Source organism: Melospiza georgiana, chromosome 16, assembly GCF_028018845.1.
Source record: "Melospiza georgiana isolate bMelGeo1 chromosome 16, bMelGeo1.pri, whole genome shotgun sequence".
Lineage (NCBI taxonomy): Eukaryota > Metazoa > Chordata > Aves > Passeriformes > Passerellidae > Melospiza > Melospiza georgiana.
In genome coordinates this window covers 10,024,238-10,168,416 of record NC_080445.1, presented here as the reverse complement: position 1 = coordinate 10,168,416, position 144,179 = coordinate 10,024,238, and the positions used below count along the sequence as shown (strand labels likewise).

General features: G+C 41.2%; 4 protein-coding genes across 4 annotated transcripts; 1 reads left to right on the top strand and 3 right to left on the bottom strand.

Annotated features, from left to right (window-relative positions):
- Nucleotides 1-12,686: 12,686 nt before the first annotated feature.
- SOCS1 (suppressor of cytokine signaling 1) lies at nt 12,687-15,555 on the bottom strand. The gene is made up of 2 exons (XM_058035745.1): nt 15,467-15,555; nt 12,687-13,581 (listed from the first exon to the last, which is right to left on the bottom strand). The coding sequence occupies exon 2, from the start codon at nt 13,505-13,507 to the stop codon at nt 12,884-12,886; it is 624 nt and encodes a 207-aa protein (XP_057891728.1). The 5' UTR covers nt 13,508-13,581; nt 15,467-15,555; the 3' UTR covers nt 12,687-12,883.
- A 24,276-nt stretch (nt 15,556-39,831) lies between these two features.
- RMI2 (RecQ mediated genome instability 2) lies at nt 39,832-41,971 on the top strand. Its single transcript, XM_058035829.1, is given in 4 exon segments — nt 39,832-39,838; nt 40,530-40,743; nt 40,745-41,034; nt 41,592-41,971. Coding segments are annotated over 4 exon segments (660 nt in total). The 3' UTR covers nt 41,741-41,971.
- Nucleotides 41,972-48,551: 6,580 nt separating this feature from the next.
- Nucleotides 48,552-120,457, bottom strand: LOC131090453 (uncharacterized). Its single transcript, XM_058035828.1, has 67 exons — nt 120,304-120,457; nt 118,267-118,317; nt 117,481-117,641; nt 116,443-116,513; nt 114,281-114,446; nt 113,581-113,718; nt 112,629-112,818; nt 111,478-111,605; nt 106,357-106,460; nt 104,705-104,870; nt 104,293-104,475; nt 103,439-103,591; nt 102,029-102,173; nt 100,433-100,591; nt 99,572-99,690; nt 98,249-98,530; nt 97,092-97,247; nt 96,464-96,648; nt 95,530-95,712; nt 95,304-95,395; nt 94,954-95,123; nt 94,514-94,673; nt 93,388-93,467; nt 92,663-92,843; nt 91,433-91,588; nt 90,094-90,227; nt 89,826-89,984; nt 89,074-89,254; nt 88,403-88,614; nt 87,687-87,875; nt 86,669-86,739; nt 85,152-85,314; nt 84,954-85,040; nt 83,808-83,927; nt 83,063-83,280; nt 81,214-81,407; nt 79,789-80,091; nt 78,873-79,102; nt 77,706-77,867; nt 76,714-77,064; nt 74,065-74,415; nt 73,459-73,590; nt 72,652-72,801; nt 72,068-72,184; nt 70,340-70,547; nt 69,157-69,323; nt 66,366-66,503; nt 65,545-65,707; nt 64,748-64,797; nt 63,183-63,323; nt 62,614-62,727; nt 62,103-62,231; nt 61,483-61,644; nt 59,705-59,869; nt 58,571-58,795; nt 57,852-57,882; nt 57,127-57,311; nt 56,486-56,578; nt 56,011-56,215; nt 54,991-55,178; nt 54,230-54,327; nt 53,654-53,838; nt 52,396-52,598; nt 51,784-51,973; nt 51,047-51,156; nt 49,092-49,211; nt 48,552-48,719 (listed from the first exon to the last, which is right to left on the bottom strand). The coding sequence occupies exons 1-67, from the start codon at nt 120,455-120,457 to the stop codon at nt 48,576-48,578; spliced, it is 10,671 nt and encodes a 3,556-aa protein (XP_057891811.1). The 3' UTR covers nt 48,552-48,575.
- Nucleotides 120,458-121,543: 1,086 nt separating this feature from the next.
- Nucleotides 121,544-129,230, bottom strand: LITAF (lipopolysaccharide induced TNF factor). Its single transcript, XM_058035565.1, has 4 exons — nt 129,173-129,230; nt 125,026-125,205; nt 124,482-124,638; nt 121,544-124,173 (listed from the first exon to the last, which is right to left on the bottom strand). The coding sequence occupies exons 2-4, from the start codon at nt 125,201-125,203 to the stop codon at nt 124,065-124,067; spliced, it is 444 nt and encodes a 147-aa protein (XP_057891548.1). The 5' UTR covers nt 125,204-125,205; nt 129,173-129,230; the 3' UTR covers nt 121,544-124,064.
- Between the last annotated feature and the right edge of the window lie 14,949 nt (nt 129,231-144,179).

Here is a 144,179-nt window from a genome sequence, read left to right as displayed (position 1 = left end):
TTGAGCAGTTTTCATTTAGAGCAACTGAAAAAAGGTTTTACTGGCTGTTGAGGGTCCCAGCTGCTTGGTCTAAGTCCTTCAGGTTACCTTTAACACTTTTAAACATAAAAGTAAGGTAAAGGGTGGGGACAACATGAACAGTATGGATGAGTCTGGTTTTTCAGAGCTTTTTTCATCTTGGAGGATCAACCACTCAGTTACAGGAACAGACTGAGGGCACTGCAATGTTTATATGGGAAGTGGAAAGAATTATCTGCTACAGCTAGAAAGAGGAGTAGGATCTGCCATGTGTGAATGGTTAAAGGAATTACCATACAGCTCCTTGGATGAAATGAGATCTTTTTTCACTTTCCGTGAGTAAATGCATTTGCCCTACCAAGTAAGGACTTCAAAGTTTAACAAATCACCATTTTAAGGAAAATCATGGAAATTTCACATAGCAACATCATAACGAGTGAACAGGCACCACTTTCCCAATGGTAACTATTTCCATCATTACTTTCAAACAGTCCAGCAGTCTCTGCTTTGGTTCTCACTTACCTGAGTACATTCATTGGCCCAACATGTGTCTTTGTGTGCTCACACCACACCCACCTGCTCTGTTTGGCTTTCCCCCAGCCACTGGCAGTATCTTTCAGCTGACACGGGTGCCTGGCACTCCTTCTATCAGCGTGCGCATGGCAGAGATTCAAGCTTGCCAAGCAGTCACTGGGTGGCTGCATTTAGACCATTATCAAAATGACTAATGCCTGCTGGGAGCCTGAGTAGGTTGGCTCAGAACCAGCTCCTCCTGTACTACAGAAGTCCTTACTCGTGCCAGTAACAACGCAGGGTGATAAAGTCTGCCTGCCTCTGTCCTTTGCTGTCATCCAGCTGCAGCAAGTCTGTGCTTGCCCCTTCCCACTGGAGGGGACAGGGCAGATGCCACAGCTTGTGTAACAGCAATTTGGGGAAATGCCACAATAGTTTCCTTATAGATTTTACCCTGGCAAAAGGAGGGAAATCCTCCATTTTTTCTTACGGGCAAGGGTGTGATCGTCTTGCCCTCCTGCTGTATTTTCCAGCTCTTTGAGGGGGAAGGAGTCAGGACAGCCACACTTGTCACTTTTTCCTATCACTTCCTTGCCTACTTGCAGCCTGGTTGCCATGTTGGAGTTTTACAAGGCTTCTGAAGCCAGCAGAGGTTTTTTTTAAGAGGGCTCTCATCCCCCAGATTGTCTGTGAGTGCAAATACTCCTTAAGTGCCATGGTTTTGAAGAGAAGGCATATGGTGGAGAAGAGAGAATGAGGTTGTGACATGATTTACCTGTGTTGCCTCTACAGAAAGTTCTCTGCAAAGCCCTGTTTGTTCATGTAGGGCAGCTGAGCCCCTTTCCACAAGAATTGTAGCTAGGTATTGATCAAAAATCCAGATATTATACTATATTAATGGAAATTAATGCATTAATTTCTCTCCAATTCCAGACAAATAGTTTTCCCAAGAGATTCAATAATCAGATGTGAAAATCCTGACCCAGATATGACTATGGCTTCTAGCTATGTCCTTTGGGATTGTCAAAATAAAACAAAGAAAACAGCAAAATCCTGAAAAGAAATCTCAGTGTTACTCATATCAAGTGCTAAAAATCAGAACTGAGCCTCTAAGCATTTGAGCAATAGCAAGTTCCTGAAATATAAGAGCCACCACATCCAAGTTTATCATTGGTGAATGATAAATGGAAAATGGAAGACTAATGTTCTGATCTGCAAACTGATTCTCCTGAATTAGGTCATGCACTTTCTATCTGTGCAAGAATTGGCAAAGAAGCACTTCTGACTTTCTTGTACTCCTGAATTTTCTGTCAGTACTGGCACCCTGTTTCTGTTACTGTCAGAGCTACAGAGGCATTTCACAGGTAGAACTGACTGGTGCAGGCCAGGAGATGTTATGTGATGGGCCACACAGTGAGTAAATCTTTGTACTGAAATCAAGACTCTTGCCCAGTTGTAGGAGGGAGAGCACCTGTTGTGTATGTGTGTGACCCAGTTCTGCTTTTGCTGCCTCTGCAATCCATAGCAAAACATCCCCTACTTAAGCAGAGATTTATGGAAGTAGCTAGTTCTTGAGAAGTTCTCCTTTTCATCCTTTTGGTCTTGGGAAATGGTTGTCTTAGGTGTATGGATGAGCTTGCCTTTTACAGCATTTCACAATCCAGCATGACAGTCCTGATGTAGTAGTTGTATTTGCCAAGATTTTCCCTCAGCAGCCAAACGGATCCAGTGCCAGGAGTGGATTTGGTTTCAGTCCTTGTTGCCTCTCTCAGAGGTGAAGGTCCTGCACTCCACTGTGGCAGAGGGGAGCACTGTGGCCTCTGAAGGCTGTGCAACAGGGGAGCATCCCTAGGGCATCTCTGGCTGAGCAGAAGAGAGCAGGGGAGGTCTGCAGGCTGGTGCTTCAGTTGCTCTGTGTGCCTGAGAAATCCTGTGATTTAGTCATTGCTCCAGGAATATTTCTGGATTTTATTTTTTTACTGTTAAATTCTTATTCCATCTCCTAAACACACTCCTAAACAGTTTCCAGATGCTTAATTTATTTTCCTGGACTTACTCCTGGGTTATCAGCTCTGTTTCCTAAAGTGTCTGAGCCAAAGGTCGCAAACTGGAGTATTTCCAAAGCAGGACTAGTGCTTGCTAGTCTGAGCTCCAAGTTGATCATATGAGTATATTAATTTCAGTAAAATTAATAAAACTGAACCAGATTTTGAACATTGACTAGTTCATCCTTCTCAGACCTCTTTGTATTGAACTATATAGAGTAGAAAACGTGAATTGATTCATAAAACAGAAACTGAGTTCAGTGGAAAGATGGACTCCCCCCCAGTCCAATAACATTAGAAAGAATTTTTTGATTATGCTCTTTTCCTCCTCAGCCCTTAATTTCCCAGAGAATCATATCTGACCAGCCAATTTAGATGGCTGTGACTGTGAGATATGTTCTTTAACTGTGGTGGTGCTGATATAGTTGTTTTACAGTAAATGTGTCATTTATTGTACATCCTGCATGGAATAGGGCATGCTACTATTTGTTCTGTTTAGATTTTTAAACATTATATCTGTTTAAAATGATATTAATAGCAAAAAGGATTACCACATGCAATTTAGCTGTTAGTAGTTACCAGGAGGAGATAATATTTATGCCAGTTTTTTCATGGCACGTCAATTATTTTGTTAGCACAGGCAACAGTATATTTGTATTGTGCAAGTCTTCCTAGGAACTGAACTGTGCTGGAGAACAGGAAATCATGGGAAGCCGGATGGACTTGAATTAAAAGGAAAGGATTTGTTTTCCTTGTGTTTGAATACCAGTGCCTGTTGCACTAGTAATTTACTGTACAATCTTTACTTCTCATTATGCAACTTAACTAAAAGAAAAACCTGCAGAAAATTAAAGTGAGTGGCCTGTGCCTACTCTTACATTGAATTTAGTTTCTTTTCTCTTAATTAGTGATGTGGCACCACATGGTCTCCACAGATCAAGGCTCTAGATTCTCAACAAATTTTCAAGGTGCTAATTTGAAGAACTTTCTAAGCTACTTTTGGCCAGAGCCATCCTAGTACAAATGTACAAATGATCACATAACCCAAAAGAACTTGGGTTATGTTTTAGAACTACTGAGACCAAGCTATTTTCATAATCTGCCTGCTACTTAAACACTTTATGACTCAGACTGGAGGAGTTTCATAAATACTTTGCTAATGGTTATTTAAAAAGAAGCTTCCTTATGAAGGTGCTTTAAAGGTGTCTCTTCCTTTTTCCCTCTTCAATCAGCACATTATCTTAATTGTACCCTTAATGTGGATTAAGCTTCAATAAAAGGAACTGCATTCATTTCACCTCTAGCACTAGAGGCTGTTAAAACTGACTTGCAGTCAGTTCAAGTTTTAAAAATTTGGACTAACGGTAGCATAAATTGCATGGAAAATAATTGTCTACTGAATAATAAAAGTCATCAGTAAAGGCTCAGGCTTTCCCTGTTGTCAGTGGAAGCTGAGCAGTTTTGGACTATGCTGGATTACCTAACATGCCTGAATCTTAGAGTTAGAAGCTCTAAATTAGGTGTAGAACTGTTCTGCACCTAGGACTCCATTTTTGTAATGGACATTAGAGCTGGTGAGAGAACTTGTGAGGACCACCTGGATCCCCTTGCAGCTGTTAGTCCCTGTGCAATTCCTTCAAAACCCAGCTCATAGTTTATCTGGCTCTCTCAAACACTCGACATCCTTCCAAAATTTCACAGCCTTCCAGAATACTTTTCTCTGGCATGCTACAGTCTTCCCATATTTCACACAGACTTTTTCTTTAGAAAGAAAAGATTTTCTTTCAAAGTTACTTTTCTGCTCAGTTCTGTTCATTTCACTAGAGATTGAGTTAAGCCCCTTTAATTAGATCCTGAAGTCCACTGGCCCTCAGTTAAACCTGGCACTTACTTCAAGCTGGCCCTGCAGTTATTTTTTTTTTTTTTTTGTTCCACCAATGACCAACACTCAAGCTACAACATTCATGGAATTACACATGCACTCATAAATTCACTCAAAGCCTGTTTATACCAGCGTGGAATGTGTATGTGGGTTGTGTTTAGCCTTTATATACAATTGCCCTTGGGCTTCAGCTGGGCTTATATTCAACATGAACAGATAATAATTGGTGTGCAGCAGTCAGCTCTTCCTCACCATGAATCAGAAGTTAATGTCTGGCAGATAAACTGTAATATTTTAAACTCCAAGGGGTCAGAAAAGATTGTTCTTCCCTGCTAGAAATGTCACTGGCAAAACCTATCTATCTGAGCTTCCAGGCCCAATGTATATTTTGGAATGATGTGAAATGTGCTGCATTTTAAAATCACCCTCTTCTTAAACCTGTATTGAAATTACAGAGGAAATTAAATATGTAGGAGAGCAAGAGGAAAATAAGATGGCTGAGAGAGGCAGCCCTGGACCGTGTAGTCCTCCCTTGATACTCAGTGTACAGAAATAGCTTTACCTGTACTCTTCACTTGTGTCTTTTAATGCATATTTGTAAGGAAGTTAGTTCAGGATCAGTGATTGAAATCATCACTGTGTTTACCTTGGCAGTAGGGTTGAGTATGGTCTTGCACACAGTGCATAAATTACACTTATTGGGAAGAAAGATTACCTAGGCTTAGGTAATTAGTTCCAAAGCATAATAAAAAGATACACAGTGCAGTTCACAAGGATAATGTCTTCCTCGTTAGACACATTTGCTTTAAAGGCAAGTATAAAATAATACTTGGATAGATGAGAGAATAATCAGCAAGTATTTCTTGATACCCAGCTTGGCCTTTGTACTTCTTTTTACTTCTAGTTCCTAGAGATAAAGGCTTTTCCTAAATTCATTTGTGTATTACAGTAAGACTTCCCGGACTAGAGCATGCACTGATAAGGAAGTGAATGCATGGGGAGGTTTGTATCAAGCGACTTTTATTCTACTGCCAAAAAGATGTGAAGTTTGCTGTTGTTTCAGCAGGGCAGCTGTAAAAGGACTAGAAAGAGAATAGGCCTTACTGAACTGAAAAAAAAAGTCAAACCTCTCTTTACAGAGTACGCTATTACTGAGGCACTTGTAGTGCTGTCTAAGGGTCCAAAAAAAAAGATAAAAAGGTAGTACACATTCTGTTTTGTGCTGTGAAAATCAGACTAAATTATCCCTTTAAAAGCTGGTGCAAGTAAAGCGGTATCATGTATAGAATAATATGCTGACAGAGTTGAAAACGAAACTCAAACTATATAATGCAAGATTCCAAAATCACAGGGCAAGAGAAAATTTCCTTGTTTGGAGTTCAGAGTCCTAAGCCTCATTTCAGTATCACTTCAGCCAAGGGCTGGATTTTTCCTATTTTCTTTTCCTGTCCCAAGTACCTGTGTGCCTAACTGGATCATCCTTTGTGCTTTACAGCTTCAGTAGGCCCTGCTGATTCACATTCTTTCTTACTGCTCCTAAAAGAAAAGCTGACCTTTATTTGCATTTAGATTCCACACATAATCCCTCTGACCAGTATGCACATGGCTTCCATTCCTAACATTCAAAGCCAGAGTGGGCTACTCTTTCAATTTTGCATTTTAGAACTTACCATGTGTTCTGTATTAAGCTGGAGTACTCAGAACTGTGTTGTCCCTGGCACAAAGTTGAAGACATTTAGTCTCACCAGTGCTTGAGACCTTTACAACTGCAACACACAAATTAGGTGAGATGTTCTTATTTAACTCCCAAGGACAAATGACACTGCAGGCTATTGAGAAATCCCTTAACAACATCCCTAAATGGCAATGTGACCTGGACCATGATAGCCATGGCCCTAAAGACAAACAAGGTAGCTGAGGTCACCCACACCACCCTGTGAGGCGCTTACTGTGTCTGACTTCTCAGGCTTTAGAGGAAGATGGAGGAATCACTGTCCCTGTGTGCAAACCCTCACCTCTGAGCATCCTTCTGTACTCTTGTTGCCTCGGTTATCCACTCCAGAAAGGAGTGAAGTGTTCAGTGAGGTGAGGAGTTACAGCAGCACATGCACATCCCAGCTGTTGGGAGTGCACCAGAGCAGTGAGTGCTCCAACACTCTGCATGAGTTTTGGGGTGCTTTAGATAGCTCTGCCCCCTGGGCCAGCAGTGATTTCCCTGCCAGGTCAAACATTTCTCTCAGTGCAGCCTTTTCTCCTTTTCTTTACAGACCAGAAACTCAGAGGAATCACTGTCAGCACAGCTGACAAATCAGAACAATATTGATTGTAAATGCCATTGTACACCTAAACCTTTGTAATCAGCTCTTTAGAGAGGAAAACTAGCAAACTCAGGTTGAGCAGCAGGTTGATGGTGTGGTTATCACAGCTCAGCCTGACACAGCCTCAGCTTATTCTGTGCAGCAACAGTATTGAGAAAATTTACAGTAGCCAGAAACCTGTATGAAAATCAAAATTACATTGTCAAATGTACTGGCCTGAGAATACTGGAACTGAAATATTTTTTAAGAAAGGCACCATCTACTTTGCATGTAATTACACAAATATGGTTCATGCTGAACACATACAAGAGATAACAGGTACGTGATACATTGCAGAGCTTGGGCTACAGGAGTGTACTTGTGCTCAGGACTACTATGCTGTTGTGATGTGAAAAAACTTCTGTTGACTGCCAGTTTTACAGACATGGACAAGAATTTTCTCCTTTTCCTACAAAACCATAGTATTTTCTGCTTCTTCAAAACCAAAAGACCTGTATTTGCATAAGAGAGTGAATTATACATAACACATTTAGTCTTAGGCCAGGGTGGATTTACCGTTAATCACATCATTGTTGACTGACTGTGAGAGATGAGATAAAGAATATTCTGTGCTTGTAAAGGAAAGATCCTATCTCAACCTGAAAAAGGCTCGAGGTTCTGAAAGGTAGTTTCAGTTTATTTTAAACAGAAAGCAGTTGTATATAACACTTGTAAAGCTTTCATGGCTCACTTCATTTTATTTTGTATAGCTGGCCTTGCTGAGAACTAGAGAGAAATGTGAGGAAGGGTTCACAGTGTCCTTTAGGCACCTAGTTGGCAGGTCCTGGCAGTTATGTAACTTTCTGAAAGCTTCTGATTTTAATCTAATTCAGCTGTTTAAATTAGCTGGTGTGAACAACTGAGCTGGTGAGAGCAAATGAGAATGTGTGACAGAAAACAAAATAACTTCTGAAACATTTGTCAAAGCTATTTCTGAGCAGATTGTGTATGTAGAATAGATGCTGGAAGTCTAGCAAAAAGGTTTGTTGTTTTTTATCTGGGCAGAGCTAAGAAAATAGCTACTAACCTTACTTGTTGGGTAGCAGATTTATCTCCCAAATTCATCCTAATGATAATGTTAGAAATAATACCAATCCTACTTCTGTTTCATGAGTCTAGGATATACCAGCTCCACTTCCAGATCTGTCTAGACAGTCTGAACAGTGATGGTACACAGGCAGGTCAAGAAATAGCCAAATGAGACTGTTACATTGAGAATTACAAAATCTGTAAGCCTCAGTCAAGTCTATGTTGCAACATTTTGGGGACAATATTTTATCTTCTGTTTTCAGTGCTCAGACTGGGAACCAGAAGTTGTTCGAATCCCTGAGAGGAGACCTAAAATCTCAGCCTGAAAGTTCAATCTGACTCAAATTCCAGTAATAACTAGTTTCTGCTGTAGGGAAGTTGATTTGGGGAAAGTTTGATTTGAAGGGCAGTTTCAGTTTGAAGGGAACAGGGTTGCAAATACTCTGCAGAGCTGCAAGGAACAGAGGTAGGAAATTGCACACAACCTTATGTACACACAGCATCAAAACAGACCATTCTCAGCCTCTGAATTTGTTGAAGGTCTATCAAGTAAGAAATCTTTGTGATGCAATCATAGCTCTTGCATTTAATTTTAAAAAGATACTTACTGTTATTTAATAAAACTATCTGCGGAGAAGTCGGTTATTCCTTGGTAATTGATTTTGGTGGACCTAAAATTTTGCTACAGATGTTTGGATGGTATCCTCTGTATCCCTTTAGGACTGATGACCAGATTTACCATTCTTTTACTTGGCTGGGAGCTACAAAGAATAACTGAAATTAAGACTAACTGAGATTAAAATGACAACAGGAAGGTGATCCTACTTTGCCTTGCTAAAAAGAGCAGAATGAAAGAAACTGGGCAAATGGGGCTTATGGTGCAGCTAGTTATTTGTTTTATTCTGTTTGGCTGATATTCCATCTTCACAGTGTATCTGTACTCCTCTCATAGCTGAAGAATATAGAGAAATTGTTTTGCTATGTACAATCATCTATCATTCTTGCCTTCAATAGCTAAATCCAAAGCATGTCACTGAGCTGCAGACAGAGGGGAAATACTTCTGGCATGTGGGTAACTGAGCTGTCTGTCAGTCAGAAGTTTATATTCTGACTCTGGCTTTTGCAGGTTTGCCCTACTTGAGCAGTGGTTTGTGTGGGAGAAGTTGGGCTTCTCTTTACACTTCCTGCTAGCCCATGTTTCTGTTATTCCATGGTGACACAAGGAGCAAATTAGACTAAGGTGTTGCAAATTTGGCTGCTGTACTGGGAAACAGCTGTGGATGAAAACTACAGAAACAGTGACAGGGTCTGAGTTATGCAGAAGTACGACAAGTCAGAGGCAATGAAAATGGCACTTTGTGGCAATTGGGAGAAACTTCCTGGAAACTTAGGGCACAGGCAGTTGTTACACTTGGCACAGAAAGCCATGGAGAGTCCTAAATAACTCCCTGTTACAATGCCTTTGTCTCAAATGAGTGGAATCAATGAATGAATGCATTGCTCACAGCTGTTGGCACTGTGAATGGAGGGTGGCAGGAGAGGCAGGGCCTGAATGCCAGCCCAGCACAACCCCTGGATGTGAGGAGAAGGCTCAGGAGGGGGATGTGCTGTTCCACAGAGGGTTCAGTACCAGCAGGGTGAAGAGTTGATGGTTAGATATGGGCAGAGTGTTGCCCTAGGGGACACTTTTTTTCTTGTCTGTTGAAAATAGCATCAGTGCTGACTGCAGCTGAACCTCATTTCTTGTAAATGACTTCAATCATAACAGAATTAGTGTGACCACACGGGCCCTGCTTGGCGTTCAAGCTCCTCCTCCTCAGCACTCAGTAACTCTCCACGGCTTAAATAAAACAGCTTTGTGAGTTTCTACAAGTCTATTAATTTGCTCGTTAGTGTTTTACAGCTGTTGCATTGTATGTAATTGAACTACTTAGAAAGTAAAACGTGTTTCGGCCTAAAGGGTGAGGAGGCCTCAGTCCTGCAGCCTGTGCAGTCCCAGGAGCAGGGCCCTGCTCAGAGCCCACCCTGCTGCTCTGGGCACACGGCCACGCTGCAAATGGCATTATCTTAAAGCTGTCCTTCCCCACTAACTGTGAATATTGCAGCCTCTTCCAAAGCATGGCTTTGCTGGGCTCCTGAGCATGGCTCGAATTCTCCCATAGTCCTTTAACAGATTGACTGTTTACTTTTCAGCCACAGTCAGAAGGTCAGAGGAAAGAACTGGGTGAGGGGAAGGGAGTGGAATCACCACTCTTCATGTGCTATTTAGCAGGAGGGAGTAAAATCTGTTGCATGTTTCTATTACTTCAGGTGCAGAGTACTGCAAATTCCCTATTTGACCTTGCTACTACTTTATTAAAACTGAGGATGAGAGATCTGACAGCTGAAATTACTACAGAAATCTTCAGGACATTCCTGCTGTCCTCCTTAGATGTGACACCACCCTTAAATCAGTGTACACAGGTAAGCAGACATTTTAGAGAGCCCTCCACCTGCTCTTATAGAAGGAAAGTCACAGTGATATTGTGAACACACATCCTGTGATTAAGATTTCCTTACTGCATTGGAGCAACCCATATATACCTATTAGAAGGAGGATCTGCCTGGCCACTGTATTGCATGCTGGGGAGAAAGAGAGAAGGAAAGGAAGGGAAAGAAAAATAAGGCAGGTAAAGATAATGTAATTTAAAAATACAAGTCAGCTTTGTCTCCTCTTAAGAAACATTTTATACAACTCTGACCTTCTTGTCCTTATTTAGTTTTGGTTATATATTTTTTTATCCTGAGTTATCCTATATTTGCATTTCATACTAAAGACAAAATGAAGATATTTAGGCACCTCATGTGGGAAGATATGGCTTATTTCTGCTAAACTTACTCAAAAGCAATAGAAGAGAGAAAGAAAACAGTTTGTTTCTGCCAGGAAGAAAATGAAATTGACTCAATTCTTACGCTTTTCATTCCACACCTCTCAGGGGGAAGCCCCTTGTTCTATATCTAGGTCTAGTTTTTCTTGGTTTTCTCAGAGGTAGCAGAGAACCTTCTAAGTTACTTGGTGCTTGTTCTACCAGTAATGCTGTCATGTGGGCACTCTTCTGTATAGCAGGGCAAGAGGCATTAGTTCAGAGCCTGAAGGGTTAAAAGATTGTAGTGTGGATCTGGGAAAGAGTATGGGGAAGGGCTAACAATCCCTGCTGACAGCAAACCAGTCTGGCAGCCTTCACCCTACAAAGACTTTTTTTCCAATTTAACAATGCTATTCACATGTAGGCAGAAACTTTGCTCCAGTCTCCTATCTGCTGCACAGCACAGCATTCACTACTTCCCAAATTTATATCCTTGCAGCTGCTGTGGGAAAATGCATCATTTGACAACTAATTCCAGCTTTAGAATTAAGCAGAAATGCTTTCTGCTGTTTTAGGACTGATCCAAAGAACATTTTTAGGGAAGCAACACATCAGAAACTCACGTGATACTGCCTGTGTGTTTTTTCCCTTTTTTCATGTCCAGTCCTGACTGAGTGATCCTTAGTCATGTTTGAGGAGGAAACCTATTTATTCCAAAGAAATGTCAATGAAGTAAGAGCTGATTTGGTAAATATTAAACAAATGATTCAGTAAGGATCACTATAGAACATACACTCAGTGTCTCCTAAAAGTGGCTTTATCTTTAAAAGGAATGTGAATTACAGTAGGGGGAGTGACCTTTTATCTCCCAAACTCCGAAGAAGATTACTTCATTTACTGCTTGCAGTTCCTGTAAGCCCTGTAGATCTAGGCTGATAGAGTACATTTCTGTGAAAGACTCTGTGCCTTCTTTGAAGTGATTTGGTTCAGCTGTTTTTCTAAGTCAGCTTTTCATGGATTTCAGGAAATGCTTGGGGGAGAGGAGAATCACTTTCTCATAATGCAGGTGACACTTTGCCAAATCAGACATTTCAAGTCATTCACAGCTGCAGTTTCTGGGGGCACTGTTTTTGTGTTTCATAAGCAGATGGAAACAGAACAGTTAATGTAGTTTAACTTTCTCTGAATGCAGTTTAGCCACTAGAAATTACAGCTGCAAATGTAGAGGCTTATGTTCTCTGGATTCTGTCATGGAGCAAAGTCATAGATTCTTTTAACATGTCAAAACTCTGCTCTTAAATCAGGAGGAATTTAAGATGAGAAACATCTTTTTTATGTGTAAGGATTCCTGCACCTTTGCCATTTGTGTATGCAAATTTTCAAAGGGAACTAAGCTATCCTTTCCCCAGTGCACCACAATGATACAGCATTCACAGACTTTTAGTGTGTGAACAGCATTTCTGGACAGTTTTATTTTTCCCCACCGAGGTTCATGGGGTTTGGTTATGTCAGACAGCAACGTCTTTTGGTCAGGGTTTTGCACCTTTCCACAGAAATAAGGCAAACCAGTGTTGGTGCAGCTTGGTCAGCCAAGGGTTTGATTTACTCTGTCAAAAACTATGCACCACTGCAGTCTTAAGACATTGTCTCTGCTCTCATGGGTTTAGGAGAGAGGTGGATTCCTGGCCAGATTTACCCTGAGTATATTTTCTACTTGCTTGCCCTTTTTTGTTGTAGGCTTTTGCAGGCAGGAATCCTCTGCCTGCTGGACCAGCACTAAGACTAATTTGTTAGGGCAAAGAAGCAGCACCATGTGGAGACCTGTCTGCACTTACACACTCAGTTAAGCAGTTAATCCGCCAGCAGGATAGCTGTCAGAGCCTTTAAAACTAAAACCAGAGATGCTATTTTTTTAAAAACTGTGATAATAAAGTTTATTATGTTAATATCATTAAAAATATTATAAAATAGTAAAATATTCTGCTTGGCAGAAAAATTATGCCAGGGTTTTAAAACCCTAGGTTTGTGCAAACAGTTTTTGTAAACATAAGAAGTCAAGTGTTCAGGTTCCATCACAAAATACAGTAAACTGCTACAAAAATAAGTTTGCTCACTGTCAAACATAATTAAAAACCCAGGAGGATGGATTTTGTTACACATGTCTAATGTGTCCCTATACAGTTAATGCTGCACTTATATCTGAAATGGGAAGGATTTCAGGTAGTCCTTTAAAACAGGATTGAGTGGGATCTGATTTAAGTTCTCTCTTCCAAAAGTCTTCACGATGCTTTTCCGGCAGAGCTCCTGCAGCGGCTGCACCCGGACCTTGCGAAGGGGGGTAACCAGTACCTTCCTCGGGGAGCTTAGGTAATGTTCCAGCAGCTTAAAAAGACAGTCAAAAGTCTCTTTGCTGCCATCCAGGCTGAAACGCCCAGTCTGAAAATTAATCCGGATACTGGTGGGCCCAGTTGCAGTCTTAACACTGATGGCAAAGAAGCAATTCTTTTGTGTGCTGTCCCTGATGAGGAATGTGCCCTCGGGCTCAGACTTCAGCTTCTCGTGGGCAGCACTGACACTCAGAGGCCCCCAGTAGAAGCCACAGGCATCCAGCAGGCTGCTGGCTCGAGTGATGCTGCTGAAATCCGCCTGCGAGCGAAAGGTTCGGAAGTGCGTGTTGCCCTGTGCCTGCACAGCGCCGGGCCGGCCGGGGCCCGGGAAGCCTCGTGCCTGGGAGGGATCCCGTGCCGGAGGGTCAAGAAGCCGTCTTGGGTCTGCTCCAAGTGCATTATCTGCTGACACCTTGCTGTGCGCTACCATCCTACAGCCGAGAGCAGCGGATGCGGTCTTCCATAGCGTCACGGCTACGGCGGGGCGGCCTTCCAGCAGCTACTCTGCAATGCCAAGGAGAGACACCATGTGAGATCCATCCCCAGGGACAGGCGGCCGCAATCGCTGAACGACCGCCTCTTCCACTGACACACCTCCCACCCATTATAAAATAATTAAATATGCATTTTCCAGTCTACACCAGGCAAGCAACTGCTCTCCGTTGGACAAGATTAGCAGCCTATCACTACGGCAAACTCCAGAGCTCCAAAAATATTTAGCAAGGATCAGTAACAGCTACAGAAGATAATAAGTTTCCCTGCTATGAGCCCTTTCAGGGCCTAGCAACTCAAAAGACTTCTCAATGAGAAGTCATCTCATGGACACCCTCTCCCATTCTCAAGTTTTTAAAGAAGAAATCAACAAGGTTTACAACTGAATTACCATTTTTTCTGCCTTCCCAACTACAATGTCAGAACTCAGCACACAGTGTTATTTGGTGCATGCACTGTGTGAAAAAGTGAAAGTGGATGAAGGCTGTGTTCCCAGATAACTGGGGAAGAGAGTGAGGTGAGGTTCCATAGTATGACTGAAGTGTAACTTGGAGGGGCAGCCTGTAACACGGTCAATTTACACAGTAATCCTAAAACTTCTTTCCTCTGTCCTGTTAACCTGAGGCTCAGCCATAAAAGGCCATTTCTATTCTCCCAAGTTTCCCTTGGGACAGCAGTGCTACAACCTACTAGCTTATACAAATCAACCTCTGTGAACCCTTAAAGCATTACTCTGCAGTCTCTCTCTCTTTTTTGTATCACATGCACTTTAAGTGGCCCAATCTAAATTGCTTCCTATTGATATATCTTTCAACATGAGGGACTAAATTCATCCCTCGTGTTACTTCAAAGGAATTAGCAGTGCTGCACCAGGAATGAGTTTGGCCTGAAATGTCTGCCTCTGACAGTGTGGTTCAATACATCTCCGCTGGCTTCCTTGACCTTACTGGCAAGCATAGATTTCAGGATTTATCCCTATAGTCAGATATAGATCTGCAGCAGCAGCTTGTTGAGAAACCTTGAAGGATTCTCAGAAATGAATCCCTCAGCCGTCTAACAGTTCAGGGTAACATGCTAATGAGAATTTCTAAGAAAGTATGCCGCTGGATTCCTGTCTGCGCTAATTTAACAACTTGATGTTTATTTTCATTTAAGTCACATTACTTCCTCAAGCACCTACGAGGGTTATAAAATCCTTAAGCTGGTAAGTAACAGGCTGAAAGTATCATTCGGCTTGCTTTGCACAGCAGACGGAAACCGATGCCAGTTTTTTCCAATTACTGAGCCAGGATTATCGCTCAGTATTTTAAGTTAAAAATTCAGTTTTAGGACACCCTGGGGAGACATAAGCACTAAGCCCGCGATCTAAAAATCAAAGGGCTCCCTAGCAGAAGCCGTAGGGAGCCAAGGGAGAGTGTCTTTCCAAAGCGCACAGACAAATAGGGGACACGCCAGTCTTCGGAGCCCGAAAGCCAGGGCAGGGATCTGGGACAAGGGTGCCACGACTGCGGCGGAGCGGAGACTTCCGCGGGCTCCGGTCCCGGCCCTGCCCGGCGAGTCCCGGCGGCGGCGCGGCCGAGCGGGCACCGCGGGCCCGGGGCTGCCCCGGCTCCCCCCGCCGGCGCGGGGCCCTGCAACCCCCCTGCGTGCTCCCTTTAGTGCTTGTCCCGCTGTTTTACACTAGGCACAACAGGTCTGTGCGAGCACGAGCACTGAGCCAAAAAGGGAGGGGAAAAATGTATTTAAAAAAAAAAAATAAAGGGCCAAGACTCCCGGGGCCACCGCGCTCTTGGAACATCTGGCAGAACTCCTCCGATAATCTGAGCTGCGGCGCCCGAGCCCTCTCGGCGCACGTCGCTGTTGGCGCGGCCCCCCCGGGGCAGACCCCCTCCCTTACCTCGGGGTGCCGCGGGTGGGGGCCGTCCCCGGAGCGCAGCACTCGCTGCCAGTCCCCGTCCCGCTGCTAGTCCTGGTCCTGGCCCCGGGGGCCGGCCGAGCATCCTCCGGCGGGGGCCCTGCCTGGCGCCGCGGCGAGCCGGGGCTGCCGCGGGGCGGGCGGGCGAGCGGCACCTCCAGCGCTCTGTGGCGGCGCATCGGGCCCGGCTTTGTATTTAACGCGGAGCTCCCCTCGGCTCCTCCCCTCCTTCTCGGAAAACACATTGGCCTTCACTTTCGCTTTGCCGGAGCGCCGCCGCCGAGGAACGCCCCGCGGGCTCCCTGCCCCGCCGCTGGGGATGCTCTTCAACCTGTCTTTTTCTATCCGACCACGTCTGAGTTTACTTTTTTTTTCCTTTTTTTGCTTTTTTTTTCGGACAGCCCCGTTGGAGCAAGCGGTGGCCGCGGGCAGGGTCGAGAGGTGCTGCGGGGGAAATCCGAGCACGGAAGCGCTCTGAGGGCCCAGGGAGGTCGGGGGACATTCGAGGTAGGTGATGGATGAGGCTCTGATGGCAGCTGCCTCAAAACGTGGGGGGAAACGGGAGGAAAAGCAAGCAAGCAACCACTGCGGGGAGGTGTGACGTGAAAATAGCTGCTCTCCTTTGAGCTAACAGGTCAGCATGGACAGAAGAGGTAAGAAGACCTAATGTATAACTTAAATGTTAAAGAAAGGACAAAGTATTAGACCAATAATCTCAAAGTGCAAAAAGCATTAAGAAAAGCTTATGATCCTTACACTGAGAAGACTGTAAAGATGCTACACTGGGATTTTGACTCCTTAAAGCAGAATTTCCCTGGGGTTTTCTCCAGAGTAATCAGAATTAAAAGTAGCTTTTCAAATTCCAGCTGTATTTATAACCTTGCCAGCAGCCAGTGCAGGAGACTTGGAATGCTCTCCTGCTCACCCAGGAGATTTGAAACCTCAAATACCACACCAGTGTCTTATGTGCTCCCTTCAGCAGGCTCAGTAAAGTGTGCTTTCTTCTAAAGAGGATGTTTCTTAAATAACCAAATCTGAAAGGCCAAGAAGTTTCCCTGTAGTTAGCATGTTTTGTGACAATGCAAAGGAATTGTCTTTGTCAAGTGATTAAGGGGAGAGGGCCTGGCAATGCCTTGTGAGTTGGGATGAAGTTGAGGGAATGTATTTCTTGCTTTGAGACTAAATATTCTTTTCAAAATCCAGTGTGATCACAGACTGACTTAACCTGATGGCAATACAGCACCTTACAGTGATGTGCAGCCAGTGTACAATGGGTGAATCTTGATATTCATGATGTTTTAGCCACCAAAGTTTACTGCTTATGATCAGCAATGCAGGAGAATGGTTGTCATGAATTCGGAGAAGCAGTATGCCATTAATTTGAAGACCTTGCACAGAGACTCACTTTATGCTCAGACTCCTCTCTCAAGTTTTGAGCAACAGAGCTTTAGTCAAGGTTTGGCATAAGCTGCTGGGGCAAGCTCATAGCAAAAGCATGAAGGACTGGTGGAACTGAAACTTCCCCTAGAATTTGAATATGCAGTATTGCCACTCTTTGGCACAGCGTGCTCCATGCAGGAGTAGATTCCATGGCTGGTTTGGATATGGCACTGTTGGTGTTCACAGAGGTAGCACAGCCAGGCCTTGCCCTTAACAGCTTAAAGTCTACTTAGGCAAGACAAAGTCCCCTTCCTCCCCCCAGCACTTCAAAGAAAAGGGTTCTGAAGTGATTAACGCTGTCAAGATAAGGTGAATCAGAACCAAAAGTACAGCTCAGAGCCTCTTAACTCCTCCCCCAGCCCCCGGGGCGCCCAGCGAGCTCCCTCCTGCTGCTGCAGCCTTGTCCTGCCGCCTGTGGCTTTTGGGGCAGAGCCCTTCACAGCTGTAATGCAGCACAGCGGGGAGCGTGTTTCTCACATGAGGCAGAGCTGGCTGAAGGTTGCTGTAGATGTGCCAGGAAAGCTGTTTCACTCTCATGTAATTTTTAATTTTGCAAGATCACATGGAAAAGAAAGATCCTGCAGGTGTACATGCAGTCTGTCTGCCATGGACTGAGTAGTGCAGCTGACAAAGTGTCAGTCCAATAAGTCGTGTTCATTGAGCAGGAATGTGGTAATAATTGTTGCAAAGCTTCAGAGCTTGGCAAGGCTCGAATGGGTAGGTGAACTCCCAGTCACAGAGGAGAGTGATGGAGTGAACCTGCCAGCTTGGACAGCAAGAGTGTCAGGCTGCTGCTTATGGAGTTTGACACCATCCCACAGTGAGAGTGGTCCGGGGTGCTCCATGAAGTGCCTTAGAAAGGCTTGCCCAGGAGAAATGGGCGTCAGCTGTAGTGTGTGAGGGAGATTTGCACAGTGAGTGAAGTTTCTGTGATAGGAGTTGAGGGTTTAGATGTGAGGGTCCCACAAGTTGAGCTTTCTTGGGAAATCTTCAGTTTTACCCACTCATGCTTTGGTTTTGCGGCTCTCCGTTCCCATCGTTCCGTTTCCTTTCCTGCATCCTCTCCCTGGCCTCAGCAGTTGTGCCCCGGGAGCAGCTCCTGGCAGCAGGATCCCGCAGGTCACTGTACCCAGCAGAGGGCACTGCGGAAAGGGGAACGGGCACAGCCGCTGGACAGAGCACTCAGGGAAACAGCTCCAGATAAAGGACTGAAGGTGAAAACCCTGCCACTAGTCCAGGTGATTCTGACCCGTGCTCTGGCAGCTTAAGGAGCACTTGCTGCTTTTTGCAAGGTGAATTAGACTTAGGGTCTATTTGGTAAGTGAAGCCTTCCATGTGAAATGCCTGTGAAACAAATTGTGTTTCTTTCCCTGCTGATGATCTCAGGAAAGAAAAGCAAAATCTGGAGAGAAAATTATTGGGAGACAGCACCCCATCTTCCTTTCTCCCTTGTTTCTAGAGAAGGAAAGTAAATGCTTTGGCTCTGAAGGTTCGTATCAGTAAACCTCCAAAAGTTAGGACAAGGAACAAACTCAGCTTTAGTTAAAATTGAAAGTCCTTAGCCCTATTTTGTAAACATTGTTTTGAAAAATGACAGAAAATTCACAGGAATTGCTGGGCACTTGTGCAGCAGGAGCATGGCTTCTTACTGGCTACAAACAAGACAAAGGTGACAGGGAATATCCTTAGAAAGCACTGGGAATAGAGATGCCAGGTAAGGTCTACCAGGAGGCAGTAAGAGAAAAAACGTTTTTCTGAAGATGGTTTTGAAGGTGGGAGAGTACTGTTTCTGTTTGGGATATGTGAGATATTTGCCTATTGGTTAGTTTTCCAAAGCCCACACGCTTAGCCAGCTAACAGCAGAATAATGCAGGCAGAGCTTCCTCTATTTGTGCTCCAAGCCTTTGCTCACCCTCTGAAACCAGCAGGAGGGATGAGGTTGTGATACCATGTGGGATATTCCCCAGTACAAATTCCATTATGGGGCATTCCACACCCTGCTGAATTCATCCCCACTGCAGGGACAGTCCTCCAGGAAAAAAAAAAAAATAAAAAAAAATCAGAAAACCTGAAAGGCTTAGGAAACCAGCAGGCACTCCCTATTTTAGCTTTTTCCTAGCTTTTGAGAATAGAAGCAGACACTGATTCTGTTATGAATCTGGATTACTGGACAGGCCAATGTGTCTGTAGGACAGCATGTTGTTTAGAGTTTGGTACAGTAAGTGGGTGATCAGTGTGGGAATTAATACAGAATTGCTATTTTCTTGCAGAAATGGTTCAGTAAATAGAGTCATATTTGACTATTTGTCTTTTGAGGTTAGAGCCTCTCTTGTGCTGATACTGTACATGATAGCTCTTACATGAATGTGCTCAGTATCTAAACTGATCAAATCACCATCATCTTTAGAAAAGGGGAATTGAAGCACCAAGAGATTCAGTGATTTGCTTGAAGTCAGAGAGTGAGATAATCTGCAGAAGGGCTAGGAATGGAACATAATTCAGGTCTTCACAGCCCTATACTAGAAACTTAACCACAATACCATCCTTCCTGTTTTAGTGGGTTTTGTTTTCTTCTCCAGAATCTGAATTTTCATTTAAACGAAACCCTTGAAATCGGAATTCTTTGATTTTGCAAGTAAATTAGACACCACACTGTCTGTGAGTCTGCTTTCAAATGCAGTGAAACCAGCAGCACTGAGCCAGGTGTGAACCTGTCACCCACTTGGATGAAGTGTTTGGGTTAGAGTTTGATGCATTTAAACAGGACATGTCCAAGAGATAACAGCCACTGTGGCATTGCCTCACACATTTCCATTCCCATACCGTTCAATCAATCATTTTCTAAGTTAAGAGGTAATAAAATGGGCCTGATGAATTCAGCTCATCTTCTTATCCTTTTAGTCAACCCTTCCAGGTAAAACAGCTACAGATGTGACTCACTTTACACTGGTATTAGTTATCATGCTAGGTATCACTGAAGAACAATGTGTGTCTGGCCAGGCTGCCAGTCACAGCAAATTCATCATTTTACCAAGAATAAAATACATTTTGAGGATATCACCAATTTGTTATCAAGTCTTGATAAGCATCTATCTAGACAAGGGCAAGCCAGTTGGTACAGCAATAATTAATTCTGTCTGAACTGGAATTTGTGCTGTTCTGCAGAGAATGTCCAAGTCAGATCCCATCCAGATGGGATGGATGAGAGCAATTAGTGGTTTTGCTTTCTAAAAAGGATGTGCACATGTGTGCTGGCTAGAATGGAGAAGTGTGAGGTTTGGAAGTTAAACAAATTAAGCTTAATTGTGGACTAAGGCTGAGTAACAGCTGAGCCTCTCTGTCCCTTAAGTTCCTTTGAATAATCCATGTTGTCTGAAATACTTCACTGTAAGAGATATAAACTGCTATTTTTCAAATAACCAATAAATTACTGTCTGAGGCTATGAGAAAGGTTTCTTTCTCAGCTGACTATTCTGGAATTGTTTATTTTGAATTGTGTTAATTACTTCTTCAGGTTTCCTTGAGCCCAGACTAAATGGATCCTGTCTGATGTTCAGTGGAAGTTCCTTGTTGATATTAACTAAGTCAAATCAAGATTCACATTAGTCTCATGAATTCAAATGCTGAGCACTTAACCACATGAAAATGTGGTTTGGGCTTTCTGCATTTCAGTAGTTTAGACATCCTTCTTTGTAATTAGTTGAGTGGGGGGAAAAAAAGGGAAAGTCTCAAATTGCTGGTAAAATATTGTGAAAGGGCAGCCTGCTTTGTTATGGTTTTTTTCATCCAAATGACAAATTTGTCTTGCTGGATTGTGTGTGAGTGTGTTTGTATGTACACACTCCACAACTGATGCAGGAACTTTGGATCCCTAAAAATAATGTAGGTGCTAATTGAAGAGATAGCAGGGTGCTGTTCAGGGGAACTGGAGCAATAAATACTGGTCTGAAGATGTTAAAGCAGAAGAATATTAAGCTAGTTTAGCTTTCAGATACATGTGCTGGACCACAGAGCTTTCAGTGCTGGCTAAAGGAACACATTTTACTCTTGGGCATAATCAACACATGGAGAGATTTTTATGGTTGGGGTGAGGTAAAGGAAATGATTCAAGTGTTCCCTCATCTTTGGTTCTTAGTCCACAGAAACTGAATAAAATTCATTCTTAATATAGTCAAATGGATCCAAATCTCAGTTCCATTTCTTTGAATGTACAGAGATTCTACAGTCCAAATTAAAAGGAAAAAAGTGGTCTTGTTCTTAAAGAGAATAAAGACTCGTGGTGCTGTTACAGGAGGCAGAATTAGCACACTGGAAACTGAGAAATGAGAAGCTGATGGCAAAGCAGTGTTTTGCAGCATCTCAGCCAGATCCAGGTGGGCAACTCACTGAGGCACTTTCAGATTATTTGGTTGGATTTTTAAAACTTGAATCCATCAAGCCTGGATGACTAAATCTGAATAAATCACTGTTAATACTCATGAGAGGAGATCTTCCATGGGCAGTATATGCTGGCCTCTGTATTCCTGCTGTGTTTGTAATCTACATTCATTGACAGATATTTTTTATGGTTGCAGTGAAATCCCAGATCATAAACCACCAAACTCTTCTGATGATGGAATACATTTGGTTCTTCAGTATCTAATAACTCCTATACCCAACAAACAGAAACTACTGAATATGCACCTTTTATTCTACTGTACAGATTGGTCCAATATAGATTTTATTATTGGCTTCTGCTCTTCAAAGTATTGAGGAATTATCCAGATTTCTGTTCCTCCTCTGTCCCTGGAGAAAGGATAAGTCCTGATAGGTGGATCAATAATTTTCTTCAGAGTACAAATATTAATTCCTCATTTGCCAAGAAAAGAAAAAGAAAAAACCCCACCATAATTGCTCTTGTGGAAAAAGAATTGGATTTTCTTCTTCAGACATTTTCCCTCTCCAGATTTATTGCAAACCTCAGCCAATTTTATATGTGAACTCAACAAGCTGAGTGCAAAATGGATTAGTTTCACCATGTTCCAGCTCCAGGAAAATTTCTAGGAATCAGGAGAATAAGCTGACAGTTTCTGATGAAAGATAGAAAAAGTCCTTTAAATGTAGAATTTTTGGCATCTGATGTTAAAGAAACATCATCCAACGATATTAATGAAACATTTTCTAATTTTAGAAATATCTTTATAAGTTATATACAGACCTCACCACACATACTTTTGGATTAATGAAGAAGAAATATTATGTTATGTAAAATAAGTGTAGCTTAGCATGCAGGCCTTGATGTCCTCTATCAGTAAATTAGATAATTAAGAATATGAAAATGGGAAGAGTGCCCAGCCTGGAGGATTTCCTACAGGAGTTCTGGAGAGACCTTACTGGAGAGGGTTGCTCTTGTAGGGAGGGTTTCTGTCTGTGGTGACTCACTTTTCCAGGGCCACTTTGTCCTCTGAGAGTGCAAGAAGTCCTATTGTCACTTGTGTTAAACTGGAAATGAGTGCTGTGCTGTATTTCAATTGCAGATCTATTTCAGGTCACAATAACGTCACAAGAAAATACTGGCAAAATTTCTGATAATGAGTGTGGAGGAAGCCTTATCCTTAATTACATTAATTGAATTGAGCTTGCCAAGATTACCTTCTAAAACTTACTGGACATGTGGGTTGTGACCTGTGCTGCCTGAAACCCCCTGGGATTCTAATACAGCTTTACTGACAGAAAAGCCTTTTGGAAAGGTAACTGGAGCTATTCTTATAGAAGAACAGTGTAAATTGGTATTTCTCCTTAGTTCTTTGCTCCAGCTGCCCTGTGCTGCCTCTGTGTTATACCACTGGAGTATGGACTGAGTTACCTCTCAGTTTTTGCAGCAGTACCAACACTGTGTCCGTGACCTTCAGGATTTACTTCTAAACAAAATGTTCTGTATATTGCTGACACTGCAGCCTCATCCAACATAAATTCATACAGCCCTCAGGTAGTTGCTGATTTAGTCCATATCTAAGCTGAAGTTCCATAATTAGATTTCTCTAATTATCAATTTAAAAATTCAGATAAGCTGTGTGATAAGTTGAAAAGAAAAAGCAGATATAATTCTTCTTATGCCAAGTGTTGGGGCCCTTTCCCTCAAGAGCTTTTATAGGCAAATGGATACAATTAAGCACCTACTACAGTACCAGCAAGAAATACCAATAAATATATGAATGTAAATTTAATGTAAATTTAAATACTGTGCTTTCTCTCATGACTTCCCACATAAACAGGTTTATTATACTCTCTTCCTGAGTCTGTAAGAAAGGTTAAATTACTAACAGGTTAAATTACTACTTTTTGCAGTTAGACCCTTTGTAATGCTCATACAGTGCAGTTCTTACCTTTGGCAAAGGTGGAGCAGCTACAGACCAGGTCCTGCATATCCTGAGAGGTTTGCTGAGCTTCAGAGGCCAGCCAGACACCCAGAATTTCTGGCTACATTAAAAACGCCCCAGTATCTTCCCAAGTCCATGCTCAGAGTCTGTGCTCTGGTCAGGAGGAAATTTCCTCGAGTTTAGGTTTTTTTGCTGAAGACATGGCAGGAGTTTCATTAGAGCCCTTCAGAAGATTTCCTGTTCAGTGGTGAATAAACACAGCAACAATAGGACAGTGGCTGTGTTCTTAGGAAGTGTCTCAGAAATACTTTTCTTTGTTGTTCAAGGTGAACATTTTGTTCTGTATTTGGTGCTGTTGTGTTTTTAGGAATGTGATGGATGTGCTGTGGCTATAGGAGAATGCAAATGTGACTTCACGTGCAGACTTGACTTCTGCATCCAAAACGCTGCCAGTGGCAGTTGGGCAGAGATCTCCAAGGAGATGTTTTTAGCAACATGGAAAAGCAGGATTGCACAACAGAGCAGTCCTGGCCTTAGATCTACTGCTAAAAATAGCTTATTTTTGAAAAGATTAAGGACAAAGACATTCAAAGCTCTCTTCTAGATACACTTGGATTACAAATTTTGAGTTAACTTAAAGGACACTGCCTAACTCCTCCAGTTTAATTCTGGCTTTTTATTCCTTGCATATTTTATCCTTCCTTTCTTAGTGTCCCATTTTGCCCAGGGTAGTCATTGATTGACCATTGGGCCAGAGACCTGGGCAGCCCCAGGCAGGGCTGCCAAGAGATCCCTGCACTGGAGGGTTCCAGGTGTCAGGGTTGGAAAAAACAGCTTGCCTGGATCCAAAAAGCCCTCACTTGTTGCCTGCTCATGGGCCATACTAAAAATAGCTCACCACTGATAATGGTGCATTGTCTTATTCCAGCAGTAAGTCATAGCATTCCACACTTTTACTTCTCTGTTTCTAGGAAATTCAATAAAAAACTTGGTCCAATACACACACACACACACATACACATACACAGGAATGCATTTACTCTCAGTGGCTGCATTTACCATCAAACTTGGTAATGTTTCCTGAAATTGGTTTCTGATCCCCCAAAGGGCTGTGGGTTTTTCTTCTTCTTTTTTTTTTTTTTTTTCTTTCTGTATTCTTTTTTCTTTTTTTCAAAGGTTAATGTCAGGGAAACTGAATGACATACATGAAACTCTAAAATATCAACTGTGTAGATAAATTGTGGCATCAGGGGCATAATGTGCGTGTGACCTACCTCCAGTTCCATGAATTCCAGTGAATTCCCAGTTTCCCCTAGCGGGTGGCAGGAAGATCTGAGTGTGGCTATTTCCTGTTCATTTTGAACCCTCCATGGTTGTGATGGTGGGTGAAGAGTAGGAGGGCTGTGATCTGGGGGAGAGGGAAACCCTGGACTGGAGCCTGGGGAGGTAAAACCCATTGGCTGTTAGGGAGTTGCACTCGTTGAGTTGTTTCAGGGCATGTGTGAATCCTCTTCATGTGACAGGCCAGCTGCACAAAACGCCAAGAGTGGTACAGCCTGCAGGTTTTGGCAAACAGATCATCTCTCATGATTCATGCAGCATCCTTCCTCTGCTGTGATGATCTCTCCTCTGCCTATGATGATCTCTCAAATGTGACCTTCAAAGGCAGGGCTAAAGCTGAATCTGGCTTCAAAAAGTGACCCACAAGCAGAGTTTTGTGCAGCATAAAAAAGAGAAAGTGATCCTGAGTGTCTGAACCTGCCAATGTAGGTTGCCAAAGCAATTCTTGCTGAATGAACTGCATGTTTGTACTGGTTATTTAGAAACAGCTTTAAGAGACTTTCCTCTCTTAATTTCACTCATACATTAACTTTGAGACACTGACAGTGTCACTGCCAACTTCCCAGAAGTCCTGTGGCTGATTCTAATTTACATAAACTATTCTGCATACTGCCAAATGCAGACAGAAATGGGTAACATCTTGGGTTTTGTTTCTTCCCTTATCTCCTCCCAGCCCCCTTCTCAGGGCTGGGGAAATATGACAGATGCCTGTGCAGGCAGAAGCAGACCTGGGAGGATCTGTGCATTTTTCTACTCTGGGTTTACCACACTGAGGAGCACTCCATGACTGGAGACAATTCCTCATCACTGGGGATTTAGTAACCATTCCCCTCTGAAAATGGGATTTCAGTGCAGTCATGAGGCTGTGCAGAGAGCCCATCACTCTTCCAGAGAATCGTTACCCCATTTCCTCTTCTGTTCTCCTAATTAGGAGTCTGCACTTCAGTAGAGCACATACCACAGCCTTCCTGCCATCCTGTACCCTGGTACACACCATGGTTACATAGCCAAGATCTGAAAAACTGGGCAATATCAGATTTATATTTGCATATGCAACCTGAAATCTGCCCACTCACACATGTGTGCACTGACTGACACAGGGGTGCTGGGGAAATGTGTGATCTCAACTTTCACAAAACTAGGACAGAATTGGCAGGAAACACAAGGAAGGCCCTGTCTCAATTTTAAGGTCTGGAGTTTGCAATTAGATTTTTTTGATATGGTTTCCTATAGATAAGTCTGTGTTCTACAAAGAAGAAACTTTGCTAGCATTCCAGAACAGGTTTTTTTAATACAAACTTACTGTTGTTTTAATTATGTTAATAGCCAAAAAGATAATGTGCTGCACGTGGGAGTGCAGGACTCTCCCAGGTGCTGAACGTGGAAATCACTGAGTCAAGGCAGGATAGGCTGGCAGAACTGAGGGTACCCCTGCTTTTCTGGATCTTGGAACTCCTGCTTTACTTAAAATTAATCACAAGACACCAGGAGTGTTCAAATGTTGAAGAAAAGTGCCTTTGTGCTATTGTATCTGCCTATGCTCACAAGGCACACACTGCCAGCATGCTGGTTTCTAAACAGAGCTGAGCAATGCAAAGCATCTGTGCAGGTCAGGGATGACTCAAACAAATCTGAGTCAATGGAGAGGAGGCAGAAGGGGCAGTATTTCTTCCATCTGAAGTGAATGTATTGAAACCTCATGAAAAACCAACGCTAAACATAGGAGGCCTTTTGGAAAGTGTCTGTGTGCAACTGCATCCACAACATGCAGAGTGATAAAATCATCTCCTGAGCTGAGTGGAATGGCAGAGCTGAAGGAGGGCTGTAAATAAAGGGTAGGCGGTTTCCTGCTAAAACTCCCCTGCATGTCCAAGAACCCACTGTGACTCAGCCCTTGCAGTCACTGGGAACTCAGCACAGACACCCTTTCTGGTTGGGTGGTTTTACTTCTCTTTTTGCACCATACCAAGAGGGGCTCCATTCATCCCTGGAGGGATCGAATTGACAAATATGACCCATTACTTTTTATTGTCTCAAGGTAATGATCTCACAGTAGACCCAACAGGACTGTTCAGACTTCTTGGTTAGCAGTGACCCCACCCACACCTGCAAAATGATGTGTCTGCTTGGATCTTTCACGTGAAAGTTCTTAGGACTTGTATTCACATACTTTTACTGGGCTCTTACATGCATCTCTTGATGGCCTAAAAATCAAATTTTTCTTGCTTTCATTTCATGTGCAAGAATATTCAGAAATTACTTTTCTTCTTTTTTTTTAAGAGTATGTGTGTAAATATGCTAAATAGGAGACTGTTGACAATTATACATTTGTTTATAATACATTTTCTAATGTACCTACTGTTCCTTCAAAGAATTAACACCTATGGAAAGATGAACTGAGATGGAAGAATCCCATATTAAGGTAACAGCAGTAGCAACGTCTAGTAGCTTTTAGATCAGCAGCATCAATTCTCACTTGCACTAGAATATTTTATGTCTGAAGCAGTCACATATCATTTTATTCTATTGGGCTCATGGTTTTGGAACATCCTTTGCCATTGAGACAATGCTTTCCGTGATCAATTTGGAATTTGTAGAGACAGTTGCCTTTTCAAAGTTCTGTACACACACAGCTTTAAACTTGGCATTGGGAATTAATAAAACAGGTTTGGGAGATCTGCAGGTTTCCATGAACTGACCTAGAACAAACTATTCTTTTTCCCTGTTTATCCATACAACATTTATTATGCTGCTTCTTTCTTTACACTTGTTTCTACTTTCTTTCTTTACTTTCTGTTTCTCTTCTCCTCCACAGTCCTTTATTTTATTTATTGTATTCCCTCTGTGCTAGTTCCAGCTACTCCTTATTGGTTTCCTCCATAATAGTGCTGGAACATTGTCCCATCTAACCTTGCTCTGTGTGAACAAAAACCTGTGGCTCAGGTTTAAAATTTACTCTGCTCCATTTTTTCTGCTTTCCAGCCCAATGTTATCTAAGTGACCCTTTAATTTCTGTTAAATACCTCTTTTAGTTTCAAGATCCAGTCTGCTGGACTTTTGCTTTCTCTCTCTCTGTTATATTAAGTATAGTTTGTACAGGGCTTTATCTTTTATCCTTCTGAGAATTGTCTACTTTCTCCAGAGTTTTCAGTTTGGCATCTGAAGGTTGTCTGTGGTTCCTTGTTAGTGAACTTCCTTTCTGGGAAGTTCAACCTCCTTATATTCTGACTCAAGTCATTAGCATCAAAGTACATTCTTCTTTTTCTTTCAAATTCCTATAACTGCCCACTTTTCTTCTCTTTTCTCTTCCCCAGTTCCCTCCAGTGCCCCCCACAGCAGTGCTCTGCAGGGCATGGCCTTACCAAAGCTGGCTCTCAGTTGCTTTCCCTCAGCCAAGTGAATGATGGAGGTCTTGGTGTGCTTTGCAACCCTCCCCTCTGAAAAGCAGGAGTCAGGGTTTGCCCAAGTACACCTGAGGAGCTGGGGAAGGAACTCAGGTTATTGCAGAGGCCAGAGGGAGCTGAGGGGCAGCTGGCACTGGGGACCTGCCAATGGAGAAGTGGAGTGAGGGACACAAAGATCAGGGGGAGCTGACAGCAGTGGGTGAAGTGCTGGAGATGTGGCATGGATGAGGGACTCAAAGGCAGGAGAGGCTGGGGCTCACCATCTTTCAGAGCTGGTGCCATCAGCTGGGATTCTGGCTTGGGGACCTAGGACACAGTGACCTGCCCCATCCCCCTTCCTCCCCATGGACTGCCCTAACCCCTTCTTCTTCTACCAGAAATAGTGTCAGTACATCCTACATCCACTTCCAAATAGGAGGGTTAATAGACAACCTGACCACTCTGATATCCACACTAAATGATAATTTTATTTCACCAGGTGACCAGAACTCTCCTCCTCCTCTTCCTCCCCCACATACTCTCATTTTAAGTATAGTACTTAGGGAAGATTGTGGGGTTACGTGGGTGGCACCCCACAAGCAGAGTGGGTGCTGAGATCCTGCCTTCTGAGAAGAGCTCACCAGAATGACCAGGGAGGGCAGTGAGTGGGCAGAGCCCAGTCTGGGAGTGCTGCACCTCCCAGCATCCTGCAAGGTGACTGCTGCCTGTGCCTGTGACAGGACAGCCTGTGCCCACATCAGGGGGGAAAGTGCTGCACCTTACTGGTCATGGTGACTCATTTGCACCTTTTGCTACATATGGCACGAATTTCATTTTGAGTTACTCCTGTGCATCATTATTTTCAATATTTCCTTCAACAGAAGCTGGAGCCACAGAGGTGAAATTACATTTACCAGAATCTATCATTAAAACTGACAGCTGGTTCTCATTAGAAGTAAAAGAATCAGGTTTTGAACAGCTCTAAACAGTGCCATTTTCAAGTAGTTGCATGTGGAGTAAGACTGTCCCCCATCAGAAATAATAAAGAGAATATAATCCCAGGTATTCAAATGCACCTGCCTGTACTGTTCCCCTATTAGAGTTGAAATCAAGCAAGGAAACAGTACTTGAGGGACAAGTCCAATTAATCATGAAAAAGAGGAATTTACCAGATGACTAGCAAGCCTGTTTTAATTTAAAGGGAAATTTGTGTCACTGTTTTGTCTTTTCATAACAGTGTGTGTAACTTAACACTAAGCATTAGCTTCAGATGGGCTTTTGTACAGCCTTGGATTACATCCACAGCTTTGGTCTCATCCATATTGTGAGGCTGCCAATGTCTCTTTGGCCATCCAGATTTATGTCAATTGTTTATGGCCTCAAATAACTGTACTGCAAACTCCTGGACTATTCAGAAGACATGCTCTGCCTTCAAATACACACCTTTGTTGTGGCTTGGAAAATTTTCCACCAGGACTTTACCTTAGTGCCTTCTCTGGTTTTTTCTTGTGCATGTATTGAAGTATTTTACGGGACAGATTTAACAGGAACTTTTACACTGCCAGTCAGGTGTAACTGCAAGGGTTTTCTGCTGAAATAGAAAAGCCACACTGAGAAATAAGGCAAACCAAGATAGCGAGAAAAACACTCACTGGAATTGTGTCTGTTTATATTTAAATCTCTCGTTTGGAGGAAGTTCTGTTTTTACCTATAATATTACACATGTTCCTACAAAAGTCAGTTCAATGTTAGTATTACTCAATTTCTGAAGAAATCATTTGGTTTTGTGTTTAGAAAACTTACTGCCAAGCCCCCTCTGCTGGAGGGAAAAACTGTTTTCATCCCTGCATGCTGAAGACATCTAAAAGCATTCCAGCTTATTACTGTGCAAGTAATTACAGGCTTAGAGTTCACAAGATCTTTACCACCTTTCTATTATTATCTATCATTATCTGTCATAAGTTATGCTTTAGAGAAGAGCTTGGATGATCACTGCAAATTTCAAATTATTCTATCTGAATGAGTCAGTGTGTTGAAAATTCATCTTCTCAATTGATTCTTTTATCATCCAAGTTATTTTCAGCAGTGTCCACCCTCTTCATCCCCTGCTATATCTCTTATGTATTATTTACATCCTTTGTCAGCAATCATTACACTCTGTTATGGTGAACTCACAACAGCAAACAGGAAAGGTTTGACTGCAAGAAGCCCACGTGGCTTTTCCAAGGCAATTCAAACTGCAGAGATGTGCTTTGTCTTTCTGACTGCTCTGCTCCTCTCACAGGTGTGACAAGAGCAGATCACTGTGTGAAAGACAAGGTGATGTGCTGGTTAAACCACACTTGTCATTTGTGTGTGACAAACCCTTTTACAAGGACCAGCTTTACACTTACAGATCAGGAAACAGGCACAGCAAGGAAAGACAAGCCAATAGCTGCAGCATTGAGTGAGGACATGAATTTCAGCCCTGCTCTGAAACACACTGCCTGGTGAATTTGTTCTAGTTAATTAGGCTAAAAGCCAGAAAAGAAGTGTGTCACAACACTGAGCATTGCCCAAGAAAAGTTGGAAGTTTCTGAGAGAAAGTGCTGGACCTGTTTACGGTCCTCTGTGGTGCACATTGACAGTGCTGAGTTTCTTTGAAAGGAGATCCAAAGCAGCCAGTGTGCCATGCATGCAGCCCCCAGTGAGGAACTATTGCCTACAGAGCTGAAGCTTTTCCTCCCTTGAGACTGTTGAAAAATGGGTCTCTGAAGAAAGGCAGTCTTTTAAAAATGGAGCAAGCCAAGAGAATATTGCTGGGGCAGCTGATTTGTACTTAGACCTCCTCAGAATGTGGAGAAGTGAGACTTGTGCCCCTGCTTGGCAGAGAGCAGTCAAACTTCAGTTTCTCCCTTTTCTTGCAGTTGTCCTAACAAGTGAGTAGCAGTCTCCTCTCAGGGAGAGGGAATGAGGAGTATTTGTTAAGTATTTAAGAATTTAACATCTAGAGCAGTCACTTGTGGCTGGGAAACACTGGATTCTGGTGACCCCTCTGAGAGCTGTTAACTCACTGCACATTAATCAGTTCTTAGACAAGCTACTGAAGTGGTATTTGAAGCTGAGACAGAAGTCAGTGGCTCACCTCTGTTAAATCAAAGCCCCAGCCTGCAGGCCTAAAGGCAAGGCCCATTCTTTCTGTAGGTCAATGGCTCTTGAAAGCCTTTCTGTGAACTAAAGCAAGTTCACAGGAAGACCAGAGAATGTTTCCTTCTATGGGTTTGTGGTGTGAGGTATTTCAATTTAATTTCAAAATTAGACATGAGAAGCATGTCCTTGAGTCCATGCCAGGGAGGGGTTTGAGCCTGAGTCCCCAAACTGAAGCACCCACATTCCCACAAAAGATCTCACTAGTAAACTGCTGGATAAAATGGAGGAGCTTGAAAAAATTATACCCCTTTAAGAAAATGTCTCTATTGAATGAAGAAGTCTCTGAAGGGATAAGTAATACTTCAAGCCTCTCCTGTTAGATTCTGATGGAAAAAATAGTGACAATTGTTCCATAAACATCAAACTAGCAACACTGAGGGAAGGAAAACTATACTGAATTGGTGTTCTATGTTAAAAAATATTATGTTAAAAATGTAATTGTATTTCAGATGAAAACATGAACTAATTAAAGTTTCCTAGAATATATTCTAAGTACAAGATATGAGGTTAAATGACTATTCAGCCTTAGCTGCAGTAGCCAAATAAATGTGAGAATTAACAACAGGTTTGGACCAGAAAGAAGTAGCCCTGAGTTCTAGGGAAGTTAGAAAACCCAGCCTGTCTTTGGAAACTCATGCCCAACAAGGCAGAGAGTTAAAAACAAGTAGTCTCAGTTCTCCTGTATGCAACATTTTGTGACTGTGCAACATTTCCTGGCTGATGAAATGCAGCTGCAGTACCTCCCAGGTGCAAGTCATCTGTTGCTTTATAATTTCAATGCAATAGTTCCCTTTCCTTCTGAATAAGAAGGTTTTATTGCAGGGTCTGTGTACACTAAAGGAAGAAGGGAGGAAGGGAGGTGGGAAAAGGTATCAGGAAGTGCTTCTGTCCCAGGCAGTAGGTGACCAGGGTCAGCTCTGCAACAGAGGGAGCACCATCCTGCTGAGGCATGGACATGCTGAGGTACACTGCAGAGCTTCTGGGTCTGCAGTCTAGGGGTCTCACCCCACCTTCCCAGGACTCTTGTACTTGTATGATCAGAGCTAACCTGCTTCCAGAGGCCAAACTGTGCCCAGCCAAGCTGTAGCACTTAGAACAAGTGCTGGAAAAACAAGCAGAAGTTCCCTCCTGCCACTCAGTGGGATGTAGGACAGGGATTGACCCAGGAGATAATTTCTTTCCTTACAGAGGTCTTTTCATGCAAAGCCTGTTCATTTCTTACCATCTGAAATGCACAGTCTGCCCATTTAGGCAGAGCTGCAACATGAAGATAAAACTTGAGAGCTATTGAGCTGAGGCATTACAAATCCAGACATTTATAGGCAATATAAATATGTGAATGAAAAGCAGCAAATGAAAACCATGATGGAAATTTGTTCTTCAGCATGAGCTTGCAAGAGACAGGTACCAGGAAAGATGAAAGCATTGCTCCTGAGGCATATATCTGCAACTTTACTGATGAAATCATAAACAAATACGCTCTTTCCTACTCATCTACCAGGAATTTAACCAAACTTCGTGTAAGATTACAGACCATAAACTATAATTTGAGGACATTGCAAAACATGAAAAATGCTTGGAATTCAAGGACAGAAACTTTTACCACAGTTCATGGCACTCACTCAAGCTCCTTTTATGACTTTACAATTACTCTTTACAAATGTTATCAGTTCACAACAGTCCACAGCTGTGTGACGGAAATTGCAGAAGTACTGGTCAAGCTTCATTGCTTTACATCTGGGAAATGCAGCCTTTAGAAGGAAATGCAGCCTTTGGAAGGAAATGCATCTATCTATTGTACAGATCAAAAGATAAATGAGAAAGATTCTCCAGTTACTTTCAGTTCTGTTTTCTTTGGCTGGAGTTTTTGGTTTCCCTAGACATCATGTGTCCAGCCAGAACCCAGGCTAGTAGAATGACATTTCTAAGAAACAGAAGGGAAAGTTGCCACAAGCAAAAGGGACCTTCACCAAACACTGCCAGTTTTGAGTAAAATGTGGCACTATTTAAATGAACATTCCTGTGATTGTAAACTTCAGAGATTTTCTTTATAAGAACTGTTCCTCTCAGCCTTGATTTTGGAAGTTGCTAGTGATCATTACTCGGGCTGATACCACAGGAGGCCTGAAGTGTGGAGCATTTTTCAGAAGGCACTGTATACCCATCAAAACAGGGAATACACCCCTCAGTCAGAAGAATCAGTGATTGCTACTGAGCAGCACTGGTTTTATGAGCAGTATCCACTGTTATTTAACTGGGCCAGCCAAAGTGTGAACTATCCACATTATATATTCTGAATCTAACCTACATACATGAATGCCTAATTTTTCCAGGCAGGGAAGAGCAGTGGAACTGGAGAGTAATTGGAGCCAGCCCAGTTGCATTTGCAGAATGTCTGCCCAAAGGTATTAATTCCTTCATCAATATGCTTAACTGCTGTTCACAGATCTGGATGGACTTAAAAAAGGGGCCTGGAGACTATTTTTGCTATCCCCAGACACTCAAGTATTTCATTTGCCAGAAATGAATGTAAAACTGATTCCATTAAATGGCAGCATGAAAGCAGTAGTGAGCGTGCTTCAGCCTCCTTAGCTCCACTGGTGGGTGCTGGGAGCTCTTGTGGTCTGCAGTGGACTGAAACACCACTGAATTCTCAGCAAAGGAAGACCCAGAGGTACCAGAATGCAAATAAACCAATGGTCTGTGTCAAACAGTAGGGTCAGCTGTTCAAGTCTCCCTCTGCCTTAAAAATCTATGAAAACAACAAAAATGAAAATACCTAACACACATCTTGTGGTTATTAGTAATCACAGTATTATTTTGTAGTAGTCTAGATAGATAATGTATTGGCAAATCAGAGATCTGTAGATAAGAACAAAAACCACGTGCCTTTCACTTTCGCCAATATGATTTCTCATAAATGAGGCTGTAACCGGCAGTGGAGGCCAAGATCTGCCAAGCTTTGCCTTGCAAATCCAAGGTCACGTGTTGCTTTTTTCCGTTCTCAAGTGTCTATTGTCTGAGCTCATCTATTGTCTGTTGTGGTTGTTCAAATTGCAGCAGAGCTTCAGCTCTTCAAATGCTCCTGTGTAATATTTGAAATTTCTTGAATATAAATGCTTGATGTTTGAAACATCAAAACTCCAAAGGTGCAACCAAAATGTGCACATGGTGTCCTGCCAGCTCTGCACAGACACTCTGTGACATTTGCATGAGTCTGAGGCATCATCTGCACTGAACTGATGTCTCCTGGTTGGCTCTTACAGTATTGACAGTTTCTATTTTGAACAAACAAGCACTGATGGCTTTTGCAGTAGAGTGCACTACTGCAAATCTGGTTTTGTGGGCTTGTCAGGTTTTGAAAATAAGTTGTACTGGGTCTGCATTTATCATTTACTGCTGCTTTTCATGACAAGCTGAAAGCTTGCTAAGTTTTTGGCTTCAATATACTTGGATCCCTGATGAGTCATTTTTTTTGGTTGCATTTGAATTTCAAGTCCAAGTTTTGTTGTTTAGTTTGGAAGGCTGCCCTATATAGACCTACATTCAGATACAACCATTGTGTTGCACACTATATGCCATCTTCTAGCCTTCTATAAAAATCAAATATTTTCATATGACTAATCAGTAAATATTTAAATATATCCAGGTAGATATACAGTTGCCTCACTGCAGACTTCACACAGCCATTAGTTTAGCAGAAAGGTCAGCTTACCTGTATATAAAAAGTTATTTTAATATTTCTCCTTGAAGTAGGTCCTTTTCACAGTTTCTTTCTATGTTCCTCTGGTTTGTTTGTTTCCCTGTTTGGTTCATACCGTGAGGTTCTAAAGTCTCACTGGAGGAGCTGATTAAAATCTTGGAGCACCAGTAGGTGTATTTGCCTTCACAAAAGCTGAGAACTGAGATGCTCATGGAGCAGATGCAAGTGATGGCTGTTCATTAACAGCAAATGCCAGCAATAAAACTGTGACCTTCATTTCATTAAATTCATATTTGACCTTGCATATTCTGGGCTTAGGGGAAAAGAGATGGGTCTAAATTAGAGAGTTTCAGCATAGTGCTTAACATAAGGTGCTGTACAAACTGCAAACTAAAACCTGTGATCAAAATTACTTAAATCAAGAGGTGGAGGCAGTTTGTGACATTTTAATGTCAAATTGTATTTTAAAACATGACATTTCCATATGGCTTATAGAGGTCTTTCTAAAATGAAATGATGAGATGTCTTCCTATTGGTTCATGCAGTCTTGTGTCTTTTGACTTTTTTAATAAATTAAAGAACCCTAAGAATGTGAAAACATACTTCATCAATTATACACTAAGTGTTGTGATTTAGGAAGAACTCTGTGATTTAACATGACGTTTTATATCTTCTTCTAGACCTATTAAGAGATAAGTAGGCCTCGTATATTCATATATAAATGTGACTTCCATCTAAAATTACTGCTATTAACATGCCAACATTTTTTCATTCATTCATTCACTCCTGCCAGTAGTTGGGGAGCAGGCTGCTATTTGTGGAGGCTATGGCAGTAAATGTATTCTACATCCAGGCTTGTAAGCACTTCTGGGTTTGAATCTTGCTTTACAGAATACACATCATATAAGAAACTGGAAACTCAAGCTGCTTTAGGTCCCAGTCCACCTATGTACACAAAACCATGTAAGTGCTATTGTTGAGCAGCTTCAAAGTTTCACTGCTGTTGATTTCCTCTTTATATTTTTGCTTTTTCAGTCATTCACTTGTTTGTTGTGAATCCAGTGTGGTGCTGTAGCTGTGATGTTTTTAGTATAAACAAGATAAAGTTCATAGGGAGAGACAGTATTTTTGACTGGACCTGAGAAAGATCCTGCCTGTATGAAGATTTGACTGTTAGTTAAAAGCGTCTCCCTAGTAAGCACCAGAAATTCATTTCATGGATTTTTGAATATTGCCTTGATTATTACAGAATCCTGCCAATGGAATGGCTGTAACTTCTCAGCCTTACTGGCTTCTATGTAGATTTCTATTTGACAACTCAGGCTTTAAGTTTCTGGAAGTAAAATGTCACTCTGCTGCTTGCTGTTCTTTAGAAAAATTATTCTTCTGTCACATTGCTGAATGAACTGGATGCTGACCATGCTAATCAGAGTGTATTTGTGCAAGAGCAGCAGCAGCTGTGATCCGTGTTCCCCGTACACTGGTTATAGGGACTCTCCAGTCTTATTAAACTTTTGCTAAATATCCAATTCTTTTAAAAAGTGAAATTCAGTCAAAAAGGTGAGTGACTGAAGTCTCCTAGCTACTGGCCCAGCTTTGGTCAGGATGAAGACCTAATGCTTTGTATACCATCCATGTTTCCTGTTTAAAGAGTTCTTTTTCTTGTGCAGGAGTTTAAACAAGCCCATCTGCAAGCCAGCTCTGCAGACCATTTCCAGAGCAGCAAACAATACTGGTAAAGTAAAGACTGATTCATTAATTTTTTTCTTTAATCGTGTTATATTACTATTCCATAGAACACTGATATATTTAATTTACATGCCAGCATTTATATACCATGGAAAGAAACCAACAGGTGACACCCACTTCTGCAGAACACAACTGCAGTTCTCTAATTATTTCCTCTAAGTATTCTCTGTAAATGAAATGAGTCAGCTAAGCAGGACAGCATTGCCCTTTTTACAGCCTGCAGGCCCCATGGCAGGGATGTGTGGTGAGTGACAGGAATTGGTTAAGTCTGCATGCCAGTGGGAGCAGTGAAATAATTTCTCATGCTGAGGCTGCCTGTACAAGCTGAGGTTTCCCCCCCACTCTCTGAGGAGATGCTGGTTTTCCTCTCCACGCACTGGGTGCAGCTGGCAGCTCCTGGCAGCTACAGGAAGTCTCTTGCCATAATCCACCAGAGATTCCACTGAGCATAAGATCACATGTGATGCAGAGCATCTATATTAGGTTCTCAAAGAAAAAGAGCACTGGGGATGCCTTGCTAATGCTTTGGTTGATGGTATTTGCCACAAAATTCGGTCACCATATCTTAGAGTGATTCCTCTGTCACTCTAAGTGCAGGTTTTGGCTTGATGAGACCATGGGAGAGGCCAGACTCTTCTTGTTGTTGTAAATAGTAGGGTTCTGATGTCTGTTGCTCACATTTACCTGCCCTGTCCAAGTCACATCTAAAATACCACTTATTCAGAGCCACCTCCTAATTAAAACCTTGGCAGGTTGCACCTAGAGTTCTCCTGTTTCAGCATATGCCTTTGCTGGCTTCAGGTCTTTTGAAATTCCTGGTCAAACACAATTTAGTATCCATCTGTCAGACTGCTCTGCCCCAAAGCACAAATTACAAGCAGCTGATGCTCATGTTAGGAATGTAAATACAACTGACTTCCAACCCACTAATCCATTAATTTCAACTCATTGATCCATTAATTTCAAATCATTAATTAAATTCAGTGATGATGAGATAGTCTAAAAACAAAAAAAAACCCTTGAAGGATGTTTTTCCAGACTTAGTCAATATGTCCACACTGTATCTTTTATGCAATACAAAACAAACACCAGAACAGTGGAATTTTATATTCTTGTGTTTGTGTTGTATTGTTCTGTGTGCAATGTAAGAAAATAAGTCCAAATTAGGACAGATCTCTTAAAGGTCAAATATGAATACCAGGGAAAGGAAGACAGTCTCAGAGCCCTCACTTGCAGAGTAATTATTGCAAAGATTGTTTTCACATCTTCCTTCAGTGATGCTGAGCTCCCATGTCCTGCTTCCTTTTTCTGCATGAGGATATGAAAGGCTCAATCATATCATTTGCAGTTTACTCTCTGACTGTGGGCAGGCATTGTTGCTGGAGATGCCACAATAGAGAAGGTGTTGGCCTGCTCCAATCACATCCTCTGAGTTGTGAATCCTCTGAGTTTCTGGGCTGACCAGAGACAAGGGTTTTTTTACACATCTGTTTTATGGACATTTGTGGGCCATTCAGACATAACCATTATGATCTATGTATTTTTCAGCTCCACACTTTGTGACTTCTCTTGCAGTCAGCTGTGGAGCTCCCAGCTAGATCTATTTCTAAAGCAAGTGCATACAAAATACTAAAAATAAAATTAAAAAAGAAAAACAACTTTATAATTACTTGGATTCCAAATCCTAGAAAAAAAATTAAAAATTGTAAAAATTGTTTGAAATCCATTTCGTAACTTCTCAGTACTAGGAAAGAGAAATAAAATTGAAGAACCTGTTCTGTACACATTGGCCAATGGACTGGAAAGAAGGATTTTTTAAAACTCTTTCAGGTAGAATGAAAGGCTGTAAAAGATCAGACTTCCTGGCCAAGGGAAAGAAGTATTTTTCTGCTTCTGTAATATCAGCCTTTTACCAAAATTAGGGAGAGAAGCAGGGAATTGCTTCCATTTCAAGTAGTACTGTCAGTGGCAGCACAAAAAAGTCTGAGCTCAACAGAAAATTTCAAGTTGCTGCTTCTTTGGAAATCTCTTTTCACAGAGATCTGGGGTCAAATTCTTTTCTAAGCTCTCTTGGCACCATACCAACAAAACCCTGCCAGTGTAATTGAGGGAGCCCTGACTCCTGCTCTCATCTGGACTGTGCTGTCTAGGTGTAGTCTGACCTTTCTTCACCCACACTGTGACCATCTCATGAGGAATAATGAGGAATAATGTCCTTGAGGATTGCTTTGAAGTGAGGTGCATATTGTAGTAGTAGACAGGAAATTGATTCCTTCTCTTTTAATCCATACAAACCAAAACTCTTCATTCCGTGCTCTCAAAAATCTGCTCATGTTTAATCCAGTGTAAATTAGAGCCTGCCCACCACCAACTCTGTGCCTTTTCCAACTGTGTGCTGAGCTTCCTCTGCTACCCTTAAATCAGAGAATGACACTGTGGGGTCACCTCCAGACCAGTCTGTTGAGGCCTCAGACCTTTTCCCTGCAGCTGCAGAATGTGTCTGTGCTGAGCTGCACCAGGTCTTGGGGAAGAGCTTTGCAGATAATTCAGCATAACTGTGCATTTCACTGAAAGATAAGGATTTTTTGGTTTAGGAAAACAAATCCATTTCTTGATGCAGGTTGCCAGTGCTTTTGCCCTTCTCATAACACCGTTTCTTGAAGGCAAATCTTTTAAAAGGGACCTTTTAGTCTCTCCTGAAGATTACACTCTTGTAGGGGTCTTGCCTTGATCTGTAGATTTAATGGCTTAATAAGCATTAGACACTCCTATTATGCAGTAACAAATAGGAATACAATACTTTTATCAATATTTGGCACAATTAATTTTTTTTATGTGAAACTAAATATTGATGCTGTCAAGTGACTGCAGCTTAAGGGCATAAATTACAAATATTCTCCTGTGAGCCTTGCTCAAATCGTGCATTCATATACAGTAACCATCTAATGTCTTTCTATTCCTGTAAGCTATATGATTTGATTGCCAGATTACATGGTTCTGTATTGTGCTTAGATGTCAGTGTTTTTATTGTTATTACCAATATTATGTTTTATTCTTACTGTAAGTGGTAACAAAAAATTAACTGCTTCCTTACACTATAAAAAGAATACGGTCCCATTTACAGAATGTCTCCAAACAGAAAATATATTTGGAAAGGAAAAAGCTGAATAAATAATTCACAACATGATGGGTGAGTAGGTAAAAAGGTCTTTTGATGTATTTTGCTACTCAGGAAAAAACAGATTTTTAAAATAAAGTAACTGCCTATTTTAATGGAAAACAAAAGTTCTTCTAAAGAAGAATGATTGCAATCAGTGTATTTTTACCCATTCTGCACTTTTGTAGGTCATAGGACTTGTGAAAGTAATGAACCCATCCCTTTGGTTTTCCTGATTCTTGTCTTTGTTCCATCCTCCTATTTCTTCATTAGCTTATTTCTTGGCTTATTTTCTAAATGAAATGTCAACCCACCCGCCCAAAAGAAACCATAACATTTCAAGAATACCAGACTACAGCAAAGTGAACTAGCCTGTCGGTAATATAAACAGACAGTAAATAAATTGGAATTCAAGTCTCCCATAATAAAACTGCCCATGGTTTCAGTGCATTATGCTCCGGATTTCCCCAGAAGAGCATCCCTGGGAAAATCAGCAAGTGCATTTTTCTGTTTTCTCACGAAACCGGAGCTCCCTCAACTCCCACGTGAACACCGCGGCCCGGTGCCGCTAAGCAGGGGGGGAGCCGGGCTGGTTCCGGCAGGGGCCGGGGGCGGCGCTCACCGGCACCCTCGGCTCGAACCAGCACCGAGCCCAGCTCACACTGCCTTCTGCACGAAGGGGGCCGCTCCTGAACTGGAACCAGGCAAAATGACGGCCACTCAGGCTCTGGGCTGATCCAGGTGAGGGGCGCTGGCTCGGGGGGCTGGCACACGGTGCAGCCGAGGGCGACGGGGCGGGTGAACCGGCGGGGGCACCCCCTGCGCTCCGCACCCTCACAGCCCCGCGCGGCAGCTACCGTTCCGGGCAGGCCCAGCGCTGCCGCCGCTCAGGGGCGGGGCCGCCCTTGTGCTTCCCGCCCTCAGCGGCTGCGCGCCCTCAGGCGCCCTCAGCATGGCCGGGGCGGCGCTGGGCCCGCCGGGCCCGCCGGTGAAGGTGCTGGCGGCGCAGCTGCGGCGGGCGGAGCGCGGCGCGGGCGGCACCTGGGAGCTGCAGCGGGCGGCGGCGGGCCGGGCTCCGCTGGCCCTGCGGGCCGTGTGGATGCAGGGCACCGTGCTCGAGGTGCGGCGCGGCGCCGAAGGCGGCACGGCCCGGCTGCAGGACGGCAGCGGCGCCTTCACCGTGCTGGGCGTGGAGCAGGTGCCGCAGGGCCGGCCGTGCCTCAGCGCAGGTACCGCGGGCCGGGGTCCCCCGCGGGCAGCGGGCACTGTCCCTGTCCGTGTCCGCTCTAACGCGGTTCGGCTCATCCAGGCCCGGCCGCCGTGCCTGGCCCCCTGCAGGAGGCCCTGAACAAGGAGAGAGATTCTTCTCCTATTTTTCTTTTCGCTATCTTGCTTTCTTTTCCTTCTTTTCCCTTCACCAGAACTGCCAGTTCAAATGGAGAAGTGTTGGTCTGCAGTATTGCAGAAACTGTGGTACAAAATAGGCCCGTTGCTTAAAACTTCAGTCCTCTGACCTATCCTCAGTCCACTCACACAGCAGGATAAATTTGTGGTTTTTTGGCTCTTAACTCTATGTGGAAATGTAGTTGAATGTGCCGTAGAAGTGATTGTACAGATAACAAAGCCTTTTCTGAAATTTAGTTCTAAGCAATCTTCATTTCTTGAGTTTACTTACAAGTATTAGCATCTTCAATTTGCACTGTTTACTTGGCTTTAAGTAATTTGGCTTATGAATTTAAATGGTAATACAAAGGTTAATGAAATGTAATGCTTACTTGTTTTTTAGGGAAGTATGTAATGGTGATGGGTGTGGTGAGGTCCTGCAGTCCGGAGCCCATTCTTCGAGCAATAAAGATGACAGATCTCTCTGAAAACCCCATTCATAAGAATATGTGGAACCTTGAAGTGGAGGATTTGCACAGAGTCATCCCCTAATGGAAATTTGTTTTCTTTTGCTTTTTGGTGCAGAACATTGGACTATTCTGTGTAACCACTCCTGGAGTAAACCAGTGAGAAGCTGGGCTCAGTGAAACATAGGGACCAGTGCTTATCTGATAATAATCACAGTTCATGTCTCCCAGTGTTTTTATACCAACATGTTTGAGCAGTGCCTATTTGATGTTTTGATGAAGATGTCCATGCCATTAAAAAGGCTGTATGTTTGTTTCTGTGTGTTAGCAGCTGTGTGGGGGGGCTCGTGTTGGGGCAGGTGTTTTACAGCAGGGTGTTCAGCAAGGGCTGCACAGCACTCGTGCTACCAGGGTGAACTCAGTACCTGGCATCAAGGCAAAATGTGTTTCAATCCGTTTAGGCTGTGCTTGGAAAGAATTGTTTTCACCTGTGTTTTCTATTTCAGTAGTCACCATGTTTTTAACTGCTTGTAAGACAGGTGTCTCTTGGTAACAATTAGCAGTGTCTTGTACTTAAAATACCTCTCTAGTTTCTGAAATGCTGAAAGTGGTAATGACCCCTCTGTTTTAGTGAAGTGAAGTTAATGAAAAGATGTGATGCTGGCTTCCTTGGAATAGATTCTCCAGGTGCAAGATGTAAATACTTTTTACCTCCAGAAACAAGTGTTCTATCCCTAAGTGCATTTTTCTTTTTGAAGGGTTTTTTTTTCCTTCCAGTGTATGCTATTTTTAACTGTTATTTCTAGCATTCTAAGTTGTATTCTATTTTTATAATTCCTTTTCTGAAAAAAATCAAACTATGAAATCATATCCAGAAACTTAAAAAGTAGAAATGTTACTACTCTTTATTTTCCATCTTGTCTAAAGAGAATTTGGGTCCTGACAAATGCATTGGAGTATCTGTGTGGAATGGCTTTGTGATTGGGGACTGTACTGTGCAGCAATAGAGTTATGTTAATGAGGAATGCGTGTTGGAAGAGAAGAGACTGATTGAATGCTTTGCAATTTAAGATGAAAATCAAATTGTAGTAATTATTTTTTTTTTAATTGGACCAGGTTTTCAAAGCATGTGGAAACTAACTAGCACCCTTTAAAGATTTGAGTTCTTTGCAGGCTAAGGGCTGGATTTCAGAGTGCAATTCCAGTCCTGAGTTTGGTGTTTCAAACCAGATCACATCACAGGCAGTTGGGTAGTGGAAGTCCTGTGCTCTTGAGATCCTGCTGATGAAGTGCCAAGACGTACAAAGATAAAGACTTTTGGCAGTCTGGGTTTATTCATTGTTTGTAATTCTGGAAAAAATCTGCTTGTGGAGTGCTGTAGCCTTCAGAAATAATTAATGTGACTGCCATATTGGCTGGTGACTAGTTCATATTAAAAATTATTTTCCTAGGAGTTCAAAGCAAAAGACACTTGTAGCCAGGGTGAATGTTGTATTTCTAAACAAAAGGCTGCTGGAGATTGCTTTGACTCCCAGCTCTGTGGTACTTCACCTAGTGAGAGGCTGATGGTGGCTGTTTAAGGCTGGGCTGAAGGGCCTTATTTCTGGGTACTGGGAATTCTCCCTTTTCCTCACCTTGTGTCTCAAATTCTGCAGTTAGAACATGAGTTTGTGATTTTTGTTGCTGTTGCACAGCAGAATATGTAACTGAGGAGTTGCAGGATAAGGGGCTTCTGTAGCCCTGTGTTGAGGAGGAGGTCACAGCTGAGCTCTTGTTACATCTGTTTTGGGGTTGGTGTAATATGTTGAAATTCTGTGAACTTTATAGATCGTGGAGTTCTCTATAAAGGACATGTTGGAGGTGAGTTGTAAGCACTAAAGCTGCACTGGGAAGCACCACTGGAGCTGTGTGCTCTGCAGGGACAGCTGCTGTGGGCAGGTGTGCTCAGAGTGCTCTCACAGCAGCAGTCAGGGCAGGAATTCCTGGGTGTGCTGTGGTGGGGACACCCATGAGATAGGCAGTGCATGGTATGTGTTTGCCATATAACAGTTTATATACTGCATGGTGCACCTGAGGCATAAACAGTTGCATTACTTCAGTCAAGGTGTTCAATAATGTGCAGTGTTGCCAGTAGTTATCTACTAAAAGTTTAGTCCTGGTAAAGCCAGGGCTAGTGCAGAGATAAAAGCCAGTTTTGAAGTACTGAAGCTGCTGGATTGATCTGATAAATGCTTCAGTCAGACCTTTCCAAGGTGATTCTTCTCCAGAGGTTCACATCCATGAGAAATCACAAAGATCTCTCAGTTGGCCCCAGGGCTGTTTGGTGGCAGGTGGCAACTGCCCTGCAGGGACACTGCTGTCCCTCCCTCCAGGGACACCTGGAATGGGCTTCCCCACATCCCCCTGTCTCTCTGCTGTTGTGTTTGCTGATAGGAGCTGCCATCTCTCTCTCTCCTCTGTTAGGCAGGAGGGTGATATGTGGGCTCCATTTTTTAATTCCCCAAGTGTGACATTACCATGCAGTAAATAAGGCATAGTTAAAAAGTCTGGCTGGATGGTTTTAGTGGTTCATTAAAAGGTTTACACAGTTCAGTCAAAGAACCCTGTGACACTGCTGTGTTTGTGGCAGGTATTTGGTGAACAGAGCATTTGCCTTTGCATTAACAGCAGAGTCAGGGAGGAAAGGCACAGCTCCCAGTGCAGAAACATGGATATAATGCTTTATTTATGGCAGCTGTGATTCAGTGCTAATCTCCAATTACCAACATGACCTGGAACATTTCATTTAAGTGTGGGGTCTTTTGGAGGTTTTTTTCTTTTTTTTCCCTCACCCCTGATGGTGGCTCTGTTAGCCCTGCTCAGTTCAGGTGGTGTCTCATACATGCCCTGTGTGCAGGCAGGTGCCCTGGGTCAGTGGGGTGCCCAGCCCAGCCCATGGGGTCAGCAGGGTTTCCACCTGGCCTGTTGCTCTAGGGTTGGACTGGGGCTGGGTCTGGCTCCTGCTGAGCTTCAGGGCTTGAGGTGTGTCCAGGGCCTGTACAAGTTCCTGACTCTTTGAAGGGTATCTAGACAGGAACTGTGCATGTGGAGAACCTAGGTACAGCTCAGAGATACCAAACACTGGACTGAGTGACATGGCTGCAGTTAAAAATGTTTATTGGTGGTTAAATGGCTTCTTTATTATGAGTGATAAGTTATCTGCAGCTTTTAGAGGAGACCTGGTGTCTGCAGCCAGGTCAATGTTGTTGTCTGCAGTTAGGATTTAGTTAAATTCCTGTATTTCTGTATTGCTGACTGAGCTCTTCTCAGTCTTTTCCTCTACTGGCTGATATTTTTCTTTGTTTCTGAAACTGTCACCACAAAACATTTTTCAGAGATGCTTGGTGTGCTTAGCTGGGGGGTGACGAGACATTCAGTGACTGGGGAGAAAATCATGTGTTTTTTAAAATCAGTAACTGGTATAAATATTCTGTAGCTTCCAGAAATACTTACTACTATTTTGGCTTTTTACAAGGGTGTAGGTATAAAATTATTACAGAGGAATATTTGATTTCTAGCATCTGATGTGTGTGGGAATGCTAAAAATTGCAGGACTTTTTCCTGACTAGTGTAGGAATCATGTTTTCATTTGTATCAAGCTAGAGAGTAAATGTTCAGAAAGCAAGTGCAGCTGCAAGCAGCACACACGAGATAAGAGGCAGCTGCTTGCTTTTTCTGTGAGCCAAACCCAGCCAGTGCTAACTCTCTACAGAGGTCAGTGCAACTTTGTTGTTACAAATAATCAATAAAAATGTACTCCAGTGTAAAACTAAGGCAGTCAGGTGTTTATTAGCATGATGTCAGAGTACCAAACACCATTATTTCAGTGTTTGCATATTACGCAAACATTGCATTTGCAGCGTTACCTTTCACCAAGGAATAGCTGCATTCCAGGCACTGTGGAGAAAGGTGATGCAATTTTTAAATCAAGTGACCTACAACACAAAAAGGGATTCATCATGTGTGAGACACACAAGAGCAGCAATAATGCCCTAAGGTTACTTCATGGGTAGGGTAGATATTGGTCACCTTTTCCCAACACATCAACTGACAAAGGGTAAATGTGAAACTGGTGCACAGAAACCAAGAAGGCTGTTTCTCATTTAACAGTGTGTATATTAATAAGGAAAAAATCAACCAGCATAAAAATAAGAAAATTGTTAACTGCTTTCCATTATTTACCCATCTTATTTCTATCTTAGCCTTCTTGCGTGTTGGAGCACTTCCCTGGAAAAGACAGATAACTTTCTCCAGAACTGCTGAACGGTGGAGTTTCATTTCTGGAGAAAAAGAAGTAGGCAATCTCTGCTGACTCTAGGCTGTTGATGCTGCTTTTACAAAGTAGTCCACTTGTACTAATCTGAGCTGGAAGAGAGCTTTTCTCAGCTTTTCAATGTATTTGTGCTATGGTTCAAGGCTTGTGGAGAGGCAATTTTGCCACCGAATGGGAGAATGTTTTTTAGAGTAACTGATACTTTCTTGTCAGATTTCTTCTGGTTGATTATAGTTTCTTGTCAATATACTGAAATAATTTCTCTTGCCCTCAGGGGTTCTGGGTGTAAATCTTTCCTTTTATACCTTATATACTTCACTATAGTCACAGTTAACACTAATGCATTCACACTTCTATTGTTCTCTCCCTGTTCTTGCCTCTAGCTTGTCTGCCTAAAATAACTGTTCTGGTTTGGGTGGTGAAAGGGTTCTTCCATCTTCAGGGCTGCTATCTGCCATTCAGAACTGGCTCGAGCTGAAATGAAGAGATGAACTCCAGGTGAGTGATAAGTACAATCACATGTAATGCAAGTTCTCATTACAGTGAAATACAAAAAAACATCTCGGAAGGGAAAATAGCATCAGATATATTTATGACATTAAAACACTGTGGGGAAAGTACTCCAGCATTTTAGATGCGGTTTAATCTTAGATCGCTAAACCGAAATAAAGATGTAAGGTTCTCTCATGTTTGATAAATTCACATTTAGGAGAAAAAGGGCAGCATTATTTCTAAAGTTTATGAGGTCTGAGTAGTTCAGTTATTTCAGTGGAAGATCCTTGACAAGCATGAATTTCTAGGAAATAGTGCAGAGGTTGTTTCTGCTGACAGCCACTTTCTGTTTTGCTGTCATGACTGTTGCTGGTTATCAGTTACTGTGTGTGAGTAACCCAACCATTACAGACTCTTTCATGTGTCAAACCTAATTCTCCCTTAGTTTGGTCTGTTCAGCTTCCTTCTTTTTAGAGTGTTTACATGTTTGGAGACTTAACTCATGTCTTTCCTCAACCCTTCCATTTTTTCCCCAGGACTGTTCTCAACTGGTTCACAATTTAAGTAAAACAGGGTGTCCAAAAGTGGATATATGAAATAAGCTAAATAGATAAAAAGTATTTCTTGTCTTCAATGTGTTGATTCATGTGTACATCCCCAATGTATTTTGCTTCTTTTAGCATGTTCTCGTTAACTGAGCTTGTGGTCCACCTTCATTCCAATCCTTTTCCTCAGAAATGGGATAATGCAAACTAGCAGCACTAGCTGACTGCAATCATTCAGCTACCAAGCTATTCTAAAACTTTATTTTCAACTGAATATTCTCTCAACTCAGATTTAACAAAATTTGTCTCAGTATTTCATATTTATATGTTGAAGAGTTTTTGTAACTGCTGGAGCTAAAACCACTTGCTGCCTACAAGCTGCTGCCCAGAAATGCCCTGATCATCCACTGCTTAGGAGCTGAGTGACCTGAACAGCTCAGGCAGATACTGACAGGCAGTGTTGTTTCAGTGTGTGGGAGTGTGATGTGATGCTCTTACAGACACAGTGAGTGTTCTTATTCTAGGTTTTTATTTTATGGCACACAAACCCACCTGCAAATACTACTCCCTTCCTTAATGGGTAAGAAATCAAGTAATAATTGTAAATTTTTCAAGGCGTACTACAAATGGGTTTATAGTCACCAAATCAGTCCTTTGAGATAGTAGTGAGTTTACAAATGCAAATAAATAATGCTTCAATACATATATTAATAAACTCCACCCTCTTCTCATTACTAAGCCTTAGCAAAGCATGGAGCATAAAATGAGTAAACCCAAGTGCTTCATTTCAAGCAAAAGCATAATTAGCTCTTCTGCATGATTCTGCCATTTATTTGGTGTAAATGTTTCCATTGCAGTCTTGTAAAAATTCAGTGAGTTACTACTTGGGCAAGAGTATCAATAATGGAACTCCAGTTACCAACACACATGGCTCCAGTCACTTTTGGAATACACAAATTGGCACTATAACTACAGGAGTGGGGAAGGATTGTAATTATAAAAATTTCAAGCAAGTGCTACTGCTCTATTCAGGCTTTTCATCTTCTTTGGCTATATTCCAGGAATCCACTTAACAATGCAGTCTGGATGACAGCTGCATTAAAACACAAGTATTGATAATCTGGATATTCTAGGTTGAAAAGATATATAAATTTCATTATTAGATACTGAAAAGTACAAAAATAAGTCCCTGAGTATTTTGTATTGTTGTTAAAATGAATCCAAATGCATTACTGAGACCAGAAAAAGATGGAAGCAGAAACAGTATCCAAGAGGAGGAGCTCCTGGGGACATCACACAGTATTCTGCAGGTACTTCTGCCTCTGTCACACAGCACATGAGGACAGCTTTAGAAAGGCAGTAGAGAGTGTGCAGTGGATGGGCTCTGGTGTGCTCGTGAGCGAGCAGCAGGAAGGGGAGGTAGCCAAGAGGCAAGAAGAGCATTTCTGGGAATAGGATCAGTTTTGCTCATGGCCACAGTCAGGTTCATTAGTTTTATTTTCTCGTGTGTTCTTGCATCAGAGACTGGAGCAATGCAGTCAGAATATTCAGGGTGGTAAAAGAAATGAAACTTACCACTGTGGAGGGATTTCCACAGGGACAAAATTCCTGTTGCACAAATGAACAAAAGCTGCTGCCAAGCTGCAGGCAGCCCCCAGGGCCGGGGAGTCACAGGTGTCCTGTGTGCACATGGTGTAGAATGGCTCGGGCTCCACCTGGCCACAAAGGGAGGGGTTAGGGGGGACCTGCAGGAACACCCAGAGGTTTGGCTTGTGTCCCCTCCCCCCTGCCTGGTTAGGACCATTCATAAACCTTTATTTCCTTCCTAATGGTGAGGAGGTTATTTCTGTTTCCAAATTCTAGATCTGTATCCTAAAGAGCAATGCAGTCACACAACTACTCTGTGGATGTCAAAGAACTCCATTTATATTTATAATGATAAAAACACCTTTTCCATCTGGATTGCTGTTTTGATTACTTCTAAAGTTCTCTGCAACTAAACTTCTACATCCTTGCAATGGTTATGTGACCTCCTTGGAAGTATGACACATAATTGAGACATTGCTTCTGGCTGAAGTTCTACTTACAACTTTGAAGCAGTTCCTAAGAAGTGAATGTGGTTCTTCAAAGAACACTTTGCAGATGTTTTGCTTAGCTGTAATTGGGCATGGCTTCTCTTTCTTCTGTACAAGACTGCACTTATTTACCTGGGAAAACAGAATTACTGAAGTTGGTGTATTTAGGGGTTTTTTTGCACATCAGGGTAGGATGAGTTCTCCAGATTTCCAGTGTGAGCTGGTTTGAAGGGCAATATGGGCAGTTCAGTACCCTGCTCTAATGTTGATTGTTCATTAATATTGAGAGGCACCTCACAGATTAGATCTTGTTTCCTTTTGCTATTGATTCTGTTATTCACTGAAGGATTTTGGTGTGTAGTTGCTGACACAGCAGGTAGTTGGCTAGTTCTCTTTTGTATAGGTCTGACAGGTCAAAGTTGTGCTTTCACTACATCTTTCTCATGGAGAAAAGAAAAGCTTCATACCCTTGCTGGATTACTCATAGGTAAAAGTGGCTTTAAAAAAAAGAACAATGAAACCACACCACCAAGAAGTTCTTTAAGCAAGTGTAAACTGTAGTTACTTTACTTCCTAAGGAAAATGAACTGGCAGTTTACTCTGTGCCAACCTCATCCTGCAGGAGTCACTCAGTCACTTCCTGTTGTGCAGCCTTGGCCCTGTGTTGGTGGAGCTCTGCTGACGTCCTTTGCAGGGTCAGTGCACGACAGAAGCTGTGATAAAGCTCCTGGGAACGAGCTGCAGTCAGAGTTCACAGTGCAGTGTGAGCCCTTCCAATCAATAGTGCAAGTGCAGCCAATCTGCCCTGCTTCTGTGTGACCCTAAGTTTGTTATTTATTGCTTTTAATTGATTCTTTTGTTCAATGTCTCTGGGGAGTTTTGTATTTTTATGAGTATATTAGAAGTTAATATTTATAGCAATAAAAAAAATTGTGCCTATGGTCAGTCAAGTCACATTGGGATCCTGCCCCATTATCATAAACATAGGCTGCAAGCTCATTAACTTTATCTCTGCCACAGCAAGATACTTGAAGCAATTATCTCTTTTACAGTAAAGTACTGACTGAAAATGAGATTTCTGCTCCCAGAACTGAGACATCTGTGAGACAGGTTAAATGGAAGAGTCACAAAATCTTTGTGGTAGTAAGATGCTGGTTCCTTTTCCTTTTGGTAATAGATTCTTAAAATTAGATTTGGAAGGGATTTAGAGCATCCTGTCAACATGACTTGAGAGCACGTTAAGGCTACTTTACTTGGTAGGTTGCACTCACAAATGGTTCTGTACAACTGCACATTTGTGTATTTAGATGATTTGCAGCTGATGACAGAATACTTGAACTAAGCAGAGCTACAATGGTACTGGTATAAAATTGTTACAACATTTATTTATGGTAGTTATAGGAGTCTTTTTATGCAAGTCAGTAACTGACAGCAGCAGCTAACCTTCCAAAAAGGTCTGAATACTTAGTGATGTGGGGATGGAGAACAAATTTGCTTTCAAATACTTACAGATTTGTTTCTAAAGTTTTGTTTATTGATGAGATGTAAAGCATGAGAACAAAGAAAAGTAAGAGGCTCAATATACCCAGCTAGAACTAACAGCTCTAAAGAAAACTTCAGTGATGAATGTACAGATTTAGCCCAGACCTAGTAGCCCCTGTCCTTGCATTCCAGGAGAAGGTGCTCTAAGGAGGAAAACATCAAAGATACTTAGCTCCAATATCAGTTTCTTCTAAAATCAGCAACAACCACTTCTATGTTTTACCTTACTACCTAGGCCAAAAATATTCAGTGCCTATTTATAGGGATTTCTTGAACAGTTTTTAGCAAATATGTGCAACCTTTTCCCTGGCTAGACACAGCAAAACAATGCAGTGTGCTGCTGTTTTCACTATTGAGGCAGCCCAGCGTGTCAGACAGTGCCCTCTGGCAGCAGCCCTGCTTGCAGGAGCCCCTCAGCTCCTTACCTGCCAGCTCTGGGTGAACTCTTTCACGTTGTCAGTGAAGGAACCATTAGGCACCATCCATTCATTTCCAGCTTCATTGTCATTGGTACCAAAAAGCCCAGCTGAAACACCTGGGAGAAAATTGAAATGGAGTAAAATAGGAATTGTCAGGAGTAGGTGCAGGACTATTACAGCAGCTGTCTCTGGGCTCTGATTATTCTGCCAGCAGGTTCAGCTCTATTGTGGAGGAGCTGCCCAGCCTGCATTGCCATCTTGTGTCTCAGCTGCTCATGGGCTCCTGAGCACATCACAGCATCACATCCATTCTCTGCTAATCTTTGGAGGGTGACCTTTACAATAATGTAGGGTACATGGATGCTACAGGAATGCATTCCAAGTATACAAAAAACTCTGTGAGGTTTTGGGCCTCCCTCTGTAGTTGTGTTGCAGGTCTAGAGCTGCTCTAGAGCAGATTTCAGCCAGGTTTTGGGGCTGGGCTGACTGCAGTGCCTCTGATTTCTGTCTGCTTTATAGCATTGAATCAGCAGTAATCCAGAAGATTACTCTTCTCCCTGGAATGGTGCATTCCATGCTCTATTTGGCAATTACTGGGAATGCCTAGGGCCATTTCCAGGGTGTAAGTGAAGAGGGGGAAAAAAAAGTGAAAGCACAGATGCAGGTACTACCAGTAATACAGATAATTCAGAGAGATAGCAAAATGACTAACAGCTGACAACAGCTGCATGATTGATGCTCACCATGGTGCCACCCAGCCAGAGTGACAGTACAGAGATCATACTGAAAGTCACAAGAGACAGAAACTCCTTTCTGATCAGATACTTCTATTTTGTTGATTCCTTGCCTTGAATTCATGGTACTGTTTTCAGGGGATTGATCCAGGACTTGGCAGTTCTCTTCCATAAGGGAGAAGTTATACATCTTGGATATCTGTTTTAAATGAAAATGAAGTTTCACACCTGTCATAGGGAAAGTTCAGTCATAGGCAAGCACAGTGAATTTACAGGTGCAATGAGACAACTTAGCCCAGAATTAAGGGAATAAGAACAGGGCTGTGTTAAACTTCTGAAAGAGCAAAAAGCACACAGTCTCCCTCTCAGTGCCATTCTCTTAGACCATGTCAGAGGGAAGTTGAAAAGTTTCTGTCATATACAGAGAGCAAAGAGGCAGCCCTTGAGGTAAACTGGTTTTGTTTTGGAGAGGTGTTTTCTTTTTAAGAAGCTGTTACTTTAAAGCCATTGGCTGAGAGTGCTTCTGATCTATATTTTGAGCATTAATATTTTAAAAACTTTTTTTGTCAGCTGAAGAAAATTTTTGCCGAAAATAAAAAATGTTTGACTTGATCTTCCTACCTTTAGTCGTGGGTAGATGGTGATCACAGTCTGATTCATCTCCACATACAGTGATCTGGAGTTCCTAGTTTCCTCATTTAGTATTATAGTGAAAGCACTGTGAACAAAATCCTTGGCAAGAAGAACACTGCACTTTGATGCCAAATCATACATTTTTCCATCAAAAGTCACAAGATGCTTGCTCCCAACTATCATAGCATGATCTGGAGAATGGTATTTCAGAAGAAACATCAGTGAGTTTTCCACAGAGCAGTAAATGCTGCACATAATGCAACACACAGCTTCTTGCTGTCATACTCTTAAAATAATTTCCCAACTTATTATTACAGTGACATTACTACACTTAAATTTTAATTAGTTACAATGTAGTTGCTCTGCAAAAAAAACTTTTCTCAGAAACAAAACAATGTAATGATTAATTTTTTGTTGTAGATTTACCTGAGTACCATAAAACTCTGATAAACTTGAACTGGGATTCAGAGCTTACCTTGATTTGTCATTGTAGTACTTGACAGTCATATTTATAAACACACACACAATTATACATTCTTATGCAGAAAACACAAGAATATTAATTCTCAAAAATTGTCTCTAAAAATGACCCTTCTAAATCAGAGCATCAAACAGCTGCAATCCAGGAAACCCTGCTGATAGATGACTCAGATTATTGGGTCACTAGGAGCTGCTTTCACAGCCCTTTGTTGGGTCTCCCTGTACTGGGAGGAAACCATTAAAAAGGGATTTCTGGAAAAGCCATTCTCTCTGAGGGACAGTTGGGATTGTTAGTGCATTCCTTTAGCATGTAGCAATACTTTTACAGGCAATACTGTGGATGAAGCTTTGGTAGGGCTGAGCTTGCTCATCCTAGAGGCAGCAGAGCTGAACTTTCCAAGCCTTTGTGCCAAGGACACAGAGCCAGCAGGTGAGAGTGGCAGTGAACCATAGCATCAGCTCACAAGAGCATATGGATAAGGCAGATAAATACCACCTGCTGTTTCTAGTCTCCAGAGTAGGAGGTGTAGAGTTACAAAATTTGCATGAATATTAAGTAGAACAGTGTTACTGCCTGCCAGCTTTGCCCAGTGTGTTGATCTTCTACATATCATCTTACAAGAGTATATGTAAGGTGATAAGAAAATTATTAATTAGTGACCATCTCTATGTAAACTCCTATCCCAGATACAATTTTTAGAATACAGTACTACACAGTGGAAATAGACCCAGGTACAAAACAAAGCAGCACTTTGAAAGGGCTTACATTCAAAGGGGCTCTCCATCATCCTTCTTTTGATTCTGTAGTACTCTGCAAGGATGTTGAGATTGTAGAGGTCTTGCAGAGGCCTCATTAGTTTTTCTCCAATGAGGTAAGTGGTAATGTTTGCCAGCTGCAGGGACAGGTCTGCTTTAGGTAGTACTGGCAGCTTTCCTGCCACTGAACAGTTCCTGTAGAATACAAAGGGAACACCCCTTATCTGCTGAACTGATGAAATGCTCTTGTTTTATTATTAGAAATGTTGAAGTGAAATATTCATAAGAACTGTAGTCTGGTTTGAACAACAAAAACAACCCTCCCCTGGCCAGGAGCTGCACTTCCCCTGGTCACCTCAGGCCAGTTATCAGTTACTGATACCCTGCTTGCTGCCCAGTAGCTCCTTTCAAACACAGTGGGTCTGGCAGCCCACAGCAATAAACACTAGGATGTGATGTGACCAAAGCAGAGAGTGGATGGGTGACTGTCCAGAGCCCTCAGCTGCACACTGACCTGAAGAGTAACTATGCACACATCCTTTTAGAGCACTGCCCAGAGCAGGGATCCTGCAAAGCCACCAGTTACCTGGGTGAAAAACTGTACAGGTGCAGCAAGGGCTTCCGGATCTTGCTCACAGCTCTGGAAAACGTGGCCTCTGCCCACCTGAGCACCTGCTGGGTAGCCTGTTGGAGTCACAGATTATAAAAGCAATTTCAGGGCAGAGTCAGTACTTGCAAATGAGTTTTAAATCAAGAAATGCAAAATACTACTTCAGTGTCTCTTGCATTTGCCTCCTGTCTGACAGCATCTTGTCATGTAGAGGTTAATAATATCCAGAGGACAGACTCTAGTCACAGCACCAATGGACAGAAATATATTCCTCCTAAATAACATGACAAGTGTAGCAATGGTTCACTAAGTTAATGTGCTTCAGTAGTTTAGAAAGGACTGGTATCTTTAATAATATAAATTAGCCTCATGATGTCTCTTGTATGCTTTTCATTTCAACTAGAAGAGCCTACATATATTTGTACACTTGTTTATTAGAATCACAATTTCTCCTCTCTATGCAAGAAAAGTAAAAGCTACATGAATGACAGAATACTGCTGCTGTGATTTCAACCAGACTGAGTTGAAGACTTTTCCATCTCCTTTAGCTGGAAAAATACTCTTTCAAAGCAGGACAAATACTGCAAGAACAGTAAATCAGCTGTGCACAAGCTATTATGTGGAAAGACAACTGCACTATTTCCATCAACAAAAATGTGTATGTGCATCCATAGTTCAAAGCTGAGACTTAAATTTGTAGGCCTTGAACTGCAAATGGAGAACAGAGTTATACTAACCATATCCAAGCCTGCTTTCACAACCTTTAATGCCATCTGAATTGGTTTCATTAGCCACACATCTTTTACAATCTTGGGTAAGAAAGCCAGGATTTTCTTCATGTGCTCTTCTGTCTTCTCTTTCCAGACTTCATCCAGTGGCTTCAAGGTTACATCGTAGTAGGCATCTTTCAAAGTTGCTAATGGCTCTGAAGCAAGCACATTAATGAGACAACCTTAGCTGGTTTGGCACAAATGGCTGTTTGCTTGTTTGTTCCCACCCAGCTTGCAGCAGAAGGGAAGGGGGAGCACAGAAAAGTACAAGAGGCAGCTGTGTCTCCATGGCAGTCAGGCACATTGATTGCACTGCTGTGAACTGAAAGAGCCATTTTGCTCTGACCCTGACCCCTTATAAATACACTGCTGCTCAGCAACAGGACAGTTTGGTCACAACTGATTTCAGTTATGGTATATCAACCAAATTTAACTTTTGAGAGGGAATAGTCTAGAGCTAAGTGAGGTTTTACCCTTGTGAGAACTGAAGGTTCTCACAGCTAATTCCAGCTGACCACATTTCTCAAAGGTTTCAGTATGGGCCACAGTCCAGCTGAACAGTGAATTAGTGGCTACTGGATAGGCTTGGAAAAAAACAGATCAAGTGAAATCCAATTAGCACAAGCATTAAAAACTCAAGGAGGGATATGAACAGCCCTTTGGGAGGAAAGGCTTGCCAGGGAACTGTTAGCAGAAATACTTCAGCTTAGGAATTAAGGACTCTCTTCTCATCCAATTGAACCCAGCCTCCTGTGACCAAGAAAGAGCCTCACCACTGATTTCATTAGAAAGGTGCTCACAGAGAGCTTTCTTAGAGCTTATTGCATCAAGGCTCCCACTCTGTACACTAAGAGCCAAGCTCAGCACTTCTTCCTAGATCAAAATAGAAACCTTTGTGTTATTCAGTGTGTTTTGTAGTTTACACTGAAGTTTGGTTTGACCTGCACTGACATTGTCCCTCTTCTTGTTTTGCACTTTTTTGCTTACTTTGTAATTCGTTCTGCATTTGCTGGACAACATCTTGAATTTTCTCCAGGTAAAGTGGGATCCTGCTTCTCAGAACGTGCCCAATTCCACTTTGCTTCCACACCTGGGTGACAGCCGTGGCCCCGCTGTGCAGGAATCCTGCTGCCCTTTGCAAGGCCATTGAAGGCCAGCCAGCTGCTTCAGACAGGAAACCAACATGCTGCACCTACAGTGGTTCCAAAAAAGAAGCGATTTAAAAACACACAGTGATCTCAAGCAAAGCTTTGACATCACTGCGAGGCTGTTCTGACTCTGCAGGGTTGGTGCAGAGATACACGACACATTAAATGCTTTTTGTCTCTGTGTACAGGTCAGCACAGGAGTAATCACCGAAATGTTTGAGCAAAACAAAACAGCTGCAGGCATTATAATGATGTTTAACTAACACTGCATGAACACTTCATGGTGTTTTCACAGATCATGTACAGACACTTACTGATCTCCTGAATCTCCACAGGTATCCATCAAACTTCTTTATCTTCTCAGTCAGTGAGGCTTTCAAAAGGCTCCCAATTTCATTAAGCTTGTTCTGTGAGAAGATTGTTAAAACCTTGAATTCCTTACTTAAAATTGCTTGTGCTGGATCCAAATCATTCAAAGTTTGTACTAGTTTAAGGGCCGGCAAACACCCACAGTGGCCTCACATTTCTTAGGGGAAACTACTTCTGCATTATTCAATGCAGACAAGGGAACAGAAAAGAAAAACGGTAGAAAGCAAAAAGCCTTCCCCAAGTAGAGAGTATGTGAAACCCTACCCTAATAAAAGTGAAAGTACGTTCAGGATTTTGATCATCAGTTTTGTAGCCATCAGGCTGAGCAGTTACTGCTGCTCTCACTTTATTTACTCACCCTCCTCAGAGGATCCACCCGTTCGAAGAGGGTCCTGTATTTTCTATCTCTAGGCATGGCTGAATTTCTTCGTTCTCACCGTGGTAACTTCTCACATCAACGTGAAAATAATTAAAACATTGCATCATTTTGCCTGGTTACTCACCAACTCGCCTGCATGGAAGGTGCTCCATCAAAATAAAAAAATAAAATTCTGGGAAAATCACGCTGCAGTTAACAGCCACTCACCTCAGCCTTAAGAACTGGATCCCCACATCCATGGGCCAGAAAACTCAAGCTTCCATTAGCAGCTGCTAGAGTTACTTGTCCCACGTTTTCCTGCCTTTTACCATTGATGCTGAGATAGGTGTTAATGGCAGCCATGTGTTTCCCATCGGAACAAGCACTGACTTCCACTCCTTCTTCCAAATCCCCTTAAGGAATGAAAAAAGAGCCTTCATTTATAGGAACAACATTGACAGACATTGTTTCAAGCCAGCTTTTAATTACTTAGGTGATCAATCAGAGCTTGAGTGTGTTAGGTGTGGAGGAAAAAACAAAACAGAAGAGGTAAACATGAGACAATTAGATCTCTGTCAGGATTTAATCTCTTCTGTGTGGCTTGTTAATGAATTACACAGACAGATTTGCTACTGCAAAGGAAGCACTGGATTAATGTAAATCTAAATCTCTCGGTCATACTGATTTACAAGGCCTTTTTTTCTACTTTAGTCCTCACTTTAATGTCCTTTGTTGCAGATGTTTCAAAACTGCTCAGCCCTTAAATGAAAGCCTGTCAGTTCCACCCACCACACACACACGTCTTTTCTACAGAAGCACTGATGAGCATAAACAAGTGGTTGGCAGGGTACACGTAGAATCTGGGTTGAGAGAGCTGAGTCATTTCTACTAACTTCTGACTTCAGTGATTCACAAACTAATGGTCCTAATCTCAAAAACATCATAGCACTTACAGGTGAGGACATGAACCTGAGAGAAACTTCCCTGCAGAAGGGTAGAATAGCAAATCCATAAGTGAAACAAGGGCTGGGATTGTCAGCAACATGAGTTTGAGACAACTGGGATACCACAAAATCTATTTGGTTTGCACCCAATTCTAACTGCAGCTGAAATGTGGATGAGCCTCACCTCTTGCAGCTCATTTCACCTCACTTTACTCATCTAGAATTCAGACATAACTTCAAACAAAGGCCTTTTTTTCTTCTCTGTTGTCTGTCAGAGCTGACTGCTGTGAGACAGTCCCCTGCAGGCAGTGATTGCACACATCCCAACTCACACATCCCAGCTCACACAGCTGTTCCAGCATGTGGTGCAGTCTCTGGAGGTGCCCCTCTCATTTCCTTTATTGAATTTGGAATGCAACGATTAGCTTAACGCACAAAACTTTGGATTATTAAATCAAGAGGAAATTAATCCTATCTTTTGTTACCATATGGTGTAATAATAAATGTGCCCCAAACTGAACTTTGTAACAAATTTCAAACTTCAGCTCTTCTTTATCTGAAAGACCATAGCTTGAATGAAATTAGTAGCTCAGTGCTAGAGACACAACTTTGTTCCTGTCTCTTCAGAGCAATGCACTGGGAGTTGCAGAATAGCTCCAGATGGAAAGGCCCCAGCAGGATCATCAAGTCCAGCTCCATGGTGTTTTTATTTGCAGGATGACCTAAACCAAAGCCCTGTGGCTGAGAGCATGGTCAGTGAGATACATACCTTGTAGATACCCCATGTAGTACTGAAAACACTCCTTTCCTTTTGAAGCAGCTACTTTTACTTTCTCTTTCTGATCAATAATCCCCTCCACCAGGATTTGGCTCTGGACAGATGAGGAAGCAGCAGTTCCTGTCAGGCCTAGCCAAATATCTTCAAAGGCTCTTAACTGCAGCAGTAAAGGAAAAACATTTATTCAAAGCCACCACACAGAATTAATGATCATTTAGAGATGGTGCTCAAATATCAGTGCTTCCCACAAAAGGATAAGTGGTAAGGGAAATGTTTCCCAATGCTTGTGCACTGTGCAGGAGTTTCACTGAGAGAGGCACAAGCATCAGAGTGATTGGCCCAGGAGCTGAATGATTGGATAGCACAAGACTTGTGGACAAAATTTTAATGGAAGCAATGAAAGAAACATAATGTCCCAGTCAGTTCTCTGTGAAGCTGCTGATTTGTGCCATTTATTCCAAAACACAGAACGAAGCAAGCTCATGCAGAGCAGCTGATACTCATTTAATCTCTCTCCTCTCTAAAGAGAGAGGAATGGAAAAATAATTTAGTATTTGTTACTGATGATTAAATCATCATCATTATTTTGTTAAGGGATGATCTATTGTCTCAGTTAGTCCCTGACTACCTACATTCCTGCTAATGAAGAGTTTGGATGGTGCCAACCCCGTTAGTTTTTTGCCTCGCTCTGTTGTCTCCATCGGTGTCTCCACCATTTTAATTTCACAGGAAATTAAAAGCAAATGTAAAATGGGGGAGGGGAGAGAAAAACGAAGAGATTTGTCTCAGAACGAGCATCATATGAGCTGTTTTGTGCCTCTTAAAATTGTGCCTCCACCAAAAATACACTTGCTATATTTGTGACAGCTCTACAGAGAACTCATATTGGTGCCTTCCTTTGTCTGTCGGTCACACCGCATGGACGCTGCCTGACTGCTCCTTTAGAGAGCACTACAGAAACCAGGAGTGTTTTGTTGCTTGCTGTTTTACAGTCACTGCCTGCACCTGCTCTCTTTGGGAAATAGATGACAGCAGGGCTTTGAAAACCAAACCCCAGTGGCAGTAAAATAAAATAGAAACTCACTTCAATTTCCAGAGAATAGTTCTTCACATCAGCAGTGCTCTGATTCTTTATGGATATTCCAATCAGCCCCTCATCTCTCCCATGATCAGCAAGGTGGAATCTGCCCTCTGAGTGCAAAATGATGTCATCTTTGTTGAGCTGGTGCTTTCCAGATAAAACAATTACCTATGTATGCACAAAAAAAGGTGCTAAAGGTTCCAAATTCTTCCAAACAAATGGACTCTGCTTTAAGTAGTTAGAAGTTGTACAGTGGCAACATTCTCATTAAATTACACCACAAACAGAACTTGTAGTTTCAAAAATCAGCACATCTCCCTGCTCCTCACAGCACTGTCATTACATCTTCAGTTTCTGTGCTCTAACAAAGCATTTCAGTGACTGCACCCTAAGACCAGAGGAACAGCTGCAGAGAACTGTATTTTGTTAAAATGTCCAATGTTTTTTGCTCCTACTCAACTACTCTAGCCAGACATTTTGATAAAGCTGGGGATACATGGGAAGTAAGGTGAATACTGTCCTGTTTCTACTGGGATAGAGTTAATTTCTTCTCAACAGCTGGTACAGTTTGGGATTTGGAATGGGAATGGGGTTGGTTACACATTGATGTTTTGGTTTTGCTCAGTTGTTTATCCTTAGTCAAGGAATTTTTTGTGTGTGTCCCTCCTGCTGGGCCTGTGAGGAGATGCACAAAAGCCCACCTGGGACAGATGCCCCAACATGGCCAAAGGGATTTTCCACCCCACAGAACATCATGTCCAGTACATAAACTGGGGGAGTTACCTGGAATGGGCAAACCTGGGTTTGGCAAGGGGGGTCTGACATTGGGCAGAGGGTGATGAGCAATTGTTTTGTGCATCACTTCATTTAGTTTTTTTCCTTTTCACTACTAGTAGTAACTATTATTATTTTACTTTGTTTTCAATTATTAAACTGTTCTTATCTCAAGATACAAGTTTTACTTTTGATTGTCCTCCCCATTCCACAGGGAGAGGATAGGGATAGAGGGGATTGAATGAGTGGCTGTGGTGCTTAATTTCCAGCTAGGCCTAAACCATGATACCTTTGAAGAGAATGATCCAAAAGTACAGAGGTACCTGCTTTTGGAGTGCCAGGCACATACACCTTTGCATTGTAAACAAGTTCTATCACACCTTGATAAGTTTTCCTGTTGCCAACAGAGCATGAGCTGCTCTGACACTAAATAAGGAAGGCAAGATGTGTTTCAGCCACTGGGAACTGGAGAGAGATATTTATTGCAGGTTCCAAGTTCTGTGTGAGTGTCTACAAGCAACTCTGAGGACCAGCATGCACCTAAGGAAGATCATGGGTGGCCTTCAGTTTTTGTGTGTAATAAAAAAATAAGGTTACATTATGGTGCAAAAATCCATCACTACCAGCAGAGCAATCATAAAAACCAGCAGACGTTTACCCACAGGGGAAGGAAAGCACTTTTACTCCTCTCTAGTCTCCTTTTTGATCACTTATGAGCCTGTTTTGGTATTCTCCAGAAACATAAAATTAAGATACCTCTGAAAGAGGAACAAGAAAGAAAGAACATGGAGGAAGTGAGAGTTTACAACCATAAAAGAACCTATAGAATACACTGTAGTAGCAAACAGAACCTTTCTGCCTCAGTCCATCAAATGACCCTGTTTATTTATTTAAGCTACAGAAGTATGGTAAGTCTTCTGAAGAGTTGCAGCTGAGGAAAACTAAGTCTCCAAATGAGTAATAACACTTAAACTGAAATAGGTTCAGTGTGTTTAAGTGAGACTTACATTTGGAAGGTCACAGAACTCAAAGCTTGAATAGTAATCCAGGCAAGAGGTGTAGTTTGTTTCTATTTTACCTAGAATCTTCTGTTTGGCACACGGAGTCAGGAAAATATTTTCCAGAACAGCTTCTAACTGAAACGTATCAGGATACAAGAGTTGATTTCTCTGCAATGAAAGATGACAGCATGGTCTTAGACAGTCCTTGGAGCCCACTCATCCCATCCCTGGGCTGGCTTTTGTTATTAAAATTTTGTTATTTGGCTTTTTTTTTTTTGTTTTTCAGGATTTTAATGTAACATTTTCAGAACATAAGATTTCCATTTGACAAAGTTTTAGTTTATCAGCCTTGTTACCAATCCCCATCCTACAAGCTTTGCAAATTTAGGGCACAGGTGAAGCCTCTAGTTTGGAAGAACCCTTTCTTTCTTAACTATGCTCCATTTAGCTTTCTTCCTGTGTAGAGAAAAATGTGAGAGGTAAAGTGAAATAATATTTCACAAAAAACGGTGCTCTATAGAAGTTTTCTTAAAATCCACTCAACATTACATCTAAAACCAAAATAATTCACTGAGAACAGCTTCCATAAAAATGGTGAGTCAACAGATACAACTGCCTTCTCTTACCTCATATGTGAAGTTGTGTTTGAATTTTTTGTCATCCCAGTTCAGATCTAGGTATTCACTAAACAATGTTGGTCTTTGCTCTAGAAACCCACATGCACGCAGGTGTTCCATGCTTAATATTCTTTGAAGCTGGAAAAGTGGAAAAAATTAACACATATAAGTCATTATTTTAAAAGTGTTCAGTATATCCTTGTAGTAGGTTTCCTGGACAAAAACAAACCCTGTGAGAATCCTGGATGGTCTGTACCCATGAAATCCTGCTTCAGGCTCTGCCAGCAAACCTAAGGGGCTGACAGCTCTGTCCTGGGGGAAAGCTGCAGCCCAAGTACAACCATGTCTGGCATCATGAAACAGAATTTTTCACAGCATTTATTTTTCTTCCTCTGAGACACAAAAAGTTGACTTCAAGGCTTTCATATGGTAACAAGTACAGAAAAAAAAATCATTCTGTGAGGATCAAACACAGAAATTCAGCTACACTCATCCCTTCCAAGGCATGTAAGACTCATACCTGGCCTGCAGAGAGTGTCACACAGCCACCCCAGGCAGTGATGTCCATCTTGGATTTATCCTCCAGCCCCAGCTGGAGGTGAGCAGGCTGCCCAGCATTCCCTGAGACCTGCAGCTGAAAGCAGAGAAGGATTTGTCCAGCAGCAAGACCAGAACCAGCAGAATGATCCCCATACACTGGAGGCAAACATTTCTTTTTCACAGGGATATCAAAGGGCTTCTGGTTTGGTTTTATTGTAAGGTTGTGGGGGTTTTTGTTTTGTTTTTCTTGTACGTGCAGACTAGAAGTTTATTCATTGCTTTATGGACAAAAAGTCTCATTTTCATTGCTTGGCAGGTTCCTGGGCACTTCTGGGTTCCTCCCATCCAAAATGAGTCAATACTAAAAGTGCAAGACTGTTGGCTAGGAAACAATGCTGCTGCTTTGGACACAAGGAGATAACAGAACTCAGTGCTCTCTGCATTTTTCAGGATGATTCATGGTTCTGCAGTTCTCAGGGATGAAAGGCACACTCACAGTCAATGCAGTATCACAGCTGTGTGTTTTGCAGCCCAGCCTCATGATCTCACCTGCTGGTTGTACTTTCTGCCCCTTCTTTCTGACAGGGAATGCACCTCCAGTTCCTTCAGAGTGTAATTAAATGGGTGGGCAGCAGTGGCTCTGTAGCTTGTCCGGTGCCTTCCAATCTTCAGAGAAGAGGACACTGATATCTGAGCACATCAACAGAGGGAAAGGAACTTGTGAAATAAAACATCTCTCACATACTGACCTCAAACATGCACCCAGTTAAGATTTCCCTCTACCTTGTCCTCAGATGAATTACAAGCACAGTAAAGTCCTTTCTGAAGAAGTGAGGTAAATTAATGGTAAAATTAGAACAATTTTTGCTGCTTGAATTCAAAGCAGAACTACTCTCTGTATTTTAATAAAGTAATGAACAATGCTTAAGTTTGTTGAAGCTTAATTTTGATCTCATCTTTAGGCACTGCAGGCTGCACTGCCACAGAATCATTGGACATAACTTGCAAACGTAAAGCACAAGAAAAAGCATTTGCTTCATCAGGAACTAAATTCTGCTAAGTTATTGAGACAAAAATATTGTGGTGGGATTTTAATAATTGTGGTAATTTAAGAAGTAGTAAAAAAATACATTCTGTACAACAGCTAAAGTAAATTTTGGAATTTTAACACTTATTAAAGAAAAAAAAAATTCTGTGCTCTTTGCAGGCACATTTATGTTTATGTGTGGTAGCATACTTTATACATTGTCTTCTGTCTTTCCATTATTCAGAAAATAACGTAATACTCAGCCAAAGTGCTGCATTTCAGATGTACATATAAAGATAGCACAGTTAGCAGCAAGTAAGGAAAGTATCCCACATTAACATCTGGAAGTCAACCTACCCTCTGTTCTCCAAGTTTTTTTTCACTTATTATATTTTTAAACAATAGTGATGACTTACTTTATGAAAACAGAGACTGGTTTCAACTGTTCCATATTTGTAAGTCTTGCTAATAAGGAGGAGAGTGAAAGAATGAAATACAAAAGAGCTTTGACTGAATCAATAAAGCTGAAAATGCTAAGCAAGGTGTGTCTCCTCTTCTGTGTGGGTAAACCCACTATTATACCCATGCAATGAGTTCTTCATCCTTCTCAATCTCAACTAATGCTCACACTTGCTCACTTGTCTTAGATTTTATTTCTTTGTCCATAAGCTCCTTTAAGCATGACATTTGTGCTATTCTTCCCACTTACCCTCAGAGGCCTTTACCCAGTGCTTTGAAACTGATGCATTTCATTACCTTTGGTTAAGCAGCAAGGTGTGGGGTTACTGCAAACAAAAAAATCCTATGGCCTGAAAATACTTCCTACAAGAATATCAGCTACTCAGCTTTCACAGTCAGAACTTTTTATAGATCCAAGAAGGGGGACAGTTTGCCTTATAGTCAAGTTCCCTTGTGCCTTAGTGCCTTTTTTAATTAAAAAAAAAAAAAAACAAAAAAAACAAAAAAAAAACCAAAAAACCAAAAAAACCCACAAAAAACAACAACAACAAAAAACCCAAAAAACAACCAAAACCCAAGAAACCCTCTTGATACCCTCCTGACATTTATTTGCTCTGGGCCACTGTACCTTGTCCTTTTCATTCCAAATGACAGTAAGGACATCCTGGTGAGTGCGTGCTGAATGTTTCACATATAAGTTGGCCCAGACATGCCGTGGAAAAGGGATGGAGAGGGGATGGAGAAGTTCCACTGCAAGGAAAACAAACAAGTAACATTTCCCACCAGGAATCATGACCCTTCCCAGGACATTTTCCCACAGCAGCAGGACATCCCTTGGCTCCCAGGGAAACGTGGTCTCTGCTCACACACACACCCCTACCCAGCAGCCACAAGGAGCTCAGTGTGCTGATGTCTGCTCAACATGAGATGTGAGAACAGAACCCTCTCTCTATTTACCAGCAGAACAGGGGTTACCTGCAATGACCAAAAGACTGACAGCTACACCCAGAGCAACTTCAGCAACAACAACCAGGGAAATAATCTGTGTGAAACAGAGATGGCCTTACACTGGAAGAGGAACAGCTCACAACACTCAAACAGGTAAGTGCAGTTATCTTCTCTATTTTCAGATCATAAAGTCTCAACATAAGGGTTTAACACCTCAAGGTAGCAGCCACTGTGACCAGTGCTCCCTTCAGCACTCAGCACTCAAGTTTTATGTTCCATATTCACAAAGCAGAAAGAGAATTCTGAAGTGGATGTTTCTAACAGCCAGACCCTATAATGAATTTAAAGCAAATCAGACCTTAGAAGCCCTTAACTGAAACCAGGATTGAAACCCTTTGGACATGCATTTTGAAATCAGATTTATGGAGTTTATTTATAGTCTGCTTTGAACACTTGTAAAAGACTTGAGAAACCTACCCTGAATGCCATGGCCTCCAGGCAGCTTTGGGAAGAGTCCAGTGTAAGTGCCTGTTAGCTTTATCTCTTTGCCATCCCACAGGGCAATGTGCCTCAGCAGATGAGTTCTGTTGCCTTTTTGGTAAATTGTCATAAACATAAGTTGCCTTGGAAGAATTTTTAACTAAAAATAAAAGAGGGCAAACATTAAACCCCAAGTTCTCTGAGAAGGTAAAACCTGAGTGTAATTTTGGTACCCCAAAGTCCTGTGGGGTCTGTAGGAATGTGTTTTTAAAGGTCTAGTACAATGATACTCTAAGCCCACTGCTCTCATACAAGCAACTATTCATTTCTACTTGTCTTCATTTCTACAAAAGTTGTCTTTGCATATAATGGAACATACATAAACAATTGAGTATTCCCTTTACAACAGTCTTTGATTATTATTAAGTTTGATTTTCTTTTATCTCACAGAATAAACCATCAAGAGTCCTGCTATTACAAAATAAATCCAGCAGACAGCACAAACAACAATAGGTACTTGTGATGTCTTTTCTTATTTAGAGAAAGAGATGTGCGTCCCTGCATTACAAAAACTGGTTCAGTTTGTAGCATATTATTTTTCTTATTTCCTATAAATCCTATATGAGTGCTCCACCTATAGGAGCAAACAAATATAAACTCAAACTAATCCACAATCAAATGTTTGCTCATGCTACTGGAGAAATCAAGGGCAGAACACCTCACACAGCAGGAGCTGCATTTGTCCTTCCCTGCTTGGCAGCCCCCCCTGAGTGCCCTCCTGTCACAGCCTGCCTTTGCTAGCAGTGGGTGGTACCAACCTGGGCCATGGTCTGTGCCACCTCAATGGCATTGGTGTAGCTGCTTCCAGTCAAAGTTAGCTTTGCTGAAACGTTGAAATCCCTTTTTTCCATCCTGAGGTAGAGTTTGCCTTTTGCTTCACTCATATCATAATTTACCTTTTCAAGTTCCCATTAAATTAAAAAAAAAAAATAAAAATACTGGAATTGTTAACATCTTTAAAAACAGGAACATCCTCAATAATAAAAAAATGTTAGAGATACTAGGTACTAGAAATGAAGCAGCTTGACTCCTAACACATTAGACAAGTCTACTTTACAATGATGTATGCAATGGATCACTTGCAGATAGTTACCTTAGAAGACAGTTGTGCTGCACAGGGGAAGTACTGTAGAAAGAAGGGATGAGTCTGGAGTGCTTTTATATTCAACTCTTCACTAAAGGGAAGAAATGTTCTCTTGTTCAACAATATTTTACAAAGTCCACTCTTGCCGGCAGCACAAGTTCATCTGAGCTAGCTCCAAGTCTGCCACAGCTTTTAGAGTTAAAATGGCAGCACCTGCCACTGAGCACTTACCCAGCTCCCAGTTTTTGATACAGTCACACAAAATGAGCTCAATAAAAAAATCTGTGTATGCATCCCAGGGACAGAACGTAGCCCACTGGACCAGAAAACATTTTGCCATACCAAATGCATCAGCTTTTTAAAATTGAGAAAGGTATTTTGGAATCTGACTTAGCAAGCACTGTCATGGTTTATAGACTTAGAATTTACAATGATTAGAGATTCTAACAGAACTTACAAGACTTTTCAGTGCAAAGGTCTTGCACTAGAAACTTAAGAAATATCTGAAATACCCCAAGGCTAAAAATATCACACCTGTAAACACCCTTAAAAGCCTAGAGTTTTGTGCAGATACAGCCATATTGACATCAACTTAGAAAATCAAGTCACCATAATTTTACAAGTTTTAACTGTGCCAAAACAATTTAATAAGCTTAATTTAATAAGATTTAAATATTTATGTCAAGTTAAGTTATATTTTTAAGTACTTGTCTGGTCCAGGCCTAGAGTTTTATGACTTTTTCACTGTCTGCTACTTGGATTCTGTGTGGGCAGGCAGAGACAGGTCCCAAGCTGTGAGGGGAAGAACCTGTCTGCAGCCCTTCAGAAACTCCCTGAGGTTTACAGAGTGTGTGGTGTGACTACTCACTTTACCCAAGTTTTGTTATCCATTTCACCAGTGATTTGGTGATGAATACAGTAACTGTATTCCATGGAAATCAGTGGCCTAATGACATTTTTTATAGTGCTCAGAATGACCCTTTTACCCTTGGTGGTCTTTTTTTCTACTGATGGAAAAGGAGAAATTTTTGTTTTGTTCATAGGTCAGCCTCAGAGCACCTTCAGTTTCATTTTCAGTCATGACTTCTTGAACTGTCATCTGTGGAGGGGGAAAATAAAAAAATCACATGCCATAACTTCTACCAATTTCACCTCAACTGAGCACAATCTTTGACTCAAAACCATCATCCTGACTGAAGTTTATCTCCCAGAAGGCCTTCTGGATGCTTGCTAGATGTAAACTAAGAGCCTCATGAGAGGTTTTCCTTTTTCTTGTGTGTGTTTCCATAGCTACCCATTTGCATTATTGACAAATATTAGTGTTACTTTCCATGTACCCTTATCTGGTTTAAGTCTAAAGCTACTGGTTCTTGTTTATGTCTCCCACAATCTCATGTTTCATCTACCAGAAAGAAATTGTGCCTTTTTTTTTTTTTTTTAAATAAACGAATCAGGCTCCACCAATGTTTTGCTCCAGGGCATTCCTCCCACAACTGCTGCATCATCTACAGCCTCATCCTGAAAATGCAAAAGAACTTCTTTGGGAGAGATGAGGGCCATTTCCCACATTGCAATAGCAACTCTGGTATTTGCCAAAGTCTGTGGGAACAGTAATTTCTGAAGTCCCCTGGTTATACTCATACCTTATACATGAATAAGGCACCTCAAGAATTACCACCTCAGCTTTTCTTTTTTTTCATTCAAACATTTAGAGGATAAAAGACATTTCACTAAATATTAATGGGGAAGAAGCAGGGAAAATACCTTATACCTTGCAATAAAAGGTTGGCAGTAAATATTCCCTTGAAACACTGATACTTAATGTGCAGGTTTTACATTGATCTAATGCTTATGTTCAGGAAAGTTGACTTTTACTCTTGCATCCTAGCTACATGTCCTGTTTGTTGAAGAGAAGGTGGTGGATCACTTGGAATTGTTTTTCTGTGTACTACCCTTCACAAGGGAAGGGGACATTTCAAGTAATGCTTCTTTCTCCCAAGGGATAAACAGATACAGCCTTTGTTGATCCTATCAAGTAGTTTGGAATATAAATCTACTTCTGTTTATTCAACACTGAAGCATTTTAGGTATTTGTGCTACAAGTGGTTTAACCAAGGCAAGGAGTTCTCTAGGTATGAAGGACAGCTGTTTTCTACCAAAAGTTCTTTCTACTTTTGTGAGCCCTATCAGCTGCAAAGTGACAGTAAATATATGTCTTCCTGAAATGATTAACCCTGGAAATGGGGATTTCAGGTACCTGACCAGGCTCCTTAGAAACAGACCACTAGCTTTGTACTTAAGTTAAATGAGGATTCAGATAAACTGGGCCAAGTCAACTCTCAGCTGCACTTGTATATAAACCTGGAGTAGTTTCACTGAGGCCACTGGAAATGCTCTGGATTAATGGAAATGTAACTCAAGTGACAGCTTTCATCAAAGCACAGCAAAGTTTTGAGGTGCATTACCTTAAAAGAGAAGGGAAGTCCCAGGTGATGGAGAAGTGATATTGAATGCTTCACCTCTGCCATGAACACAAATATACCAGAGAGTTCAAAGTCTGTGTCAACATCCACAGTCACAGTTATATCTTTCTCATCATACTGGATTTCACAGACAGTCTTGGCTTTGTTTTCTATATGAAGGGACAAAACAGTTCCAATTTGAGCAGCTGATTTTTGAGAAATTTCAGTACTGCCTGCATAAAATCAACCCAGACAGCTTTTAGCTTAATACATTCATCAAGACAAAGTCATCATTCAGGATTACAAGAACTTCAGCCTGTGGTTGGAGGAGGGCAGAATTTTTCTGGATGTCCTTGAACTTTGTCCTTACAAAGTCTTGTAGTAATAACAGAGCTTGTGTACCCACATGCAGTGTTAAGTGGCAAGTTAGTTCCTGTCAGGAATGTGTTTGTGCAGCTAGAGCTGACTAATCCATGCAGCCAACTGCATCCCTGGCCTGCAGCAGCCTCTCCCAGGGAAGAGCTCTGAGCTGTTCTGACCTCCAGGGACTCCTCTGCATCCAGCTACAGCAGCTCAACAATGCCCAAAGTGCATGACCTGAAGACCTTTCCCCACTGTCCTACAACTTCTCATTTTTGAAAAGGAAAATACAAGACTGCTAAAATATCAAAGTGAGATAAGAGATGTGAAACCCTGCAAATTCTTTAAGGTAAGACAAAACCCACAGAAATGGTGGGTTTGTGGTGGAAATCACATGGTGACTGTGGCTGTCCTGAGAACAACCTCTCCCTCCTCTCCTGTTGCTTTTTCTGAATGGGCCACTCACACCAGTATTGATTCAGTGCCTGCCAACCTCAGTAATTCCTGCCCTTTGGTGCTCTCACAGTTGTCAGTTTTCTTTAACATGAATAAATTCCCCTGGGGGCACTTAAGGTACCTGATCACAGTGTAAGAGAGATATGCAGATAGGATTTATGCCAGGGCAAGCTCTGAGGGTAGACTGGCTTCATTAACTAATCACAGATGCAGTTTCAGGATGACAAGTTCACTTACAAACAAGATAAAGCCTCTTTTTAGGTACTACCAGCAAATCTTACTCAGTCTGTAGCCTGTTGAAGGACCAGCTGAAACATCCTCATAGAGCTATTGTAGAATAAAAACCCAGTCAGGAATGGCAGGTACCCACCTGATTTCTGTACACTGAAAATCAAGTTGATTGCCTTAGGGTAGCCAGAAGCCTGGAGAACCTCACTGCTGTGCACACTCTGGCAGAACAGATCCACTTGGTGGCCAACATAATGAGAGTTTATTATGTATGTGATTGATGTTTCTCCAGCTGCAATGTGCACATATCTCTCTTGAGTTGTGTTTCTCCCTTGAAAAACCACATCTATCTAAAAATGACATGCAAATATAAGTTCTCAAAACAATATTTATATAGTATTTAGTTTTAAGACAGGAGAAAATGGAAGTGAAAGAAAGTTCTGTCCAGTTTACACTTATGTCAAAATCTATCCATTAATAAAATGTCTCTTGGCCTTTCATTAATCATCTTTGACTTTCAAGTATGAAGCTCATTCAACTGAATGAATGTCAAGCCATGCCAGCCTCACTGATCTATGGCAAATTTTCATTAGGTTCTTTGTTATCCCACAAACACAACTTCCTTCTTGTAAAGGATACTTAATATACACCTAGTGACAATATTTACCAGATAGTAGCTACTCCAATACTTCTCTGAAAATAGTACCCAAAGAAACACTTCTTTCAGTATAAAATTCCCATTAAAGAGCACAGGAGCAATACTCCAGTCCCTGGTGCAATGTGCTCAAGCTGTCCTGTAGAGTTACAACATCAACAGTACCCACTCTACTACCACTGACCAGAATGGAAGAATCTCAGTCAAGGAGAAACTTTCAGTAATTCAGGTTTTAGGCATCCACAATTTTTAAATACCAGAAAATCTCAGCTTCCATCCTGTGCCTTACAAAATGGTAGTTTTCATTCAAGCCGTGAGCTTGAATTACATCCTTATGCAGGACAATAATTATAATTAAAAACAAACAAAACAACCAAACCCCAAAATCACCTGCAAAGACGATGGGACTCTGGCTTGTAGCAGCCATGGCAAAGAGTGATGGAAATTCCCTGTTATGTTGGTACTTGTTTCCAACTCCTGAATTTGTCCTTCAAGAACTGTTAGGTGAGCACCATAAAGCACTTTCAAACTAAAGCTCCTGGTGACTTTGAGGTTCAAGATAGCCTGTGTGCAACAAAAGTAAATTGTGAAAAGACAGAATTGTAAAAGTTAAAGCTCCTGCTGGTCAGGGTTCTTTCTTTGATTAAGTATAATCTTAAAGATATGTCAAAGATGCATCTTGTATCATTTTATAACACAACACAACATAGTTATAAATGTCCCTTTTATTTTAGAATTCAACCATTTAACATGTATTCTCAAGTATGGCCATGCTTTAATGCTATTCAGTTACATGGTTAATAATTCTTGTGTTTATCAGATTAAAAAATATGTCAGGTAATGGCTATGGTAATAGTAATTTCAGAAGGAAAATACCAATTGGAAAGGACCCAGTGAAATCTCAGCAGTGCTCCCCTCTGCCCTGTGTGTGCAGGGAACACTGCAGCTCTGTCAGACCCACAAATGCAGTGCCCTCCTCTCACCCCACACTGGAGCAACCTCCAGCCCCAGGCCTGTGGAAAGTCCTGGTCCAAACTCTTCTCCCATGAGAACAAACTGAGCTTCAGGACTCCCCTCAAGAACAAAGGGAGCACCTGGACTCCCCTTCACCAAAACAGCAAACGTGTAAAGTCCCATCTACACCCACTGCCCTTTGCCATCTCACTTCCCCAGCTGCTGCCCCCCTCGTGCCATGGCTCCAGGTTCATAACATACCTGCAACTCAATCCTGTCTTTTATTTGCAAAGTCTTCAATGTGTCTATGTTATGAGTAAGTTTGTAGTTAAGAGACACAACATCCAACTTCTGGACAAAGTTCAGTTCTTCTGTAATCTGCTCAGTTCAAGTAAATATGACAAAAGTTAACTGTGGCACATCTCTGACATGGAGACTTCTCTGAATAACCATAATCATTGGACTAATTACACATTAGAATAAAATTATGAAAACTATGAAAATTTTACGTTGAAGAACTGTCTAATTTTTTTAGAAGTCACAGCTTTGTACTTTAAAAGGGAATATGCTGCACCAAGTGAGATTCTTGATAAGGAAGGTTTGAGATCATTTACAAATGAGAGTCAAGGATCATTGATGATGTCAAATTTGTTGCAAGGAGCAATTGCACAGAAGGACAAAAGGACTGGCTGAAGATACTGCCTTCATTTAATGAAGGCCTTTAGAACTAACCCAGGCCCAGCTAAGTATTGCATTTGGATTGTCTGCAGAAACAGTATTTACCAAATCAATTAACTCACTTCAACTTCTATTTCACATAATACTGATATGGAGAAGACACTTACTTGCTTGTTGTTCACACAGAAATTGATAAATCCTTTATAGAAGTCATTGTATTTTTCTGATATCACATCAAGTAACATCTTCATGGGAATGCCAATGTCAGCAGCTCCTTGGATGTTATGGGTTAGCACTGCATCCAGCTCTTGTCTTTCCTGTTAACATTTCACAGCACAGAGCAAAGCACATGTAGAACCCAAAGATCACTGCAGTACAGAGCTCAAACCAGAAATCTGTCCTACATTTAAGAGGAATTAAACTCCCACTAGCTATGCTGTTTCTCTATGGCACAGAAACATGCAAAATTACCAGTTATGGCAGGAAAGTGAAGCACCTGAGGAAACAGGTACTTGTGTTGTTCTCTGCTCTCTTGCTCTGATGACAAGAGAATCCAAACTTGTAATTGTCAACAGAACAGCAAGAGATTCACAGCCTTCCCTGTGTTGCTGTCTAACTGAATAAACAAACAGCAGTGTCTCCATTAATCACTGCCTATTATTTTGCAGGGTAAATCACAGTGATGTAAAGAACAGTAGAATACAAACAACAAAAAGTAAGAACATCCAACAGTAGAATACAAACAACATAAAGAGCATAACAAGGAAATTATTCAGGAAGTGCCAGAGCCTATATCCTATTATCCTATGCATCAGTTACTGCACATTGAAGGTGCCAGATTTTCAAAGATTTATTATTTCAATTTTATTCTGGCATTTATTACTTTAGCTTGACTATTTGTTCCAAATAACATAGGTTAGAGTGCATTACTGAGTACTTTGTTCACACTCTCCAACAGCCTGCAGGGTACTCACATCAGTGACTTTTAGTATCAAGAGTCCTCGGAATTTACTTTCATCAACAGTGATCAGTGTCTGTGAGTCTAGGTTCATTTCATCCATCAAAAGATAGCCTGAGCCATCAATTTTCATTGGTGCTCCAAGATCCTGTAAAGGAAAGAACAAACTTTTAAAAATCACCACTTTAGCACTTAACCGCAAATACATTATAGCTCTGAAACTTAATTCATAATAGTAACTTTAATCACCTAGCTGTAAATCAAGTATATCAGGCAGCACAGGATATTTCAGAAATCTTGAGAGACAACTTTGAATAATCATAATTTCTGAACAGAAAAATCCTTCAGAGTTCTCAATCATCTTTTAGAAAACATATCAGAGCTAGTACAAGGAAGTCCATTATCTGCAGGTACTGATTAACAGAAAATTTGGTGTATGCCATATGAAAATACAGTAAATGACTGGCTCCAGAAGTAAGACGCAACATTTAAAGAGAATGTTTTTATTATTTCTCTGCTACCTCTTTGAAGTACCTAGATTGTTGTCTTTTGACTTTAGCATAGCATTATACTAGCTTAGATGTATAAATTCAACATTAAAGGAGCAAATTCTTTTCCATACCTGAATTGTTTGGCATTTGTTTTCTATAAGCATTTTCCACTGCAGGTTCTTTTCAGGGTCAAAGTCCCCATTCATTTGAAGCTCACAGGCCCCCAGTTTTATTCCAACCCCAATGAGATATTTGAAGTGTTTCCGTGCAGTGATGGACAGCTCATTTTCCCTTGGGATTTCCCTCAGCTGGGGGAGGTCATGCCTGAAATGAATTTCCAGAGCCAGCTTTGGCTTGCACTCTGCTCTCACTTCAAGATGGGCAGTTTTGCCTCCTGTTTCCAGGACAGAGAGCAGCTCTGCCTGGCACTTGTCCTTCTGAATGGATCCTGTGAGCCGGGACTGAGTTGGGAAATGGAGATCCTATCAAGATTTAAACAAAAAATCCTTTGGAATATACAAATACTTTAAGACAAGTGTATATTATATGATACACTACCAGAGACAAAACCTACAATCTCCAAGCTGCCTATTTTCTCCCCCTCAACAAGAAAGATGGTGATTTTTCCTGAATAAGACCTGATGATTTAAGGACTGTCCTGCAGAATTCACAACTTCTCCATCTTTACGAAGTTTTACATTTACAAAAACCATAAGATACATATTTCTTCAGATTGGCAAAGTTTACTAAACATTCTATGTTTCATCCAGACCACACCAATCTCAGTTTTCAAACAAATTAATGTACAAAAAATCATAGGCCTAACAGACATTCTTGCACCTGGTTGTAGGTTTGTTTTTTATAATAATTAAACTTCCAGCTTGTCTTGTGCAACATCCCAAATGAAAGGTTTCTTCCCATTCTGTCAAAGGATTTCTACAAACACTGAAAATTCTACTATTTTTAATACTTTAAGGGGTGCTCATTCCCTTCTCACTACAACTTTGCTGTCATTTTTATGTTGCCACTTTGTAGTTGAGGAAGTTATTCAGTTTGAGGATTTGAAAGCAAAATATAAATGCTTATGAACATCTAGGAAAAACCCCTGATTTTGCAACAGTCATTCTTTCCAACGTAGTCAGTGAGGCTAATTGGAAAAACCAAGAAAGTTCTCTTTTGATAGAAGGCTCACAGACCAGGGAATGTATTTCTGGTAGAGTTCAGGCTGATCTTGCTGTTCAGCCTTAGAGGGCAGTGTCGGCCTGCAAAGGCAACACTCAGCAAAGGCTGAACTGATCTCAGTCCCAGAGAGCACCTGGAGCAGGATGTGTGACACTGCCTTTGCCTAATGCTGGGACAGGGGTGCCTTTAGAGTGCCTTCCCAGCACACCAGCAGTGCCATGCTAGCTAAAACCCACAGCGCCTTCATTTGATCCCCAAACTCCCTTTAAAACTTCCCAGAGCTACCTGCAGAAGTTGGCATTCTGTTTCTGTTTCCAGTGTCCAGTCAGCTTTATTCTGAATACAGAGGTCCCCTCTAGCCCTCAGTCTGCATCTGCCAGCCTGCAGCAGGAAAATGCCCTCTGTGGTGGAGTCTGTGGCTGCAGAGAACAGGACTGAGTTTTCAAAAGGCAGCCCAAGCTGGCTGAGCCAGGGAAATGAATGCCTGAGCATCCCTTGGAGGGTGTATTCCTGCTGGCAGGAGGTGTCTATCTGCACATCCACTGCTCTGCCATCACACTGCAGCTTCATTAACAAGCCCATGTTGCAGATGTTGTGTTGAAATGAGCCCCCCAAGACTGCAGCACGAGGCAATCCCATCCTCTGCAACAGAAAAGATTACACAATTTAAAACACACAAAGCAAAGTGTTGCAGACATTTCTCCACAGAAATCCTTTTTTTTGGATTTCTGCGTCTTCGGGAGGCCAGAGGCCCCTGAAGAGAAGGTAAACAATTATTATCAGCTGCTGGGGAATGCAACAGGGACACCTTGATTGGTTCATTTCCTATGTTTATAATTAAGGGCCAATCACCAGTGCAAGCCAGGGGACTGAGTCCCTGGACACAACTTTGTTTGGGATTCTTTTCTATCTATTCTTAGCTTAGCTAGCAGCTCTGCAAACCTCTCTGTATATTCTATTTAGTATAGTCATAATGTATTATATATCATATCTTAATAAATCAAGCCTTCTGATCAAGAAACAAGATTCACTGTCTCTCTCTCACCAGCAGCGCCCACACAGGTCGCTGTAATAGCAAAGCAACTGTCTTCTCATTTGTTCCTAATTCATGAGAAAGCATTTCTTCTTTCTGAAACAATCTGTGTTTGGAAAGGACCATACAAGACAGCTTGATTCAGAGAGAAATCAGAAATTTCTCTGTGAAAAACCTGAAAAAAATCTACATGGGTGGAGGGGGGGGGGGAGAGGGGAAAGAAGAATAAATACTCAAATAATCTTTTCATAATTAATGCAGAAGGAAAAAAATCTTAACCTCCACAATTCCACACTGAAAGGACATGCTTTTCACTAGATTTTAGGACAAAAGTTTATTTTAATTAATAAACTATTATTAAGCAACATTTTTATGGCAACACCTACCATTGTATTATTCCAAATTACCACTTCCCCCTGCAAATGCTCTGACTCATTGCTCTGTAAGAACTTTAATGACCAAATTTGGCCTATCCATAAATGTATCAGGAGACAGTTTTCTGTGAGTCAGTGATCTGAAATACACAGAGTGGAAGGGCATGCAGAAAACAACAATCTGGGCTTACCTCTAGACTGACGCACTTGTTTCTGAAAGCAAGTACCCATCCTGTCTCATTGCCTGCCAGGCTCACTTCCCCATCAGCTTCCAAAGTGCAAGGCCCAAGGACAATACCAAGGATGCCCTTGTACTTGTCACTTCTCATGGCTGACACCTTCAGTTGGTTCTCTCTGGCAATTCCCAGAGAATGAAGTGAAGGCAAAGAATGCTGGAAGTCGATTTCTAAATGAGGATGGGTGTTACTGGTGGCATAGAGTTGTAGGCAGGCAAATATGTCATGAAAAGAAACGTGTCCAAAGAGGATGACAGTAAAGTTGCTGGTAAATATTGACCCATTCAGTGAAACTCTTGCTGGAGTCTGAAAAATTACAGAAAACTGTGGTCAAGTTTGCTTTCCTGTCAGGTCACATACTGTTTTTAAAAGCTCATAATACTAGAGAGAACTGTTCCCTACACCACTTTGTATTCATCCTACATAATTATAAATGCTGAAACAAACAGAGAGATGGACTCAAATCTTTATTTTGGAGTTCCATAATAGAAACAACAGGAAGAAAACCCAAACCAATTATTAATGAAAATATTTGAAAGTGCACACAAAACTTCCAGGAAGCTCAAATCCATTTCTAAGTGTCTGATACTTTCAGTACTTATTCCCTCCACAGTAGATAAGACACTGTGCTGTTGAGAGCAAAGTTTATAAATGAAGCAAGTACCTCAAAATGATGGAATGCAATTGCACCATTGCAAAGGCCAGAAAGTTGTTTGTTAGCAGATTCTCCACTGCAAGCAACCTGTTGATGTTGTCAACAAAGCACATTCAGAAAATTAAGAAAAGCAGGTAGAACTAAAATTCAAAGGAGCAAGTTACAAAGCTGCTTTAAGGATCAAATGGATGAAGGCACCAAAACATAGATTAAAAGTTAGAGTTCTGTTTCAAAAAGATAAATAGTTTAGTGCACTAAATACATTAAAATAAATGGCAGGATTTCTGCAAACCTCTAGTACATGTGGAACAATGTCCATCAGTCCTCCCACATCATGGTGAAGTGAAAGAGAAATTTCTATAGCAGTGTCAGTGATTTTCTTCTCTATTTCAATCTTGAGCTGCTCTGTCTCCACTGTGGTTGTTATCCCTGCAGCAATCTTTCTGGAGAAATTCTATGCACAGAAGAAAGCAAATCATGGAAAAAAACAACAACTGGGAAAGGCAGAGTGTGTTGCACTGTGCTTAAACATCACAGCCTGTGTCAGGGAGGCAGCACTGGTAAAATAAAAGTGCAAATTCATCAAGGCAGCCTCATTTCAAATAGAGACTGTAGTGTTATGCCAGACCTTCTAAATGCAGTGTATCAATAATTCCTTCTGGCTCCAAAACATACTGAGAGCATTCAGTACCCTGAAGGATTTCAGCCCTCAGGCACAAACAATTAAAGCACTGGAACTATTAAAAAGCAAGGCAAAGGAACTGTTTAGAATTCTTTGCACACCTCTGTGTCTCACCCTACCACAGTGGTTGAAGCCACTCAAATATAAGCATGTGAGTGACTTGAGCTTTGCAGTGGATGTTTGAGATAGTATTTGCAAAGTATTTGAACTCTTCTTTTATGAAAAGATAATTTGGAATACAATAGAGCTGTAACATTCACAGATCTATAGCAGAAATGCAGATACAGAGAAGAGTGGCCAAGCAACACCATACCAGGAACCATGGTCCATAATGCTTCTGGGAGTAGGAATTTCCAAAGGGAAAGCCATGCTAAACACTGTTCTGATCTTTAGCAACCATCCAAAGGATGACACCAGGACCAGTTAAATTCAGTACCAGAGGCAAGATTTAGGCCTGGTGGTCCCCTTCCCATTTATAGGGGAAAGATAAAATTGGACAAGACATATGTTCATATGCAGCAAAGCATTTCACTTAAATGAGAACTGAATGGAGCATCTCATTTAGTCTAGGTTCAGCTCCAAGAGCTCAGATGACAGGTTCACAGTATGACAAGAAGCCAGACAACACCTTTCTTTCACTCAGTAATTTAGTACATCTCAAAAACAGAGCAGCTTCTAAAATAAAAATATAGATTGCATAGGAAAAGCCTAGAGTTATTATATATACACAAATGGTCCTGCCAGAAATTAAACTTTCACAGGCAGAACTCTTCTTACCTCATAATAGCCAGCAGCTTCTAAAACAAAAGGGATCCCATGTTCCTTGATCTTTGAGATGTTGTGCTTTAAGCTCACAGACAGGTGGGATGTTGGAGGCTCTGTGGCCACTTTGTGCCCCTCAAACACAGCAACCATCCTTCCACTGCCACTCTGCAGGGCTATGGCAATGGTGTGATTTCCTGTGCCATGCTCACATGTGGCAGTAAGAATGCCATCCAAAGGCAACCCTATTGACAGGGAAGGAAGTAAAATCAACACAGCACTTCTGGGTTGTCATTACAGACTACAAAGATGTATTACAGATGAAAAGAAGCCTTCTGTAATTTTTCATAAGAAAACACACACCTTTATATAAAGTGTGATCACTTTACTGATGTTTATAGAAGGACATTACCTACCAGGTGAAAATCATATTAAAAAGGGACTGCTAAATTAAAATGTGGCAGGTACTTTGGAAATCAAGAACTTTCCTTCTTTTGATAAAGGATATTTACCAATTGGTATTGTGTCCAACTCCAGTAGTCAGCTGTCAGAAAAATTCAGAAAATATTTATTCTGTCCAAAGGAACCCATGAAAATTACTGATAACTCCAGTTCATGAAAATCCACAGCTTTGCTTAGGAAACCACACTTGGCATAGAACTACACTTGGAGGAACTGGTTAGCTTAGATGCTGTGCAAGAACACAGATGTACAAGAAGGACATAATTTACTCTGAAATATTTCAAAACTCTTTGAACTATTTCTGTGTCAATTTAATTTTCTCAACAATATTCAAAAGAATGCTGCTAAGTCTAGAACACATTTTGTTCTGGTGGTGAACAAACACAACTCATCTGTTTCCACTGGTCAGAAGTCATTTAGATAAATTCACCTTATTAGAACACGCCATCAAGTCAGATTTTGTTCCTACCTGCATCTTTTAAAAAGTCAACATTATGTGTGAAAGTCCCACTGACTCTGCTGTGCCCATGATCCATGATATTGAAAAAATCTACAGAAAGAGCCTTCTCATCCACCTGGAAGCTAGCTAGCCCCCTTTTCTTCTCTTTACTCAGTTCCAGGTGTCCTTTCAGTCTTGCCTCCCCTGGGATTGCCTGACTGCCATTCTGAACCATGGCAACAGTGAGATTGTGCACAGTGGTATTCCCAAACACATTCCTGTTCCTGATTTGCAGTCCATACAGTCTTTGGTTGACCATCACATTGATGTTACCTGTAACAGGCAGAAATTATTACTGTGGAGAGAGATTCTTGGGACAGAAATAGTCACAGTTTTAGAAATAATGTATAAATTAACCATTACTTTAATACCAGGAGGAAGTAGGAAAATTTCCATTTATTACATTAGATAAGTTTGCCTAATCTAGAGAGCAAAGCAGTTCAGTATTGAGGGTTTTTCTACTAGTGAGTGTCTGTGTTTAAAATAAATTACATTATAGTATTTCTGGCAGCTGTTTCTTTTTATTCACCAAGCTTCTTGTGCCCTTAGGCCCTGTACTATACTGCACTCCCTCTGAAGGAAAATTTACAGATGGATTGTGACCTAGTACTTGTGTAATTGCAGGCTAATCAATCCCTCCAGAGCTCTGCAGTGACCTACTCCACCCATGGAGCCATTCAAAGGAGTGGGACTCTCAAGTCAGCCCCCACATTTCAGAAGAGGAAAGAGGCCACCCACTATTTCCTTTAATCCATGAAAACATGAAAAATCCAAACTATGTTAGTTCACTGAAAAATAGTCTCAACCCAATGACCCAGGGTTGATTTTGCATGCTAAGTACTCTGCTCTGCATTATACAGAATCACAGAATGGTTCAGGATAGAGAGACCTTAAAGTCCATCTTGTTCCAACCCCTCTGCCATGGGCAGGGACACCTTCCACTGCCCCAGGTTGTTCAAAGCCCTGTCCAGCCTGGCCTTGAACACTTCCAGGGATGAGGCATCCACAGCTTCTCGGGGCCACTTGTTCCATTGTCTGATCACCCACACAAGAATTTCTTCCTAATATCCAATCTAAACCTGCCTTCTGTGAGTCTGAAGACTTGTCCAAAGTGCTTCTCCAGCTCTCTTGGAGCCCCTTTAGGTACTGGAGGGGCTCTAAGGTCTCCCTGGAGCCTTTTCTTCTCCAGGCTGACAATCCCAGCTCTCCCAGCCTGGCTGCAGAGCAGAGGGGCTCCAGCCCTCTGATCATCTCTGTGGTACACAGGTACACATTGCTCTTCTGTTGGGGGCCCCAGAGCTGAATACATTGTGCAGCCCAGGAAGGATTCCATTAAAATTAAGCAGTGTCCTTAGATAGCTGCAGGTTAGGACAAAACACAAAGGAACACAGTACCATCATGAATGTTGTTTTTGCACTTGAGTAATCCATCCAGAGAAAGGAGATGAGGTATGGCCTTTAATCCAGTAAAAGTGTGTTGGACTCTTCCATTCAGGGACAAAACAAAACCAACTTTCTGCTCCCTGGCTCCCATGAAATCCACATGAAGCCTATTTTCATTAAGCTTCAAGTCAGAAGACAACAGAAGTCTAAAAAGACAGACATAAAATTGCTAGTAAGATACTTTTATGGTTGATTCAGGATTGTTAAGACATCTCTCCTCACTCAAAGCAGGATCAATGAGAGCAGGGTGCTCAGGAGTGTGTGTGGTCAGGTTTGGAGTATCTCCAAGGATGGAGACTCCACAGACTCTCTGGACACTCGTTCCAGTGCTGTGAATCAGGCCATCAGATGCCTTTCAGTCAGTACACATGATTCACCACATGTTTATAAATCCCTCAGTAAAGCTTCACAGATTGGCAGACTAATTTTTCTTTAAATTTCTTGAAAGCTTTTGTTATGGTTCCTAATAAAAGAAAGAGCTGAAGAGACTCTGAGTTGGTAATGAAGCTTCTCTGTCACAATATGAAATATCTCTTTGGTGCTGATTTAAAAGCAGCATTTGAGAACCCAGTTTAAAAAATAATTTTAAGTGTCACCAGCATTTGAGTTTGGTAAATGAACCAACAATATTTCTTTGTATCTTGACCCTGAATTGAATGGTGTTGGAGAAACATGGCACAGCTTTTTAGGGAAACCTGCTGGAGCAACAAAAAGTTCCATTTTCAATGTTTTAAGTATAAGATTGAGACACAATTTTCACATGGCCTTCAACAAAATACCCACTAAACTGTCTGACTTTCTAGACTCAAGTATACTACACAAAATACCTAAAAGTGAGGCAATCACTCCAGTTTTCATAGTGTTAGACATCCCTCCTAGAAATTGGAACCCTGTTGAAAGACCCATGACAAGTAAAAACTCAGTGAAAATCCACTCCATGGGAAGAACAAAAACTACACTGTTCAGGGAAGTAAGATTCATTCCATCAGTCAGTAACTGAAGTCTGTACAGATTGCATCCTTTTAGCTGTTCTCCAGAAACATTTAACAGTTTATTTTTGTTTGTATTCTCCCTGTAAAACAAACCCTAAACAAACTGTCATTCCAAAAATTTTAAGTGCTCTGTTTTCTTTCCTGTGAACTGCAATAAATTGCTCTCTTATGGCTTACCCTGGTATTTAAACAAATTAATGCCCTTTTGGAAACCCAGAACTGCAAGCATACTACAGAATCACATGAAATACCCTTCTTGGAATATTTTATCTATTTTTACTATTACTAGTAAATCTAATGTGCTTCATCTAAATTGTAGTAACTTCTGATTTCTTTAACTCTTATTTTCTCATTCTCCTTATCCCATCCAATTAGTAAACACTGGGACCTCAGCAGAAGTTCTAAAATTCTTCATTGCATACTTTTGTATTTGTGAAATTTGAAAAATCAGCTGAAACTTGGAGAGTCAAATTGCTATTTCCCATCTCTGCCACCTCAGAGCTTTCTCCAATACTTTAAAAACCTTACAATAAACACTGGGAAGTGCCCTTTTCCACTGGCATAACTTGTACTATCTGTTCACTCAAAGTTCTCTATACAAAGTCCTTCAAAAGCATCTAGAACACATTAACACAAATTATACCAACTTATGCAACACAAGGAGCAAAAGTATTTCAATAATAGGGATAACACATGAACTGGCATTTACTCAGTGGCCTTGCTGCAGCCATAGGAAAGTAATTACATTTAAATTTGTATCCCAGAACACTCCTCAGTTCCTCAATTAACCAACATTCTGATTTCTCTACCTTGATGGAAATATTTTGCTCATGAGCTGGAACTGTACTGATTCTGGATTTGTCAGGACTGTTTGATGGAGAAAAGCCCTCAGTTCAACAATTCTGGCATTCCTCCTCTTTTCATTGTTCATATTAACCTCCAGCATCAGCATTTCCCTTCCATTGGAATGAAGGTGCAGGGAGCCATTGACATTGTTCTCACCATAACTCTTCAGGGCTGCCTGGGCCTGCACACAGAGAAAAAGGAGAGCAGGACATTAAGGATCTCAGATTATCATTCACAATACTGAAATACCAGTCTGAGCAATGAGACTGCAGACAAGTTGGGAGTGGACAAAAGCAGAGAGGGGAGCAAAGGGGAAAGGAGCTTTTAGTTCTCATCTTTGTTTCTCATAATCTAACTAATTTTATTTGGCAATTAATTAAATTAATAATGTCCAAGTTGAGCCTGTTTTGTCTGTGAAGGTAATGGGTAAGTGATCTCCCTTTCTTTATCCCAACCCTGTCACAACAAAATATGAACTACATTGAATTTTAAGTACAATTTAATTAGACATTAAGAGTTTTCTGAATTTCAGCCAAAATACAAGCCAACTATTCCAACCCCATGTAGCTATCTAGCCAGAACAAAATCTAACAATCAAAAGTTAACTGTTTCCCTAACAATTTACACCTCTTCACTATAGTCATTGAGTGTACAAACTGCAAAAGCTTCAAGTTGAAGCAACAAGACTGTAATGATCAGGGGACTGACCTGTGAAGACATGTTCTTGTTGATGATGACTTTTACACTCACACCACAGTCCAAGTGTTCCAGTTTAGTCTGCCTGGAGAACAGCTCCCCACTTAGGGCCATTGCTTGTGGAAACTCAAGCTATTTGATAAGGTAAAGTATCAGAACAGAACATTGCATTCCCCCCAATTGCCTTATGAGATTTAATGTCTCAACTTCTAGCACAAAGTGGGTGATGCATATAAGCAAATGTGCATATCAAATTTTACCAGTTATATCCCAAGATACTGAAAAATATATTGAAAGCAGTAAAAAAAGCGTGAAAAAAAAGGTCAATGTGTGCCTTACAAAGTATTATTGACAGAAACAATTTATACATAAGTGAACCTGCTGAGATACGTACAGTTATTTGTCAGGGCCAGGACTTGATTGGATTAGGACATTTACCAGCAACAAACAATTATAATTCTAAAGACAACACAGTAAAACAGTCAACAAGACATAAAAAATACCAAAAATTAAACCCACCCAGTACCTGGAATGAGTGTGTCACATCCATGTGTAAAAGATATCTAAAATCTGCCTCACTGGATTTGTCCTGATACCTCCCTAGAAAACTGAGAACATCTTCCTTATTCACCTTTAAGACAGTCTCAAGCTCATGCTTCGCCTGTGTGTTAAGAATGGGAGTAAGCAAAGTGCACTGAGTATTAACCCTGTGTATAATGAAAGATCAGAGAAGTCATCCCTACACATCATGAAAAATGAAGCTTTCAAGCTATTACGTTTTGGCTCAGAATGAAAAACAAGAGAATAAGGAAAAATAGCTTAAAAAATACGTTTGGTAAGAAAGTTGAATAGACACAGCTAGATCAGGGTGAGAACCCTGAATCCATCCTATCCCAGTACTTGTTTTATTAATAACATTCATGCATAATAACATTCTAAAAGTAATATTTGAAGTATTCTTATCATGGATTACTACACAACATATTATTATACAAAATTAAGGAGGTACCAAGCACATAATCACCCTCTGAACATTTTGGTTGCAGCAACTCTGTGGCGAGAAACTAAAGACCTATAGCAAGTGAGGTCTGAAAAGACAACGTGTAAATAAACAGGTAATTAATGTCTCCTAACTAATCTAATGGGAAATTTACTCACATTTTGATGACTTAGAGTTAAAATGCACATTTCAACATCTTTGGGAAACATGCTGTAGTTATAAGGATGTGTTAAGCCAGCACAAATCTAAAAAGAAGTTTGAGAGAAAATGCAAGGAACATAAGTAATATGCAGTAAACCACTCATTTACAAGTTGTTTTGGTTTATCAGACTAAAGGAAGTTTTTGGATAACTCACATAGGGGTTTTCAGGTTGGTAACCAAGTATGAGAGTCTGAACTGTTTCCTCCACTCCATTTATCAAAACTTTTGTTTCCATGAAATAGTGCTTTTGCTTTTTGTCAACAGTAAATGTCTCCTGCAGAAAGAAGCTCTGCAGAAAAGGCACTTTAAAAGGATGCCTGGAAAAAACCCAAGAAATAAACATAGTGTAAAAGATCTTAATAGACAACTACAAAAAAAAATTATGCAGAGTTCAACTTGAACTCCAAAGTTATCTGTTACCACCAGGGTGTCAGGTACAGAAGCAAAACACATGGGACTGGACATTTAGGAAACTACAGAGCATAATGACAACTTTATACAAACTCCACACACTAGCCTGAATTTTTGATAGAGTTTCCATCCTGGATTTGGTAAATGCACGGGAGAAGGTTCTGCTCTAAAGTTCTGACACGCACAACCAGCACATACACCTTCTACACCTGCACGGCCGAGACTTCAAATAGGGAGTGTCCAAAAGCTCCTGGCAGGTTTGAAAATTTCACCTATCCACATTTTATGCTTTATGTAGAAGCAGTACCTACATGTCAAGAATCCTGTGCAACAGATGTTCAGCACTACACAGCTCTAGGAGTAATTTACTTCAGTGTAATGGTTTATGGACTTTATTAAATATTTCTGCACATTTACTTAGTCAGACCTCTTGGAAGCATGTACAAACCCTTATAAGCAGACACTGGACTGCCTTTACACATGTTAGAATACCTGGTACAGGTCTTCATTTACATATTTTTCTAATGAAAAGACACCTCCCAGTGTTTTAGTTATCTCTAAGCTGCACAGCACTCCTGCGCACTCCTGCTGATGCTGCTGTGCCTTAAGAAAGCTGAGATGTCCCCAGAAGTGATCCAGATGTCTCTAATCTGAGCACACATTTTTATTAAAACCCTCAGGCTGGGCTTTAGTAATGGATAATGAAGAGAGAAATTTCAGGGACAGCCAACATGTAGGAGAAGTGTACTCATTCTCATCAGAAAATGGAAATATATTCCAAAATCTAAATAAGACCATTTGTTACATATTCTAAGAGGATACCTCTGGCTTTAGAATGACTATATAATGCCTAAGGACTAGGAAAAAGGCACATGGATGGCAAAGAGAATCAGATCTGGATTTTGGAACTTCTCACCACATACAAGTTTGGACACACCATAAATCCTGCTGTTTTCAGGAAAGGAGGCTATCTGCCTGGCTGAGCTGCCAGCAAACATGTCACAGCACACATGGTCTGTTGCCTGTGACAGATTTGTTCATTGTCATTTCAACAAAGAGGCCAAAACCTAATGGATGCTAAAAATCAACCATGAAGCTGCTGTACTTGAGCAAGTTCAGAGAACCAGATGGGACAAAGAACAGACTCTGTGCATGTGCCACTCTCACTTTGTAAAGCCTAGAATATTTCCTAAGAGCATCAAGATGCACATTAAATTTAGGCCAAAACATTCTTAAAAGACAGAGATAAGAATACTAAACCTGAAATGAAGGGTTGCACGTTTTTGATAGAGCATCTTCTCCTTCCTCAGCTCCTTTATCTGACCTTCACACTGCAGTATAACAGGCTGACTTTTATAATCTCTCCATACAATCTTCACAGAAAAGTTTGTCTTCTTAGGCTGCACTCAGATCATGAGACCAGAACAGGAAAGGACAATTGCATCAGATTTACTGCATTCATATTCAAGAACCTCAATATGGAAACCATGTTGTTCAACAGGATGCAGCAAGGCTGTCACTTCACAGACAAACCATTTCTGCTGCAGTTAAGTCCAGATCTCCATTAATCTCTCAGAGGATTAAAAGTGCCATCAGTAGAAAACTGACTCCAGCAGAAGACAAATGCCCATTAATGTGTCACTTGAGTGGCACCTACTTGCAACATAGGCAAGCTCTGGTACATAAAAATCCAAACTGGATTTTCAAAGCATGGAAAAAGCATTTTCAAAGCTATGTTTAGAAAAACACTTTTTAAGACTTCCTGCAAGGTGTGAGTGGACCAAAGTAACTGATCAAAGAACCTATTTTGAGGAGAAACTGCTGATTATCCTTCCTGTGCCACAGACATCAAGCAAAGCAAAAATTATTTTAAGACTAGAAGGGATGTAGAGATTAAAATAGCCTATAAACCTGGGTTGTTACCATGCTCACTAGCAGACAAGAGATTCTGATTCTCCAGGACAGCAGAATCTTCTACACCTCTCATACATCTTCCTCAAGTTGAGAGTAACCACATCTCCAGCTCTCTTTCTAGTCACGCTGTCTCTCTTCACCCCCTCCTCCCTGACTGACTGGGCTCTCTAATAGGTGAGAAGTACCCCAGACTATGCCACACAAGTTTTTGTTTTCTTTTTGAACCTAGATTTACACTGCAACCTGTCAAAACAGACAGAAATAAATGCATTACTGGAAGGGTTTAAGTTTCAATACCAGCAATAACATCTTTCAGGAAGAGAGTGCTGAGTCAAAAAAAATTGCTTTTGTTTCTCTTTCTCACCGTTGGCAGATTCTGATAGCTGGCTGTGAAGTTAAATTCCTGTTTTGTACTCTTTATCTTAAAGCAGAGAAGTTTGGCTCGTTCATTATTCTCCAAATGAATCTCATTCTTTACAAGCTGATTCCACAGAGAGACCATTTCACTATAGCTATGCAGAACATTCCTCCCAAGATGATTAACTGTGGATGCCTGAAAAACAAAGACATTAGTCTGGCTGAGCCAGGACAGACAGCATTCCATTGTGCAGCAGCACAGCACAGAGGTGACAGAATGATCACTTACAAGAACTATTAGAAATGTGTGCCATCTTTTCCATTATCAAAATACCCCAAATTACCATACAGAGTTCAAAGTTTATTTTATCTCCTCCAAACAAGAGAGAGACAAAAAGCTAAATAGTTGATGAACACTTTTTTCTCATTCAAGAATGTTTCTCACATTTCTCCATGACTGTGCCTGAGGCAGTAGTGACCTAAGGAGGAAAAGCTGATAAAGGAACATCCTAATCATAAACATAAGTTAAATTGCATAGTGACAGAAGTCTACCACATTGCCTAATGAACAGCAACTATGATTAAATTAGTTTTAAACCTCTATGCATATCACAGTCTAAAATAAATGAGGAGGAAGCTTAGAAACCACAGAGTCAGGGCACAGTGATAGCACAGAGCCCTGTCCCCAAAGCCATACACCCTGCAAATCACCATGTCACCCACCTGCAGGTATGTGGTAGCTGGTGTGTAAATGTGAACTTTTCCTTCCTTCTCATTGCCTTGATCTTTATAGAATAGTTCCAGTATAAGGTCTTTAATGGAGAGAGCTCTTGCAGCTGTCAGCTGGGATGTCAGTAAATAAGCAGAATGCTGAGGCTGGTGCAGTTTGTGAGCTGTGTACAGGTAGAGCCATGGGGTGTCTATACTGAACCCACCTGCAAGGGACATACATTAAAGCTAACACAAATATGAGATTTGAGGTTACCTGGATTCTAACTCCACTTCAAGGCTGATAAGATCCAGGGGTTCCAGAATGAAGCTAATGATACTATCAACCTTTTCTCTTGGAATTGCTAAAATCTCTGGGTTGGATATAATGAAATTAATGTCCTTCACTTGTGTAAATGGAACTGCTGGAAGAGGCCAGCCAGGCTGTGGTAGGTTGGAGATTTTGAAAACTCAGCTGGACAAAGCCACAACAGATGTGATCTACTACTAGAAACAGCCCTGACTGGAGCAGGAAGCTGGGCTGGACAATCTCCAGAGTCTCTCTCTTCCAACAAACATCTTTATCATTCTGTTGCACTCACGCAAAACTGCTCAGAAAAACCTGGCAGCAGCTTCCAATGCCTGCTTTTCTAATCACAGACTGGAAATGGTTTGTGGTACTTCACCTTCCCACTTCTTCAGGCCATTTCTGGACGCATCCTTCCACTGCAGCCCAGCCACAAATGGCACATGGTCATTATACTGCACCTCAAAGTTGGTGCTGCTCTGCAAATACACCTGAGAGGTGTGCAAGTGCTGCAGCTGGATTCTATAATTCATCTGTTTTTCCAGGACTTGCATGGTAAACTGGAAAAGAAGTGAAGCAACTTTAAACAAAAACAAGATCCCATTCTCAGGGCTGTGTAAATTACACACACAGAAGCAGGAAGGTCACAGCTTCTGCCTTTGCACATTTGCCATTCACTCTATAGATTTTCATGCATGCTCACCAATAATAGACTGAAGTTTCTTTAATATGCATTCGTTACAACTACAGGAGAGTCAAAAAGAAAAATGCTGTAATATTCTGAGTTGTTATAACCTGTGCCCTCCTTCCACATTGTGTCACCAAAGCAGCTTTCATAAATCTCTACAATAATTTTATATGAGTTAATAATGCAAAAACCTCAGAGCAAATTACACTCCAACTTTTCCAGTATTTGCAAAATTTATCTTCTAGCAAATGTCAGAGATTCAGTGTCTCTGAGCTAAGACCTCACCAAGCTCAAAATTATTAGGTCTGGGTACTTGCCTTATATTATTAGTACACATCATACTTTAAAAAAAAAGGTTGTAATAAAAAAAATACAAAATCTATTATTAGTCTGTCTGTTAAATATTTGAAGTGAAGGTCTTACTTTTCAACCATCACTATTACCTCCATGAAATAGCTGACTACAGATGAACTGGAACTGTTCTTAAAGGCTTGGCTGATCAGCACTTTCTTCTTGTTGTTTACTTCATCCCAATGTTTCCCATAGTTCACTTCCATCTGGGAGGAAATCCAAGATGCAGTCACTTCATGTTTCAGGTGAACCTAAAGAAGAGGGCATTGCCTTTTTGCTGTGATCTCTTGCTCATGTTGAGAGCCCTGAGTACAGGTGCCACAGGGGTGCCCAGCACAGAGTGCCTGGCTCAGCACCCACCTGGTGGCTGTAGGAGGGAGCCTGCACACAGTGAAACTCATGGGCCAGCTCCAGGCTGTAGAAGCCCCGTGCACCCGTCTCCACTTGAACTTTCTGCTGCGTGCTGCACTCGTGGCAAGGGGTTTTTGCCTCTCCTGCTCAAGTTAAAGCACAAAGTTACTTATTCAAGTAAATCAGAATTAATCTTTCAAAATGTTTATAGTAAAAATCTGGCACTGGCTTCAAGAGTTCTACTTTTCAGAACATCAAAGTGAGATTTGTTTATTTTTACAATTATATCCTTGTTGATTTATCTTATAAATGCACAAACTTCATTACTTAAACAGAATTTTACCTGGTTGAAGTAAAAGAAATACAAACTAATCACAATCAAACTTTGCAGCTTTCTTGGTATCACACAATATCTGATGATTTTCTGTTACCACCTAGCTCCCAACACCATGACATTACATGACATTTCATCTTCAAAAAAAAAACCAAAAAACTTTCAGCCTTTCTGGACACTGAGAAGAAAATTACAATACTGAATTTGAAGCTCCAACTAATAACTAGGAATACTTTTTAAAATGAAAAATCCAGTACTTCTGCAAGGAAGTATTTGCTGAATACTTCAGGTGGAATAGCTGTCAAACTAGGTTTAAACTGAAGTGTAACTATGCTCCAAGTATCTAACTACACAATTACATAGCTACAGCCAGGCATCTTAAGGTAGTGTTTAAGTGTCCAGGTATGTTTTCTTTGCTGTTTATAAAATGCTGTGATCAGCATGCCATTTTTTAGCAAAATTATGGGGCCATGTCTGTGTAGGTTTAAGAAAACTTTATTACTCATATTGCTACGTACTCTCTGAAGGTGCAACAGAGTTAGCATAAACAATCCCCCTGTAACATTTAGCATGATTAGCTACTACAAGCATTCAATACTTTGATATAACTGCACTGATGTTCACCTGCTTTGTCCCACAAAATTAACACAATTCCTATATTGCAACCAGGGGAGCAAAGCCAGCTGCTTCCTAGAAACCACCCCTCATATTATTGAGTGCATGCATGCAATCATCTGAAAACACAAATTAATTAGGAGCAATTCTCATTGAAAAAGTGATTTTTAATCTAATGATGGATAATGCTTGTGAAAAGCCCATTTTAAAAAAATTGGTTTTATATGCAGACTCAAAGAGTAAAGTATATCCAACTGAAACAGAAACTCATCCCCAAGTTTCAGTTCACAGTTTAAAAATTAACTGAAATCTTTCTACTGTGCTCTAACCACAGAGGCAAATCTTGTAGGAAAAATGAGTAATACAGAATACTTTTACTTTCCCTGTTTTTCAGTGTACCTAGGAGTCCATATTTAATCTGCAGACCATGAGACCACAATCCCTCACGCTGCTGGAGAAGAGCAATGGCGTGAACTCCAAGAACACCTGGCAGGTGAGTCTCCCCTTCCAACGAGTATTGTCTCTGCTTATCATCAACCTTTTTCTCCAGAAGTCCTATAGAAAGAAGAGAAATGATTATGCAGTGATAGAACTTGAAGTTACTTCAGCTAGTTAAAGGAATACTACAGTGGGGAAACCAAAAGGGCATTCAGTCTCTCCACCATTATGAACTCCCTGTGTAGTGAAGAGATAAAAAGACAGAGCTGGATGTTCAGAAAGTGTCTTTCTCCATCTCCACAGACAGCCTGCAGACCACGCTTCTCACAACCTGCTTCAAGCTTATTGAAATGCATGCAGCCAAAGCTGCTTCCCAAAGGAAATAAATTCAGATAGACAGATCTTTTAATTAACTAAGCCCTAACGTGTGAACATGTGGATGTTCACCTCCAATAAAGTCAGAGCAAGCCTGTGGCTTTGCAGCAGCACAGCTGGTGCAGCCAAGTTTTCAGGTGCTGGGAGTTTGAAATCAGACCAGAACTGGCTTGGATACAGTCACTGGCAATCTATGTGAAAGCTAAGGATGAAAACTTCACCAAAAGGTCATCCACCAAAAAACAATCTGCCTTCTGCATTTCTTAGTTCTGTTTGAAAGTACTACATAACCCTATGACATTTCAGTCAAAAATGAGAGCTTTAGACATAAATTACTGGTTTATTTCACTGTATTATTTTAATTTTAATGTATTGATGTTATACAAATATTAAGGCTCTCTTTCTGATACTTTCTCTTGTATTTTCCTCTTAGCTTATTTATGAGAAGAAAAGTCTTCAAGATTTTTAGAACAGCAGGTCTTAAGAGACATCCAGCTACAAATATGTGTCTCTGCACTGTTTTGTACTAACAAAAGTGAAAAACAGCTGTTATTTTTTGGCATGTTTTTATCAAGTAATTCCTTTCATCTTATTTCCTCTACCCTTTCCAACAGTAATTCAAAACAGACTTATTTTAAAATTTCTTTTATTCTGAAATATATATATTTGTATTAATTTATGCAGGATAGTAATTTTAAAAAGGAGTCCTTATGGACTTGAAAGAAATTTAAGGATTAATGTCCAAAACCATGCAAGTCTAACAAATAACAGCTGCAGAACTTGCATTTATATGGCAAATACTTAATGTCCTCTAACCTGAAAGAAAGGCAGCATCCTTCAACAAATTATTCAGAGATACTGAAAAAGCTATCTTCTTGCCAAGCTGTTTAGTGATGTTTCCTGACAAAATGATAGGACTGCTTTGCTTTATCAGCTTTACCTCCAGCTGGGTCATGTATCTCTGCTCTCCACTCAGCATCTGCAAATCTGCCATTCCCTAGAACAAACAAACAAATCAAAAAGCAAACCCCAAGCTGCTCAGCAACATAAGTGAAGTTTTAAGAAAGCAATAGTATAGACTTGTGTGTTTCGGAAATGAGATGAGAGGAAGAAGAAAATACATGTTTTTCTATATATATAACAATAAACCTTCCACATCCCACAAAGCCTAAAACTTGCCATTGATAAATAATGGGGAGGAAGGATGGATTTGTTTTTCCAGTTACACAGAGGTCACAGTGGTGCAAGATGCTACTTCCTTCAGCTTCTGCTGATTTTAGGACTGAAATCACTACAAATGTTACAATATCAGGCCAGAAGTTAATAGGGTGTTACTGAAAATATTGGCAGTCTCACAGAGTTTTAGGTTGAAATTTAGCACTGAGGCTATCTCAAAAATATGTAATAAGGAGAACTGGTAATTTCTCTGATGGATTGCTCACAAAACTGTTTTTCAATATGTGTATTTTCCCTGCCTTTCTTTTCTGTGCTTTTATGTAAGTATTCATGCTAGAAGGAGACCTCATGAAATGCAAACATACCTTAATGTAATACACATCTCGGTCATCCACTATCAGCTCCAGGTGTCCAACTCGGGAACTTTTAGAGAACTCAATCCTCCCTTGGAGAAAAAGAAAACTCTTTACATTTTCTTTACTGTTCAGTGATGCTTCTTAAGACTGAACTTGAAATGATAGCTGTTCTTTTTATAAGCAATAGATACAGAGAGATTAAAAACATAAATATCAGCTCAAAGAAAAAAAAGATAGGATCAGAATTTGCAAAGGCATTTTGCAAAGTGTCTTCAGAATAAACCAGTAATTTTGAAAATATATTCTGAGGAGAATAATTGAGAAGAGGTAAAGAAGCTGTCTCCAACAAAACCAGTTTAGTTCTGGAATTGATTTATGCACTTTAGGTCTGTGCTAAAACTTGTAAGTTGTTTTGTGCTGTGGAGACATTTCAGGAGCTCAGAACACTGTGCACACAAAGCTTTGCACAGTGTTGGTAAAGTGTCCTTGCAATCCATCTGGAAATAACCAGGATCAAAAAAAAAAAAAAAATCGGAGTGGAAAATTTTAAATACATGATATGGTAGAATAAATCAACACAAAACATCACTTGACCAGCACACCAAAGAAGCTGCAATATGTTGTCTATATTATTACCATTTATTGATCAGTTTATATTTCCTCAATGGGTTTTGTAGATTCTGAATTCTATAGTACACGGTGATTAAAATGTTATTTTTTATTATAATGGATGACAATATCATAGTCAGTACTACAGTGATTTAGCAACAACTAAGTTCATCTCCCAACTAACAGAACACAGCAAATTGAAACAGTAAGGCAAGATCAGCATACGTAAAAGATGTTAGAACAATGCACCATATTCTTTAGCCTTCAATTCATCAATCCTGGTAACAGCTTTCTTCTCTAACATGACTTTATGAACCAGGTACTGAACCTCTGTCTGTGCAAAATATAGTCTTAACCAAGATGCAAACCCCATTGGGAATGGCTGCTACCTAAAGCAGTAAGCTGACAGTTATCATAATAATGCAGTTCCAGCATTGTGAAATACGCTGATATTTCTCAGTTAATTGTAATGCAGTTTTCCTAACTGATATTAGCTGATGATCAGGCTCTTAGTTGAAAAACCTACCATCAATCTCAATTTTTTTCTTAGGTTGTATAAACTGGATTCTGAATTTCTTCTGTGGGACACTAAAACTTAGGTCAACACCAATATCTCTTTTCAAGTCTGACTTTGGAGTCCCAAGGAAGAAGTGAAAGACAGCTTCACTAGGGATCCATGAATTCTCCTGAAAGAAAAAAAGGATAATCACATTATTCATTTGGCACACCATTTACAAAACAATCTCTCACACTGAGACAACAGATTGTGTGTGCTGTTCAGTAGATAAAAAGAGTATACACCTCCTATCAGCATCAGCAATTTGTGTCCAACATATCTTCCCATATATTGGGAATGGAATGAATAATAACACAGAGTTTGGAATGCAGAGGGTTGGATGTGCAGTACTGAGATCCACCAGAACAGCAAACTGCAGCTAAAGGCAGAGCCCAGCGTGCCAGTGGTACCTGAGCTGTGTGGTCATAGGCAGCTTCCACCACGTACTGCTGCAGGCCTCTGTCTTGCTTAGTTAATGTCACAGCCACTCTCAAAGGTCCACTGAGGGGGAAAACCAAACCACTGGCTGGGCCAGGATAGGACAATGCAGAACACAGCTGCCAGCCAATAATCTCAGATACTAGTGGAAGACAACAGTTGAACATTCAATTAGAATAGCAAACAAAGAAAACACAAAAATTAACATTGCACTGTAGAACTTTAGAAATAATATGTGAAAAAAGAAACTCTAGTGAATAAAACAATCTGTTATAGATATTTCAGAATGCCTTTCTCAGACAAACATAATAGCTGGACTCACCTTCCTCCCTAGTGCAAGACCTGGTGTCTGTGTGGTCTTGGAAGACATCTATATCCTCTGTCTCATCCACCATTCTGTAGTAGACTTTAGAGCTACAACCAAGAATTTTGAACAATAACTTAAAATCAATTATGCTGAAGTTACAGCAATATTTAAACAAAATTGTCAGTTATAATCAAGAAAGTTAATATTTACTGTTTTTGAAGATGTCTGTGCTTAATCTTACCTGAAATCAATTATCTCCATGGATTCTTCTGGAGTGTTCAAGAAAACTTTGAGCTCTTTCCCTTTCTTCACCTGGATCCCCCCATCAAGACTAGTAGATGTCCTAATTCCTGTTAACCACTTTAGGCCAGCTTGTCCCAGAGTCCCCACAATTCCCATTTGGACAGAAAGCTGAACAAATGCACTGTTGAAAGATTCATGTACATGAAATGCAGTTTCTTTTTAAAGCACTTAATTTAAACCTCTTCAATAAATACACAGCATTTAATGCTGTAACACAGTATATTCTGTGATTAAAATCATGAACTAATTTTGTTTCAGGAAATAACTGAAAAGATTGCATGTACACCAACACACAGTTTCTAACATGAATTATAGTTTTACTCTGTCTCATAAGGAGGAGATTTGGATGCAGCTTTCAGCAAGAAATATTAAGATAGGGAAAAAAATTAGAATTGAGTATCACAGGGCAAGTTTCTCTCTGTACAGCACTTAGAAAAGTTTAGTAACCTATTCAGTAAGTACAAAAGATAAAATAGCCAGGTAAGGAAACACAGGGTTGAATCCTCCACTGGTTTGTGCATCCATAACCTGTAAGAGCATTATTTGATCCCAATAAAAATCCCCTTGTCACATGTAAACATTGCAAAAAATCATCAGCATGCAACAATTCAGGAGTCTGATCTAGAGACAGAGAGGAATAGTCAGCTTAGACCAGTACTGGAATAACACAGTGAGAGTTCAAAATCAGACAGGCAGGACAGGAAAGCACTGCTGCCCTTACACCATGGCAACCATTCAGCAACAGAAAGATGATGACTGCTTTTGTTCTTCAGGAATCTCCTAATTAATTAATAGGCACAAAACTTTCACAGCAGGAATTGCTACTTTACATCAGGGACATGTGAAAGGGACACATTTGCAGCATTTAATACCTTGGCTTGATATATCCATTTAGAAAGAAATTGGACTGTTGTTTGAAATCAGCATTCCCTTTGATTTTTATGTTAATTGCTGCTGAGGCATTGACTGCCAGCTGAACAGGAAAGCCTGAAATTGCTGGAAACTGCAGCTCTTCAGTGGCCAAGCTCATCCTTTTATTAAACTGGACCTCCTGCCCCTGTGGTGAACAAAACCCAAACAAAACCCAGAATATTATTTTGCATAATAGAGTTAGCATTCAATAAATTTGTCAGATATAACTTTTGACTGCATCTGTCTATTGTAAAAGTGTTTTTACCTGAGCTGATCTGGGACACAAAGAAGAAAGCAGCCCAAAGCCTGCCTATGGCCATGGCATGAGTCAGACACCAGTCCTACTCTAGTTAAAAAAAGAATTTGCATTTAAGCATGGATGGATTTGAATGAGAGAAGTAAGAACCATTAAACAGCAGAACAAATCTTGGCCTAATGTACTGAATGCTGTTTAAACCAACTATACACTGGTGTCTTTTAGAGTTCAATTTAGAGAAATAACAAGCAATATTTTGTATCTTTAACATATCTGTCAGAAGGCAGTTTCTCAAGATATTTACTCTGAAATAGAAAAAAGGTTCCTTTTACCTTCAGAAGTTTGACAGCCAGCTCAGCCAGATTTAAGGAATAATGTTTCATTTGTTTTCTTAAATCTTCACAATTTAAGAAGCTAAGTTCATTTCCAAAGATTTTCATGCTTAGCTCACATTTCAACGCCTCCTTTCTTACTGTCCTCTCAGTGAACTGACATGGTAAAAAAAAGGAAATGAAAAGGAAGTGTTTTATAATTTCCTTTCAAACTCACAATAAACAATTCCTCAATGCAGGCTATGCTATTAGTAAAGAAACATTATGCTCCCTTTTACAACTACTTTGGAGGCCACTTCAGACCCTGGATTAGCAGCTGTTCTTTGCAGCAACACTTCAGCTCCACAGCACACAAGCTGGCTGTCACTATGGACACTGGTCATAATAGGACAGCCAAAGGAGAAGTGTTACAATACATACCCATAAATAGATGAAGCTGTGAAAAATACAATCTCAAAACAACATTAGGGATGCCTTGATTGCTAAATCAACTGCTAGAAAGTCAAAATTTTACATTTTCTGTCCTTACAATTCTACCATACCATAGCAACACAATATCATGAGCTTACTCTCTAAGAAGAAACCCTAAGAAGATGAGTCCAAGAAGAGAGATCATCTAAGACAAACTAAATGAATCACAGTTCTTGATTTTTCCAGCTAATACATCAACAACTGAAGTCAATTCTCAGAGCTTCCCTGTTGTGTACATAAAACATAGCTCTCTCCAAAAATGAGAAAATTGACAAAGCGTCAATGTAACATCTGACATCAAACTGGGAAGTCAGGTTGCAAACAACAGGACTCAGGAACTCAACATCAAGCAGCTGTTTACAGTGCCACAGCAGTCAATCAACAAAAGGACATCAGCATAAAGGGACCAGAGCTCAAAATAATGAGAGGAAGCCCAAAACACAGGCAACATAATCCCATGGCTGAGTGTCATTGTTTTGAGACAATAAAACAATCTGAAAAAAACCCTAAAGATCTGTCTCTTTGCTGCTCCATATTTTCTGCAGCTGTTAAGTTCTCTGCAAGTGAGCAGAACAAGTTACATGTGCTTTATGCAAAGGAGTCACAGTAATCCAATGTGAGATGGGGCCCTGTGTTTGACTGGAAAATGTCATTAATTTTTCCAATTTTTCTACAGATTCAGTTACCTTTTTGACTAATTCATTCATCTTACTGTATTTTCTACCAAGACAGTTTTGGTTTGTTTTTCTCAGCTTTGGCTTGCCAGACTTGCTCACAAGATGATCAGTGGGGCTGTATCGCTTCAAAGTTGGGTTCCTCTGCTTGACCTCTTCTGCTGTCTCCACTGGAGTTCCTGATTTGTGGTTTCCTTCTTTGGTGTTTCCAAAAAAATAGTCACTGAAAGTAGAAGATTTTGGCCCAAACCCCTTCTCTAGGAGAGTTTCAGCATTCTCCAATCGTACACCAACCTAGTGAAAAGCATGCAGCAGTGAAAAGCCTAACAGTGACATGTATAGGCCACAGTGAGTTTTAAAGCAGAAAAATCAGATATACAACCAGATGTAACCAACACAAAAGATTTGCAAGGCAAGATCACAGTCTGCAAAGTTTAGCATTCTACCTCCTTCAGCATTCAATACTGGATATTCCAGTATTAAATCTTCCCCAAAAAATTAGATATGTAAAGCTCAGTCCAAAATAAAAATACTTTTTCCTTCAGGTATTAAGATCCATTTACACCATAATGGGCCAAAAGGGGATACTGCTATTTTGGCATGTTATAAAAACTGTAAAACATGTTTGGCATGTTAAAAACTGTATTTTGGCTGGAAAACAATAACACATCCTTTTCATGCTCTGAAATAAGATTCTGTTTGGAAGTTTGCTTAAAACAGAATTACTAACATAGATAAATCCAGGATATGTAGCACTGAAAAAAAAGTTTTGTTCTCTTGCAAGCTTAAACTTGAGATCTGAAGGCTACATTAAATACTTTCTTTTTTTCATGTGCACATTGGTACCTGGCACAGCAGGTAAAGATGATGAGGTTACAGGCAGGTCATTGAAATGTGCCAAGCACTGGAAGGTCAATGGCACTGGAACAGTGACTTCAGCTAAGTACAAATGAATCTACCTCTGACTTAAAGCAATGGTGTACCCAAGGCAATCCATTTCCCACTGTACATCAAGAAAAGGAATCTTACCATCCTAAACAGGAGCAGTGTCTCAGGAAGCGCTGACTTTAATGTTTCATTTGAATCAACAAGAGCTGAGTGTAAGTCATTTTCCTAGTGCCTGGCACTAGCAGAGTAATAGTGCTTTTATTTTGACTAAGCCCATTACACAAAGGGCTCACCAGTCTGAGACAACTGTGCTACAGCAGTGAAAAGCACATTTTGCTAAAGGAACTGCAATAGGAAAGCAGAAAATGCTTTGTACTTCAATATTCCAAGTGTCACTTGAGAAGGGGGATAAAAAACTCCCACAATTAAAAAAATCCATAAACTTGCCTCCAGGAGATTTATAGCCTGTCCCATGAAGTGAACAGTCAAATTTGTCATGACTGATCGTGGTAGAAAAGATGTAGGAGAAAAGACCACTGATGCTTCCATATTTGCACCTGCACCAGCTGCAATAGAAAATAGATGTCTGTTGGCTGTTCTCATATGTTTTGCAAAATTCATAATTTTTTGGAAACTGTTACTCCACTCAATAAGAAGATGGTGAATGAAACGTTGTCAACAGGTGAAAATATTTAACTTTTTAATACAGCAAAGGCATTACTGTAAGTAACTTCCAGTTACTGGAATTCCATATTTACTGGATATTACTGGGTATTATCTCACTAACATCAAAAGGAAAGTATTTATAATGCATAAGATACAGAAATGCACTGGAGGAAATGGACAGAAAATCAAAATGTAACTCTGATAAACAACATCTAGCATTTTCACTGAAAACAAATGAACAAATAGTAAAACAGAAAGGAACTAGTTTGACTCTTTTCTTATACCAAGGACAGTACAAGGATTAGGTGAAGAAAAAACATCCCCATCCCCTGTGGCTGCAAAGGAATTTAACTAAGGAAGGAATTAAAAGTTGATGTTCACAAAAGTAATCTTAAGTGTTCATTGGTTCTTAGTCTCCTCTCTCACAAGAGGTAAAGTTGTATGGTATCTGGTTTGCTGGAAATACATTTCATATGCTCCAGTTAAGGTCAGAGCAGAATCAAGCTTGCATTTGCATATTTGGATAATATTAAATCATAAAAATCAAAGTTCTCTGGAACAATATGTAAAGGGTCAGAAAAGCCACGTGGGATGTTAATAATCCATATGCTACAAAGTATTAAGTTCTAAAACTGCACATACCTGAGTGAAACGTGACATCAGAGTATGAGGAATATTTCCACATCTCCCAGTCAAAATCTTTGCTAAGGATTTCATCAGGAATAGAATCTCGAAGGTGCTCCTTCAATGGGTCATCTGTCTCCAGGAGCTGAGTGAGATGACTCCAAACAAAGGAGCCCACTAAAATTCAACAAAGAAAAGCATGTGGAAATCAGAGAAAAATCACAGAAGTCTTAAAAACAGATACAGCAATTTTTTTAATATACCTCCATTAATTCTATTTTTATATACCACCATTAATTCACCATTCCCCTAACCACAACAGAATCCATTCATTTTCAGCATGATTAGAATCAGTCTGATGCACCTACTGCAACAGCACCTTAAATAAAGAAATGCACATTCAATTAAACAATTGTGATTAAGAATTAGTATTTCTGCATGACACTGTGGAGTCCCAGCTTGGCCATGTATGTGATGTGTGATGGGGGGCAAATATTTCAAATGTTCTGGAGTGTAGTTCCTAAATAGAGGCTTTTTTGCCTCCTGAAGATAAAAGATATTAGGCTCCAGTGCTAGTTCAATGCACAGACACTGAATACTGATGTAACTGCATTTTTCACAACACAACTTCTTTTCAAATTTTGTTTTCTGATTGTGGAACTAAAAGCTAGCATGTGCCCCATGCCTTCAAAAGCGCTCGTTATTCAAAAGTTTATTATATAAATTATTTAGCTGTCACATCAACAAATGACAAAGAAAATAAATTAAGAATATTCATGAGTACTGCATTAAATTGTTTATTACACACAACATTTTGAATGGACTTGTAGAGCTCCTTCATAAATCAGACAAATTAAATTTTCTACATGGAGTCCCCAGGAGGAGTCACTGAGGGCACACCTTGACAGGCTTTTGGAGGTGGATGCAATTTCTCTCCATCTGAACTCTGAACAGAGGGGAATGAGTGCCCTCCAAACCACAAGCCACATCAGCAGATGAACACAATGCTGAGCCTGAACTCACAATGACTGCAGGAGACACTGGTCCGGACACAACATCCTGGGAAATGGATCCCAGCTCCAAGGCAGAGCTGGCCAGGATCCAGACACTGTGCCGACAGAGCCTGCTTTCATCTGCCTGCAAACAATCTTACAGAGACCCTTCTCATGTTTGCTTCTTCTTGACAGATGGAAATGTAAGGGATTAGTCTAGAGGTACCCTTCACTGAATGTGGTGAAACCATTTTAGAAAATCGCAACATTTTTTTCTGCCACTTGATTCTTTCTCAACTTAACAAAATACGATTTGCAGTCATGAATTTGTATTTCTAATGCACTGAGCATCTATACATCCTTCTCAGGAGCCTTCAGTGAATGAAATGTTGCCAGTAGAAGGAACTAATTCTATGAAAAGTCAGTCCTTACTATTGCTAAATTAACACTATCACAATTTGAATATAAAATGTTAGAATCATACAAACAATTATTTAGAAACAATCTACAAAGCATTGAGATTAAATAAAAATTGACATAGATTGGTACCATTACACCTGCAAAGTAAATGTCACATTGAAGGATAAATTAGCAACATGTAAGACTTCAAGGCTTGGCTGACCTTGGCTGGATGTTTCTTTCAGCAAAGTCTTTTGTACTTGTTTAAATAACTCTTCATGTGGACATTTCATTGCTATATAATAAGCAGCAATTCTTATTTCCACATCCTCGCTGGTTGCTTGATACAGCTGAACTAATATAGCATTCTAAGAGAAAAGCACAAAAAGATAAGGACAATTATGATTCCCTCCCCTGGAACACCTTTTCCCACTGAAACCCACTTTCAGGTCTTGGTGGGTTTTTTGTTCTCAAAGAGCTATTGCTACGTTTATACCTTAAATAGCCTTATACCCAACAAAGCCACTTCATGTAACATGCATACAAATGTATGTACATATTGTCTATACTACCCTATCCACTAATTTCCTGAACAAATTGTCATTATGACCTTGAATCCTACACAGACAAATCTATACAGGACTCTGCAACACAGAGTGTCCCCTGCCAGCACAACTGTTAAGGATGGTTTTATCCCACCACATGGGAGATGTGTCTGTTGTACCTCTCACATGCTGCAGCCAATACACAGACAACAATGGCCATGGCATTGTTCACAGGCTATTAAGATCATTACTTTTGGTCTCAATCAAAGAGCAGGCCAGCAACAAATTCATTCTGTTCAATATTTCCCCAGTAGCAACCAAGACAATTCCTGGTAGTTCACAAAAAAAAGTTAAGAAACCAGTGACTGATACTACTAACATTTTTATTAGCATTTAACAGCCCCAGTCCACTCAGTTCATTTGCCAGACAATGATGGGGTACACAACAACATACAGACTTGATACTTAGAAATGTCTAATGAGCAACACCAAGCTTCATAACTGCAGAACAAGTGAATCACACCAATCCAAGCTGAAATTAAATTTTAAAAAGCCATAGAAAGGTGTTTCTCCAAATGCAAGTCCATGTGGAGCTTGTTGTTCATCTGCTGAAGCAGGACAGCCCACTTTGCCCAGGCCAGCACTCCTAGCTTTGCCATTCTTCTAAGTAGCAAGGTATTAAAGATAAACAAGTCTTGAACTTTCTTCCATTAAACCACTTAACAAAACGTTCTAACTGTGCCAGTGTATTGCAAATCACAACAAGTTTCTCACATTAATACTTTATGTTTCAGAGATTAAAACAGTGAAACAGACTATGGGAAAAATCAAATCCTATGGGTTCTCAGCCATAATCCTTGCAGACAGAAGGCACCCAACTGCAGTGCCTAATTAAGAAGTCCCAAACACTGGATATCTTACCTCAACTGTAGCAAACTTCATTATAGGTTTGTTCATCTGGGTGGTTCTACCCTCTCCTCCAACAGCAGAGGGGCTCTGCTGGAACACATCTACACTTGTTCCTTATCCATTTGTGTGTTCTGTAACTATTCCAACAAGTCCCAAACGTGTGGCAGTAAATCACTCACCCTGAGGGAGCAGGGAATGCGCCGGAAGGCCTGGACGGCGGCGAGGCGGATTTCCATGGGATGGCTCCTGAGGGCCGCGCACGAGCTCAGAGCAGGAGCCAGCGCAGCCGCTGCCAGCCCCGCGTTCCCGATCGCTTTCAGCACCAGCTGCAGCTGGAAATGCAGAGCAAGGTAGGACAGAAAGCTCTCCAAATGCTGGCAGCTGTACATTGAATTTCATGGCACTAGCATTTTCTGTGCAAAAATCTGTTTAAAATGATTACTGGTGATTTGGGGAGTTTACTGCAAGCCCTATTGTACTGCCAATATCCTGGTTTTACAGGAAGGACAAGACAAATATGCACCATGTGGCACTTGTAAGTAGAACCTGCCTTAGACCTGGGGGAATACAAAAATATTTTTTAAAAGACTATATTGCAATAGAAAAGCAAAAGTCACAAATTTTACGTACTGGAAAGGTTTTTCGAGTACTTCGATATTTTGTCCCTTTTGATCACAGATATTTTGACATTTTAGTGATTCAACATAGATTTCTGGACACAACTGCTAAATTAAAATATTAATTTGTCAACAGATATGTGTTCTTCATATTGCTCAATGATATGAAGTTTTCTTCATCAGGAAAGCCAAGGCTTTTCTTTATTTCCACACACAAGAATACCCATACTGATAGGTTCTACTTGTCAGATTACAAAATTTTATCAGCTCATTCTAGCAAGAAATATTCATTTACTAAGCTTGTATTCATGGCTGTCTGGAAATCCAATGAATGCCATTTTCATCAAACAAGTTCTAGATCGTCAAGGGAACAGAAAAGTAAAGCCCTATATCATGTGCCTCTGTACAACCAATACCTTGCTGAGATGTTCTGGATTTTGCACGGTGCAGTTTCCTCCCAAAAATTTCCCAAGAGTCCTCATCACACTCTGCACAGCAGGTACAACACCACAGGAGCTGTGAGCTGAACAAAACCTATGTACAAGAGCAGTTACTCCCAAGAAGCAGCTCTGGCCTGCTCTAGGTGACTTCAGCAAAGGCTGTAAACAACCATAAAAAGAATGAGATGTTTCAGAAAAGTAATGAGAATTGTGACATACCACAGATTATAAATGTATCAAAATATTTACAAACTCAAATTCAGCCTCAACAAAATTACCTGGACAGGTTTTGTATAAATCTATGAAAAAGACTGTTACTGTAAAACACAAAACTTTGAGCCACCTAGATTAATTACAAATTAAAAAAGAAAAAACAGCATCCACTCACAGCAAGAGATTCAATCATGCCCGAAGTGGGATTAGGAATGAATGCAAATGACCAGAAGAAATGTTCTACTTTGTCTTCCTCAACTTCTCCAGAAGCTATGAGGTCTTTCATTAGGACAACACATGCCTCTGTGGCACAAGATGGGAGAGCATCTATCAATGGTTGCCTGTAACACAAGAAAAAAGTACAAAAAAACCCCTAAAATGACCAAAATACTTAAGAATCACATAACAAGTACATTGAGACTGGGCTTCTTTCAAAGTAAATAAATGTCCAGTGGCTTAGTAAATTCTAGATTCCACAGAAATCAATATTACCTTCTGGTATAGTGGCCTTACAGAAATATGTTTCAGACAGGATGTGATGGAAGTGCATTGGTGTACCTAAGCAGATTTTCAAGAAAATATTCAGTTGCTTTCTCTGAGAATTAAGCCACATCTTATCCTAGGTTTGATTTCTAAAGACTGAGGTACCTTAAAGCACTGACTATTTATTAAGGTGGTTTTTACCTTTCATTTCATCTGTAACCTGAGTAACAAATTAAAACATTAAAACTGAATTGACCAGCTTTTACTTCCTGAGCTTTTTCAGACCTTATCTAAGGGGAAAGCTTACACCAGCATGACAGACAATACATATTTCAGGTCTTAAGAGTAAATATTCTGTAATGCAAATATTCTGTACCTGCCTCTTATACTGATGCAAGGACACTTTTGCATTAACTAGAAAGCAGTTAAACTAGATAGGGTAAAAGCATCCGAGTAGGATCTGCATGGGATTTTCTTTCACTCCTAAATTTAATGACCATGTCCTGAGTAAAATGATTCTTTTTAAAGGTAATATAAAAGAGGCAGAGTAGTTTAATTACTATCTAATACTGAAGAATATTAGCTTGACTATTTATCAAAGGATGAGAATAAATCTAACCCAAAATAAAATTTGCCCATTGTGCATCAAGTAAAGATATTGTTGTAAACACAAACCTTGGCATTAGATTAATTTCAAACAGGCTCATGACATTTTGTACTGAAACCAAGTGAAAGAATTGTTTCATTATTTTCAATTTTATGAAGGGAGAAAAATGTACTGATTTTAATAATACTGAATTAGTATTCCTGATAATCTCAGACCATTGGATCAGAACTATTCCTGACTGCAGAGGAGTAGGGTCTTGATCTTCAAAGCCACAGTTCTACAACTGACATAAAACTTCCTGAGATTGAGCTGCTACTGAAAGATGGAGCTCCACCACGTCCATACTTCCAGCCTAACATCTGTCTCCTCTGCCCCAAGACTACTAAGGCCATTGAAGGTACAGATCCAGGTAAGCTTTTTTATAACAAATGGCCACATAAGCTTAAAAGCAGCAGAACTGATTTCCATCCAAGCCATGAGTCAGATTTCCCATTCACATTGCTTCAGAAACAGGAAATCTGGCTGTGGGAATAGGTAAGTCTATTTTGTACACAGCATTCATTCAGTGAGAAGAAACTGTCATCCCATTACAGAAAAAAGGTCTGCAATACAAATTATTCCTTTAAAATGCTCCAAATTTAAATCCAACACTTGGCACAGATTGAAAATAAATATTAAATATTTGCAAAATATTTTTTCCTGTATATTTTTGAATGCAATTACTAAAGAAGACTTACCAATTGTCTCTGCACTTGAATGATGATCTTTGCCATAGTGCCCTTAAGGCCTCAAGGGAAAGGTGTCGAAGCTCAAACACGAGAGTCATGAAAAGGTCTGCAGTCTGTAAGTGCACAACCACAAGTGTAATATTCCTGCTGTGCAGAAACCAGCTTCAGAGAACAGAGCACAAGAGGTTATGCTGGCATTGCCACTGATTTACAATGTAACCTGAGACTGAACCCCCTTTCTTCCCTGTGTCCTTACATTCCTTCCTCATTTGCTTTTCTCTCCAGACTGCAAACGTATATGGAGAAGGGCTTTTGCCTTGGGTGTCAGTCAGTCCCTAAGACAACAGTTCTCAGTGACCACCACACATACCACTGGCATACAAATGAATAATAAACCAAAAGGCAACAGGGTGGTTACAATCCAGAAGAGAAAGTCAATCTTCTCTGAGTTTGTATGGCAAGATCCTGATTTATGACCAGAACTGCTGACAGCTTTGACACAAATGAAAAAATTGTCAAGCTAACTGTATATGAATCTTAGGTTTATGTGAAAGATCATTTAACAGAGATTTGGGCAACACTTAGAAGTTTCACTTAAGAACCCTTGGGCTGTGAGAAATTATTCCATCTTACTGGGGAAAAGCCCAGGCAGAACTGCCCTTACCTCTGCAGGCAGCACAGGACTAGCTGGAAACAGAGGCAGAAGAGCTGTTCTCTCTCACTGAGAGGAATTGCTACATCATACAGCAGCTATTTTACCTGGCATTTTCAATGCTAAATAGCATGTGGATATATTCCTCTGAGACCTGATCCAAAGTTCAAGAAAGAAGATAGGTCTCATTGCTTGAAAAATTAGCAGAATGTTCAATACAAGATCCTGCATGTTCAAGTTAACTGAACTTTATAATGTGGAAGCTTTAAACACGATCCATGTCAGCTTCACTTCAATGCTTTATTCACCTCAGATGTGAAAGGCTTAGACATAGGACTAAATTTATGGTTCCAAAGAAAACATTTTTCTTTACATAAAAATTATACAAACAAAGTCTAATTTCACAAAGTCACATTTCCAAACGTTTGGGGACAGACCTACTTTGACTTTCTGACCTTCCTTCCAGGAGCCACTCCCAAAAACAATGAAAACATGGAATAACCCAGTGCCAGCATTCAATTTTAATTTAAGACTGCCAAGCCCTTTTCAGTAACAAGAAGCTGTCTTTCAGTAAGAAGCCTGAGTAACTTCTTACTATTTTGTTTGAGGGACCAATTTGTCAGATCCAATATAGCTATAGTTTATGTTTTTATTCTTTTGGGATTTATATTATTCTTAGAAATAATATATAATTTAATCAAATTAAAACCTGTTCTTGTATGTGAAGCCCCACCTATGTATTAATTCTGTTAACATTTATAATTCCATACCTAGAATTCAGATAGATCCACATGCATTCCATTCCATTCCATTCCATTCCATTCCATTCCATTCCATTCCATTCCATTCCCTCATTACCACTGAGATCTATTTTAAAAAGAGATTCCAAGCCTGGACACTATGGAGCTAGTGAATAATAATAATAATTTTTTAAAAGCATTTCTAAAGCCTGGGCCCTATGTGCATTTCTCCACAGGCAAATTGACTGGGGGGCAGGGGATCCTCACAGATCTCATCACAAGGAGCTGTGTGTGCAGCTGCTGCCCAGGTGTCCCATCAGCTGGAGCTGCAGCACAGGTCAAGATAAAACTGCCAGACTGATTTACTTTCAGGTGATACAATTTTAGACTGTAAACTGACTTCATTCTGCTTCACACCTCTGACTAGACAAGCTCTCCTCTAATAACTCCATGCAAAATTTTGCAGACAAGCAGCTATTTTTACTCTCTAATAATAAATCTTTAGAATGAGCTGTCTGACCAGGTGGGCTGTTGTCATTTTTTAAGGTTGGTTGCACTGAAATTGAGCTGTCATTGTAAATTCCTCCCTTTGTAGTATCATAATAACAAACCACATTCAAATCTCACTCCCATTCCCACCTCTGATAGAAGCACAAGAAAGCCTGGCTTTTATTCTACATAGAAGCTAGATTATCCTTCTAACTGCAGACCTGTCATACTTTAAAATTTTAAATTATTTAAAATTATTTAAATTTAAATTATTTATTTTAAAATAATAAACTAGGTAAAAGAAAGCAATTAGAATGCCCTACAGGGGAAAAAACCTAAAAACCAAAACCAAACAAAAATGAAAGATCATGCCCTGAGAACAAACTTTTTTGGGTCAGACTGGGGTCCAGGAGCAAGGCAAAGCAAATCTGACTACTCTTGCATACACAGCCACATTGACCAGAGCTACTGCCCAAGCACCAAATCCCAGCCAGTCACTGGAAATGCAGCCCCAGCAGAAGTGGTGTGACAGGCTTCTCTCCAGCCTCTCTCAAGAGAGGGTCCCTTCTCCCCCTCTCTTTTTCCATTCTTTGTCAGCAGGCAGCTTGTTCACTTAATGGTCCATTAGCTAATCTACATCCACATTGAAATTCAATCTTGTCTCATAATAGCATTAAAAAATTAAACAACAACTTCGCTTCCTTGGAACTGACACCATCTCCACCTCCATTTTCTCATCCCTTCACTGTTTTCCCCAGAGTTGGAGATTTTCCCTTCCATTTATTCTTGGTTTTGTGTCCTGAAAGAAATGCATAATCTCACTTCATTCAGAGCCAAACAATAAAGGGACAAACAAGCTCTACATGCATAACAGTGAAGCTGTCTCCCAAGCAACACTGTGGGCATTCCCATAACTTCTTTCTTGGCCCAAAGGACATTTCATTGGTTGAAATGAGGGATGATAAAGATTCTCTTTGAAATGTCTGGTCACACAGAAAGAACACCCTGAAACAGTGAAAATGGTTGACAACCAATCAAACCCTGTGCTGGGACAGGCACATGATGAATAATTCACTTCTCTTTTAGGCAGTGGCACAGACAGCAGCCACTTGTGCTAATCTTAGTGATTGAAAAAAAACCCCAAAATTTCCCACACATGAAGCCAGTCAGCCTTTCTGGAGGCAGAAGTGACATCCCATTGTTACTGGGAAAAATCATCTCCCATTCTTTCAAAGACATTGAATTAGGAGTGTTCCACAGAAGATAGGATTTACAGTTTCTCAGGTCTCCTGGAGTAATTTCTTTCTTCAATATTTTCCAGGCAGTATATGACCCTCTAGTCTGTGCCTAAATGCCATTTCATACTGCTGCACAGTGACAATCCCATGGAATTAAGCATCATCCCTCCCCAAGAGGAAGGTCTGCTCTTATTCTGTATTAGCACCAACCACTATTGTATGGCTCTCTTGGCCCTCCACAGCCCCAGTCTCCACAGCATGCAGCTAAAAGAGATGGCAGACCTGCTTATAACTCAGAGAAAAAAGCTTATCCCTAATATTGCAACATCCAGAAAGGCCACCTGCTGCTTTCTGCTCAGCCCCGTGTCCAGGCTTTAGCCAGGCTGTGATACCAGGTCAGCTATGATCACCATTTAACAGGTTGGGAGTAAGGTCTGGGGCTGGAATTTATCACAGCTGATTGCAGGTGATGGCTTCAGCAGCTGTGACTTACCCTGCTCCACCCTGTGCCTTGCCCTGAAGTCTCACACACAAAACATGAACACCTACCTGTGCTCATGAATCACAGGGGACACTAAGAGAAGGATGAACACACCCAGGACATCACTGCAGAGCTGCAATCCAGCACTGCACTTGTCTCCAGTCCTCATAAAGCCTCTCCTCCATCCTTCAGTATCTGTGTCCAGCCCAGGGGAGTGACAGGGAGAGCTTCTGTTCTTTGACATGGGACTTCATCTAAACAAGGAAGGTGAGTGCCTTCCATGCTGGGTATGAAGCCTTCTCTTAACATCACTGCGACCTATGTGCATTCACAGGGGAGATCTGAGCCTCTCTGCACAGGAAATAACCTTGCTCCAAAGTAAAACAATCTGACCAGAACCTCAGAGGACAGGGAATATATCAGCAATGAAATGACTAAACTCATCAGTGGCAAATTCATGGAGGCACCAATGCCCTGTTTAGTGCCTTTCCTATTAGACCATACTTGTTTTCTAATAATATCCAAACCAAAAATTACTTAAAGAGTGTTCTCTTCTGTTTTCACATTTACATTTTTTCCCTTATTTTTCTCTTTAGGAGCTTTACTACTAACAAGAACCACTCTATTTGAAGGATATGAAGTATGAAATGTCCTCTGTTTGCCCTCAGCTGATCTCAGGTGAACAGTGATTAAGCACCATCATCTGTTGATCCTTCTGTATTGTACACAACAGGTGTTCTTTATAACCTAACAGGTGTTCTTGAAAACCTCTGAATTTCAGAGACAGGGATCTTAATTTCAAACACAGAGACAATTATTGACTGATTCAGCTGCTGCCAGCATCAATATCTAGAATGACTGTCATCATAAAAAAATATTTAAGCCACTGCCTGTTCCACATGACCAGAAGATTCCACCCTGTCTTAGCAGCATTCACCAACGAAAATGGTTCAGGGGGCAGAGATTCCCTCTGGACCCAAGCAGCAGCCCCAGAAAACACCATGGTTGTTAGAGCTCCTCAGAAGCACAAGGAACCTGCCAGCCAAGACCAAGAGGCAAGGGCTTCATGTGCCAACTGTTTTGAGGGCATGAGGCAATATAAGGATGGCAGAACTCCAATAAACATGGAGACAACAGCACTGCCAGGGGTAGTATTACACACCAAAGCTGTAAAAGACGTCAAGTATCAAAACTGCCAGTGACAACCCAATACGATTTTGTTTTTTCACGGCAAAACAAAAATTTGGGACATTTTCTTTCAGATTAATTTACAATACAGTTCAAAATTATTTTTGCCTAATATTCAGGGGGCTACAGTATGTTTTAACTCCTCAGTGTGATTTACTGCTTATATAAGAAAATGACATTTCAAAGCATTTTCTCTTTTCTAATTCCACATTTAAAAATGTCCAAAACAATGGAAGGCTTCAGTATTTCCAAATTGCTGCTCTCCAGGTCACCTCTTATCTGTGCAGGAGAATTCTCAGCCCACAAAGAGCCTCCCAAGGAAGCAGAGGCTGTACAGCTCACCTCATAACTTGCACTGTGTGCTAAGCAAAGCTTCCACACCAGTTCAGTCACTTCTGCTCCAGTGACCTCCCTCTTAGTTACCTCCCTTTCATAGAGAATGTCAGTCACATACAGATCCTCAGAGCCCCCTGGAATAAGGAACATAAAGGAAAAATCACATCTCTGGTGATTGCTGGCCATTTGCTATCATTAACCCCATATGCAAGGGGAAACCTCCTTTCTGAGCCTTTATTTCTCCCTGTATGAATATTACCAGGAGTGCAGTCAGCTTGAATTTAAGAACACAACAGAACAAAAACAAGTGTAACCCAAAGAAAGAGTGAGAGAAACAAGACAAAGATACACATGAAAAAGCCCTATTTTTCACCCATCCATCTCTTATTATGGCCCTGCTACTTTACATTTGTCATCTTTTCCAATGTCATCAAATCACTAGTCCCACACTTCAACCACCCAAAAGGTGAACAGGAGCTCTAGGTGCAAAGAAAAAGAAATGGCTTGGCTCTGAACCTCTTCCTGAGGAAAAATTCTATCATCTTATATTTGTATAATTACAAACAAAATGTTCTGGAAATTTGGGGGTTCCTTTAAAAAAAGAACCAAACGATTATTTAGAAACAGACAAAAAATATGTTCCTCAGCATTTAGAGTTCAACTTGGAAATCATTTCTTAGGCAAGCCCCTTGTTGACTTCAGTAAAATAATTTTCCTAAGGAGAAACATATAGGGCAAAGAAGGAGCAAAAATTAAAACAGGTCTCAGACATGGCATGTCCTTAGTTCCATTAGGACTTAAAATTATTTAGGCTCCATTTATATAAAAACTAGGAATTGTCCACAGAGCTGGGAAGGCTGATGCTCTGCATACAAGGGGACTAGGTATACTAGGTAAAGTAGATAAAGGGGAGCTAGCCATTACAGACCATCACTGTTGGAAACCTACCCAGTTTTGGAGATCCACACAGTTTTGTTATGGCAGGCCCAAGCCCCAAAGAAGGGACAGCTTAGGCAGCCTGTAAAAACATCCACATTAAAGCAGTTTATTCCGTTAAAGGTGAAAATCATGGGTGCAAAGAGTTCTCACAGGCAAGAGAAAGTCACAATATTTTTCTAGGAAATGAATTTACTTTACTTTAGCAGAAGCACAGTTACCTTTACTGTAGAGTGTCTCTGTTTCCACGTGCATGAGTGTGAGCACAGACCGTGTCAGTGTCTCTGCCCCGCTGCCCTGCTGAGGGAACAGCCTCGCGCGCTCGGACTCGCTGCATTTGGCCTCCTCCAGGACCCCATCCCTGATGCTCTGGACACATTCCAGCTGGGAGGACACAATCTGCTGTTCAGACTGAGAAAAAACAGATACTTCAGGAAGATTCTTGATCACCTGTGTCAGTCTACCCAATCCTTCCTCTCCCAAATTCACAGAGGATTCCAGTTCTGGGATAGTGAGAAGTCTCTAGTCCACATCTCTAACAGTGCCCAGCCTGTGGAGGTTAATGCACTCCTAATTTTAGCCTAGTTTTTCAACACTGAAAAAAACTGCTATTAACTGCCAGGATTAAATGGTGTCAATTCATTTCAATTCACAAAGCCTCAAAGTTCATCAGATATTTTTGGTCAGCAAAGTAGAAAAAAGCAAAAGTCTGGTAAATTATGAATAGCTACTACAATCCAAGAAACAGGTGATATTCACCTAATAAAAACAGCACAAGATACAAACATTGATTGTATTTTCTGTCAACAGTGGAAAGTTGCAAGTCTGGCATTTAGAAAATCTATCTTTCCAAAGTTTTCTACAAATAGTAACTTTCTTTTTCTAATTTATTTTTTCTTACATCTCTCGATTCCCCCCTTCCACAGACTATTTTCAGTTTACCTCTGTAAAGTATTTTAATGAGAGTTTAATCCAGGTGCCTAACAGCCTCTTGCATTTATACTGTAACATCCATCAACTACAATGCAAATTTTCATTGAAACAAATTCTGTGAATAACAGACATTACAGGGAAAATAATATTCACCATTTCTTTGCTAAGAACCCAAGTTTGGGCAGACACTCTCTTCAAATGAGTCAAAAGCAAGAGTCAGTGTCATTCTCCAAAACTTACTGACACATGAGGAAGAACAACAGACTGCACAGAAGTCAAACCAGAAGAGCGATGGGAGCAGAGGTTTAAGTCCCTTGTCTTTACAAGAATGGGGCCCTTTTGCTGATACTTGGTTGGGCAGATTCCCAGGACATCCACCTAGTAACAAACACACACTGTTGAGTCACACACACACACACATAAAATACAAGGAGATAGTGTAGGTTATTGCAATTAGTTTTAATAGTTACCTTTTTTGTAATAAAAACAGAGATCTAAATTCTCCATTGCAGAAGACCAGTTTTGCCACAAAAGCTATGAAAAGGCAAATAATTTTAAAGACCTTGGTCAAGTTTATAGTAGCCAGGCTCTGTTGGTTTGTTTAATTTCACTGTGTTATTCTGAATCAGGTAATTACAGACATATGCTTTTCCATTTAAAATGGTGTGGGCATGCAGGGAAGCATTAATTCAGAAGAGCATCACTAAGCAGAGTAACTTCAATTATGTATGGGTGTGCCAAGCCCTACTGCAGAACATCTCTGTAGGCACTGACATGCAGCAGTAGCCTGAGATAATTTTAGAACATTCACAAGAAGCAATCAGATAACTGCCACTGTCTGCTGAGCCAAGTGACAAAACCCTTTATTTATTTACAAGTGGAGTAGATTTAACATGTACAAGAGCTAGGAGTCACCTCAGAGCAGGACAGACAGACTCACCTCCTCAACAACAGCACCAGCAGAGAATTCTGGCTCTGTCTGCAGCACACTGAGCATGCCTCGCTTGATGTTCAGTGCCCAGGTCTCTTCACCCCTCACAGGACAGAGCTTCAGAACTTTCCCATCACGGAAAGAAAAATGAAGAGGATGCTGTTCTAGTATTTCCCTGTGAGAAAAAAGTTTATCATTTCTTGCTTCAAAGAGTGCAAGTCAATTTATGACATTAGACTCAGATTTTCCTCAACAGAGCTGTTCCTCTACAATACATCTGTCTCATTCTGTATCTCTATTCTTTACAGCAAGCTTCTATTCTTCATAAACTCAGCCTAACCCAAGGAGTCCTTAAAAAAACCCCGTGGAACCCAAAAACCAAATCTGCTCAAGATAATTACAGTATCCTCAACATAACTGCAACACTTAATAAAAACAGTCCTGGCAAATTATTTACAAATAAATGTACTTAATGGCAACGATTCTTGTTTAATTAAGAGAGAAATTCCATTTTATTATTCAGGGTGCCTTTGGTAGGCATGTCTGAATTGCAAAGTAACTGCACCACACCTCTTCAGCTGTGATGCACACAAGAACAATTGCTTCCCAATTAACCCATATCTTCCTGCTTTGCTAGGTGTGAATACTCAGGCTCTATCCCAAACTTATTCCCCAATCTCTGCTGTTAGTACACTTCCTAAAGGCTTTTACTATCCCAGATTGAGAGTACAGTGTTTTCTACCTTTCCAAGAGATCACTTTTAAACATTGATTTTTCAGTCCTAATGTAACATACTTTAATCATATATTTTCCCTCTAAATGGGGAAAAACAAACCATCCAAAGGAAGAATTTTATTGTAGCCCAATGGTCAGCTCCTATACAGGGAGCTAGACAGGTCACCTGCACATTAACTGGGACACTAACTATTCATCTAGTCAATCAGTCACAAAGTAAGAGATAAAACTTTAATATACAACATCTGGATAGAGTCCTTCCAGAAGAGACTGGGCATATGAGATAAAGGTTTCTGAACTCCCAGGCAACTGAGTCTGTTTTTACTACTATCTGTGGAAATTACATGCATGTTCAGAGGACAAGCTAGACTACTGTATATTCACAATAGGCTGAGGCAAATGCTAATAAGGCTCACTTGTCTGAATAATTATTCTGAATAGCCAAGCTTCACTGAATGCTTTCTTTGCTACCTCTCTTTTTTGGCTTCTCTGCAAACAATACACAACTGTTCTTACTGCTATGAAAATCTTGCAAATAACTTGACAGAAGATGTGCCTGTACACTCATTTGAACTCTGGTACCAGTGCCCATAGAGAGAACACAAAGTTCTTCCTGATGAATATAAAAAGCAATGCATTTACCCCAAGCTTGCTCTTTTTGACCCTTTGAATTGAGTCAATTACCTCAGCTCTCAGTGTTATTTAAAGGCTGAGAATCCAAGTGGCAGGACAAAGAGGAAGATTACAAGGCTGAGCTTCATCAGACAACAGAACTGCTTTTTTTTTTTGATGAGACAAGAAGCATCAGCTCTCTGGGAAAATGCCAGACTTCCACAGTTTGAGATCTTTTTGTTTAGCCATCTATACTAGAGACTATACCTTGGCAAGTCAATGAGAAACATTGACATATGTTATGAGTGAGCTACTAAACCCAAAAACAGAAAAGGAAGAAAATCTCATTGGACAAATAAATGAAATATAAATACCTTGGAAGAAAAAAACACAAAGCTTTGCTTTATGAGAATCTTTTAAACCAAGAACTTCTGAAATGTACTGCAACACTCTAGAGTCTGTAGAAGTAACATCTGCAGCTCTGAGAGCTGTGATCCACACATGCTGCTAGAGGTCTGGTGATTTGTACTCAAAATAATTTGAACTGTCCACTATCCAAAAGGTTTTACATACAAAGGGATGAAAGTTATGCTGAGGAAAAACCTGTTTGGACCAAATGTCTGTCATTCTCTCATTTTTGCTTATGGTGCAAATTTGCTTATCTGGATCCTCATCTAAAAAAAACAACTAAACAAAACAAAACAAAGAAACCCCCTAAAACTAAGCAGAGTACAAAGCAGAGTGAGCGGTGTCCAGTCAAGCTGCTGCTAAGCCATATAGTTTCAAAAAAACCCAAAAAACAGACCAATTAGAAGGTTTTCTACCTTAGACTCTCCATTTCCATCAGAGACTCCTCTCTGGATGCAAAACTTTTCTTAATCTGTACATCTTGCACCTAGGAGCAAAGATTATAGGCAATATATTTCATTGTCAGGAGGAACTTGTGGATTTATCACATCAGGATATCCACACCAAACATCACAGAATATGAACAAAGGTTCAGTCTTGCAACAGAACTGCATTAGCCCTATCTTCAGTAGCATATCTGAGGCAGTTTCCAGAAAGTTCTTCTGTGAAGAAGCTTCATTCACTATTAAACCCATTTTACACAGCACTATTATATCCCTTTTACCATCAAATCACTAACCAGTTAATTTTTATCCATGTGCTAGGAGAGGTATAAATCTGCTCTTCTTTGTTGGCCTCATGGGTGTGTATTTAGTAGACATATGTCTACTAAAGCAAAACTAGTGAATTATCCCCTCTGTTAACCTGAAGGAAAGCCCAGGCAGCTGAGGAGTTGATTTTCCTTGCTGCCCCTGTAGTTCTCCACCTGGCCTGCCACAGGGCTAACCCTAGGAGAAGCTCTGCAGTTTGAAACTCCCTGCTGCTCCTGTCACTGGGACAGATCTCCTGTTGGGATGAATGGAGTGGTACAAGATTGACTTTTACACTGGGCTAGGAATGGCACCAATCCAGCACATCATACAAGTTCCTCAAGTTCTCTTTAAAATGCTTGCTATTTTAAAATTATTCCTACAGATATCAAAGTGCTTTAAAGTAAAACAAGTTCCTTTCAAGGACTGGCTTCACCTCCAGTTCTGTACTTCATAACACAAAACCATGAAACTGTTGTGTCACTTAGAAAAGAAAACAATTATTGCCTTTTAAAACTGGCAAATACCTAATTTCAAGTTGTAGTGCATCAAAGAAATACTGCAACTCTAATTATGAGATCCAGAATCAAACTGGCTTTCAATTACAAGAAAAACAAATGTTTGAAATGTAGTAATAATCCCTAAGAAAAATAAGATTCCACATCAGCTCCTCTCAATCACTCAAACAATTATGACAATACTTACTTTCAAAACCATCTGGCAATTCCCCAATACTTCAATGATCACTGTGCTCTCCAGAGAGATGCCACTGCTTTTGTAACTATTTCCCTGCAGGAATGTGTTGGTGACTGCTGAGTACCTGTAGCTGTATCTAGCTCTTTTGGGGAAGTATGATGCACTGTGTCCTAGGAAATAAACAAAAACAGGGAGTGTTCTTAAGCCTATTAAACTTCCCCTTCTCTCTATTTTTTTCTATCTTTTAATCTTTCAGCCATGGCAATCAGCTAAGTAAAGGGATGGATATTTAGATTGTTCCCACTTGGACGTTCAATTGAAAGAACTGGATTTCTGAGAACACCCTGTGTGCCAGCCATAGCTCCTGTAGGGAGGGTGAAAAGACTTCCCCTCTCCCAAGCACATAACCTCACAATTTCCTTCAAGGCAAGAAGTTAATTTCCAAGGGCAGAGCAGAAAGGTAATGCATTTACAGCACGATCCTCTTTCAGCACCTTTCAGAGAGCAGCAAAGCAGGACCTCCACCACAGCAGGATGAAATAGATTCTGCTTTTTGTGCTCATGGCTGGGCTTAGTCCCACACTGGCTTAGTCCTTTCCTCAGCTCTAATGCTTAGGAGTTTTCAGAGTTCACAGAATGCAAACTTCAGGCAGGTGTGGACCCAGTAAATCTTGGTGGAACTTCTCTGCTACTTCCATGAATGCTGATCACTCAGAGATAAGTACCATTCTTCTCAGAACACAATATCCCTGTGCAAGTTTTCAAATTCCTCTTTTCTTGTCTTGTTTTACTCACCTGCACATTCTGTAAAACAGGAAGCTCCATAACTTAACCTCTCTGAGGATCCTGCAATGACAGGTAACAGAACAGAGAAGTGCTGCAAATTTGTGTGCAGCTCAGCAGAGACCTGCTGCTTCTGAACTTCAGTGAAATTACTGAAATCAAAGCATGGTCCTCAAAACAAATAAATAAATCCATGAGAGTTTTTCTATCAAGTATACAGACTGACAGAATCTCACTATTTCTGCTGTTTTCCCCAGAATGCTGGGGGAAGATGCACTATTTAATGCATCCTTTCCAAGGAGGGTGCTCTCCCACCTGCCCAGTACCACCCAAAGAGCTCAGCAGGCAAACTGCTACACTACACTAAAAATCCAGACAAAGCTGCTACAAGAATTACTACAAACCTACAAGCTGTAACATAATCCTCTGAAGTTTTGCCAGTGAGAACATTTCTTAGTAGAAGTATTCTGCATTGAGAGATCAATCTTAGCAGAGGAAAAATTTCTTTTACTTACTCCCTGAAGCTCCAGCCACAACAACACAGAGTAAAATGATGGCGAGCAACCCTGTGGCCATCGAAATCACCTCCTCAGAGCAGAAGTTCACAAAACCACATCAGTTCTGCTCTCAAAGGCACCTCTGAGCAAGGCACTGAAAGAAAATTTCCTTCACAAAGCAGGAGCTCACTATTTCAACTCCCCTCTTCCTGCCAGAGGAGGGGCTCTGGTAGGGGCAGCCTGCAGAGGGGAGGGGGAGGTTGTGGTAAGGGGGAGAGACAGACACATCACCCCTGATCCCATCCCCAACAGCATTTCAGCCTTTTTGTAAAAGAAGAGAAAGAGAAGTTAATCTATTAGAAATCCCACAAAACTTCAAGGAAAAAAAATAGGTATATGGCATCATAACGGAGCAAATGCTCAGAACAATCCCATGCAGTGAGTTTAAACTAAATTAACAAATGTAAAAGCCACCCTAGCAATCAGTCCTTGACAATCAACCAAAAAAGCACACAGGATGAAAGCCTTTGGGAGTAAAGGGAAGGGGTTTCCATTGGGAGCAAGCAAGTTCATGGGAAGCAGCTCATCCCACCAAAGTCCCAGTCCTCAAATGGGTGAAACTGTGTGTGAATAACACACAAAACCACTGAACCACCATCCTTCTGGTACCAATCAGGTTTGTAGAACACATCAGACATAGGCCTTCCAGGCAGACCCCTCTTCCTGGGCCAGGGCTCTTCCCACACTGCCCATGCACTCTGAGCCCATGTACCCCTGAGCCATGGCCACAACTCAGCTGTGCCTGTGTGCCAGCACCTCCTAAGGGAAGCCTGTGGGCAGGCAAACATTGGTTTCCTGCTGCTGCAAACCCTCCAGTCTAGGCTGAGCTACTGCTCACTGCAAACCAGGGCAGTTTTTATTGAAACATCTAAATACAGAATTAAGTGCCTGAATAGCAGCTAGGTACTAAATGCACACTGAAGTCAAACCTTTAAGATAAAATACCACGTAAGTGTCCTGTGCACTTGACTCAGGTGACATCTCTCACGTAGTGATTAGCAAGTGCAGGATGGAGCCCAAGAGTCAACATCTTGTAAGCATTTTTTCCTACCTAACACAGGTGAACTTTTCCTAAAAAATCAAAACACCACCCCCAAAACAGGCAGAAGAAGAACTTCCTGAAGAGAAATTTCCAGCACATTGCTGTCCTAGACAATATTAAAAAATGGAAGAAAATCTGACACGTGTTGCAAACACACTTGTTTAATGACACACTAGAGACCCACTCTGGCTGTAAGTCTCAGAAAAGTATTCATCCATTTTAATGGATACGGTACTCAAGTTTGGAAAATGAATTTAATAAAAAGTACTATCTGTCACACAACAGGTAAGCCTGTCTGTGGACACCAGAGAATTGTTCACCATTATTGCCAAGAAAGCCTGAACTTTTACAAACTGGCAAAGTCCGCAAAGGCCCCACAAATAATATTAAATTAATATTATCGTAACACTGATAGGAGGGAAGAGCCCTTGGCCAGGGTTCCACACCCACCTGCGCTCGCCGCACCTCCGCCTTCCTGCGCTCGCAGCCCTCCCATGGCCGGGAGCTCCGCCTGGTTACGGCCCCGAACGGAGGCCCCGGAGCCCTCACAGCGCCGGGCACCGCCGGGAGCCCGCGGCCGGGGTGCCCTCACAGCGCCGGGCATGTCCCGGAGCCCCCCTCACAGCGCCGGGCATGTCCCGGAGCCCCCCTCACAGCGCCGGGCACCGCCGGGAGCCCGCGGCCGGGGTGCCCCTCACAGCGCCGGGCATGTCCCGGAGCCCCCCTCACAGCGCTGGGCACGTCCCAGAGCCCCCTTCACAGCACAGGGCACGGCCCGGAGCTCCCCTCACAGGGCCGGGCACTGCCGGCAGCCTGCTGCCGGGATCCCCCACAGTACCGGGCACCGCCTGGAGCCCGCGGCCGGGGTCCCTCACAGCGCCGTGCACGTCCTGGAGCCCCCTCACAGCACCGGGCACGTCCCGGAGCCCGCGGCCGGGGACCCCTCACAGCTCCGGGCATGTCCCGGAGCCCTCCTCACAGCGCCGGCCACCGCCCGGGGCAGCAGCACGAACACCCCCACCTATGGGGAAAACGCTGCGAAGGCGCTGCGAGGCACCAACACTTTCCAGAGCGTTTTCCCAGCCGAAGTTAAGAGATGGAGGGGCCACCTGTCCGCCCCAGGGCTCTGGCAGCGGCCGCTCCCCGGCGGGCCGGCCCCAAACTCGACCTCCGGGGCACAGCCGGGGCAAGGGCGGGCAGAGCGAAAGAGTCAGGGACGGCTGCGGGGAAACGGGTGATGGGCTGCACCTCCAGTCCGGTGTCCAGTTCCGGGCCTCTCGCTACAAAGACACTGAGCTGCTGCGGCGTGACCAGAGACGTGCAACGGAGCTCCTCATCAAAACTGATGAGCAACAGCTGAGGGAGCTGGGGGGCCTGAGGAAAGGAGTCTCATGAGGGACCTTTCCTTCTCAGCTTGCAATCTCAGCATTGCAAGTGAAAGTTTTACCCAAAAGTTTTAATTGAAAAAATATTTCTAGGGCCCGGGTTGCAGGAAAACAACACATTTTCAGTGTGGCTCTGTGTGGGACAGTTGGCCTGCAAGGCAGACCGTGCCATTTATCAGAGACTTGGCCCAGGTTAGACTCTGAAAAATTTCTCCCTGTAATTACATTTCTTCTTTTAACATTTCACCAATCCATGTGTTTGGAAACATTCCAAATATTATAATTTTTCAATTACAAGCACTAGATAGAAAGACAAAGCTTTTATTTTAAATAGAGTCAGTTTTAAAAATAAACAGTAATTTCAACATAATCAAACAAAAGGGCTTTCACACAAAGCAAGTTATATCCTGCATTTGTTTGTCCAAGGTAGGTTTAACAAAGCAGGTTACTTTGGCACAGTCTGTAGATTATTCCATACACAAGAGAACAAACACACTTTGCATTTAAGGAAACACAACTACAGAAGGGCAGCAGAAAGCCTTGCAGAATGCTGAATTGGAAGCAAGAGCTGCCAACATTGTGTGTGCTATGCAATCCATACAAGGAACTTAAAGAGAATCAATGGACTGTCCACATAAATCTTTGTTTTTGGTGTTTTGCATTCTGGCGCCACCACCTCAGATTTTCCAATCATCACTTTAAAGAGACAAGGGGAGCTAAGGTAATAACAATTGGAAGACTTACCAAATGAATATATAGCAGGATTATCCAGACCAGACTGACAAGGTACTAAAAGAATTTAAAATCCTTCGTACCATGCAAGCAAATCCCAATTTTGGAAACACTGCGAGCTTCATTTCTTCTGTCTTGCTCTGACAATAAACTGACAAGAAGCACATTTTCTGTGACACCCAGTAAGGCACAGGACTTGCTCGTGTCACCAGAGCAGAAAATTCAATGCAGCATCACCCAAGCCCTTCAGGAACACAGAGTGCACTGTGGGGGTGCACCAGGAGACAAAAGCACTTGTTGGTACCACATCATCAGCATGGAAAGCTACAAAACCACCAGCTTTTTATCTCCATCATCCTCTTGCCAGTGAGTAGCTCCTGATGTACATTCTTATGGCATAAGGAGACCAGAAACCTTTTCCAAATACACAAGGAAGCTCTTAAATCACTTGCAGACGGGCTCACAAGCAGCATCAGTTTACAAAACCTAATTAAGACAAGGCCTAGAGATTGTACATGATCTACAAAATTACTGGATTTCAAACATAAAGTGTTGAAAGACTTTTGAAAAACTAATTTACACCAAATATATACAGAAGGCACATTTGGCAAGAAGAGTAAACGCAGTATTTTTATTTGTATTTATTTTAGCTTTTTACTTTTACAGGTATTAATACAGTGTTACCAACACAGCCTTGTTTAAACACCTGTCTGCCTTTTCTGGACAGGTATCATTTAGGTTGGACATTAGGAAGAAGATTTTTCCAGAAAGGGTGATCAGATGTTGGAATGGGCTGCCCAGGGAGATGGTGGAGTCACTGTCCCTGGAGGTATTTCAGAGAAGATTGTGTGTGGCATTCAGCACCACAGTCTGGTTGATAAGGTGGCATTAGGACACAGGTTGGATATAAGGATCTCAAAGGCCTTTTCTAACCCAGCTGATTTTGTGATTTGGATTCTGTAATATGCATCAAAATGTTGTTTGATCCAGTTGCTTATGACACAGAAATTGCTTCAACCTTCAGAGCCTCATTCCCAAATTTTTTGTGATTATCATCTTAAATAAGCATATCCAGCTTAAGTTTCTAAAAACAGAACTCAACTTTTATTTAATTTAGAAAAATCAGAGAAACTCCTTAACACACATTTTACCTTCATGATAAGGAAACAATAATTAATGAGCAGATCAACAACTAAAAGCCTGGATGTTTTATTTGTGTTTCAGGTGGAATTTGAGCCTTAAGATAAGGCTGAGGTTTGTTTATGGTCAATCAGCTGACTTACATAAATGTACAAGGAAGTTTTCCAATGCTATAACCAAGGCTCTCTGGGCATTTCCACTGGCATGAAGAAGACTTTCAATCAGCAGTAAGAAAGCCTCCAGCCTAACAAAAACCACTGAACAAATTTCTATATGAACATCTTTACTTCAGATTAGAGACATGACTAGACTTGAAACTGGCAAGGAAATTCAGACACCAGATTCATTCACTATTTTTGCACAACCACCTGAATTGTCCATTTGGGAAAGCTACCTCCAAGAAGGAAGAAGCTTTCAGGTTTGGTTCTCTTCAAACTACAAAAGTTTTAAAATGAATTCTAGTGGTCATGAAAAAATGACAACACAGGATTTCTTTTTTCAAAGAGGAGCACCTATCTCTGAGGCAACTCCCCGCAAGTTTGTAAGCAGTGCTGCTGCCAAAGCACGAGCCTAAATAGTTCTCCATACATGTCCTCCTCTTGTTCTGTGCTGAGACTTTACAGTCTCAATGCAAGCACAATGTGCATCATGCCTGAGACAAGATTAACTGAAGAATATCACCAACCTGTTCTGTGTTAAGCAAAAAGGGAAACACTCCATTGCTCTCCATTGGTGCTGGACTGAGTGGCCCATACAGACTAGGTATGCTTTTGACAGACCTAAGTGAGACTCCTCCTCTCAAGCAATTGTGTATTCAAACCATCTAGCAATAAACATTACTTTTTATTTGTTTCCAGTGACAGGATGCACAGAAAAATGGAAAGTCTCCATAAAGCTTCAGAGAGGACCTGTAGAAGTGCTAAACAACTTAATAAATCAATGTATAAACACTGGCTATAAACGTTTGTAAGAGCCAACAAGAGCACTGCATTTTGGACAGGTGTGATCCACATCCTTTAGGGCATCAATACAGAAGGGAATTAAGCAGCAGCCTGCTATACACCTGCAAAGGCAAAAAAAGAGAAAAACACTGCTTTACCACTTTTTATACACACAGGAAGGTAAAATGTATTTTGTTCAAAAGCAATCAGTAAAACTGGTGCCATAAGCTTTGGGAAGAACACACATGGCTATGGAGTCCATTACTGAAATGTTCCAGAACTGCTTTAAGGTCCAGTAGGACACAGATGCAGATGTAGGCTAATTGAAGGCTCAGGTCCCACACAGAGAAAGAAAAGCTGAGAGCTCTGTTTAGCTCTATGTTATAGCTAAAAAAAGTCAAGGTAAAAGTGCAAATTGGAGTTGACTTACCCCAGCAGGCAGAGGCCACCACATGACAGCCAGGTCAAAGCTCCAGAGTCATACGAGAGACGTGTTACTATCACCTGGTTACAGGAAGGGCAGACCATCTGAACTGGGCGGTCATAGAACATTACTGGCTGCTGCACGTACACCGTCTGAACAGTAACTGAGCAGAGAAATGGCTGGTTACTCCATGAGGAACAGGAAAAAAGAGTAGCAATCCACTTCCTCTAAACAAGGTACAACTGAAATATTCAGGGCTCAGAACAATGAAATACACAATGACAGAAATAACCATGGCATTTCCTAATGCAGAAATACACTGTCTTAAAAATAAAGCTGCACTAAAAACTGCAGAAAGCCAAATGATGTTACTGATATCACTGCACACTGAGGGATTCACAAGAAAAGATTAATCTTACCCTCTTCAAAAGTATTTTTGGCAGGTGTTGAACACCTGCAAACCACAATTTTTCATCTTCTAACAACACCTATTATACAACCACTTTGACACCACCTTGACATAAGGTACAGAAGAGTTCTGGAGGCTTACTGGGGTTACTTGCTGGTGGAGGCTGTCCCATGTGTGGGGGAAGGTTCGTTCCCTTCCCATCTGGCGTCCGTCCAGGGCCAGGGACGGGATAGGGGTGAGGATAGTTCACATTGATTCCTACAGCTTCCTCATAAGAAGGTGGTGCAGAGGGGACAGGTTTGGCACTTGCAGCAGACATGTCTAAAACATCAAAGAGAGAAAATCATAACAGAAGGTATTATTTATTAATGGCAATTGACAAATAATTTGGCTTGAATCAACAGCAAGAAGATAACTAAATTAAAAGGAACTTTTGCCAGCATAAAATTAATTGGCTGCTATTTGTTTCTGATAGTATTAAATGTTAATCTTGATTTCACTGTTGTTGCCTACTACCCAATTCCTTTTCACTGGGAATTTTTTACACTTTGACTCAACACCAATTCTTCCTTTATAAATTAAAAATACTAAAGGAGGGACGTGGGGCTTTATTAATATACTAAATAATCTAAGTCTCATAATTCTCCAAGAACACTATTTCTAATCTCTCTTGTTCTCCTGAAAAACAGAACAGTATGATAGGCCACATAGTAGTTGCTAACCAATGTAAGCCTGGTTTGTGGTAAAACTTCAATATTTTAAAAATACTATTTACCTCTGCTGTAATTTGAAAGAAGAAGTAATTGTATTAAAGGAAAAAGAAACCCAAACAATTAAGCATGTCCAACTGAACTCAAAGCTTTTATAACTGTCAAATATATCTACTATATCGACCCTTGTCATTTTTGCTTCTTAGCAATGTTTTAATGAGTTTGTAGGGCAAACTTTCCTCCACCAATTGTTATTTTGTTGCAGAGGATAGGAATGCTGACTGCCGCCACGAAACTACAGCAGGTTCAATGCAGACTTCCTCTCCTCCTCCCCACCTACCCACTTCCTTTTCTTTGTGGAACAAGGTCTCATGGCATCAATGCTGACCAAGCATCTCCCTTTCCCCCTTCCTCCTAAGGACCATCAGACAGCTCTCCAAGAGTCACACTCCATTCTGCTGCTGCACACATGATCCCTCTGTACACATGCATGTCTTTTCACTCAGTACTGTCTGGGAAAGCAAGCTGTATTTGGAATATTAATTCTATGGTGCTATGAAAGTTATATAGGAGCTCCAATTACCCACAGCACTACTGTGAATAAAATAAGGGAAATTGCACTGATGCAATCTGCAGGTTCAAAAGACAACATGGCCAAGAAAAAGAATTTTGGGTGTGTCTGTTTAGGACTGGTGTCACTCCATCCACACAAAGCTTGGGTGAGACCCAGCACACAAGTCCCCAACAATGACACAAGCCCTTCCACTCTCCCAGAGCATGGAAAAGTGCCTGGAATACTGGTGATTACCTTTTTCACACAATACAGCTTTCATCAGGATTTCAGTGAAGTCTATAAACACTTCCATAAAGAACTTGTCACAGGTTTGTTCACTCTTCCAGGCTACACAGGACTAATTAGCTGCACTGGAGGCATGGGGATACACCAGGAAACACCAATGTTTATAAATTTCAGGAGTCTCACAGTCTTCCCAGCAGATTTAGCAGAAATGTGGAAAGGTATATTACAAAGGGAATTGTGTACTCAGTCAAGTGTAGGTTTTATAGTAACCCTGTGGCCAGGAGGGGTACAGAAGAACAGACATGCCTACAGGTGCTGGAGCAGTAATTGTGGTAAGCCTGGGACAAACATTGCTCCTTCCCACTTTTCTCATACTCACACTGCAGCTTTGGCAGAATGAAGAGGAAACAGGACAGCAGTCCAAGATGTTGAAACTCATTAAGTTTTTGTAGCAACAAGTATTTCACAGCTATACCCTTAAAAAACACTGATCTTCTGATTTCTTTAGAAAAGAGAAGTTTTCTCCTTGTGACTAAACTACAGAGCTGAATCACGATCTACTGGCCCCACTTGGTGTGCTGGTGTTGGCTGGGGGTGTACAGGAAGCCAGGAGGGGACACTGCCAGAACAGCTGACCAAAGGGATATTCCAGACCATAGAACATCACACTCAGCCATAAAACCAGGAAGGTTTTTGGGAGAGAAATACTACTCAGGGACTGGCTGGGCAATGGTTGGTTGCTGGTGAGCAACTGCTCTCATTTGCTTCCCTTGCTAGACTGTATTTCCCTCTGTTAGCTTCCTCTTCATTACAGCTATTAAATTATTACTTTTCTTATTATTTTATTTCAATGTAACAGTTCTTATCTCAACCCATGAGTTTTCTCACAGCCATCCAGTTTCTTCAGGGGTGCAGTGAGTGAGCACCTGTGTGGTGCTCAGTTGCCAGGCAGGGTTAAACACACAGCTACTTCAGCTGCTCAGCTCTGCTGCACTGACAAGCAAGTTGTAAGAAATTGAATGACACCTTTTCACAGATTTCAAAGTTATATAACTTCCAGCATGAACACTTCAAGTCTTGATATTTACTTATTTTAAATTACATTGCATGATCATTTCTTACCACCAAAGGGTTTTGAACAATCATTTCAGTTTAAAAGAGATCAAGGCGCTTTTTCTGCACTTTCACTTTTTTTTTCTATTTCTGTAGGCAAACATGAACAGGTTTCAGGTCCTCACAGCACTTTGTGGAATCCCTTTTTTTTTTTTTTAGGTTTCAAATCTGTAGCACAAACAACATGTAAAAAGTACTACAGTGAATGGTAAAAAACTAAAACCATGTATGAATTCCTTGAAGTTATCTATCTAAACAAAAATTCCTAATAAACATCAAGATGACATTGGGACTACAAAAAAGCCTCTTCAAATTACTGAATAATGTAGATGTAACCACAACTTCAGCTTTTCAATTTCATTTTTCTAATGTCCTTTCTGCTTTAAATGTCAGCTCTGAAGAGATATTTGATCCATCACTTCATACAGTCAGTGCAAATATGCAAGTGTGTTTCACACTCCAGGTCTTGAAAATTAGGCTGGGGACAAGAGAAAAAGAAGATAATAGCCCACCTCTCTCCTTGGTATGTAAAAAACCAACCAACCAAAAACCCCTCTAGTAAAGAGCTGCTTACAATTACAGCTATCCTAACCTAGTCTGGCCAAACAAATCTGTTGATGCCCTTCCCTTAATCTCTTGCTAAAATTTGGCACAATTTAATCCTTAAATAAACAATTTCTATGCAGTCCTCTTCACTAGAAATCCCAAGCTGCCCTCTAACAACAGGGGTGGTTTTGAGGGTTCCCTGCACATCAACGTCTAAGACAGCAACTGGTCAGCAACACCGAGAATGAAATACAGGTTGAAGCTTTTAACAAGCCAGCAGGATATACAGGTTTATCAGAGCACTCGGAGTTATGCAGTGCAAAGCCCTAACACAGCACCTTCTTGGACCACCAACTTTGTCTGAACTCTGGACAACTTCCAAGTTTATCAACCTGCTGAGAAATACTATCTCAAAGTTGTTTAAATTTCCCAGGCATTTGTGAGAGAATAAAATCCAGTAATCACAACAAAAAAAACCCTCTGACATAATTTCAGGAAGAACCAACGGCACTGTGGTCACCTTGAATTCTAGACTGGCGAAGTATAGTAGTAAAAGTAGAAATAAAAGTAAAAGAAGAAGCACGGTGTGTTCCGCCGGCAGGAGCGATTTCAGAGGCCAGAGTATTACTTTTATCAAGTAGTCAAGTTTTGGAATAATCCTGTGAGTGGCTTCATCCTGTGAGTAACCCCCTCCCCGGGGCAGGGAGGGCCGCTCCGAGAGGAGCTGCTGCCGCGCGGATCCCGAGAGCATTCCCTAAGGAAAGGGCCACTTTCCGCCTGCCACACTCGGGAAAGCGAAACTCCGGCCTCGCTCGGCCCCCGCCCACGGCCTCTCCCGGACGGAACCGGGACCGGGACCGGGACTGCGCCGCTCGGGACACCGCTGGCCCGCGAAGCCCCAAGCTGCCCTCGGTGCCCCGGGGGCTCCCGCGGGGCGGGACCAGCCTCAGAGCCGCGGCTTCTCCCCCTCCCCGCAGCCGGGCCGGAGCACCGGAGCACTGGGAGCGGCCCGGGGAGGGCAGCGTTCGGGCCCGGGAGCGGCCCCGGCGGAGCAGCAAAGCCCCCCCGGCGCCCCGCTCTGCCCTGCCCGCCGCACCGCCAGGCTCCGGGCAGCCCTTACCGTGCCCAGCCGTGCCCGCCAGCCCTCCTGGCCTCTCCGCTCGTCTCCACTCGCCCGGGCGCGGCCACCGTCAGCAGGGCTTGGCTTGTCCCGTCCCGTCCCCACCCGCGTTTCCTCCTCCCCTTCCCCCTAGAGCAGGCGCCGCGGGGGTTGCTCGGGAGGGCGCTCCGCCGGCCCCGGCCGGGCCCTGCCCGGGAGCCGCTTCGGCCGCTTCCCCCGAGCCATCGGCTCCCGGAGCGGCGTGTCTGGGCAGGACGGGAAGGGAACGGGGAAAGCCTGTGCAAGTACAGGCACTCCTGGCGCGTTTCGCAGTCACGGCCATCGGGAACTCCGCGACTTTCGCCAAGAGCTCGCTCACATTAAACCAGTAATCTTCAACTGCCCCATCAGCAGCGCAGCCAAGCACCACGTTCTGTAACACTGCAAGGAAATCACTTCACTACTTCTACAGTGCCCTATACCTTACCAGATCAGATATTTCAGACAACATACAAGAACACATAAAATGATCAACAAAACTTTCAAGTTCAAGATTCTGTGATTTTAGGTAGTGCCTTTACAAGCAATTGAATTGGATTCAGTCTTTGGAAAACGCAAGAGTATGTCAATCCTTCCTCTATCCAGCTGCAGGATAACACAAAACTAAATTATGGCCAGATCCCTAAACGGGCTTCAAAAGGGACTGCTTCACATGCTGCTTTGTGTGAATCTACCTTAGACTGAAGGGTCTTGATAACTAACCCCTGCGGGTTATCAGCAGGGACAGTTCATAAGGCCTTTTGGCTGAAAACATCTAAAATCCGTCCAAGTCCTAGTTTTGTATTTGAGTATCTTCTTGAACCTTGCCCTAAGGAACACACTTAAAACTTCAAATCCATCCTGGAGCAAGGAGTCAGGTTTTATAGGATGAAGGAAGTTTACCCAAAGTGATGATAAACCCAACAGGAAGCTCTGCAGTCACAGTAATCTATTGATTCACCTGCAAGTATGGGCACTTGGGGATGTCATCAGAGGTTGAGAGTATTGAGGGCATGAATGCTCCAGTCCCCCCGATTTAGGGAGAGGAGTGTGGAGTGTGATTTACCAGTACTGAGATTAGAACTAAACTTAGAGGTGAATAAATTTACTCCATTACCGAGAAATCACATAATATATTCTTTTTCTCAGGAGCAAAACCTGTGTAATTTGGTCTTTGTTGGCCTGGATTAACTAAAGTTGGAATAATTGTTCTCTTACTAACTAAACCCCCTTCCCCAGGTGGCTATGAGCAGCTTAGGAGCCACAAAAGAGATAAGCAATGACTGAACACATCTCCTAGGGTGAAATAAGGCATGGCCTTCAACTGAAAGCCTTCTTACTCCAGCTGCCAATGCTCTCTCATGTGTTGTGTTTTGCATCTAGTCTAGGCTGGCCCATGCTCCTCCTTGGGGACCCCAGGTCCTTTTTGCCCTACTACTGTTTCCCCCAAATGTCCAAGTAGGCAGTTAGCATCCATTTACTGGTGAGTGTATTTCCTCTCACTGTCCAGCCTCCTTCTCACCCTGCTCACCATCTGCTAATTCTGTCCTTTTGCTGGATGGCACTGGGTGAAAGAAGCATCAGCTTTAGCCAGCCTGTGGCTGACCAGGCCACCACAGCACTTGGGAGTGTGTGGACAATTACACAGAAGTCACAATTAATGGAATGTTGTGTAGTGCTCAGTGGAACAAATCGGCCCAACACAGGCAATTGGCTCTGTGGCCACCTAAAGTAACAAACTGTATCACTTTCCTGGGGAATATGTATATCCTTACTAATAAATACTTGTACCACCTTGAGCCAAGTGTGCACCTTAGGCACAGTTATCCTGTCCATCAGGTACCAAAAGTAAAGCCCTGCCTCTTAATACTACATTGGTGTTAAGGAGTTTTATTCCTGATTCTCAGTGACAAGCTTGTGGAAAACTGGCAGGTTTGCTATGGAGAATTGAGGAGGCTGCTTGGGCAAGGATGAACTGAGGCACTTGCTTATATTACACCTGACTTGAGGGAGGCTTAAACCCTTCATGGTGTCTGGGCTAAAGTGTAGAGCTCCCAGCCCAGTGCCTCAGTGAAGCAGAGAGTGTACTCACACATGGTATGGAGACAGGGCCTCAGCCCCCTTATCCACACACAGCAGGCTGTATTAGCAGTAGAAATCCGGTCCTGTGAGGAGATGTGTGGCCAGCAGGTCAAGGAAGGGGATTCTGTCTCTCTGCTCCACTCTCATGAAACTCCACCTGCAGGGCTGCATCCAGGTCTGTGGCCCCCAGCAGAACAAGGGCGTGGAGCTGCTGAAGCAAATCCAGAGGTGGCCAGGAAGATGTGCCAAGGGCTGCAGCACCTCTGCTGTGGAGACAGGCTGGGAGAGCTGGAGATGTTCAGTCTGGAGAAGGCTTCAGACTGACCTTACTGCTCCTTTCAGTACTTGAAGGGGCCCTATAAGAAAATTGGAGACAAACTTTAGCAGGGCCTGTTGCAACAGGAAAAGATATTATGATTTTAACTGGAAGGAGGGGTCAGTTTAGATTAGATATTAAAAAGGGAGACTTTTATAATGTGGGTGGTAAACCATTGTCACAGTTTGCCCAGAGAGGTGGTGGATGCCCCTGGAAACATTCAAAGCCAGGTTGGACAGGGCTCGGAGCAACGTGGTCTACTGAAAGATGTTTCTGCTCATTACAGGGGCCTTTGACTTTAAATGATATTTAAAGGTCCCTTCCAACCCACACTGTTCTGTGATTCTGTGATGGTGATGTGCAGTTGTAAAATGTTGATGGGAATGAAGATGATCAAGCAAAGGTCGGATGACCTTTACTGCTGCCTGAGCTGAGTGAAGGAGGAAGCAACACTGAAGTATCATGTCTCTGTTCTGCTTTTGATTCAACCATTAATCCTCACTCAGCCTGACCAAAGGTAACTGAAATCCTCATTATCCCTCATTTAGCTATGAAACATCCACCAGCATGCAACTGAGAAAGTGCCTTCCTCCCCACTATCTAAGATGGAAGCAACAGGTAACCAATTATATTTGACTACAGTCTCACCTCAATTATCCGAAAGTATAAAATTGGTATTTGGAATCCTCCATGTAGAGGATGAGAATATGACCCCATTTCATAGACAAGTGAATGGTTTTGCTCCTCTCTCCTACCCAAAGGAGAGATGCCTCTTTAGTAAGTTTGGTGTTTCTGTGTCAGACCATACATGGGTGAAACTAAGCTTAAATAACTGTGAAGTGTAACGAAAAACTGAATTTTTAATTTACCATTGGCTGGTGCTAATGCACTAACAGCATTTATGAACAGCAATTCCAAATCTGTATTCCTGTTGCTTCAATAAATAGCACTATTTGTGAATCTGTGCTTGTGGATGTTCTTAATAAACACAACCAGACCAGAGTGCCAAATTGATAATAACCAGAAATTAAGGCCAGCTGCATTCAGCCCCTCTCATCTCCAGCACAGGTGGGGTTATTTTGTGCCAGATTTCTTAGGCTAATGGAACAGAGCTACAGCCCAGCAACCAACCTGGGTGAGGCCCAGGAAGCCCACAGAGCTCCCCCAGAGCTGCTGCCTGCACATTGGCACCCACAGAAATTCCCTTCCTGCAGCACACTGGGTGACTGGGGGTGCCACAGCCAGTGCCAGCTCAAGGCATGCATGACGAAATGTGGCTAGAAACTGATATACAGCTTTTTATCTCACCCCCGCCCCTGCTTCCCCATGAGCTGTGTACCTGAAGATTGTAAATATAATTCATTTTAAAAAAATCATACATAAAAAGGCCCTGTAGCAGTTTCAGAAGCCTGACACACAAATACAGCAGGATGTAACCACGAGAGCTCTGCTCCATGCCAGTCCCGTGGCACGGTGTGATCAGCAGCCACACCTGCTCTGCTCTGTTCACTGTTCAGCTTCTCTCTGCTGTACTGAGTCATCACCAGGGCTGCTAACAGCACCGTGGAAATGTACAAAGCATACAGTGGATGTTTTGTCATCACACTGATTGCACACACGCTATTGCAGAACACCAGCAGATGTCAGTTTAACCCCAAAAATAATTGCATGCTGGATTTACTAGCCTTTGCTTTTACAGCAGTAGGCTTCTGTAAATGAAGCTAATTGAAGTTTAAAAGTTGATGTACATTTAAAAGCCTGCTAACCATATTTTACATACTATAATATGGTCTCAATAACATATAAAATAAGTAAACCTTCATCTCACCTTTAATTTCTCCTGCCTGGAAATCACAGGACTTGCACACATACAAATAAATCTTTTTTATGTGCGTATGTCATTTTGCATATACTGATTTGTTGAAGTTAGATAATTTCTATGACTTTTGATCATTTCAGCAATACTAGATACTTATGGAGTTGTACCAGAATGCAGTTTCAGAGCAATAATCAATGTACAAAGAAAATATATCTGCCTTGCTTCTCTTTAAATCTAAGTCAAATAATCTGAAAGTATGTTTGTTTTTTTCTTCACTGCTGCAATGGCTGATTCAAGTTGCTAAGCAAACAGAACAAAAACTCCAACACAATTTCAACAGTTAGTACAATGATACAAGTGTTGAAGTCCACATGAGAAACCTCAAAGATGACAACAGGATCTCACACTTCAGTGTCATTTATCACATTAAACAGAAGCAGTATATCTAATCTAAAACTGCAGATGATTCCCCAGGACTGCAATTGATTGACAGAATTGTGAAATTCATCCAAACCTGAATATTAGTATTTTGCTGTTCTTCTAGTACTGCTTCCTTCTTAATTACCAACTCCTGTAGTGTTTTTTGGCCATCATAACAACTGATATCAGCTGCCAGACTGCAAAACACAGTACAACAAAATATTTAAGCATGTAAATCATATTATCTCCCTTAGAGAGTGAAACAGAAGTGTGGTGTCAAAAGAGGTAATGATAGATTTCTTTTACTCAGAACACTTGGCACTTCATGTAAAGGATTATGAGGAGAATAACCACTCACTGCCAGTAATGGTTTTCCTAGTATGAACAACTAAAAAGAAATTATTATGATAGAAAAGCTTCACCTTTAAAAACAGCAGGTCTGTCTTGATTAAATTATCCATTATTTGATGGATTATCTATTAATGCCATGACAAAATAGAGAGGAAAATTATGATTCTCCAACTATTTACCCTTCAAATTCATCTTCCTACTCCCTTGACAGGGTACAGGAATGATGTGATTTAAAAATAAAGCTGCCTGATTGTTTTTCCTGTAGACAGAACTGAAACATGATTTCCACTGCTCTGATGTCATTGCTGAACGAAGTGTTGAAAAAATCCTTTCTTCTTACCCTTCCTCCAGAATAATGCCTGACCTGCTGTTTGGCCAAGCTGTGGTATAAGATTGGCATAAATCAGCCTTGCCAGCTCTTGTATCTGACACTGAAATCACTGATCTAAATCTTACAGTGAAGCTTCCTGCTATTTTGCTTGAGGCAGCAGCCAGACATGTTTTCATGAAGTGCTTTGATCCAACTCTATGGATCTAAAGTGAGTAAGGAGAGATACAGTATTCTCTTGTGCTTAATTCTGATAGAATATTCACACAGCTGTCATCTGGAATCCAGGATTATTGTGATCTAGTTGGGATATAGGCAAGAAATACAGAAATATGTATAAAGATTGAGATCATATTACTAAAATTTCATAGTTATCCAATAAGGCTTTCCTTCAGGCCTTAAATACCCCCTTCCCTTAAAGTCTGTTTCTAGCATCCCTCACACATTATGTGCAAAGCTAGATGTCTGTAAGCATTTATTTTCTTGTGCTTCTCTCACTTTATGAGTTATTGATACTGATTTATGTATTGGGGTGTAATTTCTAGGTTTTTTTACTTAGGGTCTATGATTTAAGGATAGCTTTGACATCATGTTTAGCATTTCAGTTGCCCACCTCTGCAGGACTGCCTTCATTGAAGCCACTTCAGTGAATCTCTCAAGTCTCAGCTTGGAAGGGCTCAGTTCCTGTTTCAGAAGCTCACACATTAGATGTTGTATCTTGTCACTTGATTGTCTGTAGGAAGCAGCAATCCAGGAAGCTTATCATCATCTGGGCACAAATGTCACAGCTACAGAGCTCAAACAACAACAGCAGCGTGAGCACTGACAGCCATTTACCAAACATGACTAATCTTGGTGAAATGCAATCTCGGCAGCCATTGCTACACAGTAAGCAAACACTTCTCCAAATTTGCTGCGCAGCCTTGAGCGGCTTGTTACACTGGATGCCAAATGTTTGGGACACTCCTTGTTTGAAATGAAACCTTTGTCTTTTCAGACCGATCCTTTGTGATAAACAAAGCAATCAGTAAACAACTGAACGTGCTTACAAAGACTTGGAATAAAGATAAGTGAACTAGAAAGCCTCAGGTAGGCTGGTGAGAGCTGGCTGATCTGCTGGGTGCAGAGATTCTGCAAGTCTTGATTGTATGCACAGCTCCTCTTGAATTTGCCCTGCAGCAAAATCATGTGGTCTGTGACACAATCACAACAGAATCTACAGTAACTAAAAATAAACTGCTTCTCTGCAAATTTATGGCTCAATTTAGTCCAGTTTATAAATAACTGTCCGGCACTGGTCAGCAAACACAGTTCCTTATGATTATCACATTGTCCACAGCCTCATTAGTTGTCGTTACAGCCAGCTCTTTTAGAACCTTCACACACTTGCAACACGTGTGTTTAGTCCCAGGTGATTGTTTAGTAAGTCATCAGTTCCCTGAGCAGCTGTGTTACCCTCATCTGTATTCCTGACCCAGCTGCTTTGCCACTTCCTTGGTAGCTTTCAGCAGCCCAGAGTTGCCTCCCAAATCCATTGTAAGGAGCTGCCACCTCTGTGGCACTAATTCTGTTACACCTGGGTGCTGGGAGGGCTTGGGAATCAGCCACCTTCCCAGCACCTGTGCAGGAGCAGCTCACAACTGAACTCAGAAATCTGCCCTAAAGCCAGGAATGGCTCTGACCACCTGCAGGGCAGACACAGCTACCAGCACAATGAACCTTAATGTTTCTTTCATCAGATGGGAGTGACAATAGTGCCAGTCCATCCACTAACTTTTATTAATTTAATCAAATTTGAATTACAGTCTTTTTGATTTTAAACAAAAAATTGAGTCCAAGTTAGATTTTAAGTCAGACCAACAGCTGAAGCTGTTTCTTGTTAGAACTGTACTTTCAATCTGACAGCAAAAACATCACATTTGTAACAATTTTTTTCAACTTTTGCATGCTTGTTTTTTGAGAACATTTACTACAAATTTTAGAAAAACAGGCAGTGGGCTGTCTCCAAAGGACTTTTACAAAAGGGAAATTATCTAATTCAGCAAGCACAATATTTTGACAAATAGTGAGGATTAGAGCCCTCCCCATAAAATGAATCCTTATTGCATTTGGAAAGGAATTTTCACTCACTAAAGAATGATGTAAGAGTTGTCACTTGCATTCTACCAAGAAAGTATCAAGCTAGTATAGGTCAATAAAGAATATAGGTATCTTAATTTCAAATAATATTTTCACAAGTTATTTATGTCTGTAATAAGAGGAATATTTTTGCTTTCAGATTTGAAGCAAGGGAATTTCTAAAATTATTTTCTCCTTATTGTTGGCATGCAGCAATTATGCTGCTTTGACAGATTTCTCGGAATTACTTCTGACTGGTTCTCAGATAAACATTTTAGGTTATTGACTTGAACTTACTTAAACAGAAAACTGCAGAGAATTTTACATTTGATAGTTTTAACAAGTGGAGCAGAGGAAATCAAGCATCCTCAAAAGTAAGGGAACCAAGCAAACTCAAGTAACTTCAACTGAAAAATAAGTTCCCAAGAAGAAAGATTGTTTGCACTGAGCTACAAATATCACATACACAAAATATTATGGTCTTTAAATATTCATCTCAAGGATTCAGAGTGTGGCTTGTCCACAAGATGGCAGGCACTGTATCCAGAAGGTGAAGACACAGAAATGTGCTTTGTAACATCTGTGGGGCAAAAAACCTTCATGGTAATTAGCCGCCTTAATTTCTTTGTCCTTCTAGGCAAGCACAGAAGAAAACATGTCTGTAATCATTTTCTTGGTTTGTTTATATAATCAAAAAATCTGCTTGCTTGAGATAAGCAGATTTCCGTTCAGATGGAAAACAGAAAATGCCTGTCATCCAGGGGAACTCCTTTTTCTCTTTGAGATTTCAGGTGGCTGGAGCCAGGTTAAGTCATACATAAGAGGCAAAGGCATTGCAGGGAGAAATATTACAACCTTACCAAACATCTGGTTTTTACCAGCCTACTGCCTAGGAGAAGCAGGAAGAGTGGAAAGGGCTGAGAGTTTAAAGGACTGACCAAACCTGAAAAACTCAGAGTGAAGACAACAGTGCTTCATAGGAAGAAAAAATTAATGACAGTCCAGAAGAAACTACTGAATGTTCAGCTATTGCTGATTAGTTCAGACACTGGGTTTGGATACCCAAAGGAAAGACACAAATGTCAGCTGCAAGAGCAGCCTAGAAGAGCAATGTTAAATCAGTGTGAAATCAGCATCTAATTTCCCCATGCAGAGGAATGTGACAACTTTTTAATTAAATGTCAGCCTGTCGATATTTTTCAGATAAGTTATGAATGTCAAATATACCAAATAAAATGTAATTACAGTGGGCAAATTGGTTAAACTCCTGCTGACACATTTAATTTTTATTCTCAGTGCCCTACAATAAGCATTCTAAAAAATTAAAGCTTATCTTTTTATTATAGTAATGAATCAATTTTCAGGTTCTGAATGCAAGGCATCGACCAAAATATTGCATTTTTTCCAGTTCAAACCCTATGTGGAGGCTAGAATTTGTTTATTTGAGGCTAGAATTCAACAGCAGACATTCAAGCTGCAGTATCATCCTTCTGGAATTGAGGCTGTGTGTTCAACCATACATTATTATTCTGGGGACCACTGACCTGAAAAAAAGGGAAAAACCTGCTTGTCTTTGCTTCAGTACAAGCACACTAGATGCTTTTAGCTGTGATTATCTGAAGCACTTATGAAATCTCAATGAAACTCAAAAAACTCCAACTTTCTTCAGCAAGAGCTGCACTGAATTCCCAATTACACAGGGAAAGGTAGATGGGTGTTAACAACCCCGCCAGGATTGTGAGTGACAATGCTGCAGTTGCAATTCTGCTCTTTCAGCAGTTGTGCAAAAGCAGACTGGAAAATAGATCCAGGTTTTTCAGGCTCACAAAAAAAAAAAAAAAAAAAAAAAAAAAAAAAAAAAAAAAAAAGTCACCAGAAAAGGGCAAAAGTTCATTTCATAACAGAAACTTGCAGTTATTTCTGCATTTGAAATGGACTTCCAAAAGAAAGACAAACAAAATACTACCTACAGACAGCAAAGATTTATTAGGACAGACAGTATTTCCTGCAACTATTTCTTTACTACACACATTACTCTTAAAATCAATTTCTCTGATCTTTCCAAGTTGAATGGGATCTATGTTTTCAAAACATTGTTCTCTTCCATATCATCCATGCTCCTTTTAAACTTTTGCAAATAGATTAATTCCAGATGTTTCAAGCTATTCCCTCTATGTGAACTTCGTTATGTTTTACTTCTTTCCATCTGCATCAGGATGGCAGAACTACCATCACCCTCTTTCCCTTTAGCTCCTTTATTAATCAGACACAAGTGTATAATAACTATTAATAATTAGAGTGTGGCAAGAAAAGTGAACCTAATTCCACTTCAGTGCTTTCACTATCCATGAGATATTATTCCTACTACTGACAAGATCTTTCATCAACTCCAGCTTCTGCAGTCATCTTTCTCTTCCACCTTGTGCTTCCATGCCATCCCAGCCCTGGAAGCACAGCAGCTCTTCCCTGGCTGGCTGTGGGAGAGCTGTGGGACCACAGGAGGGACAGCTCCTGGCCCTGCAGCCTTGTTCTGCTTCATCTCACAGCACCAATCTCCTTTTTCCATTTCACAGGGCCTGCCTGGAGCTACACAAGGTACTGCTGTTTCTTCAAACCATTAAATGCGTGTTCTGAAGGGAATTTATGCTTTCAAGGATCCCTGCTGTCAACAGGATTTTCACAGGTTGCAAGCTAAAGAACCTGTTAGTAGAAAATTACTGTGTGGCTCCTGCACAGTAATTACTCTGACAGCTCCCCAGTCTTCTCTCAAAGTGACACTAAATACACCAAAGTTCAAGACCTGCTTTAAGACCATGAAATAATATATATAAAGTAAACACACAAAGGCATTCAAGATTGCCAGTAATACAGAATATTATCCTCCTAAGTGGTTGAAGCTCATCAGATGCTTCTGAGTGATTCAGCATGCTGCTTGACCATATCTAAACTCAGTGCTAATTTATAGCCTTGCTTTTCTCTTGATTAGCATTTAACTGAACATTAATTCAGTGATTAACCTCCAGCAGATAAAAAATAAGTAGTTTGAAAGGGAATGTAACACAGTCACAAGTAGGCTTTACCATGGTAGTGCCCAGTTGTTTACCAAGGGTATTCAATCTCAGTTTGTTAATCTTTTATTTAGAGTCTCCTGAAACCACATAAAAATATCTTCCTCCTTCTTTCACTTTAGAAATCTGTAGGGTAGTCTGGCCACCACACCCACAGACACAGCAATTTGGAGAATCTCCATTGTAAAGAGATACTAAAAATACACATTGTCATAAACTGAACTGTTGTAAAAAAAAAAAATTGCTAATGTTTTGAACCTTAAAATTATTATGGAAGTACCACATAACAGGAGTAGATGAAAGAGAAACCACCAGTTAAAATGAAGATGAAGAAAGATGCTCATGAAAAAAAAGCAAGTTTTACTCAAGGAGATACAAGAAAGGGTTAAGAAGCGTAGGGGTGAAAAATACTTAAGTTTACTTCCCAATTTAGGAAAGAATTTGTGTATCACACACTGATGGATGTCTACCAATACCATGCCCCAGCGAACAAAGCGGATGAAGCCCATGTATCAAAAGTAATGGAAGTAACATTTCATCACAGATCTTAATATCAGCAAGCTTTACACCCCAGTGGTGAGTCCTCAAACAAATGACTGCAGGAGGTGTATTTTGAGTCACAAGAACACAGAATTCTGTGGGATTTTGCTTGTACTGCCACAAAGAGCAGCTGGATAAAACCACCTTGGATTCTGAAAGGATGCAATATAAATGCTTTTTTTCACAGCCACCTTGCCAGCATCACTAACAACTCTGCTTCTCACCTGCAGCCCCAGTGTGAATGTGCCACTCACCCAGCAGCCCAAGCTGCAGCCAAACCCTGGACTCTGTCCAGCCAGCCCAGGACACACTCTGAGCTCCCCCAGAGCTGCTGGCCTGGGCAGCTCTTCAGAGGGGATGACATAATGGCCTGCAGCTGAAAGGATCCCTTTGAAACAAGCTGCTTTCCCAGAGCTGGCTACAGCCTATTTACTCGGCTTCAGCTCATCTGGAAGAGATAATACAAATGTTTCCACTCTCCCATGAATTGCTTGAGTTATTGCAGTCCTGGACGTGACAAAAAAATGGACTGTGTCATTTTAAGTGTTAGGATTGCATATGTTACAATATGTGCTTTTTAATCACAGAAAGAACTAGGTAGAGAATTTAGGAGTTGAAAGCAGATATCTTTATTAATTTCCTTTCTAGGGCATGTAATTCCCCATCAAACATGCCCAGATAATGCCTTGCAGCCAGCAGCACCACAACATACTGAGCTCTGCTGAGCTTACATGCAAGGGGAGAACTGGGTAGTTTGTATCTAGGACATAATTGCTTAGCAATGTTTTAAATAACATTTAAACCCTTCCAAAATGTGAAAACTAGGCTTAATGTATTAAAAGCCTCTTTAAACGTAAAAATTCCAGAGAGCCACAGTCTCTTTGAAATTTAACAAAACATTGGCAAATATCTTTCCTCTGAATACCTTATAGTGGGTATGTTAAATTTCAGACCCTGCATTGCTTTCCTCCCACAGGAGACAACATTGGATTGAATGAGCTGTGCTAGCAAATCTCAGGGCAGAAATCTCCAGGATCTCAAGGAGTGTTGAAGAGTCAGCCCTACAGCAGGGCTATCAGATCCTGTCCTTTGTCCCTACCTCACTGAAAGCAGCCCACCATGAGGGATCTCTGCTGCCATCAGTAGGGACAAAAAGGTATGCTGGATATGTATTAGCCTAGAAAAGCAACATCTGCTACTAGGTTTGCTTGGTATTAGGAAGACTTGACAAAATTTTTAAAAAGAACTTCAAAGCCCTGAAGAGTTGTCTCTTTTCGTACCCATAGCATTCAGCTGATACTGTCAAATGCAAAAACCAGAAAGAACACTACAGAGACATCTCATAAACCTCTCTGTTTCATACAACTAGGCTGGTTGTATACAGGTTAATACCTTACCCTTTCCAGATGTTTAGCCATAAAATGAACATTTTCATATGCATTTTCTGAACACAGGAGTTAGAGAATACTAACACTCCATGAAATAGCCCAATAAAACATTTGAAAGCAGAAGGAAGAGCTACACTTCCAACCCAGTATCCAAGGCTAAATAGCTAAAATAACCTCTTCTAATAACCTATCCTCTCTACCAAATGCTTGGTGACCATAGGGAATTGCTGGCATAGCATTTTTAGTGATGCTCTAATAAAAACAGATGATGGCACTACAGCTTGGACAGTAGATAAATGAAATCAATTTAAGTCTTATGGATTTTTTTTTAATGATCAGATTATTTGTATAAATCACGTCACAGTTATAGACTGCAAACATTTTTGATTCTGCCCAAAATAGCTAGGCAGCATGGCATATGATGAAATCACAAGGCTGCATTACTGGCTGGGTGCACTTTTTAGATTAGAGAAATTACTTAAGCTTTTCATCAAAAGGTTGAAGCTTTTCTGACGTCAGTCCCCATTGACACAACCACCACCACTGCATAGATAGATTGAGTTCTGCTGTGAGTGCATGCACTTGTATAAAGCACCAGTACTTATCTACTAATAGAACCCACGGTAATGGCAGGCTCTGCTTCCCCTTCTCAGGCAGTTCGAGTACCTGTTCAGTCAGAACTCACTGTGCATTCCCCTCCCCCAGCCATCAGTGCTGACAGTACAGAACTTGCTGCAGTGCTCACACTGCACCAACACTTGGACCTCAGGCAACGATCCAGCATGCAGGGAAAATGGTAGTGACTCTTGATTCGACATGAACCTTAAACACTGGCTTATTTGTGGGAGCCTCTCTCTTTGCTACAGTTATCTTATGTGTTAATAGCTGCAGAAGCCACGGCAAATCAGGTCATTGGCTGAAACAGGTTTAGACCCCCTGTTCATCCCACCTAATTTCAGGCATCTAAGGCATCGGAACTGTTAATACAATCACCCAAACTACACAGAACAGGTGCCCAGAGACAGCATCCTTTAGCAAGTGCTCAGCTTTGTAATTTGTTATTTCCTTTAACAAACTCAGTTCTTCTGTGTTTTGTTTAGTAAAGGAGGGAAGCCACACTTTTCCACAGCAGTTCCATTCTTTGCAGTCACAACCTAGTGCATTAATTAATGATTGGCAGGTGTGAAAAGCACTTGAAGTCTGTGCTCCAACAAAACACAGGTGCCCTGAAGAGAGCACAGCCAGCCTTATGTTCAGAGCACAGTTTGCTTCAGGGAAAAACCAGAGTGTGTTTGCAAAGAAACACAGTAAGACAGATGACACTGCCAGTTTCAGTCCTGCCAGACTGTAGAGATGACTTAACCATGGGTCTTGTGTTGTGACTTGGCACTTCTTTAGCACCTCCTCATCCTAGAAGATGAGCAATGTGATTTAAAAAGGAGTTGTGCTGAATGTGCTGGGCTGGGTGAGATTGCATTCTGGTGTACCTTCAGTTCTGAGGCCTCACTCACACAGGAAAGCCACAGAGTCTGAACTGCAGTTTTAATTAAAACAAAATGAATCATATCCAATCTAGTTAAATCAGTGGAAATCACTTCAAGGATGCTAATTTAATTTCTACAGATTGTCTCATTGCAGCTCAGCTACTGCAGATACTCATGGTTAAACATTAAAAGCTGCTTCAGACTCTTAAAATTTTTATTTCAGTATGATTTGAGTAATTTAAAAATTCTATTTATTCTAAGCTATAGATATCAATACACCTTCTGGTACTTGAAATGCTCAAAAATTACAAGCTGAACAAGTGTACACTGCTTATTCTTTGTAATAACTAAAATCATAACTGGTGTTTTTTCATTAAAAGATCTTCCAGTTTTTCTGATTTGACTCACACACATTCAGTGTTTCAATTTACTGTGAAAGCTGAACTTTGCACCTGTAAGTATGGATAACATGAGTACAGACTCATGTACAGCATAATTGCAGAAAATACCTGTTAAAATAGAAGGTATTGCAGAAATGGACACAGTTAACAGGAAATTAAAATCTATATATAGATCACATAGCCGTACCTGCAACTTGAACTGTGGGGATAAATCTCCTCTCTTTCTCTCTCTCAATGATATAAACTCAGCTTGCTAGTTTTCACCATGTTTTTGGTTCTTACTTGATTCTGATTTTGTTCCTATTAATTTCAAACTCAGTGAACTGGCTGCAACAGAGACTAAAAGGGGCGGTACCTTCTTCCTTGTACCAGTGCCTAATGGTCATAGCAGATTGTGTCAGGATTCTTTCCTCTCCTCATCCCTTCATTTTGGGAATGAAGAGAAAGATTGTGCCTGATTGCATCAATGTGCAATGATAGCTCTCCTAGTGCTGACAGTATTACTGCAGATTTCCCTCTGCAAGGCTTTAAAGACTAAAGGAATACCCAAAAGACCTTCCTTCCCATGTGCAGGACTCATGCAAGGCAGGAGCTGCCTGCCCCCACCAGAGGCAGGAATTGCTGGGGAATGAGGGCCAATAATTCCTCAGCCTGTCCTGGAGATCTGCATGGAT

Bases quoted from the DNA above. Each gene is read 5' to 3' on its own strand.
- SOCS1 (XM_058035745.1), bottom strand. From the start codon at position 13,507: ATGGTAGCGCACAGCAAGGTGTCAGCAGATAATGCACTTGGAGCAGAC.
- LOC131090453 (XM_058035828.1), bottom strand. From the start codon at position 120,457: ATGCCCGGCGCTGTGAGGGCACCCCGGCCGCGGGCTCCCGGCGGTGCC. The intron at 55,179-56,010 runs GTAAGCAAAAAA...TGCTTGCTTCAG, and splicing joins AATGCAGAACGAATTACAAA to AGCCATTAGCAACTTTGAAA. The intron at 53,839-54,229 runs GTAACTGGTGGC...TGTATTCTACAG, and splicing joins CTGTACAGTTTTTCACCCAG to GAACTGTTCAGTGGCAGGAA.
- LITAF (XM_058035565.1), bottom strand. From the start codon at position 125,203: ATGTCTGCTGCAAGTGCCAAACCTGTCCCCTCTGCACCACCTTCTTAT. The intron at 124,639-125,025 runs GTAAGCCTCCAG...TTCTCTGCTCAG, and splicing joins TCCACCAGCAAGTAACCCCA to TTACTGTTCAGACGGTGTAC. The intron at 124,174-124,481 runs GTAAGTCAACTC...TTGCCTTTGCAG, and splicing joins GGTGGCCTCTGCCTGCTGGG to GTGTATAGCAGGCTGCTGCT.